General features: G+C 44.4%; 1 protein-coding gene across 1 annotated transcript; it reads right to left on the minus strand.

The window, feature by feature from the left end:
* Positions 1-18,317: 18,317 nt before the first annotated feature.
* Positions 18,318-119,165, minus strand: LOC133346593 (ADAMTS-like protein 1). Its single transcript, XM_061558261.1, is given in 33 exon segments — positions 18,318-20,043; positions 20,796-21,049; positions 23,106-23,215; positions 24,861-25,071; positions 26,401-26,587; positions 27,164-27,376; positions 31,861-31,998; positions 32,965-33,147; positions 33,642-33,719; positions 34,583-34,711; positions 35,325-35,452; positions 37,567-38,767; positions 39,699-39,852; positions 44,645-44,827; positions 48,509-48,734; positions 57,433-57,562; positions 58,122-58,513; positions 64,486-64,576; positions 66,767-66,914; positions 69,065-69,269; positions 70,203-70,253; positions 70,707-70,845; positions 76,298-76,409; positions 79,052-79,209; positions 81,634-81,708; positions 82,129-82,258; positions 86,281-86,403; positions 86,405-86,521; positions 87,173-87,218; positions 89,267-89,388; positions 104,380-104,502; positions 118,255-118,365; positions 118,796-119,165. Coding segments are annotated over 32 exon segments (5,715 nt in total). The 5' UTR covers positions 118,306-118,365; positions 118,796-119,165; the 3' UTR covers positions 18,318-19,936.
* Positions 119,166-121,524: the final 2,359 nt, after the last annotated feature.

Consider the following 121,524-nt stretch of genomic DNA (forward strand, 5'->3'; position numbering starts at 1 on the left):
TGCTGAATTATAGGGGTCGTTTCTCTGCGAAGAACATGGTGATGGCAGCGAGAGGCACGCAGCTGGGTATGTGGCTGCTTGTAGCTGCTACGTGGTCGGGAATGCATACTTAAGATGCACAAATATAAACCATTTACGTAGACATGGTCTGTCACCTTAATTATGCTGTCTCTATTCAATGCTTCCTGTCTGGTTGGCTGGTTTTTGCACGTGCACGTTAAAAATCTAGGTTTTTCTCTGTCCCAAACTTCATTATGCAAATCCGCTGTTAGAACTTTACCATTTATTTTTCGATTTAAAGCTTTCGTGACTGCAGGGATCCATCTTCTTGGTTCTTTCGGTAAAGTCACGTAGAAGGGAAGCAATAAAACATATAAAAATAAAACATATTTTATTATGTTTTATTTTTATTATTTTATTGCTTCCCTTCTACGTGACTTTACCGAAAGAACCAAGAAGATTTACCATTTATGTGTTCTCAAATTATTCATAGAAAATAACATTAATTTTTGGAACCACCACAATCCGACTGAAATCGATATAATTAACTGAACTGTCAATTGAATGTCAATTCATTGCACAAATAAAATGAAACAAAAATCATTTAACATAGTTAAGCCAATTTTAATTAATATCATATGGGAATGCAGATTTTATTCAAATGTCAATGGTTCTGCACAGCTCTCATCTTAGCACATGTTTGCATTGCCTCGTGTTTTCTTTGGACTGAAATAAATGCACTGTATTCCAAATAGTTATGAATCACTACTTTGAACATAATTATTAGTGACTCGGGAAAAGAAAATTGCAAAGATAATAAAGCAACAGAGGTGGGCTAAAACACACACAGATATAGAATTTACTTTAAAAAGATGTAGCATTACATACAATTTTATAAAATTATAGGTTTTAGTCCTCAAAGAAGTATGGAAACAGAAAGATGACCGCGTGGAATAGAGAACATATGCGGATTAATGATAATTCAGACTGGGCAGGACACTTCACTCGAATGGATGGTGGCTGATGGCCAAGAATAATGACGGTTGCAGCCAAGAAATGGAACACATCCGAGAGGACATCTACCAAAGAGATGGAGTGATGGAATCAGCTCGTGCGCGGGTGCTAAGTTTTCGGTTTTATTTTGGGCACAGATAAAAAAAAAATGGGGCAACAAATGTTAATTTTCAATGGGGACCTGGTTATACTACAGAAACATGGTTACAGCAAAAAATACAAAAATAATTCACGAAACAATCCAAAAACAACTGTACATGGTCAAGTACTTAATGGCAAGGTCACACATCAACATGGTGCAACCGGCACAGAAAATACAGGCTACTAAAACACGTCACATACAAAAATATTACTTAAAGTCTGCAAAGCAGAACTCAATCAATTGCACGTACGCTTGAAAGAACAATCTGAGGTGCAAAAGTTATTGCAAGTAGGACCTAGAATGGTAAGGTTGTACTGGTAGGAACCTCCTGGTTTCACCAGCCCACAGGGGATTATTGTGTCCGTCCGTCCATCGTGCAGGGAGGGGCTTGGTGGGGAGGGGCTGGGTGGGGAGGGTGGGCTGGGTGCGGGGTGGGAGGGGTAGGGCTGGGTGGGGAGGGGCTGGTCACCCCATGGTGCCCTTATAAAACTCAACGTTTAACCTACTCACGCCGGCTTGTGCCCGCCGTCACAGTCGGGCATATTTGCGGAATACACCACGCCGCCGTTGACCCTGGCCATTGACCGAGCAACCCAACGTTCCTACCAGCTCTCTCCGCAGGAATGTGTTTTTCCCTGAAGTGGATGACGACATCGCAGGATCTTGAGAAATGGCTGCTATCTTGACAGATGTTGGCTTGGGGATGCCATAATCTATTAGTGGATTGATCATGGCTGATGATTATAAGTTTTACATTTGAATGTGAGCAAAACAAATTATGTTTATTGCAAGTATTTGAATTTCTCCTTCCTGATCTCCAATATTCTTTCTTTTCTGGTTCATGAGATATTTTATGGAAACGTATCAAACTCTCCTCCTGTGGAGACACATGCTTACCCAAGTCCAGTCTAACCAAAGACAATGGTAATTTAAATGTCTCCCTCTTGTCAGTAAATGTACTGCAGAGACAGCCAGTGTTATCAAAGTTTTCCCCCCAATTTTTACAGGTACCTTGGAGTTGGGGAATTACCATGAAGCTATGTTGTTTAAATAATGGTTCAAGATTAACTTCAAGGTGTCATTATGGTCAAAGACATTTATACGGGAATACCTTGTCAACAGTTTTTGCCCTCTGCCATGTTTGCTAGCTGCTGCAGAGTCGATATGTGGACTCCAAGATTTGCCCTAACAATAAATAATGAAAATGTTGTGGTGGAATACTTATAGTCACAAGCACATTCATTCATTTAAAATTGACAGTCTCTAATGTTCTCAGCTATCACCCTGAACTGAATAATCCAAATCAATACTGCATGTGTTGGGATTTTGTTTTATCCTCGAAAAACAAAACTTTACCCAGTTTCACGTACCCAATTAAATTATTGAATCCGAGTGAAACATGCCGATTTAGTTCAAAACTCCGATTCATAAATGCACACCCAAATTGCAACAAAACAACCTTGGCCCAAAATTTTACTAACAAAAATGCCTTAAGCCAACAGGACCAATACATTGAATGAGATAAATCCTGAGAAGACATTCACATTAAACTGTTAAGTTCCAAGACAAAAGACACTTCCAAGAAATAAAGGCTAAAACATCTTAGATTTGGCAATGTCCCCTTCACCGAGCCCTTGTTGCCCCCTGACTGATATTATGACCCACGGCAAGAACACATCAGCAAGTGTCATTATATACGTCTACAACATGAATATGTGTATATTGCTTGCATTATTTATACACGAATATAGCTGTGCAGTGGATAGAAAGCAGCTGTGTGAACATGGCCACCTGAGTTTAATTCCCATCTATGGCTGATGTCATTGGTGAATGATATCTGCACTGGTCTTGGGCTCTCTCTTTCACTAACCTATACTGATCAGGATGGGGAACTATTGTCAAACCAAGCACATAACAGAAAGGCATCGAAAAGCCTTCATTCAATAGTCAATTGACAAAAGACTAAGTTATTATGATCGTACGATTACAGTTTGTATGTATATAGTATTTTTGAGGGGATTAATCTGTATATGTTAGAGGACTGTTTTAAATGTTTTGTAGGCCTTTCTGAAAAAAATCTTTTTTTGAAAGGTATTTGTGAAATTTGATATTTGAATCTTCCAGAACAATGTGTTCCAATGGGATGTATGTCAACATGGCAATCTTGGAATTGTTTTGACTTCATTGAGTCACTTTAGCAAGGTGTAGCATGCTGCAGAAATACCATCTGCCTACACCACAGCACTCCCCATGTGTTCTTAAACACCCACTTCCCTTCGCATGCTTAAGGGAGCCCTTAATATTTCTTGCTTAGGGGCCCTTGGAAATCTGGCGCCAGCCGTGTGGAGTTAACCGAACCGTTTTTTTATTGCGAGTCCACTGTAACAATAAAGGTACGACTGCGGCTATTACTGTTATTGTGTGCTGTTTGTCTTCGTGAACAGACGTCCAATTATCATAAGTACGGTACTTTACTTTCTTTACCTTTAATCCACTGGAGGCAGGTGTCGTCAACATACTCGTGTTACACATCTCACAAACTCGCCCATTCCCGATGACAGTTTCAAAAAGTGAAAAGTAAAACAGGCGCAAGCCGCAGGACATCTGACGAGCAAATCCCAGTCGGCTGTGATGGCTTTCGTCCCAGAGCAGTGGCCATCTGGGGTCACGGATCACAGGAGCCCGCCAAGCTCCTTCAGAGAAATGGGACGAGGCTAAAAGCAGGGTCAGTACTTCTCGCAAAGATCTTCATGGGCCGATGACAGAAAATTGTGGACAAGAAAAAGAGAACAGCTGGCAACGAGACTAAGAGCGTGGTCCATTTCTAGGTGCAACTTGATCTGCTGGCAACTGGCCGGCGAGGGTCGTTTGAATTGCTAAAGGACTGTCTCCATTACGGCTAAAGTTATAGCTTCAACATTATACGCGGTTCGGCAAAAGAAACGGGGCACTGCGAGTGAATGCATTGAAACCGATGTTGCACATTCAATGCACGTCGCGCACGCATTGGAGACTTTTACAATGTATAAAATGGTAAACTACGCAATTGATTGTTTCAGTTCTGGAGTCCAAATAAAAAATATCCCAAACTCCATCAATAAAGGGTCACGTGACATCCCGAGTCTACAAGACAGCCCACATTAAATGGGGTCATCGTGGCGAAGCGAATGATTGATATCTCACCACAAAGCTTACATTGGATACACCGACTCAGATCGAGCCACTACCTGTGGTGAAAAAAAGTGCTTGAGTTGAGGTTAATCCCTAATACTCACCATTCATAGTTGAGGTCAATCCCTAATACTCACCATTCACTAGTTGAGGTCAATCCCCAACACTCACCATTCATAGCTGAGATTAATCCCCAATACTCACCATGCAGTGTTGAGGTCAATCCCTGACACTCACCAGGCAGAGTTGAGGTCAATCCCTGACACTCACCAGGCAGAGTTGAGGTCAATCCCTGACACTCACCAGGCAGAGTTGAGGTTAATCCCTGACACTCACCATGGAGATTTGAGGTCAATCCCTGACACTCACCATTCAGAGTTGAGGTCAATCCCTGACACTCACCATTCAGAGTTGAGGTTAATCCCTGACACTCACCATGGAGATTTGAGGTCAATCCCTGACACTCACCATTCAGAGTTGAGGTCAATCCCTGACACTCACCATTCAGAGTTGAGGTTAATCCCTGACACTCACCATTCAGAGTTGAGGTCAATCCCTGACACTCACCATTCAGAGTTGAGGTTAATCCCTGACACTCACCAATGAGGTTAATCCCTGACACTCACCATTCAGAGTTGAGGTTAATCCCTGACACTCACCATGCAGAGTTGAGGTCAATCCCTGACACTCACCAATGAGGTTAATCCCTGACACTCACCATTCAGAGTTGAGGTCAATCTCTGACACTCACCAATGAGGTTAATCCCTGACACTCACCATTCAGAGTTGAAGGTCAATCCCTGACACTCACCATTCAGAGTTGAGGTCAATCCCTGACACTCACCAGGCAGAGTTGAGGTCAATCCCTGACACTCACCAATGAGGTCATTCCCTAATACTCACCATGGAAAGTTGAGGTTAATCTCTGATACGCACCATGCAGCATCACTGCATCATTCTCTCGCGTGCCAGCACACAGCGGCGTGCATGCCTGGCCATGCACAGACTTGAGCAGCAACACAGGTGTGAGGATATTAAATTTTGACATTTCCTGCAGTTTGCTGGAGTGGCACAGGGAACAGATCGCACCACACATTTGGGATTTGCTTGCGCTGCAACTGGGTGGTCAAAAAGCACAACATTGTTTTATTAGTAAAATAAAAATGCCTTCGAAATACGTACAAGTATTTTTTGTGGTTTTGTTTTTCACAAGAGAACGAGTGCATGGTCACATTTCGAGTTTGTATATAGTGGAATATAAGCGCATTATTTAGTTATTGGGTGAAACTGTACTGCGTCATGTGCCATGACGATGGGTCATTGTCCAAAACGTCGCCTATTATATATTTCATTTTTGTTATTTTAAGGCCACGGTGTTATTGCCGAATCTGTTGAGTTTTACTGCAACATACATCTTGCTCTTTTTGTTGCGAGCGCTTATTACATAGTTTTACAGAGATTGTAGATCACACTTTGTCACTGTGGCATCCAAGCCAGAATGTGGGTATATAGTGTTTCAGATTGATCTTCACGTTTTTATTTTCTCACTTGATATAGTTGTAAATCAAAGGGTACACGAAGACATATTTGCAGAGATGAGTGACTTTAAACTGGTTATAACAACAGCGAGAGACCAATTTTCCTGCTACGAAGCGAGTATCAATGTCTCTGAGATTCGCATGACTTAGCTGATGACGTTGAAATCACAAGTGCATCATGTCAGGTTGGTCATAAAAGACTACATCGATTCTTGCCATTAATATGGTGAGAGCTCAAGGGAATTCACTCGGATCTACAAGTACGTCTGGGGAATACCATATACTATATATGGCGACAGTTGTTGCATTTTTTAAAATTATTTCGCGTGCCATTTTAAAATGTTGATATAGTCCATGTAATGATAATCAATGCGATTTGTAACGTACACGGTTTCCATTCAGTCTCGAAAACAGAGATGGACTCAGAGGCGCGAGGGACCACATACAAACGGGAAAGGCAGCCATTTGGTGAAATTCCGATGTTAACTCCCTCGCCTGGTATACAGGAGGTTGTGGTTTCAATCCCAACCCTTATGCCTGTATATTTGGAGTTTGCATGTTCTGCCCGTGGTCGTATGGATTTTTCTCTGGGTTCTCCGGTTTTCCCTCCACATTTAGAATCGGCGTGCTTGCAGAGTATTTGGCTGCTAAACATTTCCACGCGATAAGCCACTTCGTTGAGCGATCATTTGTGGCCAGGTCGCTTCTGAAAAAGATCTATATAGCTCAGTGGGCTTTACCTGGCAAAATAAAAAATAGTTTCGATTTCAGGTGTTATCGGCCAATTAATGAGTGATGTTTACACGTGGGAAAAAACAGAGCACCCAGAGGAAGTATGGAAAAATACTAATGTTTACATTTTCTGGCAAAAAAACTGGTGTTAAGATGTTCGAACGCCAAATATAAACCTTTTGCAAGGAATCAAGTTCGCATTAACCACACGTACTTGTGGTGAACATACAAACAAAATTGGTTTGATAACATAATATATGATGCATTGTCTTTGAAACTGATTGGCCTACACCAGAGACAGCCATCTTTATGGCCTAGTCTCACTAGTATCAGACCAGAGAACACCAAAAGGTCCACGCACGTCAGAGGGTAAAACACTTTCTCTCTCTCTCTCATCCAGATGGAACAGATGGTGTCCACACTCGCTGTACCGTCTTCTCCTGGCGAGCGAGGGAATGGCGACCCCACGACGCCCAGGGGAAAGAAGTTTCACAGGAATTTGCATGATCCACCAACACTCGGCCTCCACAATGCCGCATTGCAGGCATACGCCACCACCAACTGACTCCCGTGGATAATTTGCCAAATAATTATGGCGGGGTCTATACCGTTAACTTCATGGACAATGACTCACTCTGGTAATTACTTGCAGAGATTATCAGGCAGCTGTGAGATCGTAACTGCTCATTAGAATAAACTGGCGCAGTGGCACGAGTCGTGACTGCTAGCCAATTCAATCACCCACAACTTTGACATAACCTCCAGGAAATTAGTTTTTTTAGGTTCATAAAATAACGTCGAAATGAACGTACCTTAAATAGACACCTCTCAATGCAACGTGTTTATATATTTTAGCAATATCTTCATGATTTATTATATATATCTCATCCCCCATGCAGTACATATAGAGGCTCCAGAACGAAATTATATTTGGGTTAATTACTCAGTAATTAAGTGACTGAGGACAAAATGTGATTATGAAAAAATACAGTACAGACAATATGCACAACAAATGAGAATAAACCACGCTTAAATGCTAAACTGCGCTTGCGACTGCTCTCTCTTTTGTCCACATCGATTGAGATATTCGGGTGCTATCTGAAACTAATGCCATTAATTTGGTGTTCCATTAACGAACCGTGGGTGAATCAATTATAGTTTTTATTCCACATATATCCACGGAAAACAAGGAAATACTTTGCATGCAACAAAACATTCAATTCCGGAATGGCAGTGCAAGTGTTTCTTCGCTCTGTGTACCTGCCGTCCAAAAGTCTGAAATGCAAAATAATGAAAGTTATTTCAGAGGTGGCATTGTGGCTCAAAGGTCAGGGCGCTGAACCGGCTCCACTTAAACCCAGGGTTTGTATCCTGTCATTAACAGGGTTCTCAAGTGTTGCGAGTTGATGGCTTCAGCCCATCACATTACATTTATATTTGAAGTTGATTGGATAAATTCCAGCTGTGAGAATTTCAATGTTCAGTTTGACCGTCATGCAACGAACAGCTTCATAGCGGCGTCCATGGGAAAATGTACGTATGTATGTTGAACCTCTTTCGCACCGTGCATAGCCAACCGTGCTATTCGTAGGTGAGGGGGAAGGACAACAGAATGAAACCAATGTCTAAAATAATCCAAAATAAATGATAATTTTTTTGTGAGACGTCCCGTGAAGCTTCCCTTCTACAGCTGTCCTCTGACACAAAGGGCACGCTGCTCTGCCAACTTTACAAAAATAATAATAATCTCATGACAAGATGCTAACAGCACAATTGATATTAAATGGGAGGAGAAAGTACAAAAAAATGGTACATCGCCTCGCCTCTGTCTTTAGTGTTTATTCGAAAAGGCATAATTAATGATTGGTACCATTTTGCATGATTACACACCAATTAAAAATAATGCCAACGTGTTCATCTGCTTAAGAGATTGGTACGTCATGCTTTGGAATGCAACAATTCGGCTCCAATCATGATTCGATGTTTTTATGGAGAAATTTGAGACAGATGCCATCCAGACATCCACCCTACGTCCTTCCTTGTGGAAGAGATACGTGGATGACACGTTCGTCATCTGGCCACATGGCCTGCCCGCACTGAACCAATTTCTGAACCACATCAATTCCATACACCCGTCTATCAAATGCACCATGGAAGTGGAAACGATGGCAAGCTACCATTCCTGGATGTTTTGATCGAGAAGAGACCTGATGGCTCGTTGGGACATTCGGTCTACAGTAAAGCCACCCACACGGATGCCGATCTAAAGCCTGACTCCCACCACCATCCAGCCCTGAAGAATTCCCTAATCAAAACACTACACCATAGAGCCCGTTGCATCTCCGACCAGCACCACCGAGCTAGTGAGTTGGAGCACGTACACCAAACCCTCAGGATGAACAGATACTTGGACAGTACAATACGCAAAGCTGCCTCCCCAGTCATGGGCAGACAACCTTCTGAGGATCCAACCAAAACCATCACGTGGCCATACATAGCAGGCATTACCAAAAAGATTTCCAAAATCTTAAACAAACACAGGATCCAGGTTTGTTTCAACACAGTACACAAAATCCGTGATTTAATCCCATCTGTAAAGGATGTGATTCCTGACATGCAATACCCTGGTATCTACAAACTGAGTTATGGTTGTGGCAATAGTTACATTGGGGAAACTAAACGACATGTCTCGGACTGCGTTCGTGAACACAAGGCAGATCTGAAACACGGTAGGACCAATACCTCTGCCGTTGCCGATCATTGTTTTAACGCTGTGAGCTCACACGAAATACATTTTTCCAAGACGGAGGTACTCTGCAAACCTACCGGCTACCTTCAGAGATTTGTTCATGAAGCCATCCAGATATATAAACACAGACACAACTTCAACCGAGAGGATGGGTACAAACTGAGCAATCATTGGAAGGACGTTATTAACCAGGTAAAATCTTAACTGGCTGTGATGTTTCCCTCCTACCTGCCTATGTCAGCTGTTATTTCATGCTAATCTCTCGCATTAACATAGCCACTTCCGTGCCCTCGTCCAGGAGGCCGCTCTGCTCCTATCTTACAGTTACACGCGAATTTCCCACATTAACATCATGCTAATTTCTCACATTAACATCATGCTAATCTCTCACATTAACATAACCACTTCCGTGCCCTCGTCCAGGAGGCCGCTCTGCTCCTATCTTACAGTTACACGCGAATTTCTCACGTTAAGATCACTAATCCCGGCCACTTCTTCATGACCCTTGGGCTACACCCATTTCAAACCTTTTAAAACAATCTGCCTCAGCAGCAGACCATGCTTTCCCACCTGATGACGGACGCTTGTGTTGCGCCTGAAACGTCGTAATTTATTTTATTTTATACCTACGTGACTTTACCGAAAGAACCAAAGAGTATTCGATGAATTGTCATACTTTTTGGGATCGTAACTCGATTTGGGAATAACTAATTTTATATTCACGTTGTAGTCAATGCAGCGCCTCCAGTGGCCGTGAATACCATGTGCCCCCAATTACTTACGAAATAATATGAACATTTTCTGCAACCCTTTTATCAATTCACAGATGGATGCAGCCTCCTCACTCCCTACCGGTCAATGGGGATTATAGTTCACCAAGCTAGTCAGTGCGGGTTCAGATATTACGGGAATTGAACACAGATGGCCGAGTTCATAGGGTAATGTGCTAACCACTGTGCGACAGGGCCACTGATTTTCAGACAAACAATATCCAGGCATGGGAAATAATTGAATCCCACATGCCCCATTCAGTGTACGTATCGCGTGCAAAGAACAGATTTGTATTGATAAATCGATGCATTGTTACGTACTGTGCAGTACTCATATCCATGAGTAGTTTGAGCTATTAGTGGAAGTTCCACATTCCTATGGCACTCACTGTTGACGTTCCACTAAGTGGTGCTCATCAGGTGGTATCCATTTCGGGACCTGGAAGGGATCATTCGTGTTGAGTTGACGTTGCCTGGGTTACGAACCCGTGACCTTCAAATCTGGGAGGCTTCTACTTCACATAAATGAACTGTAATTACAGTTGTATAAACTAGTAAACAATAACAAAATCACGTGCTACTCTTCGTCAATAAACATCTGGATAAAGTCCTCCCCAAACTGTGTCGATCACGTGGATTGTTTGGCCATACTTCACCACGCTGGTCAATGCGGGTTGGTGAAGGCTGGGGGTCCAGACACTGCTGCTAATTTCACTTGTCACCGATATTAGTCATGGTAAGGAGTCAAACTCATATAATGGAGATCATAACAGCGCAGTGCAGAAACCACTGTGCCACCATTCCAGCCTAATTGCACAATGTAACAACGACGGCTGCATATGACTTGATCTTAACATCACGTTTGTGTTACCTACCACACGACTGTGTGGGCGTTTAATAAGGTAACACACCCGGTTTTTTTTCTTTTGTACATTTCGCACTGACAGAAAAGTGATAAAAGATGTTTCCCCTTACGACCACAATTGCTACAATCCCTTTGCAACGTTATCGCACTTCCTCAGAAAAGTGACACTTCTGAAAAGGAGGACACACCTAAAGCTTGTATCCTATCACACGGCCGCCTCGGTGAGCTGTGTAAGACGAGACACGTGGGCAATCGGGATAGGCAGCAGCAGTGCGGGCGTCAAGATCTCTAACCCTGTGTTCGGAATGCAACCTTGACACCTGCTAGCTCTGTCAGACACAAGATGTTCTTTGGGCCGCGAAACGGCGAGAGACCACGTGCTGCAATGTTTCGCAACCACCATTTGCAGCTGATGTAGCCTTGTCCTATTTAAACAAATCGGCACAGGTGGATTTTGCCCGTTGTACAATGCACGTTTGAAGTGGGAATACGAGCTGATTTTTTTTTATCTATGGCTGAAGTTTTATTACAGGCTTGTTTAAAAAGCAAATTCATGGATTTTTTTAAACGAACACTTTCAATTAAATATTCGTAAACGTGTACTTTTTAAAGCATGATTGTACTTGTCGCTGTAGGTCGATCAACCAATGTTTTAGATCAGATCTCTGACAAATCGCAATGCAGTTTAACACGGAGGCTTTCGCGACCAATATCATCCATAATATAGGTTTTTTTTTAGTTAGATCTCGTAAATATAAATGTGTCTTTAAACCCGCTACCACCCGACAGCCAATTAGTAAGTTTGTCACGTAAACGGAACATTCCAATTCGTTACTCGTACAGCACACCGGTGTGTTGGGAAATAAAAACCCTATATTATGGAAATAGCAATGTAAGTTACTTGCAATATCATAATCTCTGACCAGGGACAAAATACATGTATTGTGGCCCCGTTATTTACTGGCAATCTCACTCTTGAAATAATCTGCCGATATATGTTAGTTTGAAAAGCCTCTTCCACGAATACTTACTTCCCTATGATCCAACTTGCTTTATTGAGCTGTTTAACCTCTCACAGATTTAATGGGCATTGATATATCATGTACAGTTAACTATTGGTGATGTATGGGCAGCTTATCAGGGTTGCAGATTCACCAATTTTGCAAATTTAGTTTACATTTTTTTGCATTTATCAGCTGCCCTTCCCTCATCAAGGGTGAGTTACCTCTGGTAATGGAGAATATATTGTAGATTGATCATAACTTCAGTTTACATCACGTATGCTGTTCTTGATTTCCATTCATGCTTTGGAAATAACGCAGTGATGACATAGGAAATATTCAAAATTGACAGGGAAAATATTCCACAACACCATGTGGCAAACACACGTCCTGGAGAAAAAAAATTGTCTGGCTCTGAGAAAAGCGCAAGCAAGTGAAAGAAAGATTTGTTTCCAATCCTGCTCAGAGCCAAGTTCGCTGTTTAATTGCATTCTGCATGCTCTCAAGTAGGCCGCTGCAAAGCAAGCCAATGTCCTCTCGAATTGCAGGGCAAACCTCGTGCACGCTGCGTTGGCAGTTCTCGAACTGCCTGTCGCTTATTGTGATGCGAGAATGGGTCAGTGATACAGGTAGGAACAACAGGTTCCACACTGCCCACCAGGGATTATTTGTCTGTCTGTCGTGCATATTTGTCTGTCGTGCACGAATGCGCTGTCCAACCAAGTTCCTACCTGCCCACTCCGAAGGAACGTGTTTATATCAGCTGGAATAGTCCGAAAAGCTTCTTCCGGGAATTATTTGGACATCCGTCTCGCTTCGTTTCGTCCTCTAGATACGTATTTTACCCTCATATGATTTTCGTGGTATTGGGGCCCAATAATATAGGATTATTATGGATAGGTATGCGACGTACTGTCGTGGCAGTGCCGAATGCCACGAATACATACTCCAAGCCAACCCGTGGAGCATCCTGTAAATGAAGTCCTGAAATAGGTAAAAATATTTTAAACTAATATACCCTGTAAAATACTTTTTTAGAATAAATTGTGGTGATGCTAATCCGCTGAATTAGCAGGTCATGTATTGTGGAAGCATTACGCCAGCAGTGAATAAACCATGGCTGATGACGATGACAACAATACTATCCGAATTTTGAAGACAAACTCGTGTTACCAATCCTAAAACAGAGCAACTCTTTGTCAATCCACTGCTGGATGAAGTTCTTCCCACCAACATAGCCCTGCAGCCTATAACACCTGCTGTGCATGGTATCAAGCTACCCATCCAAACACTACATAGGGTCAACTAAGCTTAGTATTCCGAGACATGACAAGACGGACGCATTCTCGGTGATTTAGTCAGAGGCCCTTATTATATTTAAACATTACTATACATGTAGACACATTATTACTGTGCACCACAGGGTAAAGCAAGTCATTCGTTTGTAAAGATTAAATCACCACTTACAAAAGGGAAATTCAGCGTGGCAAGGGTAATCCCAGAGAGACGTTCTGGAGACTAGAATTCGTTTCTCTGCCCAGATGGAATCTACCAAGGGCAGAAAAAGCTGATGATGCAAGGCTTTGATACACCATGAAGGGATCCATAAAGCAAAACAAATGCTCCGTGCATCTGTGTCATTGCCATTGTGTCCAGGCGAAAGGAAACACCAAAACACACAGTAGTAGTGTGTTGGCACGTAAAGATGTTTGGAGGGGTGGAGGGGTGGATGGGACCTCCCCCCACCCCATTGAGCTGTTCATACTGTGGGTGCCTCTTAGTGACTTTGCTCAGCGCACACCCATGTCGAGTGAAATTGAGCAAGTCAGCTAACCTGTCCAACTCCTCTCCCGTGAAAAGCCTAAGCCTGACGTTGAGATCAGTGCTCACATTTAAACACCGCCGAGAGTGCAGTCAGCACTACGATCATGCCCCAGCGGCAAGTGCTGCACCAACCGGACTATGTGGCTGGACCTGTCAGCAACTTACTTAAAAGTTGAATATGGTAAAGGTGCAGTGATTCATCTTCTTGGTTTTTTCGGTAAAGTCACGTAGAAGGGAAGTAATAAAAGAATAAAAATAAAACATAATAAAATAATTCTCACGACGTTTCGGCTACAACGCAAGCAGCCGTCTTCAGGTGAAGAATGAGACACTGCCAAGCTAGGAGCTTATATATAAGCTGGGTTGGAGTTCCTAGCTTGGCAGTGTCTCATTCTTATATATAAGCTGGGTTGGAGCTCCTAGCTTGGCAGTGTCTCATTCTTCACCTGAAGACGGCTGCTTGCGTTGTAGCCGAAACGTCGTGAGAATTATTTTATTATGTTTTATTTGTATTATTTTATTACTTCCCTTCTACGTGACTTTACCGAAAAAACCAGGAAGAGGAATCCCTGCAGTCACGAAAGCTTTAAATCGAAAAAAGGTGCAGTGCTGCAGTTTCTGCTCGTGCCACTGCTGGCAGAAGGACCTCTACTCGTGGGGGCTCGAGGAGAGTCCCCCTGGAGGGCATTTGGAATAATCTGCCACGCTGGCAATACCTCTTGGAAGAGGTGGGATTACCCACACTTGAACCCACCACACGCACGCTTCATGCCCATCGACTAACCGTGGTGCACCCATTTATACTGCTGGGTGGACAGAGGCAGAGGCGACTTGAGAAACTTGCACGTCGGGACAATGAACCGACGAAGCTCTGGATGGCAAGTCGTGTGCTGACCGCTACCACCACCACCACCGCAGCATCCTACCAAACCAAGTAAAGAAAGAACTACAATCTATAAGAGCAAAAGCCATGGATGCAGATATCACCAAATGCAACAGCAGCATGCTCTACAGTAATACAATACTATGTTTAGCTATAAGAGGGAAGTTTAACATGTGTTGGGGTGAAAGCATACTTAGCGCACGTTATTTGCTGTCCTGTGTACGTGCTTACGTGACTTTTGCCACACCTGCAACAGTGCGTGATCCTGCTCTGTCATCGGCACTGCACTCTCAACGCGATGATTGGTGCAGTGCAAAGCCTTGAACATAGTTCACATAAATGCGTGTACATTATTTTCCTCCAAGCGATTGCTCCACAAATGAAAAGTAAAAACATTCTCCGGGAGTGCGCTGACTGTGGTCACCCAGAAGAGATCGTGGGACAAATAACGACTTCAATGCCCGAGTCACAAAACACGAAAAAGGCATCGCAGTGATCCACTCTTGACGCAATTATCTGGTTCAACCACCTCGATGCAACATCATAGGTGTTGCTCTCCATCAACATCAAGCGTACGAACGAGACCAAATATCCAGGATCATGAGAGGTGGCGGTGGCATGGGGAGGCCTCCATCCAGCAGTGGAATGAACTTGTGAGTAAAGTGTACCTGATCATCACGTTCAAGCTACTGGGATCATAGCAACAATGCTTTAAATGAATAGCGGGATATAGCACAGATGATTATAACCTTCAATGCTTTGCCATGGGAGTTGAAAAGAAAATATCAAATCGTGTGTACCCTGTACTTTCAAGGAGGTTATGAGTTTGACAAAATGGTAACAGGGGGAATCATGTGGACATTGCAATTAGAAATTGATACTTACCTAATACAGCCAATTTGATTTGACAGAGCGTGGTTAAAACGAGTCAAACTCACTTACCTTCTGATCTTTCTGTTCTGGGCAAGAGATGAAGTTGTTGACACGTGGCCAGGAAATGTCTGTTCTCAGAAATCTTGGGGGGGGGAAAGTGGGTTGTTGTACTTTGGGCCGATGATTTGAAAGGGTTGACTCCTCCATGAAAGTTCGTTGGGCGATTCATCCGTGGAATGAGCCCTTCGGTCGGTGAAAAATAGTGAATGTTGTCAAAGTGAAATATCGGTGGGGGTTTTTTGTTCCCGAGATTAAAAAAAAAGTACAACGGTTGAGTTTTGTGTGATATATTATGATTTCATTGACTACACGTAAGAAAAAATATTTGAAGAAGGTTTTTTTTGGACATGCTGCAGCCATCGTGCTGCAGCCACCGTTAGCCCCGAGCGAATACGCAATACAGTAATTAGCCAATTTTTCTGGTACTTAAATCCAATTATTTACCCTCATTTTTTAGAATTCGAAGCAGTTGTGCTTGGCTTGTAGTTAACGAAAGATTATATGTTTGCGTTTTGCATTAAACATCTTGGCCTTTTGGCAGAATCGCGTAAAAAGCAAGCAACTGTTTAAACATAATTGGCGACTGAAACACGAGATAAATAATTCAGCACAGCACTACGTAAATTAGCCAGGGTTGAGCTGTCTTTTTTTTGGTTGCATGGAGCTAAACTTGCGTGTCGCATTTTTAGGGCCAGAGAAAGTGGCTCGCTGTCATAACGCAAAAAAAGGGGGCAGCCATGTCAGATTGCTAGCTCGCCAGCTGTGAAAACACGGCAGCTCTCCCCACTCGAAGCCATCTATTCACCCCTCTTGTTGAAAACGTCAACAAAAGTCCGTTACAGCAGTGCTGTCAAAAGCTTCCAGAAAGGACCACAAGGTTAAATACTGTCGCAAATGATGAGAATTTAAACGATGCGGTCGCTTCAGTGGCATTGTAAATGTTTCTGGTAACGACTTGGCAAACGACCTCGTAGCGGTTTAACACGGAGGCGACCAATATCATCCATAATAGAGGTCTTTGGGTTAGATCGCGCAAATATTTAAACGCGTCGTTAAAACCCGCCACCACCCGACACAGCCAACTGGTAAGAGTTGTCACGTAAACAGAACGTGGCCAATTCGTCACTAATACAGCACACCGGTGTGTTGGAGAGCCAAGCCACAACATTTATATTTGGAGCTGTGCACTTCTAAATCAGCTTAATCACATTGTTCCAGAGAAAGGCCGACCATAATACACGTCACACTACAGTGTTGTGTCTCATTCCAGAGGGCAAACAATGATACCGCATTTATTATATTTTACACAGAGTCAGTCACTGTCCCCATGTTCCAGACTGCGGTGGGGAGTTTTCATCTCAATTGTTCGTCCCTGAGCCGCAGACGAATATTCCACATTCCTACAGTTATAGCCATCCTTTCCGCACTAAGTTCAAACAACTTTGCATGGTCACCAAACGTGCAATTTCTTTCTGACCCTACTGGAAGCTAAAGAGCCTTCACTAGAGGGTATTTGGCCTACTCTTCCATGCTGACCAGACATCTTGGAAGAGCTGGTAGTACCCACACATGTCTTAACGCACTCATGACACAAAATACTTTGCTGATCTCGTCAAGGTGCATAAACCATCATGAAAACTCCGGTCATCCTCGCAGTAGCTTTTGGCTAGCCATCGAACAAAGACTGCCACCGCATCACACGCTTTCAAAGTGCGCTTCTGCGGCCGTCTGGAACGCTCTTCCTTCCGATATTAGGAAGCCACTGGAGCAATGCACTTCTAAATCTAGATTGAAAACTCGAATCTTTTGAACACTATTTTGTTTGCTGTCCTACCACCCCTCTGATTAGCACGGTCGGATACAAACGGTGCGAAAAAAATTCAATGTACACTATACGTGGACCTGCCGATCAGCTACTCGTGGTGTACTAATTTATACTGCTGGGTGGACAAAGGAAGGAGCAATTGCCACGCCGAAAGATCCACGTCTGGATTGCACGACCAGGGTGCTAACAACTGCAGCATTTCAGCATCTTTAACACCAATCCATTCCTGTGAAACACCATTCATTGGTGATAGCGTTGGCTGTGGTGCATAAGCACAAACAACTCAATACATTTCTCAATAACAGTGCTTTAAAAGGAAAAATATAACAATGTTTTTGGGCAACATCCAATCTTCATCGGGCATAAATAAGATGAAGCACCATTGCCTAAAACGTCACCTATTTTATATACAATATATAGTATTTCCCTTTAAGGCTGTGTTATTGAAAAATGTGTTGAGTTTTTTTTTATTCCCGTGAGCACATTCCTCCTAAAACACCATACAGTTGAGCTCAGTGCTGGAGCGGGAAGCACACAATCACAATGTTACGAATTCAAATCCTGGTTGGGGGTGAACTCAGCCCATCATCTCTCAGGGGTCATTAAAACAAGTATAACTTTGTGGGGAAGTCAAGAGTGGTTGTCCTGCACATAGACTACCCCCATTATAGGAATGTGGAATTTCCACCACTAGCTCAGGGCTATAAACAGGACATGAGCACTGCCTCAATGGTCATTTGAGCGGGAAATCACTTTTTTCATGCATTAATTGCACTGGCAAATATATCGCACGTATACCATAGCCAATTTGACTTTTACCATGAAAAACAAAAGCAATTGTTGGAACATTGATCAATACAAGAGGTAATCTATAATGCTCTAGATTTATTAATGTACTTTTCACATATTTTGATACACTTCCAGACATTAAGTATGTGATTAACTGCGATAATGAAAACACACAAACGCAATTGCACACAGGACGGATCATATTGAAGAGAACGGGAAGTAGTGTATATATAAATATGGAAAGTTGTTAAATTATTCATTCTAATAAAACTACCCAACAACGTGATGAATTTCAATTGACTGTTAGTTGCATAAAACTTTCAATTAATTCAGGCTATCATTAAAATATTTCGTATTGTTAAGAAACAGTTCATTTCACATGTTCTCGTAACTTATTCTTTCTCAAAATCAAATTTGACAGGGTACATCTTTTGACAGACCATGCATGCAACATGTTACAATACAATAAAAATATATGCAAGTTTAAAATGTACGATTTAACAAAAAAGTGTTTGTGTAGCACAGTAAGCCCTAAGTGCTCTCTCTAAGCAGATTAGCTTTGGTAGCAAGCGCTGTAAGACCCAATGACAAATAAAAACCACACATTTATTTACCGTAACATATTATACAACCATATTTATTGCACTTTAATAAAAAAAAAACAAATGTAGTTCATAAATTATTTACAAATGTTTACTTTAAACTACCTTGTATTAAAATTACAAATAGATTAAACATCACGGACAAAGCATAATTAGCCGATGTAAAAAAAAGGCAGGATATGAATGCAACATTTTTGCAGTCTTTCCGTATTTCGTCTTAGCGTTTGATTTGTTGTTATTTAATATTATTTTATATATTTATTTTTCATAATACTGCTTTCACTTTAAAATAAATGTGAACATTACCAACCGTGTAACATAATACAAAGTATTTCTTTTTTAAGTTCAGTTTCAGTAAATACTGTATTGTGTGTTGTTAGTAATTGCTCCTAACTTGTCAATTTTTTTAGGAATATCAGGTGATACAAAAAAACACATAATTTAGTTCATTTCACGAGAAATATCCATCTTTAAAATACACGTGGAAAAAAACACTTTGAGAAGAAATGTCATGTTAGTTTAAAACGGCGTGTTGACAAAAATATAAAAATTGATTTTTCTAATCTTCTCTTTCATTTTTATTTCATGGCATGAGGGTCCGTGAACGATTTTTTTTTCCTATCACATTTCCTGGATTAAAATTAAATGTTCTTGAAATATAAGCTTCAGCTATTTACAGCAATGATTCTGATATCAGCAACCGTCTTGATTGTATCCAAGAAAAAAAATGTTGCTTCGTCCTGTTGCCGCGGTGAATAACGTACAGAAGGGGAAAAACTTGCATCCCCGAAAAAGTTGTGTCTCCGAAAATGCAATCACGATCTGGTTCACAACATTGAGAAAACCTACGGTAGGCGTTACCATCCACGTTTGCTTTTTATTTTGTTCATTTTAAAAACAATTCGATTCTCTCCACACAGACGTCTGTTTGGAATAATAAGAATTGCCAAAGGTGCCATTCCTCTTCGTAAAGAATCCACATGTGTCCTTTCATGTTTTATCGTCATATGACCGCAATTCTTTTTTCCTCCCCTGCGTTTCAACCCATTTACAGGCAGAGACTTTTTTTCCCTTCTCCGTGTTTTTTGTCTTTTCTCTTCACAAATCTTTGCAGGACTCACAGCAGCGCAGCTTGTACATCATCAGCTGGCAAAGTTTCAGCCGTTTCACCAGGTGACAGTACCTGGTTGTGTCTTTACATTCACCTGAAAAATGGAAGAGAAATACACAACAAAGGCACATGTGTCAGCTTCCATGCACCCCACACTTGGATTCTTCCTGTATACAAACTTTTGGGGCAAGTGCTGTTAGCGAGCGCCTATGAAGGCTGGCGTGGTGCACGATGAGGGTGATGTGGCCACCAGCACCACCGCTCGGCTGCCTTTGCCTCCGCAATGCTGATATTTGCACGCCACACCAGGCTGAGTAAACCTAGGGGTTTACCGAGGGGTTGACTCAGCCTATGGGTTTACTCAGCTCAGAACCAGTTTCAATATTTGCCACCGACGTTGTCCGTGGCCGGGAATTGAACTCGGGTCGATTGGTTTGTAGTGCAGCGCTCTAACTACGGCACCACCGCTCAACAACAACAACCGCAATTCGCCACTAAGTGGCGGTGACGTCAACACGACGCTTGTGCCAGGCTATGTGCACGTTGAGACCACGTGAAGTACCACTCAACACACACACACAGACACACAAAGATGGGCACACGCCAGAATCACTACGTAGTGACATACGAGAGCGTGATTTTAGCTGTGGGTGCAGGGAACAGTTTTGTGTTTAATAGTTTACGACCCACAAAAGGGTCGCCGCAGTATACATACACACACACACAATACGTGCAATGCAAAAACAAACAATCCACGCTTTTTTTACTGGTGTGTGATAACAACAACAATAACAACACAGCAGCGCGGCTATAAAGCCGAGCTTGCCGGCTCTGCCGCCCTTGCACCTTTCTCGCAAGGGATGATGTTGCAGCGCTGCCAAGTGATGGGCTTGGGCTGCCAAGCGCAAGAATGCTCGCCGCCGCCGCCGCCGCCACCGCCACCGCCGCCGCCGCCAGGGGCATCGGCCGTGGCTCTGGCGCACTCCAGGCGGCGCGACTGGAAGCCGTGGCTGCCGCACGTGGCCGTGCACTCGCTCCAGCGGCCCGGGAGCCACTCGCCCGCGCACGCCTCCGCACTGCAATTCTGGCTCAGTGCCGGCCTGGGACACGCGCGCACAGACACGCGCGCACAAAGATAAAGATCACCCGTATAGCCTTCACAGACTGCGGGGGCAAGTGCTGTTAGCGAGCACGAGCGAGGGGGTGGGTGGCCAGCACCACGCCCGACCGCCTTTGTTTCCCCAGTGGCGATGTTTGCACACCGCACCAGGTACTCGTTTGAGGCTGAGTCGACCTAGGGGAGTCCCGGGACCGGTTCAGATAATCGTCACTGGTGTTGGCCGCGAGCGGGAATCGAACCCGTGTCGCCAGGTTCATAGCGCAGCGCGCTAACCGCTACACTACCGCTCCCCAAGACAAAGACAAACACACACACGCGCGCACACACGCGCGCACACACGCGCGCGCACACACACGCGCACACACACACGCGCGCACACGCACACACACAGGCGCGCACACACACACGTACACGCGCACACACGCGCGCGCACACGCACGCATCACACACACACGCGCACACGCACACACACACGCGCGCACACACGCGCACACACGCGCGCACACACACACGCGTACACACACGCACGCACATACGCACACACGCGCACACACACGCACACACGCGCACACACACAGGCACACACACACGCGCACACGCACACACACACGCGTGCACACACACACACGCGCACACACACACGCGTGCACACACGCACACACACACGCGCACACGCGCACACGCGTGCACACACACACGCGCACACACACGCACGCACGCACACACGTGCACACACACACACGCACGCACACACACGCGCGCCCACGCACACACGCGCCACATGCCCGAGCGCCAACGTGAAACTCCTCGAGTTTCTCAAAACGTTGCAACAACCAAGAAGGGATCTCGATTTAACGGCAGTTACGCACCCCCCCCCCACCACCTCCGCCTCTTGCGCAGCCAGCCAGGGTAAGCGGCACACGTGCATAAATGTCTCTATCTAAAACATGGCAATGTTTCTACAACGTGTACCGAGTGGAAACTCATAATAGTGTGCGATGTTTTAAAATAAATGAATAAACGTGCCAGTGGATTCATATTACCACAGCTCTCCTGTGTGCGTTTGGGTTGCGCCGTGTGCTGTTTGGCAAACCGAAAACACATCAGAGAGCTATAGAGCACCAAAAAAAACGATGCAGTTAAGTTCAATCAGTGCAGCTCAGCATTGTGAGCTCAGGATACATTTCTCGGATGCTGAATGAGACAATTGTGCGAGAAAGTACTTGAGTGTCATACCCAACGACGACACTACCATGATGACAATGATGATTATGTCATAAAGCAGATATTCATAACAGAGGAAATCATCGGGGGCGTGCTGAGATGGCATCTTGTGGAAATGTGGTGCAGCCTTCTCAGTGAACAAAACTTCATCGTCGACCTTCCGTGTACCAGTGTAATAACACGTTGTGCAAATCCATTCCCTCTGCATTCAACCTAACGCGTTCCATGAAGGGGCACTTTTTACACGCTTTTAATTAACTCACTTTATCTCTTGTTGTTGTTGTTGTTTTCGTTGTTGTATCCTCAAATCTTGTAACTCAATTTTAACCAAATTCCCAATGTGGTATCTATTGCAAACTTTGTATACTTATGTCATACTGATGACAATACTATATTCTATCATAAAAAATAAAATATATATTTTTAAACATTCTTTTTTATATGTTATGTTTCGGCTTGGGTCTAATTGGCCATGCTCAACTGACGTTGGCTGTAAATGACCACAGTCCCTTACGTTATGGCAAGCTTCGGGGCCACTTCCTGGAGTCGTGGAGTTCTGCCATTACTAGTACATTTCATAAAAGCGTGTTTTAAAAAAAGCTTGTTTTTAATATTACTTATTGTGTTTAGTTTGTTGTCCTTCCCCCCGCACCTCTGATCAGCACGCTTGTCTACGTACGGTGCGAGAGAAGTTCAACATACGTATACACACACAACTAGACCCCCCCATATTCCCCCCTCGCTTTAGCTGCCCTGCTTATGAAAAGCAGCAAGTGAGTTCGCCGGAGCATCAGTGGCAAGGGAGGCTTCACCTGGAGGATTTGTCACAGGCACTGTCAGGCACGAGGGTCCCGTTCGTAGTGCGGCAAGAGACCCGTCGATGTTTGGTCCCTGTCATCCATCCCACGCAACGCCCGGTGCACTGTCGAGAAAACAACGCGGTCCGGTCACCAGAGTCACTCTTCGGAAGCCCTTGAGACTTGAGCAGAGACCAAACACACAGCTCAATGCCACCGTCTGTCATCGGCATTGCCTCAGAACGGCAAATATACACGGGGGTCTAATTGTTTTTGGACACCGGTCCTTCCCCGTGGCAGGGTGAAAAGGGAAGTTGGAATATTTGTGGACAGAATTGTACAATGCGATGCCACTAAAAGGCACTTGCTACGTGAACGGTTAAACTCGCGTATCACACTCATATATCGCGTATAGTCACAGATAGTGGATCGGTGTATAACAGTTGTTAACACACTATACGACGAATCCGGTAACCTGAGTTAGATTCCGGACAATGGTTAACATTCGTGGTGAGTGATATCATCTGAGCTTGTCCTGGGCCCCTCTTCAACTAACCTGCGCTGACGAGTGTGGTGAAGTATGGTCAAACGAATATCCATGACCCGGCATGGCGTGGGGAGGCCTACATCCAGCAGTGACTTGACAAAGGGCTGTGAATTTTATTTTTGCTCATTGTGTGATTATAGTTATTTTAATTTCAAATGAATTTATTTCGCCTACTCATCCACGATGAAAGAGTACGCCAAATACCCTCTAGAGGGGCTGTCTAGAGCGCCCTCTGATGGAGGCTTTTCTGCCAGCAGAGGCATGAATAGGCAATTGCAGGGATGCACCTTTACCATTATAGGTAAGATAAGAGACATTTCTCTGTGATCATTGTCAACAGCTCTAATATTCTTGGTTCTTTCGGTAAAGTCACGTAGAAGGGAAATAAAAATAAAATAATAAAAATATAAAACAATATATATTTTTATTTTTTATATTTTTTTATAAAAAATAGAATTTTTATTTATTTTATTATTTCCCTTCTACGTGACTCTACCGAAAGAACCAATAATATGAATCCCTGCAGTCACGAAAGCTTTAAATCAAAATTTAACAGCTCTATTGTTCACACCTATGCCACAGTATATTTCAAACAAATAAAAACAAGTGTAAAAAGCGCTCAGCCTTTGTGCATTATGCAAAAAAGCATCATCATTTCCTGCAGAAGTGCATTGTGGTCGTCTTGTCTTGGATCACCACGATAATACATTTGAGCAAACGTCCCCGACCGACAGGCAGCAGCGACACAAAGATGGACAATTGTACACCGTTTTACTGGTAGGGTCCTCCTGGTTACACCAGCCCACAGGGGATTATTGTGTCCATCCGTCGTGGAGGAAGGGGCTGGGTGGGGAGGGAGGGGCTGGGTGGGGAGGGGAGGGTGGGGAGAGGCTGGGTGGGGAGGGTGGGGAGGAGCTGGGTGGGGAGGGGCTGGGTGGGGAGGGTGGGGCTGGGTGGGGGGTGGGAGGGGTGGGGCTGGGTGGGGAGGGGCTGGTCACCCCGTGGTGCCCTTATAAAACTCAACGTTTAACCTACTCATGCCGGCTTGTGCCCGCCCTCACAATCGGCCATATTTGCGGAATACACCACGCCGCCGTTGACCCTGGCCATTGACCGAGCAACCCAACGTTCCTACCAGGAGTGTGTTATCGCCTTGTTTACGCGACCGGTCGCTTCTCACCATTCCCGGATTTGTCCGCGGTGCATCGTGGTGCAGCCAGTACCTGCCCCCAGTCGAGCGCCACCCAGTGAGGGCAGTCGTGCGTGGCGCACGCCTCCTCCTCGGTGGGTCGCAGGCCGGCGTCGTGTTCGCACAGTTCCACGGGCAGCGGGGTCACCTCTCCGTCCGAGGACAGCATCTGGCAGGTGGCGCGACGCAGGCGCATCCCTCCTCCGCACGAGCGTGAGCAAGTGCCCCATTCCTCGACGCTCCAGCTGGAAAGGAACACAAATTCATTCGCATTTTTTTTTTTTTACATGGGAATGCCCATTGAGCTGCGTGTTCTTTTCTCAGAGGTGTGCCTGGCCACACGTTAATTTGTTGTTGTAGCTTTGTTGACACCCCCCCCCCCCCCATCCTGGCCTCCTGGAGATGTGTGAAAAAGAGGTTCATAGCTCGTCGGATTCCTCCGGTCTAAATAAAGATTCTGACTCTGACATGATAGCTCATCGAAGCGGCTTAGTGTCATCATACGTGGGAATTTTCTCGTAGCCGAATAAATCGAAAGGCATGGTTCATAAATGCGGAGGAGGGCAAAAACCGGAGGAACCTGGAGAAAAATCTACGCAACCACCACGAGCGGAAATAATACGCAAACTCCAAATTCACAGGCGTTAGGCGTTGGGTTCTGTATCAAACCCATAACCTTCTTCATACCATGCGAGAGAGATAACATATCGCCACCCCGAAAGCCATTCGTTCAAACACCTATCTGGAGAGTTATATAGACCTTGCCATCGCTTGTTCGGACCATTGCTGGGCCTACATGAGAGGAAGCTCTCGAAAGCTTCTCTGGAGGGTTATTTTGGCCTCCTCTTCCATGCTCCTCAGATATCTTTGAGCAGATGGGAGTACCATAACAATTTATGGAAAATCAAGTGAAAACACAAATTGATTGAACACAATCATTTGTCTGTGATCTATTTGTTTATGACCGGGCTAATACCATCTACTCACCACAATCAACAGTTCAATCAACAGGCGGCCGTAACTTGGACTCGAACCCAGGTCCTGAGCTCTTCTAGTTTAGCGTTCCTGACTCGCGAGCCACCCGGCCACTTGGAGTGGGAGATGGCAGCCTTCGCATGGCCCACTCTCATCTTCTTGGTTCTTTCAGTAAAGTCACGTAGAAGGGAAATAATAAAATAATAAAAATAATAAAATTATTCTCACGACGTTTCGGCCACAACGCAATCAGCCGTCCTCAGGTGAAGGTGAAGACCAGGACGGCTGCTTGCGTTGTGGCAGCCGTCCTCAGGTGAAGACCAGGTCTGTCTTCACCTGAGGACGGCTGCTTGCGTTGTGGCCGAAACGTCGTGAGAATTATTTTATTATGTTTTATTTTTATTATTTTATTATTTCCCTTCTACGTGACTTTACCGAAAGAACCAAGAAGATGAATCCCTGCAGTCACGAAAGCGTTAAATCGAAATGGCCCACTCTGCCAGGCGAGAAGTCGCGACCAACGGCATCGACGCGACGACCGAACATCGACCGTCCGTGTCCCGGCCCCCAGAGCATTTCTGTCGATGTGATTGGCTCACCTTGGTGGGCAGTCTCTCCGGTTGCACTGCTGCGGTGCAGCTAATGACGGCTTCGGGAGGCCTTGGCAGAGAGAGGCGTCCACTTCCTCCAGGTCGTCTCGGACGCAGCGCAGACGCCAGGACTGCGCGCCAGTGTTTCCACAGCTTGCCGAACAAGGGGACGGCTCCCCCGGCGTCCAGCTCGATTCTGGGAGTGAACCCAGATATGCCGCTGATATTGAAAGTAATTATTCTTAATCTAACCCCTTAGTGTCAAAGGAGCTTGTTAACTGTTCCCTTCAGTGCGGCAAAGAAGTTTGGGATCTGAGCCCAAAATGTATAAGCCAGCAATAATGTTGTTTATATGAACCATAGGATAAGTAAATACTGTAAATGATAACTAATGCACTTTTGGCCTTAATTTTAACAATGCCAAAGAACACTGTTAAAATACAGAGAAAATGCCTCTCTGTAATAAGACCAACGGCAGTATCCTTGAAAGGATTACAGCAGCCAAAGATAATGAGTCAGGCACTGTGGGACTTTAACTGAGATGGTGAGGATAAACAATTGCTTTGCAAAAATATTGTTCTTGGTGTATAATACTGATATATTCGATTAAATTCCAACACACACATATATTTGTACACCATAATAAACAGCAAAGGAATTTCACAGTTGCATATACTATACACATGTTATAATTCCCCTCGTTAACGATGATGATGATGTATGTGCTTTGTTCCAGCTGTGAAATGTAAGAGCCTCCCACATTGATGCTCACCACCAACAGCGATGTGCAGCGTGGCGGTCAAGGTGCCAGCCTCGTTCTGGGCCACACAGCGCACGGGGCCATCCCAGGGCCCAACAACACCGCGTAAGCGCAGAACCTGCTCCCCAGCCAGGAGCTGGTACGACAACCCAGGCAAGCTCTGCACAGGCTGGCTGCCCAGGTACCACGTCATATTGGGCTTGGTGTTGCCTGCAACCGGGCAGCCTGAGGAAGAGAAAAAAAAGAAAAACAACAACAGACAAAACACAAGTGAAGGTGAGAAAGGCGAAATGCAGCAATCGCATCTACGGTTAGCACGGTTGGCAAGGGACGGTGCAATAGAAGTTCAACATACTCGTCTCATTTGTAAAAGGTAAAAAAAAAGCTAAACATGCGGCCCTGAAATTTACTTGCTCATACCACCGCCGGCGGAAGTGGTTCCCAAATACAACGCTTCAACGCTGGCCAGGGGTTGCAGTCGTCACATTTTACACGCTTCAAGCAATAATTGCTGATGAACTGTCTGCAGTGGACCAATTTCGACTGCTGGGAAAGAAAAGAAAACTTGCCCTGTTGTTTCAACTGCCACGCCATGAGAACGAACTGAACCAGTGGCCTCTGTATTGCAAGTCCAGTGAGTTAACCGTTAAACGACGGCAGCTTCTGTACTGCACCCAACTGCCTGACTGCAGGATGGAATATTTCTCATCCTCTGTCTTTCCATGCACAGCGTGGCTGTGGAACTCAATTCTGTCTCTGAAATAACACAATAATCCGATGCCTCGTTTCCATGACCAGTGGGGAAACTGTGTGGGTATTGTACTGGAACAAGACTCGGCTGAAGAGCCTGTGATCCTAAATCTGGCCAGACTGATCCCAATCACAATGGATAATTGACCGCTGGGTTAGGGCACGTAATTACATCATCATTACGTGGCCTCACCCAAAACGCCAATTGTGTTTCATGAATATTTACTGCGAAACCCTCTGTGTTATGATCCCAGCCACACATCATCATTACAAAGACAAGACTGTGTTGTTCTATGGGAGATGGAGCCTTCCTCAGCCAAGATCCATGACTGTGGAATTCCCTTCCATGGTCCATTCGGGATTCTTAGTCTGTTTCACTTTTTAACTCACGTCTTAAAATGTACCTATTTGTACAGGCTTTCCCTGTAACTTAAGATTGTAAAACCAATTTGATGTCTTGGCTTTTCCTCTTGTCTGATTGTATTACTGTGTAATTATTATTTGCTTTAATCATAGTTTGTTCTAAATTTGATTGGCTTCCAGGTGTGGTTGTCCTTGATATTGTTATTTATTAGTTTTCTTTTTTACTTCGATGTCATCTATGCTTGTGAGTGTAGTTTTTATTTTTTTTACATACAGCGCTTTGAGATATTTCAATGTGAAAGGTGCTTCATAAAAAAATGTTATTATTATTATCCACAGTGCCACAGCCGTATGCTACCTTTTGAACTGGATCGCGGTATTTTTTCTTAGCTCGACTGACCCTGGCACCAGTATTGATGTCACAGGGTCAACATGGAAATGAGACACTTAGTTTAACTTCCTGGTTGTGTTAGTGATAGAAGTGCATAGCAAAACGATCACAGGACAATGTTGTCCACTCAAAACAGTCTCAGCAAAATAATTCTGAAAGCAAAAAAAAATTCAAAACAATTGTCAACATACGCTGCCTTCGAAGAAAAAATATATATAACCTGTGACTTTTCAGGTAACGGGCATTCTTCACAGCATAGCATTGTATATGTAAACCTTAGCCAAATCATCCTTGCATTACATTCTTCGGAATTAGTCCAACATTCCAAGTATGATCCTCCCTACAAACAAAAGTCTTGAAAACTACGTGAGGCTTGTCTGGATAAATAATGAGCACTTTATGTATAAGTTGATTTAAAATTCACATTTAACGTAACATTGTTTAATACTGTTTGACATGAATCCACTCCAAAAAATAAAACACATCCTGGCATATTTTTATTCCAAACGAGTGACGCATTCTTATTTATTAGCAAGGAAAACACTCACCAGCGAACATTCATCATTCATTAGGGTTGGGTAGGTGATAAAAATTCTATGCAGTAAAATAAATGTTCAAGTATCCCTGTATAGCTGAGTCTTAACAAGCTAACATTTTACATCTCTGTGAGATTAAAAATGTTCCTGCTTTAAGACTCCCTCCGGGGAAATTACACACTACCAAGAGAAAACGGACTATTTTTATGGAATCTCTTGGCCACTCATATAAAATGTTTGCATTGTGACCTATTTCTGCAGTTGGCTCAGCCAATGAAACACTTTTAAGAGATGGGAAGCCAATTGTATAATGCAATGGATACAACATTTATGGAAATGTACATTTTATATAGTTTAAAAATATATAAATATAAATGTGATTATTTGGCGATATTAAATGCATGTGCTTTGCTTCTCAAAGAAACAGAAAAAAAACATCTAAACATATTTAGGATTTTGTGGAAAGAGTGAGCCACTGCAAAGTCTTTCAAATGGAAGGTTAAGATCAACATCTTATGAAATAGAAAATGATTGCGTAAATATGTTTTCTTTAAATGTTCAGCAAAGTTGCGCAGTATTGAAATAAGTTGTATAACTGAGTAGAAAGTAGGTGCAACACAATGTCATGGGCATTTCAATTATACGTTCTGGTATGCCATATTTCTATCGGAAATAATGAATATTTCACCAGGAACATTTAGGAAATGTATCATAAATAAAGCATTGTAATAATAATTAATTCTACAATAATAAAAATCTCACTGGCTCATGACCAAAAAATAATAAAACTGTATCAATTCATAAGTGTGCACTGAAAAACTGGAACTGGTTACATTCAATGGAAATTGAATCTGAAAGGACTTTATTTTTTTATATACATAAGTAACTTTCAAAGGGTCCCAATTGCATGCCCTCATTTTTCTGTTTCATATTAAATTCAACAAAGCAGTCGTTCCAGCTGGAAATCCACGTCCTCTGCAAAATAGTACACCGTTAACTGGACATGCTAATGAGCTGCTCGTGACCTTTATTTAGAACAACGCGAGAGAGCCAACTGAGACAAAGTCTGCTTTCTTTTTTTGCAAAAGGATACCAGAATTCGACATCAACTTTATTATGCATGATATATTCTAAATATTATTACCTTAAGTATTTATTTTTGCTTTACTTTTTTTCCCACGTCATTTAAATTTTGTAGACTACACGTACGTGCATATTTTGAAGTGGACAAGTGCACACACAAAAACTAATTAAATAACTATCCATTGAGAAGTGAACTCAGAAATAACGGTACACGTGTTGTGTGCGATTTTCACAATGATTTCAGGGGCTTAAACAATGCATTCTCTCGTACTTTGTACCTTTCTTCTACTGTGGACTCCTATCGTGTTTCTGTATTGTTTGTTGTTGTAGCGTTTTGACCAGCCCCTACTGGACATCTGTGAAAAAGAGCTTTGTAGCTCCTCGGATTCCTCCAGTATGAATAATTATTCTGATTTCTGATTTTATCAGCATCCAGAAGTGGAGGTAAAAGGAATGGATATTCCCTCCCTGTCCTACGTTAGATATCTTTGTTCAAAACCAAATAAACAAACGAGGCTATTCTTCAATCCGGGCAGCTCGCGGCAGAAATTCAAACAACCGAGGAGGTAGCTGAACCACTGGGGATCCATCCAGAGCTCAAATGCCGCTCATTACTCATGGTCATGCCAGACCGGCGGCTTGATAGATTGCACAAGTGGGATGCGAAGTCTTAGGAAAACAAAAATGTACCGGGTTGAGATACAATCTGATGTACTCTGTGGGGCATCGATTCTGAAACGCGATCCTCTCGTCACGCAATGCATTTCATCTTTTTCTCTTTTGCCTTGGTTCCATTTGGAGCGACTATTTTTCTGGTTGAATGTGGACAGCTGAGCATATGGGGCTGAGTCGGGGTTATTTGCAGTCTTACATTGCACCTTGAGGGGTACAAGCTCCATGATGATGCTGAGTGACAAGGAGATTAGAAACTGTTTGACTGCCTACAATTTTGCTGGAATGCAACAAGGTTACCATTTGCAACAATCCTTTTGTCAGTTCACACATTTGTTTAGTAAAAGTTTGGTGCCAATGTGTTCTGCCGACCCACCTTATTACTGATAAAAAATAAGTCGAGCTTCTACATAAATAAGGCTAGCTTCTGCAATGTGTGTCTAACTACTTGAATAGCAGCCTACATTTGTGTGTAAGTGGAAAATGGCACAATCATTGCCTGGGTGCCCTACAGGCCGGATGACAACATAATTTTAAACAGTAAAAAAAATTAAAAGCTTAAAACAAGTAGCCAGTTTCATGAATATCCTTACACTTTTTTCATTTCAAATCAATTTAGATAAAATAGATTAATATATAATTTATTCAAATTGAATCGATGAAAACAGTTTTGAAATACGGGTCTCACGACCCCAACGAGATGGATATTCTGGCATCACATTGGCCAATTTAAACCACTCCCAGTAAAATGCCAAAATTAAGCGAAAGGAGGGCAAATAATTCCGCCCCTGAAAAATTATTCTTCCTTCCCTCCACCACCCAGCTCCCAGCCTAGCTTCCGTGACGCCGAAAGATAGCTACCACAGCAAAGATTCGACCCGCCAATTGCCACTGAATAAAGAGTGTCCACTCACCAACAATGAGGTCGTGTCCAGTGGGCACATTGAGGCTGGTGTCTCCTCTGAGTGACACCATCCCGGCGTGCTCATGTTCCGCTGTCCCAGAAAGCAGGGCGGCCACCTCCACGGAGTGGCGGTGAAATCGTGGAGGCTCTGCAACATCGCGACAGTGCGGGGGTTGCCATTTGATTCAGGAATCGATTATTTAATGTGTGACGTTGCGAATGAGACAACCCTGGTCTTTTGAGTTTGCGCTTGGTTAAACAATATAAATTTGAAAGGTAGTGGCATAAGTAGTTTGAGGCGTCATGTGGAACCCCAGTATACAAAACACAGTCGAATAAAAAATTACGTTGAATGCCTGTATCATGAGCTGAAGAATCAATATTAATTAACAAATCGATGCACCATTACAACGACGAATTAATGTGTATTTCAGATGAAACTCCATGCACTGTATCGGCACTTGTAACGGATACAACAACACCCGTCTAGTTCGGACTGTTTTTTATATGTTCAGCCTCGACTTGTTCACTCCATTCGGTTCAATGACCAGTCTTCGATGCATCGGTTCATGCTTTTATTTTGAACGTAAGAATAGATTTCAATCGGCCAAAACCGATGCATCTTTACACACCTAATTATGGGCTCACCCACTGCGTGGAGTTTATTACACAAATTAAACATGTAGTTTGTTCTCCTTTAATGCAGTAGTTGCATTCCTGAACAACACCACGTTATGGAAAAATCGCGTTATGATAAATAAGATACAATATAGGGTAAAGCACAGTCCGCGATAACACGTTAGATGCGTATGCTGGCTGAACAAAGACCGAGGCGCGTGGGTAGCATCTAGAAGCATCCAGCAGCATCCCTCCTTGTGTGATGCCACGCCGGGCCAGCCGTACAACTGCTTATTCCTACTCGCGAGACATGGTTCTGTTCATTCAATCGCGTTATATCCAATTCGCATGCACGTTATAAAAAATATGTTCCCTAATACATTCATCGAGCTATATAAAATTCCCGTTATGGAAACACGCATTGTAGGAGTACAGACTGTATATTATAACGAGGTCACCGTGTTTCAACAAAAAAGACCGGCGCGGAGGTACACACCGAGAACGATGAGGGTCGTGCTTTCCAAGACGGAGCCAAAGGGACTGCTGGTCGTGCACGTGTACACGCCTTCATCCTTTGCGGTGACGTTCACAAGAATCAGCGAACCATTGGCGAGCGAAGGCAATGATCTCTCCAAGTCTCCCCCACCTCTCGTCCATGCAGTATCGACTGTGGATGGCCCTGTGGAGGAGGACAAACACGGCTGCACGTTACAGATGATCTCTGCGCGATGGCGAGATGTTAACTACCCCGGCTGGTATACAGGAGGTCGTGGGTTCGATCCCGACCCTGATGGCTGTATATTTGGAGGTTGCGTGTTCTCCCCCATGGTCGCGTGGGTTTTTCTCCGGGTCCTCTGGGTTTTTTTCCCTCCACTATTAAAATCAACATGCATTTAGAGCATTTGACTGCTGTAAAATGTCCACGTGATAAGCCACTTCGTTGAGCTATCATTTGTGGCAAGGTCGCTTCTGAGAAAGAGTGATATAGCTCAGTGGGCCTTACTTGGTAAAATTTAAATAACATAAAATATTTTATTTCACATATTTCATCCAACTGAACTACTGAGCTGTATTTATATTATATATATATAATTGCTGGATACTGACTCAGCACTGCGCCCACTGTTTTTCTGGTAGGATGGAGATGGTTGAGTTTTATTTGTGTTTGTTTACCTTTCTTGTACTTTTCACTCCGATCGTGTTTTTGTATTCTTTGTTGTTGTAACGTTCTGACCCGCCCCGACTGGACATCTGTGAAAAAGAGCTTTATAGCTCATCGGATTCCTTCAGAATAAATAAATATTCAGATTCTGATTCTGCTTGTGAGTTACGACGTATTTAACGGTCCCATCGCCAGGATAATCTGCACTTATGTAACCTCGCTGAAGGGAGAAAAAAAGTGTGGACTTGAAAATACGACGATTTCTGTTTGACTGTTTGTGGGAACGTCTCCGAGTCATCCATATCTAGGAATTTTCATGGGGGGGGGGGGTGTCCAGACATCTACGCCACCCGCGTGTGACCTGGGAGAGCAAAATCCACATGCATTGGGTACTTTTTTTCGTCCCGACAGAGTAAAATGGACAAAAGCTACAGTTGATTCCATTTAAACGGCCACCAACACACACAAACAGAAACGTGGTGTATAGTTTGTGATTACTGCACTGACCTTTAGAAGTCGGAACGAATTTGTCTTTAAAATGTGTTTTGGGACAATGCACCACCTATGAAGCAACCCCTGACCCTTGTGCATGCCAGTATGGTCAAAGGTGTCCATTTCATTGCAGTGTTGGGAATGTCTCTTGACCGTAAACCTTCCTCGGGGACCTTTTTTTTGCATTAACTTACACAACTGAAAACAGAACCCGAATTGTGCTCCTTTCACATATGAAACACGAACGAGTGAATGAACGCGACATGACATTTTCTCGAAAGCATCTAAAATATGTACGCTCATAAAAATCACATACTCAATCAAGTCTTTCGTTTTATTAGGCTTGACAAAAAGAGTCACGGTCACAGTCGAATCTAAATCCGTCACAGCCAAACAAACATTCAGTACTCTTTCGTGTGCTCGTAAAGTAAGCAAGCAATTTATGGCCGAGAGCTCTTACTGTCCATATGGCAGCCCAGAGTGACGTTTGTGCCAGCCCGGACCCGGACCATGCCTCCAACGTTGACCTCAACGAACCTCGAACTCAGATCGGTGATGACCTCCCTCGTAGTTTTAATCAGAGAGTCTGCTGTTGATTAAAACAACATCCGTCGAAACAACAACCGAACAATTACACGTCGACATTTTTTCTTTTATTATTCATTTCATCAGCGAAGCAAAATGTAATTAAGAAAAATAAATGCCTTGAGTCTTGTCCAGAAATAACATCCATATTAATATTATATACAAAGTATGCATGTATTCATAATGAGTGCATAATTGAATTTCGCCAAGAGTCAAAGTAATTTTCTGCTCGAATGACCAGGAAATGAGGCAGTACTCATCTATTGCTCATAGCCTTAAACCAGTGAGTGGTGAAAATTCCGCATTGCTGTGGTGGTGTCCAAGCTATCCACAGAATCACTGTTAACTTTGCCACGAAGTGGTGCTCACATGAAATTAATATTTTTATGCTTTACAAATACCCGGGAGGTTAATGGAATGCCCACACTGCGAAGCGATGTTGCACAGCCAAAAGAAAATCACCGACATTGACAGTCGCGTTAAAATGGCCAGTGCATACATTTCTTCTTGAATTACATAATTTTCACGTGTTCGAGCTTTGATGTACTTCCCACTGCAAGTACAACGTTGCCAAGTGAGCGAGAGAGAGAGAAAGAGGGAGAGAAACGTGAGCTTACCAGTGATGGTAACGAGGGAGGACAGGGTGTCCGTGCCGGCCCGGTTGGTAGCCAGGCAGGTGTAGAGTCCACTGTCAGACTCGACGGGCAGTTCAATGCGCAGGCAGCCATCCGTCTGCTCCGAAACCCTGCAAGCAAACTGCGGACAACTATTTATTACCGGTGACAGAGTGTTTATCTAGAAAATGATTATGCACCTGTGCGCAAAGCCCTTTTCCAAAATGGTTATTGTCAAGCCCAGAACAATGAGTCTGCATAAGACGTGTGGTATGACTTGAATCGTTTTTAAAGCAGCATATGTGCTCCTGTTAAATAGAATTAAGCATTTTGAGCCATGTGGGAAGACCATACATATATAAACCAAGAGCAGTTACATTCATGCTTTTGCTGTGCACTATTCAATGTTCATTTAACACGGTTGCGATAAATGTATCTCTTTCCAATTTTTCTTATATACATACAAAAAGAGTAAGCGCGCTTTGGCAGTACTAATCAGTAAAATGGAAGATAGCCGCGGTCGAGACGATGAATGGAATGGCAGTCAAAGGAATTAAGTCGCCAAAGAGGACATCAAAATCAGCGACGGAGCACTGAGCTGGACTAAATATAATCAACCAGGTGGGGTGTTGACTGTTACATTAGCCGACTCTCTGTGTTGTATTGCATAATATTTTCAAGTTTGCTAGGTTTTTTTTTTCTCATTCATTCGTACCTGATGATGATTGCTTGTGTTGCAATCGAAACGGCGTATTCTATTATTTAATTTATTTTCTTTCTACGTGACTTCACCGAAAGAACCAAAAAGTAATTAGAATTATTACATCGTGGAACCATGAAAGACTCTAATGACTTGGGCATACCTTTGCCCAGCGGTGAATACATCATGGCCCACGACAACGAATGCGGGACAACCATAATACGTCCGCATTGTCCTGAATGAACAACCGTTCCGTCCCTTGCAGGATGAGCAAAGCATGTGTTGGGTCTAGGGATCAATAAATAGGCTTGCTTGCAAGCGGCCCACAGAATGCTCACTGACGCATGTATATTTGCCTTGCATTAGTCTCGGATTACAGCATACCGGACCAACCTGGTTGGCTGTGTCGTCTCAGGTTGTTGCTTTGACAAGAGCCGTTCTAATCCCTCAACACTCAAACAGCGCGATCCCTGGCCAGTGATGGGCATCGTAGTCAAGATCTCAATTGAGATAGCGACATCTTGTTAATTAAGTTTCCTGCAAGCCCGTATGGCTATATTGTTTTCAGCACGAACTTTCATCAAGATTCCTCTTTTTTTGTTGGCAAACCTGACACGACACCACCACCATCACTACAAAAAATGTATTAAGGCTGCAAATTTCTATATTTTTATATTATTTGATCTCTGCTGCATTTCTATGAATTGTTTATACACGACCAACACGGTGTGGAGAGGCCCTCATCCAAAAGTGGATTGACACACGGTTGTGAGTTCAGTTATTACTATCATGGATATACCATTGAGCTATGGTGCTCGCAACACATCACAAGGCCAGCACCATGTTGGGATGCCTTTGCCTTCCGAGTGCTGACACCAAGTTTGTTAACACAGAGACACCACACCAGATATGTGCATGGCCAGGAATCAACATCACACCATTAGGATCACCGTCCGGTAAAGTATAACCACCAGTGAGTAACCAGTTGCGAAGACACCACTGTGTTCCAACCCCACAGCATACGCATATACTCAACAACAACAAATCACTCCACAAGTGCTGTTAGAGAGCACCTATTAATGTCCTCACAGGACACCTGGTTGGAGTGTGACCAGTGCCTTGCCCACCTGCCTATATCTCTCCATTTCTGATTTATGCATCCATACCCAAAGACAAAGATCCCCCATCTATCCTCACAGAATGGTGATGCAAGTGCTGTTAGGGAGTACCTACTCATGCCAACACGAGCATGAGGGAGTGGTGTGGCCAGAACCACGCCCGACCACCTTTGCCTCTCCTGTGCTTAGCTTTACACTACGCACGGGATGCTCGTCACGTCTCAGTCAATCTAGAAGAGGTCCGGGAGAAGTTCTGGTATCACTTGGAACTGATGTAATCCACAGCAGTGTTCGTAGTGCAGTGCACGCGTACCACTATGCCTCCGCTCCTCGTACAATCACAGACACGGACACAATATTTACACGACTGGAGATACAGATGAATCAGGGAAGTTTCACAATATTATTATTATCACGCGAAAGTTACCTGTTGCCGAAAGCCACAGGCGTGTCGTCTTGTAGCCAAGTGATAACAGGAGAAGGGACTCCGTGTGCATTACAGCTTAATGTCAGGGCCTCGGGCCGATGGCTTAGGAGCAACGGGTGGCCCACTTGCACCCTGATCTCTTTGTGAGACAGGAGACTTAATGGTAGATCCTCTCTCTCGATAGCCGGAACCTCGTAGGGGGCACTCGTAAACCTGGGGGACGCTCGATAACCATCGTTCACTTGAGCTGCGTGCGTAACATCGCCAGGCTCTTCAGTGGTTGGCTCCGGTTCTGCGGAGAGACTGCGAGGGATTTTCGTGGGCACCGCTGTGGATGCAACGTCAGGATTCCCCTCCCATTTGCCCTGCTCAAACACTCCGGCGGCTCTCGGGCTCACAGTCTGCGTCGGGCTCTTGGTAATCAGATCCTTCGCTGGTTGAGCGGAGGCACCGATTTGATGCTGTCCTCGGAGGCGGAGGGTGATGTTTCTGATAAGGCCCTCCAGTTTGTCTTCCTCGGTAATGTACGCCACTGGATTGGAAGCATCCAAGTTAATGATGTCGTCGTACGAGTAATCTCTTTCTGCCGAGTCGGAAGATTCAGCGGATGCCGGCTTCGTTTTAGCCTCCAGCTTTTTTTCCAGGACTCGGAGAACAATCCGGTCATACAAACTCCCATCGTCCCTGTAAAACTCGTACTTGTTCGCTTTGATTTGCTTGCGCAGCTTCTGCACGTCCATCTCCTTGCTGGCGGAGCTCGCGGCCTCGTTGTGTTTCAACTCCTCCGGCTCGCTCTTCTGCTTGGCCACTCGCGAGCCCTGGCTCGACCCAACGTCGCCGCTGCCGATGACGCCGATCAACTTGACGGCGAAGTTTTCTCGGGCCGAGCCCGCCACGCACGTGTAAACGCCGATGTCGCTGGGCTCCAGGTGGCGCACTTTCAAGGCACCGGAGCGTCCGAGGACGATCCGCGAAGAGTTGGCGAGGGGCAGCCCGTCGTGCTCCCAGCGGATGAGGGCCTTGTCAAAGTGGCGCACGGGGCAGCGGACGACCACCGTCGTCTTGGGGTGCAAGTAGGCACGGCCGCCAACGTCAAAGTGCAGCCGGCGATCCCAGCGCGACTGGATGTACACTTTGTGCATCGCCGCAATCTGCGGCTCCTTCCTGGTGGACTTCCTGTTGCTCTGCTTGCCTTTTCCATCTGTGTGAGCCCCGAGAAAAGTGAATGAGTAACAACAATAAATGTGGATATCAAAGGGGAAAGTACTTGCTATAAAACGCCACATTATGTATGTTGAACTTCTTTTCCACCGTACGTGACTTGCAGTAGTTAATCACAATGATAAATAAATATTTAAGAAATTTAGCCCATTGTCAATCCACTTGAACCGAAAGGCCTCCGCATGCTATGTCAGTCCTGCGGGACCGTTTCACTACATTTCACCTAACTTCTGCGTAAAGAATCATCATGATTTACATTTCAAGATTGGGCTTCTAGATTCACTGCAGGGTGTCGCCGTGACACTGCTCGGGCAGTCGTAGTTCTTAGCTAGCGAGTGTCCTTGCAAACCCAATGCACATTAACGTGTGGCTGAACCACATGAATGCACGCCAGCAGCAGATCTCCAGCGGCATTCATGCAGATTGTCACCAGGAGAGCTATTGCACGGATGTCTTACTGTGCAGCTGTAAGGTGCAATTACAGCAGACGTCCAGAATTTGTGAAAGTTTTGGGGAGTGTGTAGATTCCCGAATTTTTACTCTGCTGTCCACGTGAATCACATCACTCAGCTGTACCCTAGTGACATCATTATGATTTGAAAACGCGTCAACAATGTGTCACAGATACGTATGCCCGCACAAATCTCAAATAAATATTCATATGTGTTGCTTGAGTTTTCCTCTAATGATGTGAACATCTACATAATATGCAAAGACCAACATATGAATATCGAGAGAGAGGGCAGTGGCAACAGTGCTTAGCATACCACGCTTTTAACTTAACGAGCCAAGTGGCAAATTAATTGTATCTGAACAGGTCCAATACTTTACCGGCTCACACCGACAAGTGCGGTGAAGTATGGTTGGAAACAACCATGTGCACGCAAAGGCTCAAGGGATGCAGCACTCACGTGTGCAAGGGCGAAGACTGCAAACCTTGGTGGAGAGGGGTTTGGGAAGCGATTGACAGACAGCCGGATCAACAGTCAGCGTCTCCCCGGCGCCTGACAGCGTCTGACACGAGACAGCACGCCACTGGGTCCCCACTTCGCAGCTTCTCGAGCACTGTGCGCGGGAGGGGGCGGTGGGGGAGGGGGTCACGGGAAGGTGAAAAAATGTAAGACGTTTAAATATGTTCACAAAGTATCACGAGTTCAGCGGAGAGGAAATCGAGCTCGGTTAAAACACGTGTAAGCACGGTGACGCCCGACGCTGCTTGAAGTGGAAAACTAAATTGGAAATGTTTGAATGGTAGTAAATGAAATTAAAACAATTAATAGGGAATAAATAAACACAAAGCAATAGCTTCAAGCACACTAAAACCATCTGCTTGGTTTAGATATGTGGATAACACATTGGTGGTCTGGCCACACGGCAAAGAAACACTGAACACATTTCTAAATCATCTCAACTCGCAAAACCCATCCATCCAGTTCACCATGGAAGTGGAAGCTGACAGAACTCTACCATTTCTGGATATTCTGCTCGGACGGGGTAGAAATGGTAATATAACACACTGTGTTTACCGAAAGAAAACGCATACTGACGCCTATCTGAACGTAGAGTCACACAATCACCCCGCACAGAAATCTGCTCTTATCAAGACGCTAATTCATCGAGCTAAGAAAGTGTCAGATGGTGACAGTCTGAGAAGTGAAATTCAACATGTTAAAGAGGCGCTGCAAATGAACGGTTACAATGATGCACAGGTCAACAGGGCATTGGATACCAAAACCAAATCAAATAACAAGAGCATTGAAACTGCCCAAGTAATTAAAAGGAGTATGGATCAAAATACCGTACATTGCGGGAGTAACTGATAAACGAGCCAGATGTCTGGAAAAACCAAACATCCCGAGTCAGATTTGGACACGGTACATAAAACACAGAATTTAATATCTGGTACAAAAGATGTGTTACCGAAGCTATCAACAGAAGGTGTGTACAGGATTAAGCTGCACGTGTGGTAAATGTTATGTTGGGCAAACAGGACGAATGATCAGCACGAGACTAAAAGAACATCAGAGAAATATTAAATTCTCCCAAATGCAACTGTCAGCATTAGCAGAACACGCGTGCCAACAAGGACACTCAATTGATTTTGATAACGTTGAAGTTTTGTGCAAAACTAACTGCTACTGGCCAAGACTAATTAGATAATCTATCGAAATTGAAATAAATCAAAATAACTTTCACCGTTCGGATAGCTACCGTCTTAGTGCTGCAAGGAAGCGAATCATCAAATAATACGTTATTTAAATGCATGCCTACAAAGGGCAGCGTACTTCAATAGGGATTACCGTTGGTAGGGCTATTTTAATAAACACGATAGGCAGGAACGACAAGTTCAAAGGGCTCGCATAATGCACATGCATAATGTACGTTGCCTCAGTAATCCCCCCCCCCCCCCCCCACATTATGCAAGAGCGCAGAAGGGTAGTCATCACAGAAGGGTAGTCATCACATCTACGCCTCTATATAAGGAACGAAACAGGTGGACTTCTCCACAAATATGGCTGTCGCCTGATGAAGCTAGTTGTAATTACTGGCGAAGCGTCATACTCAAGATTGTAAATGTCGTGGCTTGGCTCTCCAACACACCAGTGTGCTGTACTAGTATACTACACTATACACTACACTATACACTACACTACACCGGTGTGCTGTACTCGTGACGAATTAGCCACGTTCTGTTTACGTGACAACCCTTACTAGTTGGCTGTGTCGGGTGGTGGTTGGTTTTAACGATACATTTATATATTTACGCGATCTAACCCAAAACCCTCTATTATGGATCTATATATATATATTCCTGGGTATTTACCACATGTATAAATGTGCAAAGGAAGCGTGTCTTGGAAAAAGGAAATTTGAACAGTGATTTTTTTAATGTATCTTCAAACTCCCGAATATCTTGCCTAGGATGTCATATTCATTTAATGTAAGCGCTATTTTTTCGTGTGCCATCGTAACTCTCTCCTCTATAAGGCATATCTGATATCACATCAGCCCCAAGCCCATATAGCCCCCCTCTCCACTGGGAGTCTAAAGTTACTCTAACTTTTTCCACGTTCCTCGCTAGGCTTATGTTAAAAGTAGCCCTGCGGCATAAATAACGGCTGTTTATTTAGCACATTCGATATATAAATAACGTTTTAAAAAAAACACAACAGGGACTAATTGTCCCAAACGTATTCTCATAATTGAGATGGAGGTCAATCGAAAAAAATCGTTGATATAATTAGGACGAACGCTCACCATGTGACCACTGACACGCTGTGTTCGATTGCTGAGTTTTAGTTGTTCTCCGATTATCATTTTGTCAGATGTTTTGTTAAAAACCACTTCAGTAGCATTTGCACAGACTTACGCGACGTTACAAGCACGTGATTCTGCGTTGGCAGTGGTGCATGAGGCAATAAAAAAACACTCAACACATGCATCAACTACACATGCTAAATGTAAAAAAAAATTATAGGCGATGTGCCGAGCATTGGCCCTTCTTCACATAGCATATCACAAGTCACCAATTATATTTATATACAGTATTCCTTTTTAGGGCCGTTCTATTCGTGCATAAATTTCTGACCGAAGTAATTTAATCGGCGTGATTGCTGGTTAGCGCTCAGAGTTGTGTGCGCAGCTATCTATGACCACGATGGAGGCGTTTCCCAAGGTGTTTTCCAACCTTCTTTCCGTATTGTGCATTTAGTCCTGCAGTTCAGGTGATAAATGCTCTATTTTAACAGCAACCCATCGAGACAAGTTTATTTTACACGGAAGGCCTGACTATCTCAAAGTTCCCATTGGGCATTCAATTCTGTGAAACATTCAAATTTTAAAGCAAATGTTTTAAATATATGTACATATATATAATCATTCATGTAGATATGTCCACTACAGCTTGGCTGTTAATATTTTATCCGCCTCTTCATTTTCAAAGCCGCTCATGCTGAATGGGATGCCACTTCGAACATCACAAATCTCACCAGCATAAACGTGATTCTCAACATGCAGAGAATTAGTTGAACACGTAGGCTTTCGCGACCAATATCATCCATAATATAGGTTTTTATTTCCCAATATATATAACTATTTTAAAATGACATTACCTTACAGACAACTAAGTCACTGATGGACTGATTTAAAAGTAAAAAAGTTAAACCCTTTCACTGCTCATGTACTTTCAGCCATGGCTGAACGATGGTAATTCCACCTTTCTATAATGGGAGTTAATCTCTCGCTGCTGGTTTCCCACAAAGCGTATATTTTTGCCTCACACACCAATTGTGCAAATGTTGATTTATTTTCCAATTATACCGCATAAAACATTTATACAACATTGACCAGCGTGGAAGAAGAGGAAAACTTCCTTCTAGAGGGCTGCTCAACCGGTGTGACACAGAACACCAGTCTGCTGCGGCAAAGTAAAAGGTGTGCCGTGAAATTACCGGAATCATGAAAGAACCTACAGACATCGCACTGCCTCCTATAACGCTGTTTCCTTATAACGCTCTTTTGTCCTGGAGGAAAATTCCTGGGAGAGATCAGCCCCATATATGGAAGAAAGTAGGCGTGTCTTTGCCAACATATGGAGGAAAGTAGGCGTGCCGTTGCTCGTAGGGGCGTGTCTTTGCCCATACATGGTCTTAGTCTTGTGGAACCTGAACCGAGGTGTCTATTGTATCGATTCTGCTCACCGAATCATCGAGGGTTAATCACCACGTCGCTAAATTGGCGATCAATGGATCGAGTAATCCCATCTGTGCTGTACAGCTTCCCGCTGAAAGTGTATTTATGGCAGACGGTGGTTAACGCAAGCTCTGACCAAATGCACTTGTGAGTACGTAACTTATTGCATTTTTTATGTCGTCATCATTCAAAGTTTGTTTTACGTACATAAAATGCTTTAACGCATTTATTATGTGCGCAATATCATTATTAAGGCGTTTACCTAAACCCAATGAAGCCCTCATATGTATCGGTCATAGGTAAAACAAAAATAGCGGTCGGGAATGCATCGCCATTGGCACCACGTTATAATGACCTCCTTTAGCAGCGCTGTTTCACGTCGCACTCCCTGAGCACTATAGGAGGTATGCCCGTATTTGTAAAAGAACTGAATAGGAAAGGAAAGAACTCCAACCACCCACGGCATCCCCCCAACGACCAGCGCACGTTATTATTGGTAGCCCACGCACCAGCCAGCCGTAGTCGGAGGGGGGGGGAGGGTGTTTGAGGTTATTTTTGTTTGTGGTGCTTAGCGGTAGTTCGTGGGTACTTTGCGGTAATTTGGCTCAGTGCACCCACGAAGATCAAGCAAGCTGAAAAGTGTGCCGTGGAATTAGAAAATGTTCACGAGCACTGCTCTCGATCTTCTTGGTTCTTTCGGTAAAGTCACGTAGAAGGAAAAGTAATAAAATAATAAAAATCAAACATCATAAAATAATTCTCACGACGTTTCGGCCACAACGCAAGCAGCCGTCTTTAGGTGGAGAACAGATCTGTCGAGGAGACAGAGTCTGAATGGCATGCCCCAGGCTTGGAGCGACTATTTATGCTGGGATGGAGGGGCAAAGAGCGTCTTGACAAAATAATTTGCCGAAACGTTGTGAGAATTATTTTATTATGTTTTATTTTTATTACTTTATTATTTTCCTTCTACGTGACTTTACCGAAAGAACCAAGAAGATGAATCCCTGCAGTCACGAAAGCTTTAAATCGACACTGCTCTCGAGTTTCCGCCAGTGGAGGGCCCTCCCGCCACCAGCGGCATGACCGAGGAAATTTCCGGGCCGCACCTTTACCCGTCGCATATCGCTTTACCGTGACATGCCCGCCTGCGCCTAGTGCTCACCTGTTGCCAGGGTCGAGTGGCCCACCGCGGGGCACAGTCGATCTGAGCGCACGGCTGCCGGTGTGCCGGAGGGGGGGATTCTCGGCAGAGCGGTTTTGGCAGGGCCAGCAAGGTCCCGTCGGCTCGCCGCTGCTGGCACAGGACCGCCCGCGTCTGCGAGCCCCGGCCACATGTCCGGGAGCACTGCCCAAAATTAAGACGAGACAGCATTAATTATTCGCGCGCAGCACGCTGCCAAACGTTCACGTGGTCGGGGTGGGTTTATACATGTAGAGGCGCCACGCTGGCATGACGCGATCGTCCTCGCCTGGTAGGCAGGAGGTTGTGGGTTCAATCCCGACCCTTGATGCCTGCTGTATGTTTGCAGTTTGCGTGTTCTCCCGGTGGTCGTGTGGATTTTCTCTGGGTCCACTGGTTTTTCCATCCACATTTAAAAACGTGCGCTTAGAGCATTTGGCTGCTACAAATTTCCACGTGATAAGCCACTTCGTTGAGTGATAATTTGTGGCCAGGTCGCTTCTGAAAAAGAGCCTTTTAGCTCAGTAGGCCTTACCTGGTGAAATAAAAAATATAGTATTTTTGAATAGTTTCTATAATTCTTAAACGTATGAATAGTTACGACCTTATGACCGCACCTGAAACTCAATTTTCAAAGTTGCGAAACTTGCGGTGCATAATAAGTACCTTGGAATTTAATTAAAGCGCTTGAAATTTCAGAACACGCAAATTTGATGCTGATTTTATTTTTACTTGACTATGCAGTACGACAAAATACTGAGTTAACAAAATTTATAAACGTGTTGATATTTATGGCATCTTCAGTTGAGAAGAATTAATACGTATGAGCTTATTAATGCAATCAATACGTTTATCACGGTTTCTGTGCACAGGCCCAAAGAACCAAAATGTGAAAAGACCAGCAAGAACCAGCACCATTAACAGCCTTATTAATTTCTAAAGTTGTAATCGATAAGTTGCAATACATACTTAACACTTTATGTTCATTGTAAATCAATGACTTCCATTTTATTTCTATCATAAAACGAAATCCTCAAGCAGGATTCCGAAATAGAAGTGTGCGGTTACAAGGGCTTCAACTTTTATGCCCCCAAAAAATAAACCTGGCAATGAATACCGCATGAAGAGTTTGTGAAATAAAAAAACCCAAGTCATAAAGGAAATTAACTTCGTGAAACCAATACTTCTTGAACCACTTGTGGATTGAAATCAAGTCATTTAAAAACAGCACACCTGTCAGCAAATATACAAAATATATGTGAAGCATGCCAGTCACTACCAACTTCAATTCCTTATTTGGAGCAACATTTATATCGTTGTAACTTAGAATAATATATTAAACAAGAAACAACATACTTTAATGGAGAAATGCAATATTTATTTTAACCAGTTGTACAAGAATAAGAATAAAATTAACGATACGCTGATGAATACGCTGATGCTATATTTTAGATCGGAAGAACTGTTCATTGATGAATAACGATTTCCTACAAATGAAATTGGAGAATTACAAAAAAAAACTATATAAAATCATGAACTGGAATTGGGTTCAGTTGTTGCTTTAATAGTGCTCGCCTTCAGTACAAAACTAATGAGTACGAAGGGGCAGGTCTGTTAGCAGTGCCTAACAGTGGAATTACCTCTTCCGTATAATCAGTAGAGGAAGTTACTCTCTTCCACAGAACAAATGACCTTGCCGATTGATGTCAACAAGTTTCGAATATAGGCCAAAGTACAGCCCTGCATTTACTTGCTCACTCCACTGCTGGTGGAAGGGCCTCCACGAGAGGATATTTGGCCTACTCTTTCACACCGGACAGTCATCTTAGAATAGGCTCGAGTATCCACACTTTGCCACGCCGCATGCGACCAACCAATCGACTGAACGTGGTGTAGACAGAGGCAGGTAGTCTGAACCGATAAACTCTGCATCGCAAGCGCAGTGCACTAACCATTACAGCATACGCTCAAAAAAATATATAAATGTACTTAAATAAATGAGAAAACGATCTGAGCTTGAACAGAAACACACGTGAGTAAAGATGAAACATGTCACCAAAACAAAAACCTGATGGCAAACGTAAATTAATCGCGCAAAAAAGATCATCGTCACTGGGTGTTGGCCGTGAACGGGAATCGAACCCGGGTTGCCGGGTTTATAGCGCAACGCACTAACCGCTACACCATCAACAACAACCGCCATTCGCCACTAAGTGGCGGTGACGTCATCACATCGCCTGTGCCAGGCTATGTGCACGTTGAGGCCACGTGAAGTGTCGAACGCCCGCTGGCAGGAGGTCAAGGGGCAGACCCAGGTGCCACGGGTCGACTGACTGAGATGACTGGTTGATGCACCACCTGTGCCCCCTACTGTGCCAACTTGCTGTGCTTTAGCCACCCTGCGCTCCGCTCGTTGTTGTGAGCATCGCTCCTCCCCACTCCGTTGTTGTTAGAGGGCGACTGCCTCCAACTGCCCAGTAGCATCTTTTACGAGCCTCCTCCACAAAGGCCGCTGGTACCAGTCATCGGCAAGTCCACTCAGCTCCACATCCTCCTGTACCACATAACTCCGTCTCTTCTCTAGCCCGTGCCGTGCCCATTTAGCTCCCGTCGATTTGGCCGACAAAAGCTGTTTAGGCATGCGGTGGCTGGGCATGCGGGCTACATGACCCAGCCAACACAACCTTGCCGGAGGACCTCACCGATGGGACTTTGTCCAGATCTTTCAAGGATATGTGAGCTCCTCACACAATTGAGCCTGGTTAAACCCAAGATGGATCATAGGCAGGGCAGCCTAGATGTTTCTAACTGGCGAAGATGTTCCATTAGGGGGGTCCACAGTTTCGCAAGCGTAGAGAAGGGAGGGAATGACTGTGGCCGAGAAGACCTGAACCTTCATGCAGAGCAAAAGACCAGGTAGCTTGCACACAGCGTTACGCAACCGATGAACAGATAATGCCGCTCAATTGATTCGAAGTGAGACCTCTGCTGTCAAACCGGAGCCGGTCATGATCACACTGCCCAAGTATGGGAAATTCTCCACTCTCTCCACAACTGCCCTATCACCAATTGGGAGTTGTGGGGGTGGAGTGTCCGATGGTACAAAATACTCAGGCAGGTGGGCCTGATGGTAGGTCCCCACCTCTTAGTGTCAAGCTCCAGGTTCAGCAGCAGCACCTCTAACCCCTCCTCTGAGTGAGCAGCAATTACTAGATCATTGGCATACATAACATGGTTGAGCAATAGGGAGCCATCCCTTGATCGCACCCATGCATCGATCAGCCTCCCATTCTATCTGTACCAGATGGAAATTCCTCCAGTACAGCTATTGAAGGCTTGACGAACTACGTGGTCGAAATAGATGTTAAATAATGTGGGAGCCAGAGGACACCTCTGTCGCACCCCAAAGTGAACAGGGAATGGTTCCGACTCCCGGCCATGTAGTTTTACCCGGGCCGGCTCACCATCGTGAAGGTCCTTAATGAGCGTGAGCAGCGGGTCAGGGACTCCGGAAGCACAAAGAACAACCCAGAGCCCAGGCCTACTGATGGTATCATAGGCCTTGACCAGGTCAATAAAGCAGAGATGTAGGTCTTGTTGGAATTCCCTACACCTCTGCTGTAGCAGACGGACAGAAAATATGGCATCTGTGCAGGACCACCCTTTTCTGAAACCGCATTGGGGCTCCACAAACCTCTCCTCAGCGTGCCTGGCAAGACGATGTTGAATAATCCTTGTCAGGACCTTTCCCGGCACACTGAGGAGTTAGCGCGCATGCAGACACTGACACACACACACACGCGTACGCAGACACTGACACGCACATACACGCGCACGTGCACACACCTGCTGCCAAGGTTGCGCGTGCCAGGTAGGCGGGCAGTCCAGCCGGGCGCACGGGCGCGTGGCAGGCGGCTTGGGCAGGGCGCACTCGCGATCGGGCAGCGGCGGCGGCCGCTCGCGGGACCTCCCGGCGGGCGAGGAGGCGACACGGCGTGCGCAGACCACCTCCCGGGTGTGCAGGCCCTGGCCGCAGCTCACGGGGCACGGGCTCCACTCGCCCTCCTCCCACCTGGCACGGCGGCGGCGGCGGCGGGGGGCGACAACAGCGGCGGGGAGTGGATGCCGTGACTCGTTTGCGATCGGTGGCGAGATGTTGAGCTGCCTCGGCCTGGAGGTCTCGTGGGTTTTGATTCCCGACCCTGAAGATGCCCGCTGTATATTTGGAATTTGCGGTGTCTCTTTCTCTCTCTCTGCCCGTGGTCGCATAGGTTTTTCTCCTCCGGGTCCTCCGGTTTTTCCCTCCGCATTAAGAAACATGTGTTTTTGTACTTGGCTGCTATGAAATGTCCACGTGATAAGCCACTTCGTTGAGCTATCATTTGTGGCCAGGTCACTCCAGAAAAAGAGCTACATAGCTCAGTGGACCTTAGCTAGTAAGATAAAAATAGTTTAGTTTAATTTATTTTATTTCTCCAGCTCACGATACACGCATCTAAACGTGTAAATGTAAAAGTTGCGGGGTTTTTTTAAAGAAAAAAAACACTTTCTTTACATATTATTTATTTCATGTACTACAGTACTTATTTTTCTCATGCTATTCGTTGCACGCGGTGGTTGAACTATATGTTGCATGCGGATGCCATCTATTTTGCCGCTGAGGTCGTGACGGGTTTCATATGCCCCTGTACCGTTCCCATTATGCTTTCATGTGCAACTGATGTCTTCTTTATTGAGGGCGATATTGGCACATAAATTAAATAATGATTGATTTATTTGATCCATGTATGTCATACGTGTAGCCAGCCCATCCTGCCTGTCTCGCTCCTCCCATGATTGCGATTCATCACATGTAAGCCCACACTGGCTGCATTTGCCAGAAGCGTACGTGAACTTGCAAACCAGCCCTCTGATGGCATTACTGGTTGGACTGTATACTAATCATTATGCCATGAGAAACCTACCCACAGAGCCCACGGGATTGGCCGTGAATATCTAGCTGCATGACAATGAGTTTGCTGCGGGACTATCTGTATTTCTTTTTTTCCTGCTATTCCCTGAAATGGGTAGGTTTCGATTTAAAGCTTTCGTGACTGCAGGGTTTCATCTTCTTGGTTCTTTCGGTAAAGTCACGTGACTTTACCGAAAGAACCAAGAAGATGGGTAGGTTTCCTCAAACCAATGGTAAAAATACTGAATAAGAATGTAGCTAAACACCTCAATGCAGGAATCTCCTGATGAGGAGTGAGACCCACGGTGGTGAGATGTTAACTACCTCACCCGCTTTACAGGAGGTTCGTGGGTTCGATCCCGACCCTGACGCCTGCATAGTTGGAGTTCGCAAGTCTCTCTCGCCGTGGTCTCGTGGTTTTTTTTCCTCCAGGCCGACATGCGTCGATTCTAAATGTATTTGGCCGCAATAAATATCCACGTGCTAAGCCACTTCGTTGTGCTCTCATTTGTGGCCAGGTCGCTTCTGAAAAAGAGCCAGACAGCCCAGTAGGCCTTCCCCGGTAAAATTCTAAAATGGATTTTAAACAGTTTCAACCCAGTAAAGTGCTTCACGTATTTGTTTTTAAGACAGCTTCCTTGAATCGTCTTATCAATTCGTACACATCAATGGCCATGTGGAAATTAACTTCACAGACGTTTGATTTAAGCCGCGAACACCTAATGAGCTACTGAGATCAAGCTGGGGTCAGAAGCTTCACTCCACGAACAAATCAGCAGACACATTTAACTGCACCACCAGTCTGACAAGTATTTAAATCTTTGATTAGAACTCACTCGCACAAAAAATGTATGACTGTTACAGCTCGAGGGTGCTCTATATGATTCGGCAGTGCACACCAACCCAGCCGCGCGTGTGTGACTGCGGTGTGATGCTCATTCGCGCTGCCTTGACACGGCATACGTGTATATGACGTTGTAGAAATGTACTCTGAATACATTCTAGATGTTTTAATGTTCGTATACACATCGGTACGCATTTGCTATGTGTCTCTTGACGCCATGGGCAACCTTGTGAACGAAATGTTCCATCTCAAGATATTAACCAGGTAAAATATTTTAACAAATCAAAATAAATATACATGGGAAAAAAGACCCTACGTTTTGTAATCAATCACTGTCTTTGGTACATATTTTGTCATGGCCAGCATATGTGCTTCATAGTTATTATATTGCTTAACATAAATAACCAGAAAAAAAAACAGTCAATACATTGAATAGAAAATAACATCTAAGCAGAGCAAGGTCAATGTTTTTAATTGATTTCAGATGCCCGGCTTGAATCAGTCGAAGGCAATCAGAAAGGTTAGAGGTTGCAGGTGTGTTGTTTTTCAGGCTACAAAACTGAAATCGGAGTGAGAGTTCTGGCAGGTCAGAACCTTTGAATGACCTCAAGGATAACAGAAAAATAACAGAACTGACAAAAAATGCATCAAATTTCGTATGTTTAACGGCGTCACACCGTCGGATTAAAACCAGGAACATTCACTTATGTGGCAAAAAAATACCAATATATTTTATTTTTCTAACAGTGGCACCACTCGTTATTTTAATTGCGATAACATTGCCCATCGGGTGCCAGTGGGGTTTGTTTAATTTTGGAAAAATCTCAATAGATCTCAACTGTCAGTAGGGGTTACTTTGAAGACCTTTGACACCTTGCTGGCTGAGCAGACAAAATTGTGCTTCACCACGGCAGGGCAGTTAAATTGCAGTGGAGATATCTCATGGGTCTGTGAATGTAGAGTACCAGATTGCTTAGGAGACACTAAATGCCTCAGCCACATAAGAAATACCCAGTTTAAATATGAGGCCATACTGCTGCCAAACTGGAATTGGATTGGCACTGATTCCTGTTGTGCAGTCCCCGGTTTCTTGTCTGTAGCAATACTCTTCACGGCACGATTTTCTTTCTTGGAGATGCGTGTTTATTTTATTATTATTTATTCTCTCTTAAATGTTGGCTTTTTACAAGTAACACTATATAATCAAAATACCAATTTGTTTTGCTACAGCGTTTTTCTAAAATTTCCAGGAAATAAAAAGCCCAATGAAGATTGGTTGTTGCATGTACCAGGTAATTAATATTTATTAACTTAACGCAAGCTGTTTTTTTACGTGTTAAGTACTGTACGTGTGTGTGTGTGTAATGGGTGATGAATGTCCACGCGTGTGTGTTGAAGCGGTGGTGTAGTGGTTAGCAGACTGCACTACAAACCCTGGCGACCTGCATTCGATTCCTGCTCATGACCAACATCGGTGATAAATTTATCAACCGCTCCTCGGCCTCTTCCGCTAGGTCATCTCAGACTAAAATCAGTACCTGATACACTGTGCAAATGTGGGCAATGGGGAGACAAAAGTTGGGCAGGCGTAGGTAATGCCCACACCACCCCGTCCTGTGCCGTGCCAGGCTTCATAGAGGTGCTCACTAACGGCACCTGCCCCCAACAGTCTGTTTTATGGCTATATAAGGGGTCTTTTCACGTGTCTTTATGTATTTGCTTGTGTATAGAGATGGTGCCGAGCATTGCACTGCGATCCGTTGATCTTGGTTCCATGAATGGTCAACGAATAACAGCAGTGGTAGAGTTGGAATTCCAACCTGGCCAAGGTCTCCTCTCGGGTGATTCAGTCAATGGAAGGGCCTCCATGGAGGGCCCCTCTCGAGGGTATTTGGCCTACTCTTCCATACTGGTCAGATATCTCGGAAGAGGAGAGCACCCACAATGTACTCTACCGCATACCTGCTGATCGACTAACCATGGTGTACCCATTTATTCTGCTGGGTGGACAGAAGGGATTTCATGATGGATTTAAGGAAACATGCCCCATTGTTTCAACTGCCAAGTCACCATGACAAACCCGCGATCTCTGCATCTCAAGTCCAGTATTGCGAACCAAAACTATTGGGTGTACAATCGATGGTCCTTGGCACGCCATCTCAGATACTGTTTGGCCATTGTGTCCCACTGTTACGGGTGACTTAGCCACTTACTTCGAGTTATAAAGCATTAGTTTGCTCACAAAGTACTTCTCAAACAAAAAATCTTACAGTTTACCGAAGGAGGGAAAAAATGTACTATGGATAACTAAATAAATAAAAGAGCACGCCATGCTAGCCTTAACTGCATACAGAGAGACACGTGCACACACAGACACGTGTCTGCACGAACCCGTGCGCGTGTGTGTGGGGAGCGGCAGTGTAGCGGTTAGCACACTGCGCTACGAACCTGGCGACCCGAGTTCGATTTCTGCTCATGGTCAACACCAGTGACGATTGTCTGAACCGGTCCTGGGCCTCCCCTAGGTCGACTCAGCCTAAAATGAGTACCTGGTGCGGTGTGTAAACATCGCCACCGGGGAAACAAAGGCAGCCCGGCGTGGTTGCTGGCCACCCACCCCCTCGTGTGCCGTCCCGGCCTTCATAGGTGCTGCTCGCTAACAGCACTTACCCCAACAGTCTGTTAAGGCTATACGTCGGGTCTTTGTGGATATGTGTGTGTGGCACGGACTGGATAGTTCACCTTTCCAGGCGCACACGTGTGCAACAGCTACAGGTTGCGTTTGGATACAAGAGCTATGATGAAAGCATGAATTAATACATTTGGGAAACAGCTAAATGTATCTGGCATGACAACCATTTTTCATGTACATACACGTGGTGACATTTGGTTATTGATTGGCAGATGGTAGCAGTGGCGCGTAAGAAAGCCATTATGTGCAGGTGTGCTTCACATTAAGCAGTGCTGCAGTTTTCCATGAGCCTTATTTATTTATATTTCTCCATTCAATACGTTTGTGATTGGCTTGGTTAAAGTTGACCAATAATGTTATTCCAATTATACATTGAGTACAAATATTGCACTTTTTCCCACCTCTCGGGACATTGTGTACGATCGCAATAGCTGGATCACACACTCCCATGTCTGTTGTTGTTGTATACATGGAATTTATTTCCATGGAATAAATTTGCATAATAATTTGCATGTGTTAATTTGCAATTTGTGATTAATTTTTTAAAAAGAATTTAAGATGTGGACTGCGTAAAATGACTAAGCCAACTTTTAATTCATATAAGCCACTGGTTTCTAACAGTTTACCTCCCATATACCCTTACCAGCATACGCAAATCATCACATACATCACCATAATGCAACATGTACATTGTAATTGCATTTACACACAACACCAGAGACATTCAGTCCTAGGTGTTAATAACAACTAAGTATAATTTTCTCTATATACAATTTAATAAAATGAACAAAGCCACAACTGTGCAGCTTAAGCCTGAAGCCACTTACCATTGGCATAAAGCAGAGTGGAAGGCTGGGCTTCACTAAATGTGGATGCTTTGTAAAACACATGTTAAAAACAAATACGGCTAACGAGCGAGAGAGCGAGAGAAGGCACTTGCAGGACACGTGGACGGCCGAGGTGGCCAATTGCATTGGTTTTCTGAATTCCATGCAACAAATGAGTAAATAGCTTTTCGAATCGCGAGTGCACACGCATGCTAAGCAGCACTGCTCAGTAAATAACCCCGGTTGACCGCACCACCCCCACCATGTCTCCGCGACGCCTTGAGGTTATTTTTTTTTTGCTCTCGCATGCTCGAGGTGCCGCAGGTTGGGAAGCGCCGATATAGGCCATAATTATCAAATACAAATCTGTCATTCGTAAAACACCATCACTGCAGAAAATATGTGGGCCGGATGACATTGAGCACACAATGTATTTTCGGGTTATGGAAACATAACTGCACACCTTTTTTTATGAGCTTGGAAAAAGAAAGTGCTGTGCTTTGTGAAATACGACGGCGTGCTGTGATGGCTAAATTATCCATTATTTCTGGTATGCTGAGGTGCAGCACTTGGCTCTCCACGGGGCCCAGAGCAGCACAAATTGAAGGCTTCCCTTCTGCTGGTCACTGTGAAGAACCAACGGCCTAATTAAGACCCTCGTGAGCGTTGCCCATCAGGCCCCAATTAACCAAAAGCCAAATCAGTCTGCCCTCCGGGTTTAGAAGCGTTTTTGGTGATAACAACAGACTCAAAGGTACAGGAATAGTACTTAGGAGGATCTTAATCCAGGCCTGCATGCAATGCATTCCTCTGACGTGCTTTCGATAAAGCCGCACTTTTTTGAGAACCATTCCTGTAAAGGCTCAGCACAGTTCGTGTGGGGGCATGTTCCCGTGGACAGGGACGTGTCCATTTGCACCGTTTTGAAGCTGTGGTTGTGGGATGCCATGCACTTGACAAGCAGACACGGATTAAGGGCATGCTGTCTCCTCTCTATTAATTATCTTTATTCACATCTCACCAAAATGTCATCTCATTTCCATCTCTGCTCGTAGCCTCCTACCCTTTCCCTTCTTTTATCTCCTTTCAAAACGCTTGGCCCCCTTGTGTACGCAGCACCTCGAGACGTGGTCACATCCTCGCACTATATAAATCAAAGTTGCATTGCGTCGCACGCAGTGCTTTGGCTCAAGCCAGGACAGCATTTTCTGCCCATTACTCATACCTCGGAGGGAGCAGCAACGCAGTGGTTTGTGCACTACGCCCTGAACCCGGTGACCCGATTCTGATTCCCGACCATGGCTAATATCGGAGGCATTCGATATCTCAACCAGTTGCCGGCATCCCACCCCCACCGCCCACCATCATGATGAAGTACGGTCAAAATGGCTGTACATTACATTTATTTTCCTTACTACTACTGCTCGTAACTTGCTTCTTTATACCACAAATAAAGATATACCTTCCTCAGGCTCGTATTTGGCTCTGATCCCATGATGGTAAGAAGGCCGTACAACCGCATGGTGTGAGTCCCCAAGAGGGCTGACCACGGCTTGCTTACCTGGCATTGTAAATAATTAGCCTCGGGAGAAAGACAGGATGTCAATGTATTTGACTGTGTTTGCAAATTAATCTGCGCCCACATGTACACGCTTGTGCCTGTGGAGGTATTCATGTCCATGCGGTTACATTCAAAACCTCCCTACTGGGCTACATTCTAAAGGAATGTTTTCCCGATTTTTTGATTAATCTGAAAGCAGAAAAATCCAACCGAGATACGATATTTGAGACGATCCAAAGAAAAGCGTTCAGTCAAATCAATCCCAAAAGAGAACTTTCACATGATCAATTCCGTGCTTTCCCTATTGTAAGCACGAATACATTTTAAATAACCATGCAATGTAAAGTGATCCGAACACGCATGTGCAATTGTAACTTATGAATCCGAATTCCTTTAAAAAAATGTTTTCATCCAAAACGCTTCCCTACAATGTAATAGACAAGTAATACAAAAATAAAATAGCGAGCGAGGATCCTGAACCTTTCACCCTCTCGCCTGCCTCTGCGAGTACGTTTAAAAGACATCGCTGGCCATGTCAGCCAGGGGGAGGGGGTGGCATCTAATGTGTGGAAATACACGTCTTAAGAGGAATCAATCCTGCATCGCAGTGATGGAAATACAGCGAACGCTGGGCGTCACGCGATACCGGAGCCAGCGCGAGGCTAAGTGAAGGTTTGGATGCCTGTCGGCACATGCTGCAGTTTCATTTATATCGTGCGGAACACTCAATCACTGCTGCATAAACCTCGCGCAGAAACTCGGCACAGTAATGCAATGCTTGTTTTAAGGGTGCCCCCTTTACGTAATGGGAGATGTCCTGCCAGTGGCTAATGGTTAATTGAAGCAGGTCAAGCTTCGGATATCGGTGAACAAATCTTGGCTTAGGTTTGTACACCTATCTGCTTTTTAATGAACCCAAAGCTTCTATAAATATTTATAGATCTTTAAAAAACATGCAACTATATAATAGTGATGTATTACTCTCTGCACATTAAAAAAGATGAGTACCCAGTAACAGTTAGTAAGATTTATTAAGAACATGTATGGAATTACTCTTTGGTTCTTTCGGTAAAGTCACGTATAAAGAAATTAAATTAAATAATAATAGAATACGACCTTTTGATTGCAACACAAGCAACCATCATCAGGTACAAATGATGTGTGGAATGTTTACATTATTTAACCCAATAGGAGCCCATTAAGAGCCATTCATTTATTTCAAATAACGTATTACGAATAAATGTAAATACAATTTTGGATTATTAACTGTTAAGAGTTGTGCTGCGCAATAACTTTCATATTTGGTGCTTAAACTGGCGCAGTCTACGATTGCAAATGTTGATTCCTTCAGGGTGATTAGTTACCAACTTTACAGCGGAAGGCAGCAGTTGGTAAGTGACCAAAAACATCGCTGTGCCATTTAAAGGCTCCGAGCCAGCTGAGTTTATAAATTCTGACACCATTGTAAAAATGTTTACCACTCATTTTTTAATTTACCTCACAGTTATACACAATAATAATAAGCAGCAGTGGTGTGAGCAATTTCGTGTTCACACCACTCCTGGCATGAGGGTCTCTACTAGAGGGAAGCCCTCTGGAGGGTATTTGGCCTACTCTTCCACATTGGCCAGACATCTTGGAAGCGATTACGTATATCATCATTAAATTTTCATTCGTTTTTCCTACACCCCAATGTTAACGCTGAGAGGAAAAAAGAAAAGAAAAAAGCCAGTCGACTCGCTTATTTATAGCTCGGTTAATTTAAAGGTCTCAAAGCAACTTTAACCTCATGTCAGAACGGCTGATTTTTAATTGAACGGATCCAGATGCAGTCCAGATGATCTGGCGCTCTGGGCTCCTGGCGGCATCGTGTGCTCTTGGCAAGCGCGAGGTACCTGGGAGGGCAGGGGTCCACGTTGCAGCTTTTCAGGAGCCTTGGGGGACGATGAGAGGCGTTGCACAGACCATGGTCGGCTGGCTCGCCACCCTCCTTGCTCAGGCACACAGCCCTGGCCTCCTGGGTGCCTTTGGTTACAAAGAAGTGCACGTGTCAAGTTAGCAGAGAAATGCTCCACAGGCACGGCTCAAGTAACGGTGTTTTGCGTGTATCGGGTAACTCGTGCTCCGGTTGACCAGGCATTCCGACAGTTGTTCTTACGGACTTCGCTCGGCAGATGTGCCATCGTTGCATTGTTCCATTGATTTTATATTGTTCGTATCATTGTACAACTCGTTCATGCAAAGCCTGATACTTAATGGAGGTCTCTCTTTCAGGAGAGAACTGGGTTAAAAATACCTGGCAACTGCTTGATTTCTATTCATATTCTTAGGTTTTTTCGGTAAAGTCACGTAGGTAAAAACATTAAAAAGTAAAATAAAATAAAAATCACGACGTTTCGGAGGCAACACAAGCTTCCGTCTTCAGGTGGTACCGTCACAGCCACGACAGCTGTATCAAGTAAAAATGCTTGATTTCTCTGGTCTATTCGTACCAAAAGTATCAATGGATTGTGGCCTATATTTGAACCCAATTTTACGAACGTGCGTAACATGCCTCAAAGAACACACTCGAAACAAAACTCACCTCCACCGCAAGACTCTGAACAGTCCGTGAAGCCCTGATATTCCCACTCGAAAACCGGCTCGATGGCATGCGGGGTCACATCCCTCTCCCCATCGTCGCCCCTCTCGCTCTCCCCCTCCTCCTCCTCCTCTCCGTATCGCTCTCCCTCCCCTTCTTCCTCGGACTCTCCATCCTCCCCCTCCTCTCGCCAGCCCGCGGCAGTGAAGTCGGCGGAGCACGAAGCGGCGCGGCATGCCCTGGTGGCGCTGGGTCGGGGCCCCTCGCCGCACTCCTCGTCAGGCAGATCGGCGACGGTCCGCGAGAACGAGAGGAAGACGCGGCAAGGGACGGCGCGCGTCCGCACGCCCACGCCGCACGTGGCGCTGCAAGGCGACCAAGGACCAGCGATGAACCTGCTCCCTCCCACAAGCGAAGAGACAAATAAGACGAAATATTCCCCCCGTGTAGCCTTAACAGACTGTTGGGGCCAAGTGCTGTTAGAGAGCACGGCCTATGGAAGGACGGCACGGCAACACGAGGGGGTGGTTGGCCAACGCCGCGCCGGGCCGCCTCTGTGTCTCTATCCAGTGACGATGTTTTACACACCGCCACCAGGCAATGTGCACATTTGAGGTTGAGTCGACCTAGGGAAAGGCCCAGGACCGAATCAGATAACCATCACCGGTGTTGGTGGCCGTGGGCGGGAATCGAACTCGAGTGGCTGGGTTCGTAGCGCAGCGCGCTCACCGTTGCGGCACCGCTCCCAACAGACAAACACGCACACTAATCGACTGTCACAATGCGCGCTTGTGATTCGCGGCAAGTAAATGCCGTGAGACACAGACTGTGGAACATCGGCCTGTTCCTGGAGGAGCCCTGCACCTGGGAAGACGACCTCGCCGGGGCTACAGACCGGGAGAGTATGATGAGCCTGAGAGAATCGGCATCAGAATCTCTATTTAGCCTGGATGAATCCGATGAGCTGTGAAGCTTTTTTTCCAGTCAGGGGGAGGTCAGCCAGTTACAACAACAACAATGTACAATCCCCAAGTCTTCGTTCTTCGATGGCCGGTGCCCTGTGCGTTCCCCGGACCCGCCTCTTCCACACAATGGGCGACCGTGCCCTCCGTTGTGCTGCTCCTCTAGGTGTGGCCCGCCTTCCCCAGAGAGCGTTGTTCGTAATTCGGAGACAATGGTGCCATTTAAAAGCCACCTAAATAGGCATTTCTTTTCTCTTCATTCTGGTTACCTAATTTAGCTTCGATGTCGATTCCTTTTTCCTCCACTTGGCCAAAAAATAGTGTTTTTTTGTGATGTAAAGTGCATTGAGCTCCTTGTAGACAGGTTCTTTGTAAATGTAATTTATGATTATTATTTTTAAAGGATGTGACTGGTGGCAGCGCACGCCAGTAAAAAATTGCAGCAGTCGAACGTCAAGATGCAGTTAAGTAGTCGCATCCAGATTGTGGTTTACACCTGTCCTGTTTTTCCCAAGATTGTCCTCTTTTGAAGGCAGTGGGTCCTGTGAAGTCTGAATGTCTTCCCAGCACATTCATAGCACCTGTTTTAGTTAGCCGCGTTACAACGCACCACTCAAAACGATGCATTCACAACGCAGTTCTCCCCCTCTGCTGGTATTGTGAGATAATCCCGGGTGTTTTGTACCGCAGAGGTGGCAATCCTAATGCAGTTATTTCTTTACTATTTGTTGCCAAATTATCTGCCTGGGTGAAGCTACGGTAAAGCATTGCGGCACACTGTCGCTTGAAAGGTCGTGAGCTCAAATCCCCGTTGGGAGTTGACTGAGCCCATTAGGCCTCCGGGATCGATGAAGTGAGTAGCATTTCGCGGCACGTTAACCGTGGTTTCCTGTGGAGAGACTGGCACTCCGCCACAGGAGGAGGCATTGATGAGTGCTTTCTACCACTCTACAATGGAGATAAGCACAGCTCAACACCAAGCTGCTGCAGTCTGAGGCAAGCGGACGCAATGGGCTCGATCCCCGCCTGCAGAGGCATTTATGGTCACCTTTGGTGGGAAATATCAGCAAATGGTTGTTGACGCTGGGAATTCACACCAAAAACGAGTGTTGGTATTCTCATGTTGCCAGCAATCACCGGTCGATGCAGTTACTGGCATAACTGCTATGGTGGGCATGGCCAGGGGCGACCTGGCGGCGGAGGCAACATGAATTTTATATTCTTAGGTTTTTTCGGTAAAGTTACGTAGGTACCTACGTACCTACGTGGCTTTACCGAAAAAACCTAAGAATATGAATCCTTGCAGTCACGAAAGCTTCAAATCTAGAACATGAATTTTGCACTCGAGTTCTCTTTTCCTTGCCGGCATTCTGTCCATCGAACCATGCGTGCGTGAATAAACTCCCGCCGGCTCAAAGCTGCAGGACATTGTGACGTAGAGTGACAGCAGGGTATTGGAGAGTGGCACACTATAGACTATTTTAATTTTACCAAGTAAGGCCTACTGGGCTATATAGCTCTCTTTCAGAAGCGACCTGGCCACAATTGATAGCTCAATGTGGAAAATCCTAGCAAACAAACACTGTAAAGAAATGTTTCTAAATGTGGAGTGAAAAACCGGAGGACCCCGAGAAAATCCACGCGACCACAGAAATAACATGCAAACTCCAAATATACAGGCGTCAGGGTCGAGATCGAACCCACAAACTCATGTATACCAGGCGAGGTAGTTAACATCTCGCCACTGTGGTGAACTGTAGCAACACGTGTGCGCCCCACCAGCAACACAGCCACCTTCGGTCAAGCTGCTTGCCTTACTCACCCTGCCCGGTGCTGGTGCTCGATCACCCATGAAGGGGCTCTGAGTCGAAATCGTTTTTTGGTGGGAGGACCCCTTTCACTTTCATGAAATCCCAGTGAGATGACAGAAGAGATGTCGACGAGAGATATAGATATAGCGATATAAGAGCAATACAGACAAGGCTGGAGGTGTGATGAGAGATGCAGACAAAACAGAGGTGAAATATACTTGTTTTTTCTGATAATTGACTTGGTATGTGGATTCGCATTTTTTAATCTTTATATTAAGTTCGCTTGCTTGCTTGCTTGCGTGCTTGCGTGCTTGCTTGCTTGCTTATGACCGTGCAAATCTTTCGGTCGTTTTTTAACCCACTTCCCGTGATCCAATGGAGCTGACATTTTCCACACAGACTCGTTGTGCGTGACAATTAATTTTTGTGAAATTTTTTTCCAAAATGTTACACTGTTTAGGGGAAAAAAAATGTAATTACCAATTGCTTAATGCTGGCAGACAATCATCTGACCCATAGGTGGCAGCCATCTCAAGCCAGAGGACGAGAGGACTCTAGCCGCCCCGCATATAAAGGATTTATAGTGAAAAACTTTGTTTTTACGGGTTAATTTTTTACGTTATATGTTTGATGCACCATTATTGTTTTTGTCATGAATCCTAAGCCCACTTCGGCTGCTTGGGGTGTCTAAGCATCTGCTTACGCCTTGCACAGCCATTGATCCTGCCCCTACGGACCTCCCCAAAGTGTATTTCCCAGAATCCCTCCTCTGCACTCCAACTGTGCCACCAATGGATGTGCAACGGAGGGGTTTCCCTATGTCAAAGACCCTGCCCGGATAGCCTTAACATACTGTTGAGGCAAGCGGTGTTAGCGAATAGCACCAATGAAGATCGGCACGGCACACGAGGGGGTGGGTGGCCAGCACCACGTACATACTTGGCCAGGTTCCAAGCAAAGCACGCCTTTTTTGCAAAACAATAACACGCTGGGTTGGCACTGATGTCCTCGTATCACTGGCGCATCATTGGCGCATGCATTGGGATTATCTCCCCGTGCACTTTTTTGCTGGTGCTGAATGGGCAGAGCCATGCCGAACATTACTGGCTGCTGATCGTTCATCATTAGCCAATGTCTATCAACTGCTGTATGAATGTCTCCCCAAGCCGTCGTAAATCTCACACGATTCTGCGACGCGACAACAACCCATCCATCTGCTCCTCGTGTTGCTGCATGTGAGCTGAAATCAGCTGAAGATTACAACTGTAAATGCAGATCTCATCAGCGCCTGGTAAATGCTGTCAGGACAACTTGTTGCTATGACGGTTAACCTTCCATCTCCAAAAGGTTATAGAATCGTTAATAAAGAGCCTCAATTACAACGTTGCACTGTGACAGGCAGGATTGGTCGATGTAAGCACCAATCAAGAATATTAATAACAACTGCAGGTACGATTGCAATGCAAAAGAGATGTGGTCTACAAGTATAAAGAAGTTTCGGTAGCGCCATTCATATGTCTTTCAATTCCTGTGTTATACAATTCTAATTTCTATAGGCGATCACATCGGCAGGAGATATTGAAGCGAATAGGTTTGGAAATGTTTTAAACAGATGGCAGGAGTTGGCATTGTATTGCCTACAGCTTGCACAAAATAGAAAAACTAATTTGGCTTTTTTAAATAATCAGGGTGAGCAGGAACTCACAGGTGCTGCATATTTGTATTGGAGGTCCATTTTATACAACAGTGCTCGCCGTCTGTGTTATGAGATGGATTGGAGACATGTGAATATTGTATTTCCGAATAAAAACAATTTTAATAAATATTCAAAAAAAAGTCAAAGTGATTTTTTTTGCACGTAAGAGCATTCAGACTGCTCATCTCCCGTTACAGCCCTGAGCCAGTCAAGGAAATTCTTAATTCCTATAGCATGGCAGAGTATATCAAACGGACAGCCACCAGTATTGACGACCCCACAATGTGGTATCTATTTTATTGGCCACGGGATGATGAGCCGAGTCAACCCTCAACCAGGATTTGAACTTGAAACCTTCCAACTGGGAATCACTCTACCACTGAGCAAACGAGCCGATGTTTTGTTAAACCTCTTAATATTTCTATCGAAACTTATTTGAACAAAGAGACTTAAAATATATATTTAAATTTCTATTTAAAGCTTTCGTGACTGCAGGGATTCATCTTCTTGGTTCTTTCGGTAAAGTCACGTAGAATGAAAATAATAAAATAATAAAAATAATAAAAAGTACGTTTTATTATTATTATTTTCATTCAACGTGACTTTACCGAAAGAACCAAGAAGAATATATATTTAGATTTACTTCTTTGCCCCAATTTAAATGCAATTGTTTGAAGGAAGCTTGCTATGATTCTGTACAAACGCTCACAAACCAAAATTGTGTGCAACAGATGCTTACTTTTTGGCGAGACAGATTGTTGGCAATAGGTGACTTTCTTTCAGGAGTGAGACAAAGAGCTCTTTATGCCGTACATTCACATGCAGAGTGCAACGTTTATCCGTGCAACAAAAAAAGAGAAGACGTTTTTAAATGCGGCACATTTTCACGTGAAATAAAATATCTCGTCGCGGGGTTTCACAAACACCTTCTGGCACAAACCAGCGAGCCCCTGGCACCAATCATGTGCTTTATTGTCCTTTTCTCGGCCTCAGTAAAAGCGTGGACTCTTGCTCACGTACAATGTTATTTTTGGAAGCGCATGCAGCCAGTCCGGAGAGTGGTTTATGTATGTAGCTTCCAGGAGCCAGGTTAAAAAAACACTGTTGTAACCCACTGCAGATACTGCTTTTTCATTTTCCTTCCATTTTCTCCAATTTTCTTTTGCTTAACAGTGTAAAAAAGATAAGTGAAAGCGATGTCAAAAAAATTGCCGTTTTCCCAATTTTCGGAACTAAATTCGCATTTTTTTGTATGCTAAGCCATCATTGTTTCTATCACTTAAATTAACTTAACTATTGCTCAAAAACATTATTATACATGGCAACTACCTAATGATGTGATGGCGCAGTGGTTACATCACCACGCTAGGAACCCCGTGACCTGAGTTTGATTACCAGCCATTACTAACATCAGTGGCAAGTCATATTTGAATGATCCTAGTCCACCACAATTAATCAAGTCATGCTGAAAACTGGGGATGAAGTATGGTCAAACAACTCCTATGGTCAACACATTGTGAAGAAACCTTGATTCAGCAGTGGATTGACAAAGGGTTGTAGATTTCTATTAAAGTTCCGTAAAAGAACAGACCGATGTGATTATGTCATTATTTATGAAAGCAAACTATGGAATACAGCTTTCATACACACTAACATATGCCATTTTCCGACTTGGCCACACAGCGCCTCATTGCATTCACCACAAACCACTTTTACAATAACATTTGCTCTATTTATTATTTGTCTAAAAAAAAAGATTTGCCAGTCATCTAATCCACTTGCAGAGTTCTGGAGAAAAAAAAAAACCTGTAAAATATTTCGTGTTTATTTGTTGAGCGAAAATATTGCGTCAGTACTCGAGTTAATATTATTTTTGTTAAGGTTTGTTTAAAACTTACATTGGTTCTTCCGAGACCTCCGCCTCCGCTTCCTCCTGGAGGCCCTGTGCTTGCTTAAGCCACGGCAGCTTAGCTTCCACTGGAAGTTTTTCTGCACAAAGCAAGACATAGTTGACGTTACATTTCCGAGTGATACTCCGCTTCTCGGTGGTGCCTAAGCAAAAAAAAACATAACAACTCAACACGTTCATCAATAATACTGTGGTCTCAATTGAAAAATATGTCTATTTAAGGCAATGTTTCAGACAATCTATGTGCTATGATGAAGGCCCATTGCCCACAAGCGTCACCTATGACAGCATTGTGTGTTTTATGTGTCCCCCATTTAAGGTGGGGTCGTTGACGAATGTGTTGAGGATTTTTTGTTTATTTGAGCTCAAAAAAGTTTTGGGGTTGTTATAAATTAAAATAATTTACTTAAAATTAAAATATATGTCTTTGCATCGGTCAATAAAAACAAACCAAGAAATGTAACTGAACTATGTCGTAAACAACTGCTAAATAGATATAAAAGTCACTGATATGTAAGTGGAGGAGTGTCACAGTGGTAAGCGCCCTGCGCTGTAAACCCAGCAACCTGTGTTCGATTCCCCGCAATGAGCAACATGAACGAAAAGCAATAAAGAACCAGTCTTAGCCTCCACTTCACCAGCCAATTCTGACCAGGATGATGAAGTATGGTCACAAAACCCCAATGACTGACATAGTGTGAGCAATGTATTTTTTTTATGTAATACATGGGCAAATATTACCTGCAGAGGAAGCTGCTAATAGTGCAATGAATTGGACCACATGTGGCCAGCATTGTGAATAATGAGTTATCTTATTGTTATTCAGGGATTTGGAGAGAGAAAAAATGTAACTACAGTAAGATAAACATGCTCACAAGAGATGTTTTTGTGAAGATCCGTGAGTAAAATACATGTAACGTTGACTGCTAATCACGAGGGAAAGGATAATTTTACAATTAAAATAAGCCCTAATTTTTAAAATAAATTACGCATGTGTGCAAGCACGGTACTTAAAATACTTTACTCCAGTCGTCATTACAACAACAACAAAATATGGCTAAAAGTGAAAAACATTTAATCAACTAAAGTTTCAGGCAATGACCATTTGACAAACGAGCAAATTACAGGGATTTCTCTTTCATGTATAAGGCGGCATATACGTTTTTTTTTTATCACGTTTCGTGAGCAAAGCGGCCAGCAACAAAGGAGCACTGTTGAAGGTATTGTCGATATTATTACATATTTGTAACCCAGCACTTTGGAGCTGGGATCGATGTTTGCGTTGGACCATCGACCCCCAGCTCCAAAGTCCTTCTGTTTGCGTGGATCTTGCGAGCGTTGTCATGTGCAGGGGAAACCCCATCTGTCAGGTTGCAAGCTGGGTCAGCAGACGATACAGGAAGTAATTTGCTGAAATCTGTACAGAAATTCGAGCGCTATGTCCCCACATGCGTGGGTTTGCTCTGGTGCCATCGCTTCGTCACATGCAAAAAATAAATACTTCATGAGGAATTTAATAACCATCACGAATATGTCTGGACAATTGTATGTCTGTATGTTGGAATTATTGAGCACCGTACGTAGCTAACCGTGCTAATCGGTGGTGCGGGGAAAGGACAACAAACTAAACACAAGAAGAAATTCTAAAGAAATGAGTTTTCAATCGAGATTTTAAAGCGGAATAGCTCCAGTAGCTTCCTAATATCGGAAGGGAGAGCGGTCCAGATGGCCACAGGAAGCGCATCTGAAAGCGTGCGATGCACTGACTGTCAATGAGTAATGAGTGAGGCTTTCATGGATAAAGGAGATTAACCACTTCGGGCAAAAAGGCCTCCACTCTTCCACTCGTCCAGACAACTTCGAAGAGGTGGGAGCACCCACACTTTACCTCACCACACGTGACCTCTGCCAGTCGACTAACTGTGGGGGCACAGACGCCAAGGGGATTTCATAAACTTGCACCAATGTTGACTTAAAGCTTTCGTGACTGCAGGAATTCATATTCTTTGGGTCTTTCGGTGAAGTCACGTAGATCTTTCAACCTATCTCGGTGACTTTACCGAAAGACCCAAAGAATTTGCACCGATGTTTCACCGGCCATAACGGCGACCACCGGAAGTCCAGTGTGATAACCATTACGCCGCGGCAGGCATCCACACTGTTAGTAAGAATTATAACAAAGGAAAATTACTTACAGCCTAAACTTCTGCCCAACCACGAATGCAGTGCACAGAAAGTTTTTTTTTTTTTAGCGCGAACAACACACTGACCTTTTATCTTGTAGCATGGGACAGGAACGATGCACTCCTCCTTGATGTGAGGCTTGATCTTGGGGTTGCAGCCGCCGGCATGGTGGCCCCGGTAGTCCATGCACAGAACCACTCGGTAGCGGAGGCCGCGTCCGCACGTCACAGTGCACTGCACTCGCCGCACCGGAGAGACGCAGCCGTTCTCTCACCGCCGCAGCCAAAGCGATCGCGTGATTCAACTCTGGCGGGTGTGCTTCTGAGCTGTGACCCGTGTCGCTCGTTGCTCGGCGTGACGACATTTTCAGCAACGGGAAGGAGCTCCCGGCGTGCGGGGCGAAAAAACGTCGGGACGTCATGCCGAACAACAACGCGGCAACAAGCCTTCCCTACCCTCCTCCCCCCCGAACAAAAACACAACGGACAGCGAGCTGCACAGCGGCAGAAGAGTTGTGAATTTTCGTCTTCTTGTATTTTACCCTCGCAGGGATGCGGGCCGATGGTCGAGACTAACGACAAAAACTGAAAAGTGCACAAGGAAGCGTGGAGAGATGTGTGCCTTACATTTTGAGGCAGAATGAGAGAGCCACATGCAGGTTAAAGATATCATAGTGACTGTCAATAAAAGCCACTGGGCAGAACACATCCGCGGCCAATGATCGAGACTAACAACTGAGTGCCATAATAATATGATAATTGGTTTTTTACCCTTTTATCTGTCAACAAAACTGACAAGGAGTCTTGTTTGCATTGACCACAATACCTGCAGTCGGAATGCAAAAAAAACACAACTCTGATAATGTATTCACTGTCCTTGAAATTGATTGGTCCACACCCGAGACAGCTTTCCTTAGAGCCTAGTCTCACATGGTGTTGGACCAGATGACGCCAAAAGTGCGCAATCAGCTCGTGTAGAGTTGCTCCGTGGATTGTAACATCGCGGGAACCCAGATAGATGGAGACGGCTTGGAGAGGCCTTCATCCAGCAGTGGATCGATCAAAGCTGATTATGATGGTGAGGATGTATTTTATCTCAGCTCTTCTTGTTTCATCTCAATTGGCCATAACGGCCGAGGCGTCTCGCTGCTCGAATGAGCTCATCTGCATTGGTGGGCCCGGAGCCAGCGGTGGAAATCTCACATTCTCTTGGTCGGGGAAGGGGGGCTCTCATCTGCTGCTAAATAAAGGGAGTTGACTGATTTATTGAGATGTGTAAAAATTAATATGAGATATAGAAAAAATAATTTCGATTACATTCCATTATCTTTTTAATTAATCAGTGCCTTGGCATTGGGAGGGCTTCAGAGAGTATTGAATTAGAACAGCTGATGATAACAATGCTGATTAGCATCATCAATTCCCTATTTTAAGAAGTCAGAGCCAAGGAGTTTTTTTTTCTTTTTCTAGACTACACACACACACGGATACAACTACACAGGGTTATGCAGTTGTGGTGTTTAGCTCTCTGATGTGTTCTTTGGTCGTACCGCATATTGTTCTGCACAATATCCAATGTTTCCCTCCACATGGTTGCGAGCTTCTTCAACTCTCAGCACGTGGAGCGAAAGAGCAGATATCATGCCAAACAACATGTACTACAACCCAAAAACACGTTAGGGAGCTGTGCACAGTAACTGCTTCGGGATGAGTTTAATATTAGAAATGTTTCGATTTGTAACTTTTTGAGCACATTGTTGGATCATTTTGAGGAATTTCCATCGCCCGATGCCACGTGACGCCACTTTTCCTTGAATAAGAGCGCACGTTAAGTCAAACAGAGCGACGTCACTTCCCACGATGGCGCATATTCTGATCAATTCCAGACGGTGTTTTTTTTAAATGATCCAAACTATTGTATCCCTACCAAATTTTTACAGTTTTGGGATTAATCGGAAAATTTGAAACACAGCTCAGCAACTACACATATAGAATGAATAATAAATTATAAGTGGAAAATACTTTAGAATCTAATTGGTAAGCTTAGTTGTGAGATTTGGTCTTCAACTTACCAGCGAGCTGAAACAATAATACTTGACACACAGAACGCTTCCACGCATTCCAATTTAATTTGTTTGGCTGTGTCGGCCGGTGGAGGGTCTGAACGACACACATTTGGACAGATAATTCCACGGCCTAACCCCAAAAACCCATCATGAATCACAGCTGGGCTGTGCAAGGTCAAGCACGGGAGCGCAATTGTGCAATGCGTACACGCAAGCAGCCGGGGGAGCGGCCGTGCGACGCGGGCGGGGGCTGCTTGCACGCTGAACGTCTCTCCGCACCGCGCGTAGCCAACCGTGCTAATTAGAGGTGCGCGCTTACCGAAGACCACTCCTGGGCGAGCCACCGCGGGCAGTCGAAGAGGTTGCACGGCTGGGACGCGACAGGCCTCAGCGTGTACATGCACTTCCAGTCCTCGGCAGGGTGCAGGATGCCGTGGAGGTCTTCCTCCACGCACGCCACCGAGCGGCTCTGAAGCCCTCCGCCGCACGAGCTCGAGCAGGTGGTCCACGGACCTCCATCCCAGCTGCACCAGCAGACACGCGCGCGGGCGGGCACGCGCGTACTCACATGCGTGCACGTGTACGTACAGCGAGGAAATCTTTTTGATTGAGAGGGGGTCAAATACTTATTTCCGTCATTAAAATGCAAATCAATTTATAACAATTTTGACATGCGCTTTTCTGGATTTTTTTGTTGTTATTCTGTCTCTCACTGTTCAAATAAACCTACCATTAAAATTATTGAACTGATCATTTCTTTGTCAGTGGGCAAACATACAAAATCAGCAGGGGATCAAATACTTTTTTGCCTCACTGTATGTACACATGTGTACGTACGTACACATGCGCTTATAGCACTGTTCTTAATTGCAAGGCCCGGCGGACCATATAGATGCCCCCGGCGGCCTTTAGTGCGGCCACTGACGTGTGGCCCCCAACAGTACACACAAACAGCCCCCCCCCCCAACCACCATCATCGTGCTTTCAAACCCCAATGGTTTAAAATGTGTGGCGGACCTCACACTGATGTCTTATCAGCGAGAGTGGTCCCCCTCTGAAAATTAGTGAAGAGCACTGGCTTACAGCTCTCTCTCTCTCTCTCATTCAGCCATTCATGCTGCTGCTGGAACATATGCCACTTCAGAGTAATATTAACTCGGAGTGTAAGAATGTACCACTCTAGCATTTCAATGAATTTATTCGAGAATCTTTTCATTTTTTCTGTGGTGAATATAGTGGCCTCTAGGGGCTGCAGGGGTCAAGCGAATGTGTAATATACAATATATGCATTGAAATTCAAATTCATTCTCACAAGCGACAGCTCAGACGTCACATGGTGGCTGAAAAATCCCCTATTTTGTTTTCTCCATCCAATTCATTCAAAACCTCAAATCCGTCTCTTGCCCTAAACCTGGCACTAATCTCACAAGGACAATTACATACTGAAACGTGCATACCGTGGGATTGGTTGAAAGTGGTCGTAGGACATTATCTGTTTGTAACCATCACTGTGGGGAAAAAAAAGAGAGAAAATAAATAAGCCAGACGGTCCTCGACATGTACATTCACATCCAATAAACGTTTGAAACCGTGTTGTGCGGTGAGATGTACGGCACTGCGGAATGCGGAGCATGTGTGGGGCAATCGAATGAGTCACATGCCGCCATACACAAATATACTGTACATGTATATCAGTTACTGTTGATTCATTTAACATTGGCAGCGGTGGAAAAGCAACCGTAACAAAAAAAAAAAACATTCGAGCATAAAACTTCCCTAAAATTAAGCGACACGCAACAGGTGACGTTTCGGGCAGTGGCACTCCTTCACGGCATCTCCCTGCCTTGCCATCTCTCTGCATTGGCATCGTTCTGCCATGACCGAATGGTCATTGCCCGACATGCACAGCGCGTCTTTCCACGGCAGTCGTGAATGGAGATATGCGCAACATTTCCCAGAACCTGGCTGGGCAGGGCTCCATGTTGCACTCCCGCAGAATGGGCTTGGGTTTCTTGTTCTCCGGGTAGTAGTGGCAGTACTGGTCAGCCACCACGCGGCCCAAGCGCACGTCCACACACTCGGCCGAGGTCAGCTGGTAGCCTGTGCAACGGCAAGAGCCAAAGTTCATTCGTAGACCTACGCTCGGCGACACGGCCATCAAATTCTGTTATTGTGCACTGCAAGGGAGGAAGGAGCGAGCTTGGTGGGGGGCGGAGGGGTAGGGTGTGAGCGGCAGGGCGTAGGGCTGATTGGCGAGGGAACGCTGAGGGTAAGGGGGTTGTTGGGTGGTCGTGCTGGGGTGGCCCTAACATGTCCGGGCGCCTTTCACAGCTCGGGCAAAAAAGAAAAAAACAGAAACATAAATCCTCGTACTTAAACGGCAACACTCTAGATCGCTCCCAAATGACGGTGTGGTGGTCGGACCCCAAGCCCTTCACCCTGGTGACCCTTGTTCAATCCTGATTTATTATGGGAACAACCTTACATTCACCACCATTTATTGCCTCCTGATAGAAACGCAAGGGGCATATTTTTGGCCATCTCCAAGCGACGGGCCGATCAAATGCAGCCCTGCAAATTCCGTCCGTGTGTTTTTCTTTGATTTATGCAGAAATTCCCCACGATGCCATATATATATTAGGAATGCATTTGACATTACAAACCTACTCCCAATGTACACTTAATAGCAACAAGCTTGTCTTTTTTTTACACTCTTGGCTGCACTGCCTTATTGTTCTGTGAACTTTCGAGTTTGTCAGTGCAAAATGGCAAACCGTTATATTTCAGGCCAGCTGGTAATTTATGTCGGGCATCACCAAAGCACACAGTGTTTTGTAACGTGGAGGTTAAGTGTTAGATATTCGACCAAAAAGCAAGTCTCTGTGTGCAATGTCAGGGTCAAAAGTTTTTTTTTCAAAACGGCAAACATTAATTTAAATATTTCGATTTAAAGCTTTCGTGACTGCAGGGATTCATCTTCTTGGTTCTTTCGGTAAAGTCACGTAGAAGGGAAGTAATAAAATAATAAAAATAAAACATAATAAAATAATTCTCACGACGTTTCGGCCACAACGCAAGCAGCCGTCCTCAGGTGAAAACCAGGTCCGTCGAGGCGACAGAGTCTGAATGAAGCAGCACACGAGCTTGGAGCATATATATAAGCTGGGCGCATTGACAAAGGAATTTGCATATCAAGAGGAATTTAGCATATTCATGGGAAATGCAGGAATGTGATTAGTACTGCATATGCATGTGCATTATGCAGGATTAACAGCATCAAAGGGAGCTACAGTTGCTGCTGCTGCTGCTGCAGTTGCTGCTGCTGCAGTTGCTGCTACTGCTGCTGTAGTTGCTGCTGCTGCTGCAGTTGCTGCTGCTGCTGCAGTTGCTGCCTTATCCATTTTTAATATAATATAATACATAGTGTTATATTAAAAATGGATAAGGCAGCAACTGCAGCAGCAGCAGCAACTGCAGCAGCAGCAACTACAGCAGCAGTAGCAGCAACTGCAGCAGCAGCAACTGCAGCAGCAGCAGCAACTGTAGCTCCCTTTGATGCTGTTAATCCTGCATAATGCACATGCATATGCAGTACTAATCACATTCCTGCATTTCCCATGAATATGCTAAATTCCTCTTGATATGCAAATTCCTTTGTCAATGCGCCCAGCTTATATATATGCTCCAAGCTCGTGTGCTGCTTCATTCAGACTCTGTCGCCTCGACGGACCTGGTTTTCACCTGAGGACGGTTGCTTGCGTTGTGGCCGAAACGTCGTGAGAATTATTTATTATGTTTTATTTTTATTATTTTATTACTTCCCTTCTACGTGACTTTACCGAAAGAACCAAGAAGATTAATTTAAATAATTTGAAAACAAAAAACTCTTCCAACTCTCGGGGCCCCACGAATCCACGAAGGGGATAAAATGTCAGTAAATGTATCCAGCATAATTTCCCAATTATTTACTCGGAAAAATATTCAGGGGAAAACACCTCCCACCACGCCCCCCCCCCGTCAAGGCTGCGCTAACATGCGCGTGTGTGAAATTCAGCACCGTCGTGGCACTAATGCATTCCAAAAGCTTCGACCACGGTGGCATAGTGTTTACCATACAAACGCGAACCTTGAGACCGAATTTTTAGAAAGCATTTTTTGTCCCACTCTTAATAGACGCGAGAAGATTGCTCTTTCAATAGAAGCACTTGAGGAGGTGAGGAAAATGCAAAAAGTATGCAAAAATCGTGGGGCAGGTAAAAGCCTTTGTGTTGCCGCACCTGCTCTCAGGCTTGTACTGAATGTGCCCGCGGCGCTGACGCACAGTGCTCGGGCTTTAAGCCATAGGCATCCAGGTATGTAGATGGCCGCTGTATAAAAAAAATCCCTTATAATCCACGATAACACGCTAAATCCTTCAAAAGATATCATCGATATTTGTTTCTTGTATGGGTAATGGGCAAAGTATGTACGGTGCAGAGGAGGCGGTTCCTTCGACTTGCGCCGATTATTTTCTTTGAGCGAAAGTTTCAGATTAAAAAAAATAAGAAAGAAAACATCCATCTGCATGTCGCGTCGAAAAACTACCGTTCATTTCAGGCGATGGAATTGGAAATATTCGGGCCGCGAATTTTTCTCACAAGGGCCACGCGTTTCGGAGTTGAAAACAAAAGCGGCCGTAGCAGGGCCGAGAGGACCCAAAACACCGGCGTTCGAAACAGCACAACATAGAGGAATGTGAAGAAAGAACATATTTGTTCTTACAAAAAAAAAGTCAGTGGCTTAAATTTGTATAAAAATGTGCTATGACCTAAAAACGTCCTTATTTCATGGTAACTGTGTTTAATTCGTAAAAAAATCATGTATACCTTACAGTAGGTGTTCAATTGATTCAAATATTGAATATGCTTCAAAACAAAAACGTTCTGTACTCTGCAAGTCAGGAATCGGCACCATGGGAGAGCAAATGAATGATTAAAAACAATTAAATTACAAATTTTACAATCCAACGATGCCCCCCACTAATCAGCCTGGGTGTTCATAGACATTAAATTATAATTAAAACGTGGCAATTAAAATGCTTTTTTCAGTAAAAAAAAATACTTTCCTCAGCATATTTCAAAACTGTGTTAATTTGTATTATCAGCCAATGTATATTGACTCATATATAGAGACTACTTTTCATGGTGTGAATGGATGAGTTTCCTATCCAGCACAAAGCACTGTGTACGCTTTCTTTTCCCGCCAGTAAGTATTATTATCAGTCGAGAAACCTTGCAAATGCGTTTGTGTGTGCGCAGAGCTTGCGTGTTTGAGTCTCCTCGAGCTCCTCAAACTCCCACCCACAGCCTCAGAAGTGCCTCCTTACTCCAACTAAAAACTCCATTCGTTAAAACTGTGGTGAAATAAAAATATCTCCAGTTTAACACGTAGGCTCATCCGCACACTTGCTTCCCTCCCTTCACCCCCCCTCTTTACTACCCTATTAAACCAAAACACAGAGCGAACTTGCACCTGTACCTCACGTCTTCTGGTTTTTTCTTTCCTCCCATGTGTTTGCGGCTGTCTTTTTCAATTTGCGTGTGTTCATGTCACTGTTAGGCTAAAGTACGCATGCACGACGAGCACCTGTACCCGACTTTTCACATTACACACGCAATGTTTTTTTGAATCGCGCATGTTTCATTTAACGACTGTTAAATATTTCGTTGAGTTAGTCGTGCAATATTCCTTAGGGACCCTGCACTCGTTCTCCACAACATTGACGTCTGTTGTCTTTGTTTGCTCCTGCTGTGCTCACGCACCACGGATCTCCCTGGCAAAATAGCCAGGCAACTCGCTGAACGGCACCATCCGTGCGACAAATCAACATGTGCTTAAATGTTCAGCTAGCACGTTGTGCTCTTTACCGAGACATACGCTTGAAAATATATATATCATGTTTTCATTGTGTACGCAGCCAGACCAACAGAATTAATTAAACATGCTCAAATAATTTTCCCATATGCAGCATACTTTCTCTGAACAGCTATTTCATTAAGCCGTCTTGAATGGAGGGACAGCTTGGCCTCAGTGTATAAGAAAGCTACTTATCTCTAACACTAAAATATCACATTAACCTCCTATGAGATTTAGACAGATCCAGAACTGTCCCCTCGGGTCCCTCCAAAAGCGTACAACACATGTGACTCAAAAAACATCTGAATTAGACTGACTTCATAAATTACGGACACAGCGAGCACTGTGTCAACGTTTGCAAGCGATGTGAAAACCATCGCGTTCAACGGACATACCGTTTACAAAGCAATTTACATTTCTGCTTCTTGCAGAGGACACGTACTCTTTACCCCATGGTTAATCTTTTTTTAAACCAATGACAGTTAAGTTGGTTGAAACCTCCGCTTATTTTTCCTTTTCCACTTCATGTAAAAGTCTAACTCGATAATTGTTTTTTACCCTTCTATCTGGCAACAAAACTGACACCTTTTTTACAAGGAGTCATGTTTGCATAGACCACAATACCTGCAGTTATAATGCAAACAAAAAACATAACTCTGATAATCGACAGAGCATACATTATCAGAGTTATGTGTTTTGTTTGCATTATGACTGCAGGTATTGTGGTCGATGCAAACATGACTCCTTGTAAAAAAAGGTGTCAGTTTTGTTGCCAGATAGAAGGGTAAAAAACCAATTATCATATTTTTTTACTGGCAAATGAGGTTCCAAAAGTCTAACTCGTCAAATTATCCCATTCTATAGATGATAAAACTCTCAAAAAGAGTAGCACGGTTGGATACGTACGGTGGCGAACGAAGTTCAACATACATACATGCAAGATGCACCCCAAACTTACGCTCGGGTTGTACACAAATCGGATTACACATAAACACACAGTCGAGAATTATAATACGCACTCACATTTTCTTTGAAGTACAGGGGAGAAAGTGCGTCATATTCCAAAGATTTCAGTGCTAAATTGAACATCATTTTAGATGGAAATGAAAGCATGTTTCCCTTGAATTCGACATGAAAATAACTGTCACAAATAAAATAAAACAATGTATGTCTTAGCACTTATCAGCAGACCATTATTTTCAGGGATGCTACGGAGAATTTACAGGCGGGTCCACCAAAACATCGTTTTTTTTAAAATGGGAACAACTCCTATCATACAATATTTTACTTTCTTTCCTGAAGAAGGTTCAATACTTTACCACGATAGCGGTTTTCCGCAACCATTAAATTGCAAATTGTATTGCAATAATATGTGTGCGATGCCACGTTGGCAGTGGTGCACAAGCACAAATAACAAACAAAAAAACTAACACATCCGCCATAACATTGCCCGAAGAATATGTCATAGGCGACGTTTAGGACAATGGTCCTTCTCCATCAACCTAAGAAGGCGATGCTTCAGACAACGATCTCCGCTATATATTTGTTTCCTCTTCAGGACAGTGTTATCGGCGAATGTCTCAAGTATTCATATATTCCATCACGGTGCTGCCCATTGGGAAAAGTGACAGACACAGAGCACACGTGGGTGCCATACCTCCACCACAGGTTACGGAGCATGGGAAGAAGTCCGTCTCACGCCACTGATGGCTGAGGGGCTGATAGAAGAAGAACTGGACCAAGCTCTCTCCAGGCCCCACAAATCTGCTCTGGGTGGGGGGGAGGGCAAAGAGCAAACAAACAGCATGTCAGTCACGCCGCACACTGCCAAACAGGATCCCGCAGCCTAGGGGGAATCAATTTGGAAGGACGGAGTCTTTCCTGAGTGGCTGTGTAGGCACGCTCACTCACAAAGGCAAAGATCCCCCGTACAGGCTTAACAGACTTTTGGGGCAAGCGCTGTTAGCGAGCGCCTATGAAGACCAGAGCAAGGCACATGAGCGGGTCGATCGCCAGCACAACGCCCCGCCGGCTTTGTCTCCTTCCTGGCAATGTTCACACACCGCACCAGGTACTCATTGGAGGCTGAGTTGACCTAGGGTTGGCCCAGGGCTGGTTCAGATAATCGTGACTGGTGTTGGCCATGACGGAGGAATAGAATTCGGGTCGCTGGGTTCATAGCGCAGTGTGCTAACCGCTGCACCACCACACACACGCACACACGCGCATGTGGTATTTGCATGCACTGTATTGTATCGGTTAACCATCTGTATGGTCCGCTTTCTTCAACGCGAGCTCATTGGTGATTATAGTTTATTTCGCAAGAATAATAAGCGATTCAAACATCGGGTTGGGTTGGCTTGCCAACTGAGCTAACAAGGCAAAATTTTGAATAAACATCGATGCCCATCCCCTGCACATCTTTTTTTCCAAACCAGCCTTAGGCGGTGGTGATTCCTAGGTTTTAGTTGAAATGCGCTCCTTTGACCAACTGATTTCACCACCACGTGATATCGTTTATTTTTTTTTGAATTTACCTTTTTTGGGACGTAATTTATCATAGTTAAATTATCAAAGGAATGCACAGTATTTTTGTTGAAGTACTCGTTACGTGAAAATATTTCCACGAATTTTCTGAAACTAAAAACTATAATCAAGCATCGGAGAGGGCTGCATTTGAAAATATACAACTGGTGTACACTCAACATTATTATTTTTAAGAGGTAAAAATCTTTGAAACTGCTCGCAATGTCGACGATCCCTTGCAAGCCAGATATAAAATCTCGGTGGAAGCAAGTCAAGGTTGGGTGCAAAAAAATAAATTGTAGTAGCCGTCCCATGTCTAATTTCACGATGGAAACAAAACAGTGAGTGTGCCACGGAATGTTAAACCAATGTGGCTGCCATCAATTTCCGTACTGGAATGCATCGCTTACAGACGGAACCCCTCAAGAGTTCAGTGCTGGCCCGGACATGGGGAAAAAGTGAGGGATTCTGGCGGGGTAGCCTCTCCTCTTGTTATAAATAGTAACAATCACTTTTTTTTTTACTATTTCAAAGCGAAATGTACAATGACCATCGCTGTCATCATTAGTAATCCGCAATTCACGATACGGGACTCCGTTTGCGACCTCCAGAAAAAAGTTTACATTTGTACGTAATATAGACCAGTGGTGTGTTTAAAAGGTTATAGAGGTGGTCTCCGGCTTATGACAATCCTCATTTACGAAGTTCATATAATTCCACCATGGATCTTACGGCGCAAAAACTTGATTTACAACGCATCTTCTGACACGACTCTGAACGCATTTGAACAGTCGGTCTGGATTCCAATGTGACTTGACGCAGAGCATTTGTTATTCTAAAGTGTCTTTGTGGACTTTTACCGATTAACCCCCTTTTAAATGTAGGTGATAAAAGGAAAAAAAAACACATCAGCAAGAGATGTGTCTACTGCTTCTACTGTCTATGGGAAAATAGGATCGGATTTACGATGGGGTTTCTGGGAAGCGTTGTGTTGTAAAAAACGTGGACTGCCTGGATTAAAAAAAAAGTATCAAATATACTGTACAGCATAAATAAAGTAAATACAAGCTGTAAAATTAATGTAAAAAATAGTTTTGCAAAGGTAATGTGTACCATATATTGGAACAACAAATTGGGATTATCCATATAAACAACTATGTGGGATTTAATAATAATAATATATTTGCTTAAAAAAGGCTATAAACACGTTATGGTAAATTTGGCATAGACAGTAAATTTACAAAATTCGTGTTAGAGCTCTCACAATAAACCAATAATGTAATGAAGACTGCAGCAACACAGGTACAACATGTATTGGGAATTAGAATATCTCACAATCCTAGAGGACGGGAGAACTACATGTAAACGCATCATCTTGAGTGGTGTACTGTTACGCAGGTGAAAAAACACGGACTTTAAATGTCCCAGGTTGCCCAGGACATCTTCCTCAAACAGAAGACGATCCTGAGAAAACCAGGTACTAGTGGCGACCCTAGCGCAATATTGTGCCAACAATCTAGTCGCTGTGCTACCTTTTAACGCTTTCCCGTTCTGAGACCTCTACAAGTTGCAGGCTGGGTCCCGTTTACCGCTGAATCTCGAAATGCGCACGCGGTTCAGCATTAATTTTTTTAGGGAGCCGTAGCGCCGTTGTTTTTTAAGACGCTGTACTCACCGCAGACAATTGTAGCGACACAACCGCACTGTATGGCAGCCGGTGCCAAACTGTACCACACGCCCTCCCACATGGCCATTCTTTCTTTCCTTCCGGTTCCGTTCAGACGACGTACACGCAAGTACGTCGTCGGAATGGGAGAGAGGGTTAAAGGCCACCAAACTGGCCAGTGAACGATGACTGTACGAGCGCACAAGCCCATCCGCTTACTTTGATCGTGAAGTCCGCGGTGAGTGGCCCGCTCATCTTGAGGACCTCCTTGTCATGCAGCAGCGAGAACTCGGCGGTGGAGTTTGCGAGCAACGCCGTCCCGGACCAATCCAGCCAGTGCGTGTTCCGCACCCCCTGCAGCGTCTTGCTCTCTACAACTGCCCTCCCACGTCACGGAAAACAGTTGGCAAACGTTACCGCTCTGTTGGATGATGATTGGTGAATGTTAAAGGGGGCAGCCCTGAAATTGGCTTACTCATGCCACTGTTCGTGCCACTCGACGAGATCGAGGGGCCTCTAGAGAGCCCATCGAGAAAGTAGTTGGGCTACTTTTTTCCGTGCTAGCCAGACGTCAGGGAAGAAGTGCGAGTGATCACACTATACCCTCACCCACCTGACCCGCTGATCGAATAATTGTGTTATAGCCCCATTTATATTTCTGGGTGGACAGAGGCGGGAGGCGGGGGTGGGAATAAAAAGCAAACTTTGTCCATTGCTTCGAATGCAATGCCTTGGAGACCGAATCGAGCCGGCAACTTCCAGTTTGCAAGTCGAGTGTGCTCTAACCATTGCACCAGGGCAGCATCCCTCCTCGTGGTTAGTGGCCATCAATTGCCTGTGAGCAGCGTGGGCAGCGGCAAGCACTCTTGAGTGGCACAGCGGTCATGCTTGCCAAGACACGTTCTTTCATTGTGGCTGCCCCACGTTCAAATAGAATGTGAACTGTTGACAGAAGTGCATTGGAACAGACCGTCTGAGAAAAAAAAACCACCTCATCACCATCATTGGCCACTGTGGCTAAGCTCTTTTAGAGAGCTAAGGGGAAATAATTGGTAGCCAAGGTTGCGTACGTTGGAGAGGAATAGATTGACGCAAACATTATCAAACGGTTTCACACGTAGGCTTTTGCGACCAATATAATCCATAATCGAGGGTTTGAACGACACGTTCAAACCCGCCACCACCCGACACAGCCAATTAGTAAGGTTCGTCACGTAAACAAAACATTCCAATTCGTTACTCGATCAGCACACACACCGGTGTGTTGGAGAGTAAACCCACTAACAACATTCACCATTCGAGTACTGCGGGTTCCCAGGCCCATGTTTAGTCCCACTTCCAGTGCCTCGGCAAAGCTGATACGCGAGCGTTTTTTGTCAGAACAGACAGATGAGAGGCGTTACTTTCTCATTCATTGGCACCACAAAAAGTAAAGTTATCTTTATGCGGTGTTGTTACACCTGTTCTAAAACGGTTGTAAATACAGCCTGGGCAACGTCAACACCTCACAATCCGTGCTGCAAGGTAACCGCCAGTGCAAAGAGTGCAAACCTACCAACTTTGGGTCACAAATTCCGCACAGATTTTTTTAAACGGCTTTCAAGACAAATGTGTTTTGCCACACTTTGTAATGGGGTTTGCCCGTACCTGCAGAGCCTCATAAAACACAGGCTCCAGCCTGCGTCTTGCTTCTCAAGCAAATCCTCATGTGTATTCGGTGTTTTACACACACACACAAATACATCATTTTCAATACTTTATTGCAATCATTTTTTCTGATGGTTCTAAGCCCGTGCCTGCTGTTTTGTGTTTGTTTTATTAGACTCCTGAGTCCCTTAGCAGAATTATAGCTTTTGCTGTGATATTTGTCTGATATTTCTTTCACATGGCCTGGATCAACTTGATGAAACCCAGGTCGCCCTTGCAAAAAAGGCAATTTTTCGTGTGTCTCAATGGGGTTAATTTCATCTCCAGGTCATGTTAAGGATACAGCAACAACTTTGTTTCATCGTTCAATTAGCCATCTTCACGTGTGTTTTAAATATCTCAAACATCAATTCACTCCTTGCCCCTATTTTATACAGTGACTCAAAACTTTATTTACACGTGGTATAGAGTACGGTCAAGTGGAGGATGTTGCCACAGTGGACTGGCAGATCGATTCGATCTCCCGGCAATGCAGTTGGAACAATGAGGCTCATTTATTAAATCCCCTCGCATCTGTCCACCCAGAAGTAAAAATGTAAGTTTGTATGTTGAACTTCTTTCGCAACGTATGTAGCTAACCGGACATGCGTGGGAAGGGCAACAAATGAAACACAACAAGCACTTCTCCAGAAATGACTTTTCAATTTATATTTAAATGTGCATAGCTCCAGTGACTTCACAATGTCGGAAGGGAGAGCGTTCCAGATGGCCGCAGACGCGCATCTGAAAAGTTGCACGATTGCAGTGACCGGCTTTGTTTGATGGTTAGCCAAAAGCTACTGTTGCGAGGATGACGGGAGTTTGCGTGATGGTTCATGCTCCTTGACGAGTGCACCAGTTATTCAGTCGGCAGGTTTGCGTGTGCGGCGGGGTGACGTACGGGTACCCCCACCTCTTCCGAGACATCTGGCCAGCATGGACGAATAGGCCAAATACCCTCTGGAGGGGCTTCTCTAGAACTCCCTCTAGCGGAGGTCTACCGGCAAAAGCATGGGCAAGCAATAACATGTATCTGCTACATGATGACATATACAGTTCGGCTGCAGTATGCGTGTCGCGATGATATGTATCGTGTACTGCGCATTGAAACATACAGAGGTGATTGGGGCCTTTGTTGATGATTTTTACGTGTCGGCTTCCATATGGCATGGTGATGATCGTTTCCTCCGCTGGATAAAAAAAAACACAGATTAAGGAAGTGAAATATTGACAAATGTAATGATACAGATATAATACAACATGGTATATTGTTATTACGTGACCAATGTCATTGGAATACAATAAGAAATACATGTTTATTGCATAAACATTTGGAAGAAATTACATTTTTCAGTTATTTTTGGTATACACAAAAACAGAGGAGCCCTAGTTAAGAGTAAGAATATAATCATTTCCTGTAAACATTTCAACCATGCGCCTTCATCTTTACTCTGACAAGCATTTATGTCTTTACAATCAGACCAGATAGTAATGGCTTATCATCCAAGACAATGGCTAACCTAGGGCTTGATTTTGTTTCCTTGCAAGATGGTTGAGCCAAGAGTAAATGGTTATTGCACGAGTGAGCTGTTTGTGATCGCGAAACATACGTTTGTCAGAAGAAGACAGCTGAGGCCTCGTCTGTCCTCTCACGAGGCGGCACGTGGTGCCATTGCCGCCGCAGACTCCGCAATTGTCATCCTTGGCTTGGCTGCCCAGCTGGTGGTCACACCCCACGTGCTGCCAGGGGACGGGCAAGACACGGGGGGGTCATTCAATGCAAAGGGCCCGTGCACAGCAACTGTTCAGCGGTTTGCAGACTCAAGCCGCAGCCACCCCACGCGTAACTCCCACTGGCCGTGTTTTTTTTGGGTGGGGGGGGGGGACACTGTGTGTAAAAGCATATACAAGCAAGCACTCTGTTTCGTGTGTCTCCACGTAGAAATACGTTACAGTTGAGCTCATCGGCGTATCTCGCTTTCCAGACCAATATAATCCAGCAGCGTTTATGTAAGTGAGCAAGCTCTGGGACTGATTTCGACATCCCTAGGTCTCATCAGTTCAGCCAGTCTTGTTAAACAAGTGCTGCTTGATCATTTTGTTCTGGAAAGCCAATCGACCGTTGATAGACTAAACATTTGTTATACGTGTATGTGGAGACAGAACTGAGTTATGCTTATATGCACACTTTTTCTAAGATTATTTTTTCGCACGAGTTAAGTTTTCAGCGGAGAGCTTTCCACAAGCGTGCTTGAGTTAGAGGCCAAATAACGAATTATGGAAGCACAAAATTCTCAGAAAAACATCTACTGTTGGCCCATATTGTTGTGATATTTTACTAACTCTACCATGTGGTAGGAAAATATGTCAAGTCGTGATGATGTTATACACATGTAAGATGAAACAAAATTGAGGTCAGAATTCACTTTAATTTTAATTCAAAAAAATCTAGCATTTTTTTGCATTTCATTCTGCGAAATGTTGAAGTTAAAAGCAATTCCATTTTCTTTTTTGTGCCTGCAATATAAATGAAAAAGAAAGGAAGGATCCAATAAAAATGTAACACCCTTCAGCACAGATTTAGTGCACTTCAGCATCAAAGTTGACTGCCAGACTTGACAATGGCAAAATGGGGTAAGACAAGACTGCAAGGCCTTGGAAATGCAAGCGTCAAATTCGATGATCCCAATGACACAATCAGACCTACCAAAAAAGCGTGGCGGCTGCAAAATATGAAAGGCCAATTGCATCGCGGCCAGTTTGAACACGAGTCATCACATCACCGGTGACCAGCATTGACAGCGCTGATGAATATTGTGAATAGAATTGCGAGCAATGCACGACTGTTGAGCGAAGTGTCCTTCAAACAACTACACAAAAGAAGAGTGTTAAGTGGTCTGTACCTCCCCAGACTTCTATTGATTAACTGCCACTCCGCGGACAAACTGCCACAATGGCCAAACAAATTTCTCACAATTTAGCATCGTGGAGCCAATCTCTTTCAGACTTTAATAACCTCACGTGTGCGCGTGTGCCATAAGTGCTTTTTTTTGTTTTGTTTACAACTGCTAATGCTATAAATTAGCCAAATGCACAACGTTCCCGAGATATTGAGGGATTCGGCGGAAACGTAGCGAAGGCGAGAGAAATTGCGCAACCAAGCAGACAAATAATGATGGTGCAATAGTCATTTAGGCTTTGGGCTGGACAAGCCGCTGGAAGGGATGATAGCCTGGTGGTCGAATCTAACGTTGGAGTCCATAATAGAGGTTTTTTGGGTTAGATCGCGTAAAAATACATAAATGCGTCGTCAAAACCCGCCACCAACACAGCCAACTGTCACCCATAACTAGTTGTGGATGATATTGGTCGCGAAAACCGACGTGTTAAACTAAAGTTGGAGTGGCAGATAAAGTATGGCTCCCATGGAGATGGAGTGATGGAATTGGTGAGAGATGGCTTTCTGCATTGCAGGACCCACGACAGATGGGAATAGCTTGGGGAGACCTTTATCCAGAAGTGGATTGATTATTGCGAATTATTATAGTTAAGTAAAGTAGACATTCCTACATATTGCAGGCAGTGCTTAAAACTCAAAATGGTCTACATCTTGTCGACAGCGATTACCATCAGAATGCGCACGAAGACATGCCTTAACAAGACACAGATTTGGACGGGGAGCTGGTGGCACATTCTGTTTTCTTATAATCCAGTACCATCTTGTCACAGTGTAAGATTTCTATATTTTAATTCAGCCCGCTGTCTAAAAAAAAGCAAAAAAAACTACCACTGTACTAACTCTTCCAGAAAGAAACCCTCCCCCCACTGATGTAAGGTCTCTCTGGAGCTTTGTGATATCACGCAATAATCTTTAGGGACTTAATTTCACAGCCACAGACATGAGGATCGTCATTTTGTGGCATCCGCCTGTGGCCTGGAGCATTCCAGAGTCTTCGACCTGAACATGGCGTTTTTTTAACCTCATTTCACCTCCCCCGCCCCCCCCATCAGACAGTAGACGCCAGACGATAGACTGCCGGGGGAGCATTCTGGGGACAAATGTACTACACGCTTTTAAGGTGGTGTGTTTTCTTTCTCTCTGAATGACGTGGGGGTTGGGCAGTTTTAATACTCAGGCGGCTGTCTCTCTCTCTCTCTCCGTCTGTCCGTGCAAGAGGCATTAGGGCTCTTTCTCTGACCCAAAAAGTGTTTATGCACGTGAGGTTACTGTACAAGTCGTGCATGGAGCAGACGGAATGCGTCCCCGCTGCTGCAACTGCCCTGGCGGTCACCTCCAATTCCGTTTATTGAACATCACATTTCTGAAGTGGCCAAAATGATTTGTCAACGTCTCGTGGAATTACATGCCGCGTGGAGCTGCCACAGATTTCATTTATTTTGAAGGTCCATTTCAACCAAAGCGATACAATTCGAAAAACGGCACCGCGATCGCGAGCGCAATTTGAGGACACGCCATCGCAGGCTTAGAACAACATCCCTCAGAGGAAAACACTTCAGTGGGAAACTATTTTCTCAACGCTGTTTACAATTCTGATAAAGATATAACAAGCGCGTGCAATGTGCGCGTACATTAATGCCCTGGGGCAAAGAAAACATTTACACGTTGGGGTCTGGGATATGCAATACGGTATTCTCTTCCAACAATCACATATCTGCCTCACCGAAGGATATATATATACAGTACCTGCAATAGCACCCAGCGGGGTGTGGGTGGAAGCCGCCCACTTGGGGAGCATAAGTTCATTTTGCTGGCAAAGAGCTCTTTTGATTCTGAATAATCCCACCACATTGCACAATATTCTTTTGAAATATCTCGAGGTTGGTACACCCTCTTTTAACGCCAGCCACCCAAATCCGCACATGTGAATTCCAGCCAACTAAACTCTCGTAGATCAACCGCAATTCCTTACGAAAGATAAAATCCTCTTGAGGAATATGAAGAGTGGACCGTGTATTTTGTTCTTGGGAATGTGCCATCCTATGTAACGTGGATTACCAGCAAAGAATAGAATACATTAAGATTTTATATGTCGAATGAGATGGGGAAAACGTGTCTGTGTTCTACGATGACAGCAGTGAGGCACGCGTACGCATGTTTATGCGATAATAAATTCACACGTACAATCCATGTGAGGATTACGCACTGAAACGCAGAATGCTGATGAGAATGTGACATTTCAACATGAGTTATTGGGCTATTCTGTTGACTTAAAAATAGACAGGGTAATATTTAATGCACTATTGTATGAAATAGAGCTTGGACAATGAGTTAATTATGCTGATTTATTAAGTCAACATAATTGACTACTTTTTTGTGGTCGATTACTCGGACTCCTTTAACAATGGCAGCTGCTTTCATATCCTGCCTCTTGAAAGCAGGAAACCTCGTTCTGAGGCGCGGACGAGCGTGATGACGGCTGACGCCGCCGATGATGTTGCCAACCTCCGCACGTCGCCTTCCGCTGTTTCACTCCCCGTGTCGGTGAGCTGAAGATACTGAAGAAGCTCCCCGCATGTGGAGCGCAATGTCGGACACCATCGTGCCCGAAGAGATAAAAAAAAACTCACCGCGGAACCGTACGGCAACAACCGCCAAAAGCCAACGCGGCGGCAGAGGACAACCGCACAAAGAATGCTGCAGACTCACACGGAGCGCACGACGATCCGGCAAACAAAGCGGGACGGGCAAACCCGGCAAAGGCAGGAAGCGTGCGTGAGCGCGCCAGGAGACACTCCCTCACCTGGCACACCCCGCTGATGCACATGTCGAGCGAGCCGGGGCGGCACCGGGTGCCGTCGAGCACCTTGGGCGCCAGCTCCACGACCAGCAGGGGCGAGCCCCGCGCGGCACACGTCAGGGCGCACTGGCCGCCCGGGGTCGCCGCCGGCGGCCACCCACTCGTGGGAGCGGCCCTGGTAGCGCACGTCGTTGTGAGCCGAGCACTGCTGGGCACGGAAGTCCCCGGATTCCGCGGGGCAATCCTGGGAGGGGATTTTTGCGCGCGCCCACCCCCCGCACGGCAAAACGTGAACACCTCTCCGGTTTCTTCTTTGGCGCGGCCGATGTGGACGCAGAGCAACGGCTAACAATTTTGGCATTCGGGCGGTCAAGCCAGACGTGGGGAGCAGCGGAGTGGTATCGCCGTGATGTCTCCTTCGTGCTTGTGGATCGGGGCATTGCGTCGTCTATTCTGGATGACCGCATTCGCACACTGGAGGGTTTTTAATTTTCCATTTGTGCAACAGTGACCGGTGACTTATCAAAGGGTCATACTCCTTTGTTGATCCTGGAGAGGTGATTGACTCAGTCAACCCTCGAGCAGGATTTTAAATGCTGACCTTTTGATTGTGATTTGAGCACTCTGCCACCCCATGTAATATTAAAATATAAATCATTGTATTCTGCCCAACATTGTACCTTTAAAGGCCTAATTGCAGCCACTACCCGATTAGCCTCTCCATGCCAAACCCTGTCCCACATCTGTACAGCCACGACAGTTCTGCTGCAATCGAACGGTGCCACAAAGCAGAGCTTGAAAGGGCACCATTTGAGGCGTGAGCGGACAACATCGAGACGTAATGTCCCCACACCTTACGCAAATCCGAAACACATCCACGTTCTTGAAAACTCACGTTGTTGCTGCACGACTTGTATCTTATATTCCGTCCTTCGCAATTTCTGCAATGCGGTGAAAGATGAAAAAAATTTATGAAACTGTAAAACCGTGGAAAGCGTGGAATAAGAATAATGACAAATGCAACTGCGTCTCGGACACCAAATGAAGGTATGGGCATGCGACTTTTGACATCTTCATCAGCCTCGCTCTGGAGTGCACATTCCTGCTTTGCGCGATCGAAGGACACTTAATTGTGATAGCCTCTGACAAAACACCCCTCCTTCGTGCGCTTCGTAACGTTGCTTCGTGTTTACTTGTACAAAAGAGTCCCTGGCATCGGAAGCGTGAAGTTCTCACAATAAAACGAGCCTCTCCCGTGGTATGTGTGCCTGGTGAGAAATTCTTAAGTCTGAAATGTACAGTTTTCGAGAGAGGAAAAAAAAACATCAGGAGGAACTGCAATAGAATGTTCCCTGAGACCAGCTTGCATTCTTGGGCTTATCACTTAAGTGACAGCTTTTCATATCGATGGACGTCAAACCTTACCCTGCTTGCACGCACGTTGCGTGACACATTATTAAGCCCGCTATGCCAAATATCGGTGCAGGAATGCAACAACTAATGTGCAGAAAATGTAGCTAATGTGCACACGCGCTCTGTAACTGACTTAAGAGCATGTTCGGTTCATTCAACATTCGTGTTGTGTTTAAAGTTATGTAATACCAGTATGTGCTGGTTAAAAAAAAAATGTCCTCGTGTGATTTTTATCGTTCCAACGCAGCAAATCATAGAGATAAAATAACGTATGCACTGTATGCTAGACTCCCGAAGGAAAAAAAAAAGCTGCAGTGGCAACAACTACCGTGAACAAAAATTTGGGTTTCATAACAGAATATCGACAAGATGAGCGCAGCAAGCGTGATTTAACAAAGTAGCGAGTCGAGCCAGGTTGCATAATTTCTCCCGCTACCTCTTGGGAATTTTCGATGAAGTTACCTAAGTTTGGCTGCTGGAGCCTTGTAATGTTTACAAGTGAATCGTAAATATTGTAAGACATCGTTTCGTGTGACTACAGGCAGTGTGCATTGACCCCAGAGTCCATACATGCAATGCCTGTAAAGGTACTGACCCCGCTGCATTATCTCGAACAAAGTAATCTTAATAGTAGCATTCGCATGCAGCACTAGATGCTCTATCGCACACACCACGATTACGAAACCTGTAGATTCGCATTTTTTTTACGGAACAATGGATAAATAATAATTTAATAGTTGTAATTAATTGATGAACTACACGTGCTAACGAATTGCATTTATTGAAGCAACAACGAGAGGGCAGGGACTTCCATGTGATATAACATTACATGTGTGGGGATAAGGAAGATGGAAACATGGCTGTGTATGAGTTCGGACCGAATATATATTCGCATCTGTCTGCAAGACAAACAAAAAAAAGTCACGGCATATGTGCTCGCACTGCATTAAATATGTGTATCCGCTTGTCTGTGCATTTACGCTTGTCTGTGCACGTCCACTTTTACGCGTGTCTCTATGTATGTATCTATGCTGAACTTCTTTCGCACCACATGCAGCCAACTGTGCTCATCAGAGGTGCGTGGGAAGGACAACAAACGAAACGCAACGAGCAGTTCTGGGGAAATTCGTTTTAAATTTAGATTCAGAATTGCACAGCTCCAGTGACTTCCTAATATAGGAAGGAAGAGCATTCCACATGGCCGCACAAGCGCAACTGAAAGCGCGCGATGCAGTGACCGTCTTTGTTAAATCGCTCGCCAAAAGCCACTGTGAGGACGCCTGGAGTTTGCGTGATGGTTTATGCTCCTTGATGAGATCAGCGTGGTATTGTGGTTCATTTGTGGCAAGCACTTTGTGTGTAATGAGTGCGACCTTGTAACGCTGCGTCCGTTCAGCAACCGGAAACCAATGTAGCAAGGCGAGCAACGGACGGACACGGTCGCATCTTGCAGTGCAAGTGTCGACTTTGTGTGTGCGTGCGTGCGTGTCCACCCGTACGTGAGTGTCCCCTCACGTGTGCTTGCGTGCGTGCGTGTCCCCTTGTGAAGAGAGAGCGGTGTTGGCCAGAGTCTCACCCTTTATCGAGGCAGCGCCGCAGAGAATACGAGGCTCCTCCACCACAGGTGCGGGAGCACTCGCTCCACGCTCCCCACGCATCCCAAGCAGAATTGCGCTCTTCTGACGACGTGGGGTGGATCTGCCAAAAGTCACGAAGGAAAATAAAGAGGAAAGAGAGAGATGGGGTTATTGAAATATTTATGTTTCTCTTTTCCGTACACGTTTACATTCACACCAATAAACATCAACAACACCGCGCCCACACGTTACGCACCGTCGTTTTTGACACCTGCACGGTATTGGCATATCGAGCCAAAATATGATATTACTTCATTTATTCAGAAATAATTTATCATCGATAATTGAGCTGAGGGAGTCGGGCGAGCAGAGTTAAATTGATTAGCTAACTGATTCAGCATTTGGTGCAATGCTTAGCACACTGGACTCATAACCCAGATATGGCAGTTTGAACTCCTGGCACGGCAGTTGATATAAATGTGCAGGTTTCTTACACCCCTCTGCCTCTGCCCACCCATCAACCGACGGTGGGGTAAAGTGTGGGTACACCCACCTCGTCTGAGAGGCCTGGCCCATGTGGAAGAGTAAAGCCAAAATGACACCCTCCGAAGGGCAGCCTCCCCTCGTGGAGGTTCTTCCGCGAGGCAGCTGCACGAGCAAGGAATTGCAGGGCGGCACCGTTACCGTTTTTTTTATCGTTGAAAACAGCGTGATCACCCTCACGTGTAAGGGTGGCTGCAACATTCCGGTGGTGTCAGGATCAAATGGGTCATACATTGTGAACAAGGACCCTGGAGAGGAAACCAGACTTGACCCGCGTCAGGGGATTCTCTTGTGCCAAAAATTTGTCACGTGCGTAAATGTGCACCGCGGTTACGGATAAACGATATTTCTCGTGGCTAACGCAATTTGGAAAGCAGCCAACGTTTTCTCGGAAAGGCAGTCACATCGTCAAAACCTCGACCTGTAGACCATTTTTTTCCTACCTTGCAACAACACTGTCAGGTCAAAAAATAATGCGAGAGAAATTTAATTTTAGACATTCATTCCGTGATATTTGTTTTTTGTAACGTGCACCATTTTCTCCATTACCGTATTTTTCAGAATCTTTAAGACATTTCCTCCCTCCCATCCACCCCCCATAGTTTTATCGGAATCTACAAGACTCCCCACGCCCATATAGTTTTAGAGTAACAGTTTGTGGTGCAATCTTACTCTCCATTAGGTGTGCCTCGTGTGGCTAGCTTTGCATAACTTTATTTACAGTGGGTAACAGGTTTGCGATGCATCTGATTTTCTGAAGTGTCTTATAATCCACAGAAACTCGTAAGAGCCATTGTTGTTGGGGTATAAAAAACGGATAAAAACAATTAATTTATTGTTTCATTGTCAAGTAACCAAACAATGATGCTCATTTCAAATTGAAGCATCACATAAATGCAAGCTCATGAGCCAGTTTACCAGTTAGAATGCAAATTGCGTGCACACAATCTTGAAATTCAGTCAAATCGTATTTCATTAACTAAACCCCTTTTCTGTTCATAATTATAATCATGAATAGAGATGAATATATCTAAAGCTGAACAAATTGGTTTTATTTGCCTATGTTTTCTATATATACGTCTAAAAATATTTGCACATAAACCTTCAAGTGGAAGCTTTTAAGCGAAAGCACATTTTTTACCTGTTGCGTAACTGTAAAACTGATCTCATTATAAAAAGGAGCGATTGTGGGAATCCATAAGCGGCTTAATCGTTAGGGTTACTGTATGCTAATCAGGAGAACCAGACGAGAGCAAACAGCAAGACATGCCTTCCCTGATCTACATCCAAGATATATTACACACGAAGGTGTTTAGATTTAATTTCAGTGAGCACTTCAGGGCAAGATTAATGTTCATATTCTTGGAATGCAAGAGTAAACTGCATTCGTTATGGATGTAAAAAGATATTTCAGAAACAACCTTTTCCGTTGAAAATCTTTTTTTTATCAGCAATGCGCCAAGACTGCATTTGAAATACATATCTTTGGATTGTAACAAACATGACAATGATTACAATGTTACGTTTATAACAATGTTTATAACAAACATAACAACTTGACGTGTTTTCCCCAACTACCATAACGCTCCGCGAGTTTAAATAGTTTTATACGATTATCTAAAGAGCAAGGTGATGTGACTTTATTGTTTTCGGGTTATTGATGTCTAACGTTTCACTCTCCGCGTGATGGAAGCTTCTTCAGGAACTTAATTGTGAATCCCGATGATGCTCCCAGCAGCACACGGAGCGAAGCGGCAGGCATTGGAGAGCGTCAACAAAATACATCTTTCACAAACGAACCCTAAACCAAGTTATTTAACTGTCAGGGAATCTCAAGATCCAGTGCCATCGTCGCTATGTGGGTCTACTCAAGCCAAACACAACTCGCGGATTTTAAAAAAAAGTCTACTCCTTGTTCAAACACGAGTACACCGCAGCCTTTCCACGTTAAACCCACATTTGAAGTTCATGTTTAACGCAGTATATTGTTTTATCTAATTTGTAAAAAAAAAAGGATTGGTGGAGAATGTTCAAACCAGTTCTGGAGTAAAACATGAACTACATGTTGATAGAATAAATGTAATAAGTGCCAGTTTTCAAACCAACAAAATGTAATCGTTAGCCGATTTCCTGCATTGAAAGAGGAATTACTTGATCATGCATGCGATGCTTTCATTGAGAGGGTTTGCGCCGGGGGGGGGCGGTGGAGAGGAAAGAGGAGCACTGTCGACTTGACACCATTCATGCGCAAAATGCTCCGCGTTCCCTATGGAGACAACACCGCCTGGCAAAGACTCCGTTTGCTCACAATTAGAGCGTATGTGAACAAGGCCATTAAATATTTCGCCCCCACATTCTCTGGCAATGTGGCGTCTAAAGACAAATATCCCGCCCTCACCGCCGTGTACCCATGCAGTCGATTTGGCAAGTACCGTGAGCCAGCGCCGATGAAGACGACCGGCATGGTTACACGGTGGGGTATTGCGCCCAGCACCACGCCCGGCCGCCGTTTTTTCCCCAATGCCCATCACAACCAAGTGCTCATTTGGGGAGGCCCACAAAAAAAACACCGCTTTAGATATTGTTGGTTCTTTCGGTAAAGTCACGTGGAAGGGAAATAATACAATAATAAAAATAAAACATAATAAAATAATTTTCACGACGTTTCGGCCACAACGCAAGCAGCCGTCCTCAGGTGAAGAAACAGAGCCGTCGGAAAGACAGCGTCCTATTAGGAAAGACAGCGTCCTAATGTTGTCTTTCCTAATGTTGTCTTTCCGACAGCTCTGTTTCTTCACCTGTGGACGGCTGCTTGCGTTGTGGCCGAAACATCGTGAGAATTTTATTCTATTATGTTTTGATTTTTATTATTTTATTTTTTCCCTTCTACGTGACTTTACCAAAAAAACCAACAATATGAATCCCTGCAGTCACGAAAGCTTTAAATCGAAATTTAACCGCTTTAGATATTTGCAACCGATTTTGGTCGTGACTGCGACTCCAATGCGCTCTGCTCCATAATTCTCGAGCAGAGAAAACTGGCATTGATAGCTGGCAATGGTATTACATCACATAAAAGAACCATATTTTAGGTACAATATGTGTTTTTTGTACACTTATGGCAGCTCTACCGCAATGATTCAGTGCCAGAAATATTTGGCAGAGTTGCTAGCCATGTGTGAAAGATTCCACTTTTCTAACTCACTTCATTTTTTTTTAAGTAACATCAAACCAAGATCACATGGACTTGGAGTTTTTTTTTAAGATAAGACAAAAAGGGAAATCAATTTCCACGAGTGGCAGCCAGATGGAAGAAAATGGAAGAAAAGAAAATCAAGAACAGGTTGAAGCTACTTTCCATAATTGGATGGAAAAATACTTCGTGGAATTCACATTTTATATATATTTTTTTCAAACACCGATACCATATGTGAGAGAGAAACACACGCATTTCTACAATGGTAAATATTCTCAACAGAGTACATTAATTGTATTCTTAAGATAAGCATGTACTACATGAGAGAAAAACATACAACGTTTAAAATGTTAACGCCACATGCTTCCTTGAGTTTTGGGGATGATCGTACAGCGCCGACAGAAATAACTATATTTTAAAAAAATTCTACAGTATCGATTTAAAGCTTTCGTGACTGCAGGGATTCATCTTCTTGGTTCTTTTGGTAAAGTCACGTAGAAGGGAAATAATAAAATAATAAAAATAAAACATAATAAAATAATTCTCACGACGTTTCGGCCACAACGCAAGCTTTCAGACGCTGTCTTTCCGACAGACCTGTTCTTCACCTGAAGACGGCTGCTTGCGTTGTGGCCGAAACGTCGTGAGAATTATTTTATTATGTTTTATTTTTATTATTTTATGATTTCCCTTCTACGTGACTTTACCGAAAGAACCAAGAAGAATTCTACAGTAGTTAAAATTGCCACAAGAAGGGTAAAATCATGTCTTTTTTTTACCTATTCCATACCTACCAAGCCAGTAACTCACATCCCTTAGTTTTCCACGACAAACAAAACGTGGTATCAATTTAGGTGTCAGTCTGAAGTCAGTGACCTTAACATTGTACAGGCCTAATAACAGTATTTTTCTAGATACAGCAAGCTGGGGGAAATTCATGTTTGCTCGTGAGTTAGCTGCATGGTATTACCTTCTTATTCACGAGGCATACATCTCGGAGATGTTCGTGAATATCATATTTCACGAATAATGATATTGGCCTAAGAAAACCCCATCTTTTTAATGATTTGCCTTACATAAATACGTAAATAATAAATCTCATCACTTTCTCTCTCATCACTGTATCTCATCACATTATCTCTCTTCACTTTATCCCATCACTCTCGTGCATCACATTCTCTCACATCCCTTTATCTCATCACTTGATCTCTCATCACTTTATCTTTCATCACATTATCTCATCGCTTTATCTCATCACTTCATTTCTTTCTTCTCTCTCTCTCTCTTGATGCAGTCGGGTAGAGTTCCAGGCGCAATTTGTGGATGGACAAAATCGCGGATAAAGAGTTGCGTGAATAACGAGGGAATACTTTTGAGCAACCTTCCACTCCACCCGCATAGCTTACGTTGCATAAGCACATTCCCATCCACTCGAATGTCGAGTGGGTGATTTCCTCGTACAGTTTGTTAGTTCTTGGCCATCCCAAATCAAAACAAGGGATTTGCCTAGTTTATCCACGAATGCTCCTGGATCACAAAGAGCATAGTTAAAACATTTATAAAAATAAAGGATAACACATCCATTAACTACAAGCATCTGAGACCGCCATCATCATTTCGACGGGCAGCTGATAATAGTAGTAGGATTAACCTTACACGGCCATCATCCAGCCGTGGAATGACCATGACGGATAATGTTGATGCTTTACATAAGCATGCATGTGACCACACTAAATAGTGTAACGTAGAATTGTGCAAGAAATGGACTGTAGTATTCACTTACAAAATTTATAGTTTAAAGGTGACTAAAAGGATGAGGAAAGCACGCAATAGAATATAAACTGGCCAAACATCTCAAAACAGGACCATCTTGACAAAATATTGAGACTCAGTGAAGCTTTCCTGGAAAAATAACGGACTTTAAAAGTCCTTTATTTTTGAAAGATGTAAGAAATAAACCGGCATTACAATTGTTACGTTGGTTTGAAATTAAATGTTAACTTGATCAAATATTTTTCTTTTGAGTATTATTACACTTGTTTTACCCAGGAAAGCCTCACTGAGACTCAACACTTTTTTTCAGGAGGGTCCTGCCAAGTGTTCAGAGGAAGCTGCCGTGTGACTATGGGTAATCCCAATAGAGTAAATATGTCGGTAACTTTTGCAGCATTTGGATGTTTAGCTATGGGAGGAAACTGGAGAACCCAAAGGAAACCCGTGCGAAACACAGAAATATACACCCGAGTTGGGAGTCGAACCCAGGCCCTTCTTGCTTTGAGTGTTACAACTGCGCAGCCCTGCCGTCCCCACATACCAAAAACATCGGCAGTATGCGATCTGGAAAATAGACAAACTTGACAAAAAATAATGAACCGGCAAAACCAAGGGGGGGGGGGGGTGCTGTACGGACATTAAGGCTGCCCCCCCCCCACACACATTTTCTATATCTGCAATGTCATTAAAAATTAAATTTACTGCATTAGTCTCACTCTAAGGTGTTCAGTTATAAAGTCAGATCGCTAAACTTGCAGTCCACAGACTCCTCAAAGAAACCGATTCGGTTTCACGTTGCACACGTTTTAGTACGAGGCTTGCAACCTCTCCTGTTTTATCCCAGGATATCCTCTTGCTGAGGTAAGCTGCTGCTGCTGCTGTGTCCTGGGAAATCTGTAAGTCTTCCCGGCACATTAAAATTCCCGGTTTTTGTCGATTACGTAATTACACACCACTCAAGACAATGCACCTACACGAACGTCTTGCCTCCCGCAGTGTTGTGAGATGTTCTTATTCCCCTGATATGTCCCAGCATTTTTGTTCCTAAAAGGTGGAAAACCCAAATTTAGTAACACACGTGGTAATGTCATTGGCCTGTTTTTTTTGCCTGGGTATGCAAAGTTCTTTATATATATACACCTATACATGTAAAATAGACAACATGTAAAAATACTTAAGTAACAACATTCTGAAATATTTTATCCAATCATTTGCCTGCAGCATATATATATCCACTTTTCAGAATTAAAGGCCACAAAAGAACACTTCCATTTGTTGCAATTGAATTCAGTGCATTTACAAGATGCCTGCAGCGGTACTTATTTGATAAGACCAATGTCGACTTTATCTGTACAAAGAAATGTATTTTCCTTTTTTTTTGGCTGTTCCTAGAATTCATACAATTCAGAGCAAATCCCTGAGGCTCAAAGTGCTCACATAACACACATACAGGAGGGGGGGGACACGCCGTGGAAGATAAAATGCAACAGCAATAACATGAATTTAACGTTAAAAGACATTGCATCTCTCTCCCGTAGCAGACACGACAACGCAATAGCATCGTGCACTTTGTGCAAGGAGCAGTGTGCCTAAGTATGTAGCTCAATGCGTTATCGACCCAGCGACCCAAGTTTGATTACCGACCACAGCTAACATTAGCGGTGAATAACATTTGAACCGATGGGTGGGACAACTCTTTTACCAAGCTGCACTGACCAACAAAGTGAATTATGATTTTTTTTTTAACCCCATGACCATCACGCTGTTGGAAGGCATTCGTCCAGCATTGGATTTGACAAAGGGCCGTGCGTTGCACTTCAGAGTGCGCATAATGCACGGCGAGTGTAAATCCCGGCATGTGTGTGCACCGCAGCAGCATGTATGAAGACATACACACAGTGTGCACTGTATGTAGGTGGCGGTTGAATAACTTTGTGTCTCAACAGTTCACATCTCACCTCTGGCCAGTGCTGCTGCAATGCATTATGAAAGTGTGCCTTGTACGGCAAAAGTAGACGTTAAAGACCCTGTGGCATCATTTAAAAATAAAAAATAAGGCCGTTTTGTGAAGTGTTGTGGCCCAAATTATAAAATTGCTTGGCAATTACTGCACTAAAATTACAGAAAATTAAAAACAGTTCCTTCCTTGTATGCTTGCCAGAGTCGTAATCCTGCGCTTAGCTAAGAGGATTCCAGCGAAATCTGTGCAATGCGACATTTCGCCGTGTACTGTAGTATATGTGCACATAACACTGTATCGGTATAAACAAGGACACCAACAATGAGTCGATGGGCGGCAGGTCGTTGTGTGGTGGGGTGGAGTGTGTGTGTATTCCCTCCCGTGGAAGAGTAGGCCGAAATCCTCTATTAGAGGGGCTCTCTGGAGCTGCCCCGAATGGAGACCCTTCCTCCAGCAGAGGCATGAGCTGGTAATTGCAGGGCTGCACCTTCACCTTCACCCATAGTATTCTTAAACTGTAAAGTTTGCAGAGGCCTGTATAATAGGAAGATTGTCCACAAATTACGTTTATATGGAGTGCCAGTGTATATTACTTCATTTACTTATCTATAAAATAAAATAATTCATTAAAGACCATGATGAAGAATGCATTAGTGGAGTACTTTCGCCCACATCTTTACAAATTGGCTAGATCGCTCTGTCTGGCTTGCCACGTTTGTTTCTGTTAATGCCAGAAATAAAATTGAAGCAATGAATGCTACGTTATGTTTTTAATGTTGTGTTTTTTATATCTTTGTTTACACTTTGTAAAACCGTTAACTTGGTTATGGTAAATGTAAAAGATAAAAAAAACGTGACTCGATAAGAATTTAGAATGGGGGGCTTGATCTTTCAGCAAGGCGGGGGGGGGGGGGGCTCTGGACCCCTCCAGCCCCCACCCCGTACACGAAGGGGCTTCTTAGTGTCGGGGGTAAAAAAAATCGTCATAGCTAATAATATTCCACCGAAAGACCAAAAGATTCCTCCCGTATAAATGAATATTCTGATTCTGATAGTCTGATATGTCACGTATATTTTCTGTTGAAAATTTATAAAATAGCACATTGTATTGGTGAGGCACACAAAGGCAACGCGTCTCCTTGTTGTAACATCTCTGTCGGTGGGCTTGGGCCCAGTGGTGGTCATTCCTAAATCTTACAGTAAGTGGGTAAGCAATAGCCTCTCCACAAGACTTCCTGCAAGATAGGCTTCCACCAGGATTTGAACTCATTTTACCACACGTGCCAACTGGCCAGATAATTTCAAAGTTTAATTCTATGATAAATTAAGCATTATATGTATATACAGTAAAACGTTGGATTGCGAGCATAATTCGTTCCGGAAACGTGTTTGTAATCCAAAGCACTCGTATATCAAAGCACTCGTATATCGGTTGGGATCACGTGACGCTCGGCAGACAAAGCGTATACACGTACTACTCGTATTGCAAGACCTCGCTCGTTTATCAAATTAATATTTACTTAAAAAAATTGCTCGTCTTGCAAAACACTCGCAGACCAAGTTACTCGCAATCCAAGGTTTTACTGTATATCCTTATTTGTTTGCATCTTGTTTCTTTTGTGCAGTAACAATGGGGATGATGCAATGGAGTAATGGGACAGCACATTGGAATTGCGATCCAGAGGGTCGCCAGTTTGGTTTCCTGGCATGGAAACTGAAGCAATAGTGCAAGTTTCTAAAATCACCCCCCCCCCCCCCCCACATTCTGTTCAATGCAGCAGTATAAACAAGTACAGCACATAATAGAGGTTTTTGGGTTAGATCGCGTAAATATATAAATGTGTCGTTAAACCCACCACCACCCAACACAGCCAACTAGTAAGGGTTGTCACGTAAACAGAACGTGCCAATTCGTCACGAGTACAGCACACCGGTGTGTTGGAAAGCCAAGCCACGACATTTACAAATGTTGTCGGGTGATGGCGGGTTTTAACGACACATTTATATATTTACACGATATAACCCAAAAACCTCTATTATGGATTATATTGGTCACGAAGGCCTACGTCTTCTTGGTTCTTTCGGTAAAGTCACGTAGAAGGGAAATAATAAAATAATAAAAATAAAACATAATAAAATAATTCTCACGACGTTTCGGCCACAACGCTGTCTCTCCGACAGACCTGGTCTTCACCTGAGGACGGCTGCTTGCGTTGTGGCCGAAACGTCGTGAGAATTATTTTACTATGTTTAATTTTCATAATTGTATTATTTCCCTTCTACGTGACTTTACCGAAAGAACCAAGAAGATGAATCCCTGCAGTCACGAAAGCTTTAAATCGAAATTTGAAGACCTACGTGTTAAAGTACACCACATTTAGTAGATCGGCAGGTCACGTTTGGTGGGGGGGTGGGGGGGAAGTGTGGGTACTCTAACGTCTTTCAAGACATCTGACCAGCGTGATGGGGTAGACCAACAGATCTCTGATAGGCGGCTCTCTAGAGCTTCCTCTAGTGGAGGCCCTCCTGCCAGCAGTGGTGTGAGCGAGACATTGCAGAGCTGCACATCTCCCTTGGCAGGGCACACCAATTCTCACGTTGCATCGAGCGTTACAAGTAGCAATGCCGAGAGATGCCCCGTGACAGGTCGCATAAAACACCGTTCAGCGACACAGCTTTAAGCAACAAGCCAAGGGAACATTCCACTTAAGGTGTTTCTTTTCACGCGACCCGGCCAGAAGTGCAGGTTGCATGAAGGCCATTGTTTAATTCGTGCGATTGAATCTCTTTGTGGAAAGGTCTGAAATTTTTTCACCCAAGCTCGAGGGGTCAGCGACGCGAGAAGGTGGAGGGGGTCAGCCCGCGTGTCTGAATCAGATTCTAAAGCCTCTGTAGGTTGTTCAGCTTTGAGCTTGTAAAGGATACCACAGAAAGTACTGCTTAAACATGCGTCACACTCGGCTGAAAATGAAAGCTGCATGCGCACGCCATGTTTTTATGTGAAGCGAAAAATAATTCGACGTTACACGATAACTTCGCATGTTCGGAATGGATTTGCGCAATAGATTAAACATCTGCTCAGCGTCTCTGATCTTCGAAGACTGTTTTTAGCTTGGGCAAAACTCTGAAAGTAATGAATTAAAAAAAACGAAATCCAACAGTACAGCAAATTACGACCAGCATGCGAGCTGAGAGCAATGTATAAACAGTGTGTGCAAACTGCTTCCAAAGGCAGACTTATTTTTACGCGAAAAACAGCGTCACTCAGCATCCCCACTGGTATTTTTGTAGTGCGTGACATGTGGCCCTTATCTAATCAAGTCACCATCCTATCATTTATACAACCTTAGGAGCCCAACAATAAAAATAAACTGCGGCACGCCCAGACAAAAATGTATCCTCTCTTTCTTCACATTCCAAGGCCGCACATGCACATGCACACACACGCGGCTCATTACGGCCAAGAAAAACAGATCACAAATAAGTGGCCCACTTTGGACGAGAGCATAGACCCTTTTTAGAACTGGTTTGGACAACCGAACGAGCGACTTCAGAATCAGAATCTTGATTTTTCCCGGGGAAATCTGATGAGCTATGAAGCTCTTTCGCCACAGATGGTCAGCATTGCAAAGAACACTGCGGATTTTCTCGGCACGTCCTAATTTGTGTTCCCATTAAACGAAGCGCGTCTTATTGACGCATTAATACACTGTGTGTGTATTTACACATTCAAAATTGCTGCCTTGTAGATCAGTTAACCCCCCGCACCCCCGCCAGTTTGGAAACTGTCAACATAATGTTTGACGTGTAGTGTAAAAGCATTAAAGAACACGGGAAAAACCAGTTTTTTTCATCTTTGGCACATGCGTCAGCAAGATAGACAAATACACAGCAATGCATACTGTTGTGCACAACGAAGTAAACAGATCATTCTGCTAAGGTAAAACTGTCAACGTCTGCCGAAACGATGCATGGGGAGCCAGCTGCCTTTTCAAAATGTGTAAAAAAAAATGTGCCCATCGTAATTCACGTATCCAAATTTCTCAGCGGATTTCCAACTCAATCAAAGCTGTGTCAATCATTCGTCAGTACAAATGCCTTTCAGCAATCGGCTTTGCGTGACACCACGAGACCTGCAGCTCAGAGAGGCCCAAACGCAGCACTGCTCATGGGGCTGTCATCATTTTGCCACCTTTGACGTAGAAGCTGAACAGTTCATATTCTGCTGCGTACGAGTTTCTGGATGCAGATTATGCATTTTCCCTGTTCTTTTCTTGTTTTGTTAGCACAAAATAAAGGTGGTTATTTTATATTTGTAAAATAGTTTATTTGTTTGTAAAATATGGCTTGTTTTCTAGTCACGCAGCGTTCTGAATGCACTATTATTGTCATGAACTAAGTAGCACTGTATATGAAACACATCATTGATTGGAAACATCATGTGCGAAGGGAGCGGTATGGTGCAATGTTCAAACAAGTGGCTTATCACGTGGAAATGTATTGCAGCCAAATACTCTCAGCGCATGTTTCTAAATGTGGAATGAAAAACCGGAGGACCCAGGATAAAAATCCACACCACCACGGGGAGACCATGCAAACTCAAATATACAGGTGTCAGGATCGGGATCGAACCCACGACCTCCTGCGTACGAAGTGAAAAAGATAATGCCTCACCACCCTGACGACTTTACAATGGTTTACTATGTGGTCCATAACTGAAAGGCATGCAGAGCCCTTAATGCAGCAGTGGATTGCTAAATGGCTGCAAGTTGTTATATAATGTATTTTATACTATTTGGTAGTCAGCCAAAATTTCTAAGTGCCAGTTTTCTTTGGCTCCCGCTCCATTTTAAGCGTATACTGTTAAAGAACCCAAATCTGTCAAGCATTATGCTTTTGTAAAAATAAAATATAGATTGATAACAGAAACAAACCAATATAGTTGTATGAATAACATTGATTTGTTATTTTTCACATGTATATATTACAATTGTGCTGCTGACATTACAGAACGAGCAGAATAAAAATCCATTTGGAACTCTTAAAGCTAGCAGGGCACCTCTCCGTTACGGGAGGACAGCCATGGGAAATGAACGTCGCAGAACTACCTCTTAAGATCTGTTTTACCAGTGGCAAAATATAGTAGTAGGTTTTTACCCTTTTAAACTGGTACAAAACTGACACCTTTATTCAAGGCATCATGTACCAGTTTAAAAGGGTAAAAACCTACTACTATACCTCTGAAGACTTCATTTAACCGCACGAGCTCAACGTCAAAAGGTCACCGTGGGCAAGGCCGTTGATGCCACCGTCCCTCATGGCCAACGCTCTCCCACCCTCTGCCAAATCCCGCAGCAGCCGCACGGTCACCGCGCGCCCTTACAAAATCTTCCCTCGCAGTATTCCAACGTCTGGTCTTAGGTCTTCCCCTCGGTCGCCGCTCTCACGGTGACTATGCCAATCCCTGTCTCTGTAACTGACTCTCCCCTCCCTCGTCCTGCACGCGGTCCCACCCACGCTCGGGGCACATATTTTACGCGTTCTGAAGAGTGTGTGTTCTTTGCGTGTCAATATAACACCAATTTTTTTCTCATAGCTAGAATTTGCCAAATTAGGTTAAACACCAAGCAAAGTATGATGGGTTGTTTTTGGACGATCGTTGGTCGGCCAGGCTGAGACTGTCAACTTGTTAGATGTGTGAACTCGTTTTAATCATGGGTAATTGCCTGGATTCAAACCAACGAACTCAGCAGCGGCAGCTCAGTGCCCTGACCCCTCAGCCACATGGCCACATTCCATTGATATGTTATTGATATGTTATTGAATTGAAAGGCAGACAGTGCAATTCGATATTATGATGATGACTATTATTATTTTCCATATTTAACAGGTTCAATAATGACATCTCAGGATCATAGCAGGTGGTTGCAGCTTGGAGAGGCCTTCATCTAACAGTGGTTTGACCATAGCTGATAATGATGATAAACAGCTATAAATAATACGATATATCACATTTGCAATCGGATATATTTCATTGCGTTTGTTGCACGCCGTACTGTTCATCCTAATAGAAAAATATGTCACTTTCAGAGTTGCGGTTACCACAAGCCCATAACAAAGCCAAAGTGTAGAATGTAACAACTCTACGGAACCTCTGGATGAGACAGATTTCTAATTAACCATGAGAAGGCTTCATTTACATGTCTAGATGAGCACACAGAGGCCTTGAATCGCACAGCCAACATCAACAGGGAGAGAAAAACACAGGCTGTCACCGCCCAGTGATTTTTCCAAGAGCTGCCAAGAAACTGCAAAATTCGAGGCTGTGTGATGCACAAACAAGCACGCCGGCTCCGTACACGTTTAGTCGAAGTTGAGCGGTGGAAACTTCTAGTTGAACATAATGATGCGTCGGTATGAAAAAATAAATTCTCAGCGTTCTAGTAAACAGATAAATCGGAATTACAAGTACGGCGGTGAGTACCTTTGAAGCTAAACTTGTAAACGTTAACATTTAGGCACTTAAAAAAAATCCGTGTACAGGGACATTAGGCGAGCAAGTCACCATGATTAAGAGTAGCGTATTCAACATTTTCCTTGGGGCAGTTTTCCTAGAGAATGCACAGCTCCCCTATAAATAGAGGGGGCTGTGTCTCGGCGCACAAGAGAGAGCAGAAGGGGTTCCAAGTCCTGCATTGCGACTGCACAAAGTGGAACAACACAGCGCTGTGAACAAAATAGCCCGAGCCTACACGTCCGATTATATAGCAGAGCTGACATGAATGGACATAGGCAGGAATTCATTTGGACTGCGTGCGTGGACCAGAGACCGGCCGCGGACACCCACTCCGATCGCTCTGCGGGCCCCCCATTCCAATCCCAGATCAACCTCAAGGTCACACCCATCGTCTTCAAGATCCCCCGTTGCATTCACTCCCTGCCTAACTCTCTCTCCTCATATCACTCGACTCCCATCCACTTTCCGGCGAAGCCTCCCCCCCCCCCCACCCATGAAGAGGTCACTTATGCTTCTCTCCTGTCCCACAGGTCTGCCCCCTGTTCAAGCCCAAGCTGAACGCCTTCCTTGCATCCTCTACCTATGACCCACTCTCTCCAAGGGCTAAATTAACGCAAGGGGCTTCAGGGACCACGGCCCAGGGCCTTGGATATTTAGAGAACCTCAAATTGTATATATATGTACATATCCTGTTTTGTAATTATTGAAACACAATAACGAAGCACTATTATACAGCCAAAATAGAATTTAGTCATTTAAGCCATGGCATATTGGCGGCAATATAAATATGGTGCCAAAATAAAAAATATGTTTTCTTTGCGTTTATTTTTACTTTGAATTAGCTTTACAATCACATTTTAAAACTATTACTGTAAAAAACTAAGGCGAGTAAGAACGGAGTGATTGGCATTAGGTATGGGCGGTGCTGGAAAGAACCGAATGTACAAAAAGGAACCCCCCCCACCCGTCCAAATCTACAACATCCCCAAGCCCTCATCAAACTTAATCCAGCGCTGCCACTATGCACAAAACATGCCCACTCCTTCTGGACAGCGTCTTGAGATGCGGTCGCGGTTTATACGTGCCGTAAATCCACGCCGCGGTGTACCTGCTGCGTCCTTACCTGCTCCCCCTCGTTCCTGTAGGTGAGGAGCGGTTCCCCGACACTCTCATCCACCAGGGGCTCCTTACGGCTCAGGGAGAACTCTGGCAGGAACACGGCGCTCCTGCCCTGCTCTCCACGCACCTGCAGAGACAACCGCACAGTGACGCACGTCTGGTGATGAACATCGCGCTCCGTGTTCAAGAACTTTGTCCGTAACTGGCAAACGTTCTCGCACGCAATTGTTGCGATGCACATTACAGTGCTGTTATGTCCTGGATAACCGTGTCACCCCCCCCCACACACCTATTGACCATCGAGCATCAACCAGCATGGTCAAGTATGCTAGATGCGCTGGATAGAAAGCTCTCCGATGTGTTTTCGGGTGATACCGCAAGCTTTTTGGCGCAATGTTCGACGTCTTCATCCACGTCCTTAGGAGGCGCTTCGGTTACCGAATTCAGTTGCTGCGGAAGCGCCCGGCATTTTTCAGCACACACGTCGGACATTGTGCTGACCAGCACGTGGAACAAGCCGTACCCTCACGACCAACGAGACAGGTGGGAGACCTTCGACCAGCAGTAGATTGGTGTGTGGCTGTAAATTATCACAACAATTGCACTGTTCACACAAGGCATTTGACGATCTGACGATTCATCGATTATAATACATTTTTCGAACTCAAAATGCAAGGATTTAACTGTGCACGTATGGGCATGATTAACGCCATATGCAAAGCATGATGTTACACATAGTCTAGTGGAGTTGACAAAACTGTGCAAACGAGACTAAAGAGAAAACAATCTAAACAAGACGCATGAGACTACAAATAAACAAAAACAAAAATAATTCCCATTGCTGAACGAACTTGTTACCCCAAATCCTGATAATTCCTCGAGTTTCTGCCAGGTGAAGCGTTACCTTACACACGTGTGCAGCATTTGCACAGCAATCATTCTGGTCAAATAATTATACTGTATTGTGAATAAAAACAGTTTGAGTATCAATAAACTCCCATTGCAAGACCAATCTTTAATTATTATAATATTTAAATCATCACCTTCCAATGCATTTACGGAAATCCAAAGAGGTAACAAAAAAAATGTGTTCAATCCCCACGACAATTCAGCCCATCCCCACTTTCACGGTGGGCTTTTCGCACACGCACAAAGCAGCGTGGAGAAACGTGATCATTAAATCAATCATCTAATGGAACGCCTTTGTGCAGCTCTGCTCAAGGACCCCTGTCTGGGCACGGGGAAACATAATGACCGGCATAAAAGCCACTCAGAGCTCAGCGGGCGGGAAGGATTGGGGAGGGAAGTGTGGAATGATGCGCTGTGTGGGCAGGAATGTTCAACTTGGGACATTAATCGCAAGCTCGTTACGAGGAGAGCATTCGCGATCGTCTGTTTGGGAGATGGACGCCGCGTTTTATTGATACTTCAGAAAACATCATTATTATTATTTCTAGATTTGAAGCTTTCGTGACTGCAAGGATTCATATTCTTAGGTTTTTTCGGTAAAGTCACGTAGGTAAAAAAATTAAAATTAATAAAAGTAAAATAAAAAATAAAATAAAAATCACGACGTTTCGGAGGCAGCACAAGCTTCCGTCTTCAGGTGGAACAGTCACAGCACGATAGCTGTGTTGTGTTAATTATGATTCACTTGATACAGCTATCGTGCTGTGACTGTTCCACCTAAAGACGGAAGCTTGTGTTGCCTCCGAAACGTCGTGATTTTTATTTTATTTTTATTTTACTTTTATTAATTTTAATTTTTTACCTACGTGACTTTACCGAAAAAACCTAAGAATATTATTATTATTGAGGGAAGTCATGCTGGCGTGTGGTTTGGCATCAGCGTATGTGCCGATCGCAGAAGCTCTCTGGTTATGCCCTTCGCAGTGGTGGTGCTAGCCCATCGCTTGGGGCACCCCAAGGAGGAATTCTCTTTTTTTGGGGGTTGCCACCCTTTCAATTGCTAAATTCCGAGGTGAGACGACATGGGATGAGACGGACGACAGACGTAGATGTGGTGAGATAAGCGAACTGTAGACACAGATAGAGGTGTAGTGGCATGTGAGAAGGGAGACGCAGATGGGACTCAAATGCAGTGAAATGAGAGATGCAGACGCGAGATATGGATGTGCAGTAGTGATAATGTGAGAAATGTAGACACAAATAGAGGGGGAGTTGGGTGAGTGAAGAGAGAAGCGGACAAGGTAGAGATGAGATATGAATTGGCGGTTATAATAATTACTGTGTTATGTTAATTATGATTTACTTGTTAGCCATTTAGTTTAACACGTAGGTTTTCGCGACCAATATCATCCATAATGTCATTTTTTTGGTTAGATCTCGTAAATATATAAATGTGTCATTAAACCCGCCACCACCCGACACGGCCAATTTGTAAGGTTTGCCACGTCAATAGAACATGGCAATTCGCTACTAGTACAGCACACAGGTATGTTGGATAGCAAATCCACAACATTTACAATCTGAGTACGACGTTTCACCAGTAATTACAACCAGCTTCATCAGGCCACAGCCAGATTCGTGGAGATATCCTCCTGTTTCGTTCCTTAAACCGTTTAGTTTAATGAATTCAGGGGCCCCTTTTACTACTTGGGGCCCCAAGCCTTTGCTTAGTTGGCTTATTCCGAGCGCCAGTCACTATGTATCCATTTACAAGAAAAGCAATGTAATGATTCGTAAATGCATTTTGAATGCCAGTAATGTTTTACAGCCCTCTTTTTTCATTGCACTGATAGACGAAAGCCTCCCAACGGGCAGTTGGGGGAGCTTGTTTCATCATACTTCACCAGGGAGGGCCTCGGAACTGGTGCGGATGTCACTCACTACTGATATAAGCCATGACTGGGAACTGACCTTAGGTTGCAGGGTTCATAGTGCATTTTCATTATTGTACCCTAAATAGTGCTGGGGTGGAGTGGTGGTGCAGTGGTTATCAGGCTGCGCTCTGAACCTCGTGACCCATGGCTAACAGCAGGGCCGAGTGTTATCTCAACTGATCCTGGAAAAACCCCTTCGGCAGCCCACACTAACCAGTGTGGTCAAATATGGTCAGACCACCCTCACGTTGGGAGGCCTTCATCCAGCGGTGGAATGAGCAGAGGAAGGAAGATTATGACTTGTATGGTACTCATATCTCGTGCTGTCTAGGATATGTTTTTTGTCATCTGTAACTTCATACGTAGATATTCATAAGAATGTCCCCATTGTGCGAGTGTGAGCATAAATATAGTAAACTACTCAAGCAGAAAGCCTTCTGCTCACAGAATGCACCGCGCAAGTTGTCCTTGCTTTGTATAGAAAAATAACGAGGAAACATTTACACACTTGTGATTCTACACAGTAGCAAATGACATTTGATACGTTCCCCAATGCAATGTTACTTTTTTGGAATTGTCATGTAATCTTTAACAAAGGCTGAGTGCCCTATTTACTCCTCTCACCGTGGTTATGTGGTGGGCCCAATATAACAAATTCTATTATCTGCAGGTTATCCGTGGGATGGAGGGGGATCACGGATAATTGGAAGCTATTTCACAATGAACTATTGGGGAACATGGCGGGTAATTTCAGATCATTGGAAGCACAGAGTTGCTGACAGCGGTTGTTCTTGCGGACCATACAGCTCTCACAGATAATAGGATTTGCGAGTAATAAGGTAACGTATAAGAGGAGTTCTCCTGTATTCATATTATTGCAAGCGGAAACATTCAACTTGAGCATCACCCATTGCCCGTTTGAGCGGACAGACATCGATGTCACCTTTTAATATGTACCTTGGATACTTGCTGTCAGTTTTAAATAATTTCTCGACCATACGCTTGCCTCAACGAGCTGTTTGCACAGAATGTACAATCAATTGCAATTCAACCGTGACAGTTGCTGTTGACTGGTAAATGTGTGGGGATATAAAAAAAAGAAACAAAACGAGAGCAGAATTATATCTGCCCCAGGTGTAAAGAGCTGAACAATCTGGGATTTATTTCACATCTAGTTCATTCATGCCAAGAATCCACCGTTGGAATGGTTGGTTGTCAGACACAAAGGAAACACCGAGATGACGCACAGTCCCGTCACACCTGTGCCTGGTTTGACAGCTAACGGATCACCGTGTCACTGAGGAAGTAAAAGCCGCAGATACAACTGATCTCCAATGACCTCAAACTAACTTCTTGCTTTGCTAAACAGGCTACGTATAAAAATGTGGTGAGTGCCACGGGCGACCTGAGTTTGATTCCCAGCCACGGCTAACATCAGTGGCGAGTGACATACGAACCTTGCGTTGGGCACACCACCAGCCTTCACCAATCCGCACTGGCGAGGGTGGTTAACTATCGACACAGCGTTGGAAGGTGTTCTTCCAGCAGTGGATTTACAAAGGATGGAACATTATTTGTATATATATACCGTACACTTACTTCTACACACACGACACAAATGTACAGTGGAGCCATCTATATGAGAAATAGACAAAGATCCCCATATCGATTTTAACAGACTTTTGCGGAAAGTGCTTTTAACGAGCACCTATTAAGGTGGCACAGCACACGAGGGGGTGGATGGTCACTACCACGCCGGGCCACCTTTGTCTTCCCAGTGCTGATGTTTACACTGCATCAGGTACTCATTTAAGGCTGAGTTGCCCTAGGGGAGCACCGGGACTGGTTCAGATACTCATCACTGATGTTGGCTATGAAGGTGAATAAAACTCAGGTCACCGGATTCGTAGCGCAGGGTGCTGACCACTAAACTATCACTTCCCAACAACAACAGCTGACATTCGCACCTAAGTGGCGGTGACGTCATCACAGCGTGTTCCAGGCTAGGTGCACTTTGAGGCCACATGAAGTGTGGAAGGCTCGCTGACAGAAGGTCACGGGACAGACACAGGTGTTTTGAGTTAACTGGGATGACTGACAGATGCACCACCTGTGCTGCCCGCTGTGCCAACTTGCTACATTTTAGCCACTTCGCACTCCACTCATGTATACACAGACACACTGGATTAGAAACTTCTAAATTGTGATATATTACTGTTATTAATGCTTAAAAGATAATTGGTACATGAACACCACTGAACTTTACCTTATTCCACCTTTACCTTTCGACTTATGAAGCTATACCAAATGAGTAAGTAATGTCTGTAACAAAAAATTGGGTTGTTCATGCGCCATATTTATATGGATATAAAGTGTGTCGAAATATGCCAAATAAGCCATACTAAAAAATAAAACATACGTAGAAACGTACAGCAAATCACCCATAATCATCATATCTCGGAAGGCTAAGCAGGCGTTGAGCCTGGTTAGTGCGAGAGTTGTGTGGCCGCTATGCGCAAGAGACGCGTTAAGTCGATGCTGTGGGCAGCAAGGGGCAATGCATCAAAATCCATTGGGGGTTTCTTTTCTTCTGCACGCCTCCCACCGGACTAGCGTGAAGGTGAAGTATGGTCAAACGGATGCTCGCAGACCGAACTGGATGGGGAGGCCCTGAACTGGCAGTGGGATTAACAACAACAACAACAACAACGGCTTCTAGATATTACTCGTACAACAACAACAATTAAAAACGACACAATTTTAACAATTTCAAAGGAAAGACACTGTTGGTAAGTAGCCGGATTTCAGCTACCAGCCACGTCAAAAACAACAGAGCGTGCGTGGAGCCTCACCTGTCACCTGCATTCCTTTTGATAAATTCCAGCCTCAGTTTCTAAGCCCTCAGCCCTCCACCCAAAACTCGAGTCCGTCCCTCCCCTGCCGTTTCCCCAGCCCACGCGCCCCCATCACCGCGTGTTGGGTTTTATAAATACTTCTTTTTCGCTTGTCAGGGCTGACGACATTATCAGATGGACAAGCTCCGTGCGCGCACGCACAGGGCTGTGTCGTGACTGACGTCCCCTCGGGCAAAGCTGAACTTTGCTCTTGAACCACGCGCGCGCCACAGCATGCCGGAACCACCGGTTGCATTCAGGTGCACGCGTTGTTGTCTTGACGAGGAGTCGCAGTGCCTTGGTGTAACACTGCGAACGACGCACAAGCGGCGTTATGCTACACGGTAATGGAAAAATAAACGAAGGAGATAAAATCCGATTCATTTGCATGCATGTTGTAACGCTTTGCGAACGTGCGTTCGTCCTCACAAGTACTGTGTTTTTAATTGGCGGTAGGGAAGAGAGTGGTGGGGAGCTGTCGGGATAAAATCCGTTTGCCTCTTTACTGATACTAACCGATTTTGCATGAGGTAAGTCCCTAATAGCAACACAAATAATCAATGAAATTGTTTAACCTTTACGAGAGTCGTCATGTCTGTGTCACAGACAGGCAGATAGAAGAACAGACAAAAAGATATGGACAATGTTAAAGTTATTAATGCTGGACACTTTGCGTAAAAAAATGCCAACGCGTAAAAAAAAAATGTCGACGTTTGCAATAACAAAGCCAACACCTGCCTGGTTGGTGCGACGGTTAAGGTGCACAATGTGTAATTATAATTATAGAAGTACAAATTCCGACAGGGGCATCGATGTAGCCTATCATCCCATCCCGGGTCAATAAAATAAGTGCAATGTTATAATAAGTGAACAGTGCTTGTCCTATGTCGACGTGCTACCACCGTATGAATGTGCAATGTCCACCACTGACTCAGGGTTATAAACAAAAGATGAGTGCTACTACCCATGCCTGTGTGAGTTGGAAAACCACTTTGCCTTTTTTGAAAGAGAACAATATTGTTAACGTATTACAGGACATTGTCAGCAGAGATCATAAGCAGGGCCATTCACGAGGAGTGTGGAAATAAATAACGGTACAAAAATGTATAGAAAGCAGAAAATGTTTAAACCTTCAATAATGTTATTTTACAACACCATGCAACACATTTTAGCATATCAAAAAAGCAAATCTGTTGTCGCAGCAAGATCGACAAAAGCATTTTATTTTATTAGCAAAACCGTTTTGTGCTGCACCACAAAGTGGACTCGGTCAGTTGTGAGGTTTCCTGTGCATATAGTGGCTTTTGCTTGCAAAAGCTGCACGGCGGACCGTACAAAAAGCTCACTTATAGCCTCAGCTAAATGAACATTTGCATGTCCAGCAGCCTCCCTTGTGCACTCCTCTGTAATTCATCGGGAACGCCTGGCGAAGCATTTTAACTCGAAACCTTTTCGTTTTGCGGGCACGTTTGTTGCCTTTCACAATGCGGCCCTTGGTTAAGTGTGAAGCAGCAATGAGATAGGGTCAGGGCAGTGACTAAGCTGTAATGTGACCTTGAGTGGTGGCTATGCTGCACGGTAAATACTCCTGGGATGCTTTGTTAACTGGATACAAGGAGTTAAAAATAAAAGTAGAAAACAGCGTCGCTCTAGGGGGCGGCTCGTGTCAGAATTCTTAGGCCCACGAGATATTTTAATCAGTGGGTAAACTGCCCACCATCTGAACCGCCGTTGCGGATATTATTAGCGCCGAAAGTTAAGACCTTGGCCATGTTCATCACATTTATTTTTTGTTTCTCTAATCGGCAGATGTTACGTGCCGTGACGCAAGCCTAACGAGCTATGCGCAGGAATGTATTTTGATGTTGGACGGCGAGGAGGACTCAACAGGGTATCCAAAAAAATTCATATTATTTTGTTGCCAGAAAAAAAAGGGGAAAACCTATTCTCATATTTTGGTACTGGCAAAGGAGGTCCCATGATGTAGATGCTCACCTCGAGCTCTCATTACTCTGATAGTGCATTGTCTTTGAGCTGTACGCCTTTTGGCGTCCTCTGGTCTAGCACCAATTGAGACGAGGCTCGAAAGAAAGCTGTCTTTGGTGTGAACCAATCATTTTCAAAGACAATGCATATATTATCAGAGTATGTTTTTCGTTTGCAGTCTGACTACACGTATTGTGGTTAAGCAGACATGATTCCTTGTTAAAGGTTTCAGTTTGGTGTTTTAACATCTTAACACATTTTCTTGCCAGAAAAAATGGGAAAACCTATTCTCAAATATTATTACGTTTTTATAGATTAAATTCCACGAGATTCATTATGATTAAAAACTTTCAGGACGGTATGCAGTAGCTGTGTTTCAGTGATTTTTTCCTGCGAGTCAAGAGGCAAATGATCACTCTCACTGTTAATGCAATTGTAATGCTTGATAATCCTCCTACTCATAACACCACTTAAACATTGGCCACTCCAAGTTATGTGTGTGTAAGCAATCATCTGACATTTCGTGTTTACAATGCTTAAGCCTATTAAAAAAAATCCTTTTTGTATCATTATTTAACTAAACTGTGATTGTGCCAGTACGGTGCTAAGAAAGCAAACACGTTGGCAGAGGCCAACACCACAGCTGGCTGCTAAGGGGGGTGGTAAACACAGCTGTGTGCCATTTACTCTTATCCACACCGTTTAGCAGAAGACTGCATAACGTAGTGTCTGCCAGACACACTGCACATTAACCGCGTTCGGTTTGAATTCTTTCTTCACCCACTGTGCTGTGGCGCGCGGAAGCCAGCGAGCCATCCAAAATACGAACCACGCAGTTTTCTCGGCGCACGCAAGTGGCACGGCTCTCAGTGTAACAACTTCTGCTCTGCGCTAATGGGTGCAAGTCTAATGAGTTCCTGATGGATGTGTAGTTTAACAATACCCACATCTATCAATGAGCGCTCTGTTGCGCTTGTCTGCCAAGAGGGCAAATGCGTCGTATAGTTGCCTCCTATTGGGTCCCTTGCAAAATATACTTGTTAGTCATTACCCATATTTCAGAGTATGGGGTTTGCATCGAGGAAATATGTTTCCACTTAAAATCAGTGTACAAACATTGGTGCAATCTGATTTTTTTTTGTAAAGCAAGAAACACATGGACAAAGACCCAACTGGGCCTGCAATGACTTTTGCTAACAGCATGTGGCTGTGAAAGTTAAGTAATTATTATTAATTGTGGCAATATGAGCCTTGTTCCATAGGTGTCACATTCGGGCATGTTATTGTTACATAAGCTGAATGTCTTCATGAAACCTTCTTGATAAATGTTCGGTTTAATCCATTTCCAGGCTTTGAATTTCACCCATGAGGCTTGTTTCCTCCACAAACTTTCTCGTTCGATGCTAACCAATGGGGTTTGCATGCACAACAGTGACTGAAATATGGTACTTAAGAACACGTGTGTTTATCAATGCTCCTCGCAATAAGCAAACACAACATTTATTTAAATCTTTTTTAAAATTTTCTGTGAATATGCCATAGATCATTGCATTTTAACGCATCTAGGATTGAACTCGATGGGGGTAAAAAACATTAAAGTTTTTCCCCATAAAAGGACGATCAACTGCAGATTTTTTTTGTTCGAAAATGCAGCCATAAAACCCAACTCTCACTTGCATAAAACAGGCCTGCTCTGCGATATAATGCAAAACCACCTACCGCATCCCTGGCATGACATCCAAGAACACCTTCTTGTACGCGTGATAATATTCGCCAATTGTTTTGGGAAACCTAAGCAGCAAAATATGGGTTTAAAAAAAAAAAACCCACATTGGCGTTACCCAAAGGATGTTTTGCGTTTGCGGAAACATCAAAACCGCGAGCTTTTTTTGCTCGTTAGATAACCGAGAGAACATTTTTTTCCCCCTACAGTTGGTCTGTGTGAGACATTTATTCGTCTCATGTAGTCGTGAGCTACATTGGCGTTTTATAGTTTTTTTCACAGCATACGCGGCAGAAAGGGAAAACACTCGAGCATCTGGCGAAGTGAACTTCCTGAGATATAAGTCACACACATCAACGTCCAATGACTTGGAGAGAGGAACGCCCGCCCACTGCACATGTGCAGCGCCGATGCAAAAATTAATTTGGTTAGTGGGAAGACACATTGGAATGAAAACTAACACAGAGCGATACACACACACACACACATATAGACTACGCGTGCTTCCATTCTTACTAATTTTATAGAACACAGATTAATGACCTGGGAAATTGGTAATGAATGCGCCCGGCATCAATATTGTTAGTTTAGCTACAAAGTTCATATTCATAAAAAAAAAGACAATGACAAATGAGGTCAGGAATTACGATCAATGTCAGATGCTCCATTCGCTTATTAACTCCAACGCTCTGCAATCGTAGTGTTTTGTTCATACAGTAAAGCCGCGTTTGATTGGGATTCGCTGACAGGTCCACGGGGAGACATTCGAAGCCACTCAGCAGTAAAGAAAACAAAAATTGTTTGGTGTTGAAACAAAACCTTCGAACTTGAGATGCAAAAAGGTAGCGGTCTTTACGGTATGGTGTCCACTAAAACCCAATGCAAAACACAACCAAGGAGTAAATTGCCACTTCCATTGGGCATGCGTGGTTGGATTTCAGAATGTGGGTCTACACAGCTGGCTAAAAAAAATCTCTTCCTTTTGTTCACTTGACTAAAGCACGCACTACTCGTGTCAGCACCTTTGTGCAATATCGAGGTAATCTCACGACCGTGACCAAAAAGCCGCCCTGATCCCTAATCACATTTTCATCGCCTCTTCTTAATCCCAACCAAAAACAAAGTGGCAAAAGAATAACGAGGGGGTTAAATGTGGGCCCTCTTGCATGAGCCCTGCCATAGCCACCCACGCGCGGGCTAGGTTTTGGCGGCGAGAGGTGGGAAGATTGCATTGAATTTAAAATGTAGAATGTTATTGGCCAAAATTCCTCCTGTTTGGAGAGAAACAGAAATGCCTCACGCGCAATGACAATTTTTTGTGCATTCATGTCAAGTCTTGCAGTTTTTTCTTTCCTCCTTTGCAATCTGTTGTATTCAGCAGGGATTTTTTTACATCAATTTTCTGTAACGTACTGCAATACATACAGCCATTTATCAGCCAAACAGTCCTCCGCGTTCTTATGGGTGTTGCAATTTTAAAATAATATACTGTAACAAATGGTCGGTCGAGAAAAAAACGGCCGAGATGCCAAGATTATGCCTTAGTCCACACAAATACCAAGACAGAGATCCCCCGTATAGCCTTTAACAGACTGGTGGGAAAAGTGCTGTTCGCGAGCATCTCTGAAGGCCGGCACGGCACACGAGGGAGTGGTGAGGCGAACACCACGCTCAGCCGCCTTTGTCTCCCCGGAGGTGACGTTTACACACCGTACCAGTGGAGGCTCAGAACCAGCTCAGCTATTCGGCACTGATGTTGGTCATAATCAGGATTTGAATTCGGGTGGCCGGGTTTGTAGCATAGTGTGCTAACCACTGTACTTCCATTCCACACACGACACACAGAAACATTTCAATTTGCACGAAATGTGAAATATGCACTATTAACGGAATGCATCCCAGACAGTAGTAAATGCGCTATGCTGCCTCATTATCTTGGAAGATAAGTGGCTATTAGATCAATTTGAATGAAGGAGCTGAAGAGAGCTGAGCACAGGTTTTTGACTTGCTAGAGTGCTCAGACCAAGGGTCAAGGAGCGGCCACTGATGTGGAAGAAAACAAGATGAGGGTATTGTCCATCACTGTTCATAGTCCCATGAACTCTGACCTTCCCGAGTTGCGTGCTTAAAAAAACGACAAAGGTCTGCGGCGTGCCCGAATAAAAAGGCAAAGAAAGTGTAACGAAAAATGTGACATGCATCGTCCGTTAGAGGGTTAAAAGAGCCCTTGAACCAGCTGTTTCAGTTGGACTCATGAATCCCGATATGTGGAGATGTAAGTTGATATATTATGTTCAAATCAGCTTCACAAACACGGAAATGTTTTATTGTATTGCTAAATTTAAATGAAGCGCCCTATTTTCACCCATTTTATATTTTGAAGGTTTCCTAAACGAAACTAATCATATTCAATTTCTACTATAAAGCAACTTCCACGACTCGCATACCCAGTAAACCTGGGTGCAATTTTGTGACCATTTTATGTACACAAATGCTGAATAATTAGTGATACACAGTACACATAGGTATGCGGAATTATACGCAGATACGTCAGAATCCTCCGTTTAAAGTGCACACTGCAGAATGCTGAGAGTGGGCTTGGGCAGGACACATCGCTGGAAGGGATGAAGGCAGGCGGACAAGAGTAACATAGGAGTGGCAGTTAAAGACGGGAACATTCTAGATTTGAAGCTTTCGTGACTGCAAGGATTCATACTCTTAGTTTTTTCGGTAAAGTCACGTAGGTAAAAAATGAAATTAATTATTATTATTATGAAATTTTTATTATTTTATTTTCATTAATTTTAATTTCATTTTTTACAGACGGGAACATGCACGATAGGATGTCCACCATGGAAATAGAGTGATGACATCAACCCGTGTGGAGGTGCAAGACCTATGTCTAAAGTGTAAGATAGTAAGATGGTTTTGGAAGGCCTTGCTCCAACAGTGGATTGATCATGGCTGCTGATGATAACGATGAGTATTTTATAGACAACGATTATGTGCACATTTTAAAACCACGTAACAAATAGTATTGCACATACATAGAATGTTGACCATTGTGGAGCAGTAACACATTAATATTCCACCAGGATTACTAGGGATACATTTATATACACAGAAGGCACTCTTGGTTGAGCCCTGTCGAGCCTAATGCACACCAGAAAGTCCGAGTAGTCTTGTTTCATTGTTTAAAACAAGAAAATAAACGGCTCAACACAATGTACATGTCAGACAGCTCAACAGATGTGGCTTGAGACCGTCTATAAATGATGGCTGGTAGGCGGTTTGGATTCCCCGGGAGTATAGTTTCATGGCAAAGTAGATATTTAAGCCGTTTAAAAAGTGGTATAATCGGGGAGGGATGCTGCGGTTGGGTTGGGGAAAGATGGGGGGAGGGTGTGTGGGCAGATGCCGTATCTTCGCACACAATGGTACTCCCATCTGCTTCAATGCCTCAGAAAGAAAATGCCCTTTGTGGGTTGCATGGAAGCTAGCCGGGGGAGCACAGGTGTAGAACATTTGTTTGGAATGCCGTATTTTATGCAGAGGGTGAAAGAGGGGGTTAACACATTTCCCTCTTACCTCTCACCCTCACCTCGTGCCCCACTCCTGCCCACATCATTTGGAGGCAGGTTAATTTAAATGGAGTTTGAGTGAAATGTCACCCAAAATTAGCCATTTCAACTGTAATACGTTCAATGGATAAACGGTTTGAGAACTATAAATGATCATGCACTTTCTTTTTGCTTTATACAGCTGTTACATAACCAGAAGCTTGAATCCATGAAATAGTGGACTTTGATCACTTAGCCTCAATGAAAATAAACCAAAGAACATTTAATTGCTTGGTAATTATGTTTTCTTTGTCCTTTTGTTAACAGAGGTCTAAATATATATACGATGTACTCTATTGTAATGCCACAGTTTGCTCTATTTTTTCTAGTACATATTAACCTTCTGCATAAATAATATAATTCTGCAGTCGATGTTCCCTCTGCGTTGTTACTGCCTGTGCTACAACAATAATCGCCGCGTTTCCATAGCCCATCTAACTTTAACATTCCCCTTAAATAACGTGGAAGAATATTCAAATTGGCTCACGTTTCGGAAACAATCCCAGTAACAAAACGGTATTCAATATTTAGGTTAAGAAAATTATGCTTAGACCAGTCAGTGTAAAAATTTCCATCTCAAACAAAAGTATGATTAATGAGACAAAAAAATGTTTTAAAGCACATTTAAAGAACAAATATTTTTTCTTCCCAGCAGCAAGAATGGTGAAATAGTAAGGTTAGTAGCCACACTGTGCAAGTAACTGGACTGAGACCGATATGACAATAGTGGCAACAATAGATTGGGAAAGAGACACGTAAAAAAGGTGTATTATGCTTGCATTTCAATGTTCGCACGTCACACCTGAACCTTACCTGTGGCGTTGCAAAGGTGAACAAGCAAAGCAGCGGTATCAGCCCATCCATGGCTAGAGGAGGTTCGCATAAGCACACAAGAGCCACCTGTCCATTCCACACCCTTTACACCTGCACGCCACCGCAACACAAACAGCGTTTACAATCGTCGAGCAAACCCCCGTCATTACAGACGCGGCGACTGACTCCGATGCAAATCTAGCCGCTAGGCAAGCATACAAATTGGGTCGGGTGGGGACACAAATAAAGTGGCTCGCGGGACCAACCAAACGTGGTGAGACTTTTACACTAAAACTCGCACACAAACGGTGTCAATTAAAAGCACGCGTCTTTGTTCACATATAACCAAAATTTCCACAACACCGGTAGATTTCAAAAGAGGGACAGAAAGAGAGTGCGGGAGAAACTCACTCCAAAACTGCACATATTTATGAAAATTAACTACAAGAAATAAAAATATACAAAGCATATATTTTTTTTGGTAAAAACACACGCAGGGCTTAACAATGCTTTGTACTCAAGCCAGCAAAAAAAAACTTACAATTAATTCCTCCTCCTCCTCCTCGTGGTGTTCAGCGTGTCCTGCGCGGACTGGTAACCCGGCCCAGGACTGGTGTCATATGGTACACGACTGGGAGACGTCTCTTCTGTAAATCAGGCAGGTATCAAGTAAGGGCTGGGTTGTCCCCCTTGATAGAGGAGGAGACAATACCCGCCTCTATGTATTGTGTCTCCCTGCAAGCCCTGCCCCGGGTGAGAGCAGCACCAGCAAGAGAGAAGAGATCCTCCCCGCTGGGATGCTGCTGCTGCTGCTGCAAGCTGCGCGTGGTTGAGGGAGTGCAACGGGGCAGTGCGCGGTGTCGTTTCCTGCGCACTCAAAAATGGTTTAGCGGTTGTGGCTCTTTTGCGCAGTCGGGTTTCCGCGTTTTATTTAGCTTCGCTTGCCCCTACCCCTCTTGTCCTAAACCTCCCCCCCATCTCCCTCCCTCCTATCCTCCCATCCCACGCCTCCAACCAACCAACCCCCACCCACCCATCCACCACCACCCCCCACCAGGTCCATCTACCGGCCCGGAGGAATGACATACTGACGCTGCGCAAGCGATTGGTGGGTGAGACTGAACTGCAACGTGAAGAGTGTGGTTTGTCTTGTTGGGGGGTGGGGTGCGTGGGTGGGTGGGTGGGTAGGTCGAGCGAGCGAGCGAGAGGGGGACAGGCAAAGGGGATATGGAGCCCCGCCTCGCCGGGGGCTCGGGAGGGGCCCAGAGGGCACGCGTGTGACCGTGACTCGAGTCACGGCAACTGAACACGGAGCCAGCGCGAGAGAGAGAGGCGCGTAAGAGGCGCGCTCACCTCTGCACCGCAGGGCTTCCCTCAAAAGACTCCGCCAATCCCACCGTTTGCCAGTGGTTTTTTTGTTGTTGTTGCTTTCAAGGCTAATTCATTCTCGCTCGCATTCTCTCTCTCTCTCTGTTTTCTGGTTGTGGTTTTTTTGTTTGTGTGTTTGATGTACGACGTTTCACTCCGCGTGCTGGGTGGGAGCTTCTCCGGGAACTCCACGTGCCGGGGGAGAGCGAAACGTCGGTCATCGTGCCCGAACACCGCGTGTTACATTGCACAACCGCGAAAAAAAACCCTATCCGGCAGTACCACTGGTTACACACGCGCTACGCGCCCGATGATTGGTAAACACGTGTACCTAATTGTGCGCGTGTGCTGCATATGGAACCGCAGTGTATTTAATCGTGGGGTGCTTCGGGCATGCCAACCCGAGTTCGATTCCCGCTCCCGGCCAATTACATTGGCGGGTATGTAAACATCGTCACTGGGGAGACAAAGGCGGCCGAGCGCTGTCGCCGGCTTCAATTCGCGGCCCTTGCGTGGGCCGTCCCGGCCGTAGCAATAGGTGCTCGCAAACAACACTTGCCCCGTCAGTCTTTGAAAGGCTGCACAGGTGAATGGTTCGCCTTTGTCCGGCGCGATGTTTTGAGAGCGCCGATTAAAAAATGCAACACCCGAGATGATGGTGCGCGCGTGTGCTTTACGTGCGTGGGTCCCGCGTGACTTGTTTACCAACCATCGGGCGTGCCGAGCGTGTTTACGACCCTCGTTTTACATGTTAACTGGGCGGACGTAAACGTGGACAGGCGGACCCTGCACCCCGCGTCTAAACGCACGTGAGCGATGGATCTTTAGCGCCGGTGATAACGGCATTTTGGAGGCGAGGGTTGACGGATCACGCACAAGCTTTGTGATACTCAACAAACCCCTCCCCCCCCCCCCCGGGGCTAACACGTGGCCAAGGGAAAGCAAGTGGATTCGTGAACCCATCTGTGCGGATCTTTTAGTGGTTTTTCTTTAATCGGTTTTCACCGGTATTGCTGGTTGCCTCTCATACGCTATACACTCTTTTCAAAAATATGAAATTTCCCAAACCTGCTGGTTGCAGGATCCTCGTCAAAATGGGTCTTGAGACTCGGGGAGCCGTTCCTTAAACGCGTTACATATTATTATTGTCAACTGGCATAGACTGTATTGTTTATAAAGGCGCCTACGAAGAAGATATTCCCAGGACGGAAAGTCAACCAACGACAATCACCGAGTCCAATCATTATCGTCAGCCATGCTCAATCCACTGCTGGATGAAGGCCTATGCCAAAACGTTGGCATCCCTCACGAACCTGCTATGTACAGGACTAACGAGGCAAAGATCCCCCGTATAGCCTTAACAGACATTTTGGGGCGAGTGCTGTTAGCGAGCACCTATCAAGGCCGACACGGCACACGCGGGAGGGGTCGCTTGGCCAGCACCACGCCCGGCCGCCTTTGTCTCCCTCGTGGCAATGTCTCGCGCATCGCACCAGGCATTGATTTTGGGCCGAGTCCACCTAGGGAAGTACGAACAATCCACCCAGCACCTCCACACGAGCTGCTCCCATTACTCAATCTCACAGGACTGTGGTTAATGTTGACCAAATGCTGTCATTCCGCTAAATTGACTTAAAATCGCAACTCCAAAGTGTACATTTTTCCTCGGCAGCGCCAAAGTCTGCCAACCGATGTATTTGACCCTCTCACTTCCTGGGGCCATTGCGACATCCACGAGATCAATTGTCAACAGAGGAGTGCATTAGAGGTCATTTCTATGGAAATAGCAGCTTGCACACAGGCGCGCACGTGACCAACACAAATGTTTATGATTAGCACTCGGCAATTATAGCGGTTTTTGTTAATCAGCTTTTTTAAACAACATTCTTTTTAGTGGACGTG

This window comes from Lethenteron reissneri, chromosome 24 (assembly GCF_015708825.2).
Source record: "Lethenteron reissneri isolate LAM-NWPU_2019-01 chromosome 24, ASM1570882v1, whole genome shotgun sequence".
NCBI lineage: Eukaryota > Metazoa > Chordata > Hyperoartia > Petromyzontiformes > Petromyzontidae > Lethenteron > Lethenteron reissneri.